The sequence below is a fragment of the Anoplopoma fimbria genome, chromosome 24, assembly GCF_027596085.1.
Source record: "Anoplopoma fimbria isolate UVic2021 breed Golden Eagle Sablefish chromosome 24, Afim_UVic_2022, whole genome shotgun sequence".
NCBI classification, from domain to species: Eukaryota; Metazoa; Chordata; class Actinopteri; order Perciformes; family Anoplopomatidae; genus Anoplopoma; species Anoplopoma fimbria.
Genome location: NC_072472.1, coordinates 19,664,054 through 19,808,232, shown reverse-complemented (window position 1 = coordinate 19,808,232; position 144,179 = coordinate 19,664,054). Strand labels below are relative to the sequence as shown.

The 144,179-nt window shown below is 40.5% G+C and overlaps 3 protein-coding genes across 4 annotated transcripts in view; all 3 read right to left on the bottom strand.

The window, feature by feature from the left end:
* cblb (Cbl proto-oncogene B, E3 ubiquitin protein ligase) overlaps positions 1 to 37,099 on the bottom strand; it is a 60,228-nt gene extending 23,129 nt beyond the window's left edge. The window contains exons 1-7 of the mRNA XM_054625543.1: positions 36,894 to 37,099; positions 35,670 to 35,847; positions 34,893 to 35,143; positions 15,418 to 15,564; positions 11,555 to 11,711; positions 10,267 to 10,388; positions 3,628 to 3,765 (exon numbers count right to left, since the gene is read on the bottom strand). Coding sequence (XP_054481518.1) covers positions 3,628 to 3,765; positions 10,267 to 10,388; positions 11,555 to 11,711; positions 15,418 to 15,564; positions 34,893 to 35,143; positions 35,670 to 35,837 — 983 coding nt within the window. The 5' untranslated portion in view covers positions 35,838 to 35,847; positions 36,894 to 37,099. The remainder of the gene's footprint in view (positions 1 to 3,627; positions 3,766 to 10,266; positions 10,389 to 11,554; positions 11,712 to 15,417; positions 15,565 to 34,892; positions 35,144 to 35,669; positions 35,848 to 36,893) is intronic.
* A 15,974-nt stretch (positions 37,100 to 53,073) lies between these two features.
* On the bottom strand, positions 53,074 to 60,862 carry smfn (small fragment nuclease). Its single transcript, XM_054625542.1, has 7 exons — positions 60,580 to 60,862; positions 58,974 to 59,057; positions 58,817 to 58,894; positions 56,779 to 56,890; positions 56,572 to 56,680; positions 55,030 to 55,083; positions 53,074 to 54,514 (listed from the first exon to the last, which is right to left on the bottom strand). The coding sequence occupies exons 1-7, from the start codon at positions 60,817 to 60,819 to the stop codon at positions 54,391 to 54,393; spliced, it is 801 nt and encodes a 266-aa protein (XP_054481517.1). The 5' UTR covers positions 60,820 to 60,862; the 3' UTR covers positions 53,074 to 54,390.
* A 5,001-nt stretch (positions 60,863 to 65,863) lies between these two features.
* Positions 65,864 to 137,027, bottom strand: amot (angiomotin). Of its 2 annotated transcripts, XM_054625313.1 has the most exons (14): positions 136,718 to 137,027; positions 119,105 to 119,199; positions 116,238 to 116,295; positions 113,997 to 115,005; positions 101,142 to 101,706; positions 99,862 to 100,006; positions 90,805 to 90,897; positions 90,223 to 90,368; positions 85,259 to 85,408; positions 83,227 to 83,423; positions 80,040 to 80,168; positions 73,203 to 73,441; positions 72,810 to 73,064; positions 65,864 to 69,499 (listed from the first exon to the last, which is right to left on the bottom strand). In XM_054625313.1, exons 3-14 carry the CDS (start codon positions 116,293 to 116,295, stop codon positions 69,366 to 69,368), a joined length of 3,120 nt encoding a protein of 1,039 aa, XP_054481288.1. In that variant the 5' UTR covers positions 119,105 to 119,199; positions 136,718 to 137,027; the 3' UTR covers positions 65,864 to 69,365. The 2 variants fall into 2 exon arrangements, with proteins under 2 accessions (XP_054481288.1, XP_054481290.1); XM_054625315.1 differs by lacking the exon at positions 119,105 to 119,199.
* Positions 137,028 to 144,179: the final 7,152 nt, after the last annotated feature.

Genomic DNA, 144,179 nt, shown 5'->3' with positions numbered 1-144,179 from the left:
CTAGTCCACTAGCAGATTTCATGTCCCCTGAACATCTACACTGCACTACACATGTTTCACATGGACCTGACAAAGACTATGAGGAACATTTCTTCAGAGACTTGAACGACAAACTTGACACATGTGACTTTTATGTATCAGACTCATGTTGTGCTATTTCTGTCTCCCTCTCCACTGACCAGTTGTCCCTGTTCAAGATTGACGGCTCTTATCCTCATGTCTCTCTCTCAAAAAGCGATGACGAGAAATGGCGAAATCTGGGACCCTTTGTGAGAAGGTGCAGATCATTAACCGACTGGACTTCCACTCTGGATCCCAAGGTCATGTATTCTTCTTCTGCTGGTGTGTACAGACAGCCGTTCCACTGTTGTCTCTACACCTTAAGAAAACAGGTTGCTACAGCTCTGCCATCACCTGCCAGCACACCTCTGCACAACATCCAACCGGGTGACTATGTGGTAGTGAAAGATTTCAGGAGGAAACACTGGAAAGCAAAACGTTGGCAGGGTCCCTTCCAGGTGCTCCTGGTTACCTACACAGCTGTCAAGGTAGCTGAAAGAGCCACGTGGATCCACGCCAGCCACTGCAAGCTGGTTCCTCTGCCAAGAGAACCCCCACAGACACCGACTACAACAGAAGGATAAAGCATCTAGTAAAAAGACGAACGTCCTCGTTGGAACAAGCTCAAACGTGACGTACAAGCGCAGTTCTTGTGTCACCACCGCGGGATCAACTCACTCCATCATGGAACGACCACAACCATGGTATCCATTCCGTCGCCTAGGCTGTGGCCTTAGGGGTTCCGTATGTGTCCTAACGGTTGTTACTGTAATCATTGTAATCCCTATCCTTCTTCTATGTAGACCATATCCTCAGCTGCCCACAACCTTGGTTAACGTTAACTTCACATTAGACAACGCAACCAACCAGATTCCACCCGGCTATTCAAGTGATACTGATGATAGTGACTCGGATGAAGAAGCCTGTGTATGAATAATATGTATATACTATGTTTGATCAATATAATGATCAAAAGGGGGGAATGTAATGGAAAATTATATTAGTGTAAATTGGAAGTATATAGTGTAAAGGTTTTGAATGAAATGTACTATGATGTGTACTCTAAAGGTCGAGAACCTCGTCTCTCCTTATGTCCCTTCACCTCTTTGTCATTCATGCCCCCACCTTTTGGCCCTCTCACACCTTGGTCCTTCCTCCCCACCTGAGACTCATACCCACCTTTTGGTCATTTTCCTCTCCTTTGTTTCTTCTTTGATATTCATGCGCCCCTTTTGTTCTTCATACCCCCCTCCATCACACATTCATTGTCAGGAGATGCTAACTCAGAACTGAGCCTGGCCACCCCGGCTCCCATATATAGAGGGGTGAGCAGCCTTACTCGGGAGTTCAGTACTTTGCAGGCTCCCGGTGACTCTGTACGGTGTACTGTAACTTCTGGCTCTTTCATGCAAAGAAATAAAATACCGCAAGGACATTTCATTTGTCATTGGATCATTATTTCAACGCTCATTGGGACTCATCTCGGGACATAGATAGTACTAGTACAAATTGGGTATTAGTATAGTAAATTGTATTGGAAAACTTCCACCACAGGCTCCACGCAAGATCTCACCCCGTGGGGCCAAAATGATCACAAGAACGGTGAACAAAAATCCCAGAACCACACAGGGGGACCTAGTGAATGACCTGCAGAGAGCTGGGACCAAAGTAACAAAGGCTACCATCAGTAACACACTACGCCGCCAGGGACTCAAATCCTGCAGTGCCAGACGTGTCCCCCTGCTTAAGCCAGTACATGTCCAGGCCCGTCTGAAGTTTGCTAGAGAGCATTTGGATGATCCAGAAGAGGATTGGGAGAATGTCATATGGTCAGATGAAACCAAAATAGAACTTTTTGGTAAAAACTCAACTCGTCGTGTTTGGAGGAGAAAGAATGCCGAGTTGCATCCAAAGAACACCATACCTACTGTGAAGCATGGGGGTGGAAACATCATGCTTTGGGGCTGTTTTTCTGCAAGGGGACCAGGACGACTGATCCGTGTAAAGGAAAGAATGAATGGGGCCATGTATCGTGAGATTTTGAGTGAAAACCTCCTTCCATCAGCAAGGGCATTGAAGATGAAACGTGGCTGGGTCTTTCAGCATGACAATGATCCCAAACACACCGCCCGGGCAACGAAGGAGTGGCTTCGTAAGAAGCATTTCAAGGTCCTGGAGTGGCCTAGCCAGTCTCCAGATCTCAACCCCATAGAAAATCTGTGGAGGGAGTTGAAAGTCCGTGTTGCCCAGCGACAGCCCCAAAACATCACTGCTCTAGAGGAGATCTGCATGGAGGAATGGGCCAAAATACCAGCAACAGTGTGTGAAAAGCTTGTGAAGACTTACAGAAAACGTTTGACCTCTGTCATTGCCAACAAAGGGTATATAACAAAGTATTGAGATGAACTTTTGTTATTGACCAAATACTTATTTTCCACCATAATTTGCAAATATATTCTTTAAAAATCAGACAATGTGATTTTCAGGAATTTCTTTTCTCATTTTGTCTCTCATAGTTTAGGTATACCTATGATGAAAATTACAGGCCTCTCTCATCTTTTTAAGTGGGAGAACTTGCACAATTGGTGGCTGACTAAATACTTTTTTGCCCCACTGTATCTAATACATCTAAGAACTTCTACACATGCAAATGTGTAAATAAATCATAAATGTGCAACCCTGTGTTGCATAATGACAATAAATACTCCTTGAATCTTGAATATAAAAAAACATAAATACTCACAATGAGGAGTATTAGAAGCAAAACAAGCAATAGTAATAGTTTTACTTTGAATCCTTACAGAGACATTAATTCATCTTCTCTTCTGACTAACACGTAATACCAGCACTATCTGTGTCTTATATGGACAAAAAGAAAAACAACTGCGTTAGTAATATCTCTCTCTGCATGGAATAAAAAAAGAATCAGCGATTTTTACAGAACTAAGCAGAAACCCTTTTTCAATTACAGTCAATGTTGAACATTTATTCAGGATTAACAAGCATGGCTATAAACACAATGATTGACATTAGAAAGAGCGACTGATATGAACTTAATTTCCCCTAGAGTTTCTGCCGTCTCCCTGCTTGATCAAAAACAGAGGTGCTTCAAACAGGATCCCCCCTCCTCTCCTCCTCCCCCCGCTTTCCGGCTACAGTGGACTTGTAAGAAGACACAGCCTCTGCAGAAGCTGACGGCTGAGGAAGCGAAATGCTACACAGTAGATGGAGGGAAGCATGTCTGATTTGTCTGGGGGCCTGTCAGACTATCAGGTATGACATGAACAGATGGCCTAGCAGAACCACTTGAGGCTCAGAGACAACCTATAAAATATACTCGTTTCACCTAGGTAGTGGCCTTCAGAAAAGAGCTTCTAAGAGGCACCACACTCTGGTCTAGCGAGAGACATTTGGAGAGCATGCAAAACAGATGTGACTGATTGAGACCCAGTTGACCTTTTTTAGTTGGATACAGCGCATAAACAGTGGAGAGTTTACCACAACTGCTCAATATACAAACAAAGAGTGAGCTAGAGACGGTGAGAGTGTGTGAGTGTGTGTACGTACAAGCCCTCCCTGTAGCCATCAATGAGGGCCTGGAACAGCGGTTTGTTGTGGGGGATGGTCTGCAGTATGTTGCTGTCATTGGTCACATAGCCGATGGCCCACTGGCCCAGCCGCGTACAACTCAGTCTGAAGATGTAACTAAGAGAGAGAGAGAAGACAGAAGTGCATGGTTCACACAAACAAGCTGCAAAACCAAACACCTGGAACAAATACTAATGTTTAAAGCAATATAACTCAATCTGAATGTCAAGTTTCCTGTGGTATTGTATCAAGAACCCTCAAATAGCTGTGAGTGGACTGTTGTAAATCATTTTTGATAAAGTTGTGTTTCTGAAATAATATTAAGACTGATCGCACAATTATATGTAGTTTTACAGTGCTTTGAGTGATCGGAAGACTAGAAAAGTGCCATACAAGTAAAAGTTCATTACCATCCATTCACCATATGATCATAATTTAGATAAATTAAGAGATTAAGATAACATTTTAATCTGGTCTTGTGTTTCCTGTGGTCACACTTTTATTTTTATTGATTTTATTCATGGAATTCATCTATATTGTTTGTTGTATGCATGTTAATGTAAAGCACATTGAGTTTATCTGTTATAAATGGTGCTCTATAAATATCTAGCCTTACTTTGCAAAGGGCACTCTTTTCAAAGATCTGAGAGAGAACGCAAATATACATCAGGTCTAAGGGGATTTAATATATTTAGTACAACAAGTACAACACAACAGTATGGTTGAGCTGCACTCTCTAATCGCTCTAATCGTTTCATTGCACAATTTGTAAACGGTTTTAAGGCTTTAAACTTACTCCAATGTAAAACCAATCTACGTCATTATTAGAAGTTTAGAGCAACTGATGTAGTATAGAGTGTGCAACAGCCCCTTTAGAATGGGTGGGTCAAACAAACACAGGACTTTTACCAAGGAGAATATTGATCGTGTCCCTTGTAAAACTAAAAGTCAACGCTGACTTACTATATGACTTGTTAGTCACATGAGTCAGCGTATACCACAAACTTTCCTAATACTTACTAAGCAGTTCTGCTTCCTAAACCTAACTTTCTATGAAGACGGAGGTATATTTTGAAAAGATACTATGGATGCAATAGGCCTAAATTGACACGCCGTCCCCGACACGTTCAAAACTTACGCTAGAGAAGAATCTAGAGTGTCAAAGTTTGAAGATTACTACTAACCAAGCCTCTGTATTTGATCTGAGAATACTTGGCCCCAACACACACTGCAGTCTTACTGTACCTGTGTGTGTGTGTGTGTGTGTGTGTGTGTGTGTGTGTGTGTGTGTGTGTGTGTGTGTGTGTGTGTGTGTGTGTGTGTGTGTGTGGGATGTTGATAGTTTAAAAATGTGGATCAGGTCTTGTTTAGGGCAAATGAAGATCTTGATCAATTCTTAGGACTTGAGGTGCTATCATTATGGGGTGCAAACATAAAGAAAAAAAACAACTCATTTTTCAAATACTCTTTGAATGGTAACTGTCTATCAAATTTGTCTTATTTCAGGAAGGATATTTTCCTATTTGGCCCTTTCCGTTATAATTTCATTAACAGTCATGATGGGTCTCTATCTGTAACTAACACTTATAGCCTTTTCAAATTGTCAAGACAAGGGTAGAGCAGATGAGATAATTACAGCTAACCCCCTTCAACCAATGAGATGTGAGCACATAACCCCACTCTTCCATCAGAAGATCGGCAGCTCGATCCCCAGCTCCTCTAGTCCATGTAGATGTGTCCTTGGGCATGACGCTTAACCAAAAGTTGCTCCCGAAAGGCGTGAATGCATGGTAGCCCCTGCCATCAGTGTATGAATGGGTGAATGATGACATGTAGTGTCAAAGCACTTTGAGGGGTTGTAGGACTAGAACAGTGCTTTACAAGTACAGTCCATTTACCATTTATTGTAACTGGGATATGATCAATATATCCTGAGTAGATATTTCATCAATCAGTAAGATGTGTGTTGTGGGCATCAATGAATCTTCATACAAAGACTTTTTATAATATCTTACAAAAAGTAATTTTTCACACATTCTCCTACGAATGTCCAGCATCATGAGTGTTCAGTGCGCCTGCGGAAGCCGCTGCATTAGAGAACTGTTAAGGAAACAAACTACTAGCTTAGGTTAAGGAAAAGATTGTGGTTTGGGTTGAAATAAGTATGATTCTTACACAAAATCACTATGTTTATTACGTAACCTTCGTAAACGTAACCAAGGCAGGAAAAATTTGTCAACGTTGACTTTTGAGTTCTTTGTTTTTTTTAAGGTTTACACTAGCCGTAGTGAAGCCGGCGTAAAGGTGCACGCACCTGCAAATAGTTCACTTACAGAAGCACTATTAATATGCCTGAGGAAGATGGTCAATTCGTTTTTTAGATGCCTTAGAAAGTGGAGGTCTTAAAAATCAACATTTGAGGAAATAATTTGCAGCCAGATCAAATTGTTTCCAGGATATTAAACCTTTGTTTAATTATAATGCATTTAATACTTGACTTATTGCTTTACAGGGCTTGTACAAAAGGCAATAAAGTATTCCATTAATATGATATATGAGTTTACACTTAATAATAGTACAATTCCAATGAAGACTGTAACCAGCGTTTTGCTGATAACAGTCTTCATTGGAATTGTACAGATGAAGTTTAAGTTTGTAAATGGTATTTGCATCTTTCACTATGTGATCAGCTCCCTACTACTGCATTCTAACCCCTTCCACGCTCACTTACACACCGACATTTGTAAGTGACTGGCTAATCACAGAGCATGCACTGCTCAGCTCAAGGCTATATGAGCTGCTCGCAATGAATTAGCACTGTATTTTCTCAAGCTACTTTCTCCCTCTCACCAGGAACTTGCCACAGTGGGCAAAAGAACACCACACTAAACACAGTTTTTTTTTTGTTACCATTCATTTCAGAGATCAGTGTGTAGGCTACTGCTACTGCTTTTTTCATATTCTACAATGCCTATAAAAAGTATTCACCCCCTTGGATGTTTCACCATTTTGTTGCTTTTATACATGAAATCATGGTCAATATAATTTGGCTTTTTTGACAAGAATTTGCAAAAACAGATTTTTTCAAAATAATGTCAATTAATTAAAAATATTCAAGGTAAAGTAAATGATTGCATAAATATTCACCTCCTTCAGGTCAGTATTTAGAAGATGCACCTTTGGCTGCAATTACAGCACTGAGTATGTGTGGATATGTCTCAATCAGGCTGGCACATCTGGACACTGCAATTTTTCTCCATTCTTCCTTGCAAAACAGCTCAAGCTCTGTCAGGTTGCTCGGGGATCGGGCGTGAACAGCTCTTTTCAAGTCCAGCCACAAATTCTCGATTGGATTGAGATCTGGGCTTTGACTTGGCCACTCCAGAACATTCACCTTGTTGTCTTTGAACCATTTCTGTGTAGCTTTTGCTGTATGCTTGGGGTCGTTGTCTTGCTGGAAAATAAATCTTCTCCCAAGTCGTAGCTCTCTTGCATACTGAGTCAGATTATCCTCCAGGATTTGGCGATATTTTTCTGCATTCATAATAATAATAATAATAATAACAACTTTATTTATATAGCACCTTTTAAAAACAAGGTTTACAAAGTGCTTCGACAGACAAGCCAGCAAAACAGTGCAATAGAAGAAACATTAAGAACAATCATTAGGATAAATGTTCCCCTCTACCTTTACAAGCCTTCCAGGGCCTAGTGCTGAGAAGCATCCCCAGAGCTTGATGCTGCCACCACACTTCACGGTGGAGATGGTATGTTTGTGGTGATGTGCAGTGTTTGGTGTTCGCCAAACATAGCATCTAGTCTGATGGCCAAAAAGCTACATTTTTGTCTCATCAGACCAAAGAACCTTCTTCCAATTGACCTTGGAGTCTCCCACATGCCTTTGGGCTAATTCCAGGCGAGAGTTCATATGAGCTTTTTTCAACAGTGGCTTTCTCTTTGCCACTCTCCCATACAGCTTCGACTGGTGAAGAACCCGGGCAACAGTTGTTGTATGTACAGTCTCTCCCATCTGAGCCACTGAAGCTTTTAACTCCTTCAGAGTGGTCGTAGGTGTCTTGGTGGCCTCCCTCACCAGTCTTCTTCTTGCCCGGTCACTTAGTTTATGAGGACGGTCAGCTCTAGGCAGATTTAAACAAGTGCCATACTCCTTCCATTTCTTAATGATGGATTTAACTGAACTCTGTGGGATGTCCAGTGAGTTGGAAATCTTTTTGTAGCCATCTCCTGACTTATACTTTTCAATGATCTTTTCTCTGAGTTGCTTGGAGTGTTCTTTGTCTTCATGTTGCAATTGTAGCAGGAATACTGATGAACCAGAGACTGGACCTCCCAGACACAGGTGTTTTTATACTACAATCACTTGACACACATCAACTGCACTCAGGTGATCTCCATTTCACTAATTGTGACACTGCTGGCATCAACTAGCTGGACCTCTGTTGAATTAGGTCAGTCACTTTAAAGGGGGTGAATATTAATGCAAACACTTATTTTACACTATATATTTTAATTAATTTACATTAGTTTGTAAAAATCTGTTTTCACTTTGACATGAAAGAAGCTTTTTTTGCAAATTCTTGTCAAAAAAGCCAAATTATATTAACCATGATTTCATGTATAAAAGCAACAAAAGGGGAAAACATCCAAGGGGGGTGAATACTTTTTATAGGCATTGTACACTTGTTTCCACTTATTGGACAGCCGGATTTCCGTCACAGAAACTGATTCTTGCTGTGTCATATCATACATTTTGAATCATAAGCTTTGAAACTAAGACATGTTTTATGAATGTACACAACAGAAATAAGTAGCTTTGGGAAGGTTGTTCACTGACAACGGACCGAGGCTAAGAGGTGTGACAACAAAGCACGACCTGTTTCTGACACATAAAATCCCAAATGCAAATTTGGGAAATTCATAAACATTCTCTATTTATATATATCTGTTGCCTTTGAGCCTGACTTCCAAGGCTATTTGCTAGGGCTACCAACGTCGTAAATATTTATTAGCACATGTGCAGGCTGAGGAGATTGATAGTTATATTCATGAAAATTGGATCCTGAAGCGGCACATTGCCTCTCAGTCCTGGCTGTGTCTCTGCATACAGATAACAACGGAGAGGATGCGGCTGACAGGTGGGAGCGGTTCAGATAAGTCAAGGGTAAACAAAACCTAACTTATTGGAATATCAAAGAGGCAGCAAAAGGTTATTATAGCGCAACCCCCAGATTAATTTAAATTAATTTCTCATCAGTTTCTTATTAAAAAGAACACAGGTAAACATGAACACACTAATATCTGCATAAGACAGATCAGTTTTACAAGTATATCCTCTGCTGGGCCGTTTTGATGTTTGTGTCAATGTTGGACATCCACTAGGTCCCATTTGTGGATCCCTGAAACCTGAAGGTCTCCATAGCTGACACAGAGTTGTACAGTATAGAGATAGGGAGGCGGTCTAGGAGTCCCTCTCTGAAGTCCACCGTCATTGCGGAGACGGTCATAAATGCCTCTAGGTGGTGAATCACTGTTATTGACTGATTTTCAGGGGATAGCAATATGCTTTGTTGTGTCATGTTTGGGCTAGTTAGTTAGCTAGCTTGCTTGTCTATTCCACCATGCTACAGTTCCAGAACACAGAAAGCGACACACAAACGTTCACATTACTATAACTATTACCTGTACCATTACACTTATTGGCTTTGCTTCTTCCCTGGAGTGTTTGTGCTTTCTCGCCTCGCAGGTTTCCATGAATCGTTGTGGTACCTGGACCGTGCTCGTGCCTTCTACCGTGACCCGGCTGACACCCACTGCTACTTCCATTATTATTATTAGTCACATTACTATTACTATTCCCTATATCATTATTTAATTTCTACTATAGTCATTGCTGCTGTTATTATAAGTAGTCTTAATTTTTTTCCTTTGTTACTCTGCTTACTACTCTTATTATATGAATCATTTAAGTTATATACATTGAATGTGTTGTAACTCTTTTATGTTGTTCATTCTGTACACATGACATCTATTGCATTTCTGACCATCTTTGGAGAAGGATCCCTCATCTGTCGCTCTCCCATAGGTTTCTTCCTTTTTTCTCCCTGTTAAGGGAGTTTTCCCTGTGCCGATGTGAGGGTCCGGGGACAGAGGATGTCGTATGTGTACAGATTGTAAAGCCCAGTGAGGCAAATTTGTAATTTGTGATTTTGGGCTATATAAAATAAATTGAATTGAAAAAAAAAAAATTCATGATGACCCATTACCCTCTAAATTAGCTTATGCTCATCACTAGCGCAAATGCAAATCGCCAACGCTAATGTCTAGCATGCTGACTTTTTCTCTCTTTTTATCATGCTGACTATTATGGTTGGGTAATTGCTGTATATATAATTATATATATATATATATATATATATATATATATATATATATATATATAATATATATATATATATATACATACATACAATGACTAAGAATATATATTTTCTAACTTTAATTTTGTTTGTTGCTCCTGAATATGTAATGTTATAGAGAAATACTATGAAAACTATTTTTTTTTATTAAGTATTTAAAATAGACACACAGTTGCCATACCTGCCAGGCTTGTCGATGTACTTATGAAGTCGGGCCTTGACTTCGTCATAGGTCAGGAAGGCCATGTAGCCGGGGTGTGTCACTGCCAGGAAATTCCAGTTCCTCAGAATTGATCCCCATGGCTGAAAAAGACCACCCAATGTAGTTTAAACTATACAGATTAATGCAAATTAAACATTCGTTTTTTTCAGCATAAAGTGTTGTTAAGTCACTCCTTTTGACACAAATCTTTAGTAAATGGTAATGGGATAATTTGTTGACTTTGCTGAATCTGAATCCTGAATAAGAGATAATGCAGGTGTCTGATATCCAACCAGCTCAACAACTACGAGTTTGTGAAGCAATATGTGCACTGCACCTTAAACCAGTTGTATATAAAGCCTTATGTATGCGGCTGGCCATCCAAGCTTTTTATTATATGTTAGGTAACAGCTTTTTTGGCAGAGATGGAGCAGTCTTTCTTCAGCAGTGCCATTACATCTCAGCAAGAAAGCCTGACAAACCCCATTGTGACTGAAAATATGGTATCTGTTTAGCTCTCAATCGCGCAAATTTAAAAAACCTTTATGCTTCCTTGCATCATCCCCACCATATGGTTGGATAGAGAAGTTTCAGACTGGGACTCTCAGCAAAGGGGCCTGATACTGTTTCTAGATTAGTCAGTCCAATCTCCCATTTCCTGAATCAATCTGCAGTTTCAGGAATCTATTCAGAATCCATATGAATTAGAAATGGTTCATTTCAGTTTAAGGTAATACATAGACTATTTTGCAGTAAAGTAAAACTAGATAAGAGCTGCTCCTGCTGTCAATAGACGAAGCCACTCTTTACCACTGTGGTACTGTCCAACTCCGGTACCATTTTTGTCTGCCATCTTTGAAAGGAGATACGCACACATCCAGGAAAAGCAGTGTTTGGAGTAGCTCCGAGAGTCTGATATTGGCACATATGCAAGTGCTGATCCAATGGAAATCTGCCAAGCCATCAATTCTCACTAAATGGGTGGAAAGTATCATGGCACATCGCGCAAGAGCACGTCTGGAGGAAACCTTTTTCCTACTTTGAGCACAAACTTGAATCAAAATATAAAGCACAAAATCCCTGACCCTTCTTTCTCACCCCTTCCTCAGTGTTCCTTGAATTTTCTATGACTTCTTTGTGTTAATTACACAATCACACCCTCTGTCATGTATTCTATTTGTCCTCTGGATTCTCAGGAAAGATTACTGCACTATGAAATAGCTTTCCCTATTTTCATGACACACTCAACCATTTTATTTTGACCAACCTGGAAGAGGCGTGTGAAAATGTCGAACTCAAATACAGAAATGTAGTCGTTGCAGGTAAGGTCGATGGTGGATTTGAGGGCCATGGCCTCCAAGCCCGAGCTGATGGGATGCACTTCGTGAAGGCACTGTCGGAAGACTTTCCATGGCACTATTGTCCTGCAAGGGAGCAACAATTTGAGTCATAAAAGCAAAGAGACAGCAGCTACTCGTACAGCTCTTATGGCTGAGACTAGATAAAACAATGGAAATAACAGAAATACATTTCTCCAGGGTTTTATATTAAAAAGAAAAAGGCACCTCCTGAGAGATTATTTTTTAATGTAGCACTACCAAAAAGTGTTCTTGAAACAAACAACCTGTTTTGTGGTCAGAGGTGTGTACCATCTTTTAGAAAGATATTGCTTTATTGATCCCCATGGGGGAAATTCGGGTGTTGCAGCAGCTCAAGGACAGAGAAGAGATTAAGGTAATAAATAAAACATATTATGTGGTCTCCGCTGTTGTTATACAGTCTGATGGCAGTGGGCACAAATGAGCGTCTGAAGCGCTCCGTCCTGCTCTTTGGTAGAATGAGCCGATGACTGAATGAGCTGCCCAGCTGCCACAGTTCCTCATGGAGAGGGTGAGAGGGATTGTCCAGGATGGCTCTGAGTTTGACCTTCATCCTCCTCTCACCCACTGACTCCAGACTGTCCAGCTCCAGACCCACCACAGAGCTGGCTTTCCTCACCAGCTTGTTGAGTTTGTTGGCATCTCCAGTCCTAATGCCACCAACCCAGAAACACCACAGCAAAGAAGAGGGCGCTGGCTACCACAGACTGGTAGAATGCCTTGAGCAATTTATTGCACACACTGAACGACCTCAGCCTCCTCAGGAAGAACAGCGTGCTCGTCAGTGTTGTGTGTCCAGTCCAGTTTATTGTTGATCTGCACCCCAAGGTACTTGTAGGACTCAACCCTCTCCACTTCCCCTCCCTGAATGAAAGCAAGGACAGGGGGGCTTCTGTTCCTCTGGTAGTCCACCACAAGCTCCTTGGTCTTGCTGATGTTGAGCTTCAGGTAGTTGTTGCTGCACCATGTGATGAAGCTCTCAATCAGTCCTCTGTACTCCTCCTCGTTGTCCCTGGTGATACATCCAACAATGGAGGAGTCATCGGAAAACTTCTGGAGGTGGCAGGAACCAGAGTTGAAGGGCAGTCCAAGGTGTAGAGAGTGAAGAGGAACGGTGCCAGTACAGTTCCTTGGGGTGCACCGGTGTTGCTGATCACAGATTCAGAGACACAGCCATCCACTCTGACGTACTGTGGCCGGCCTGTGAGGTAGTCTGTGATCCAGGAAGTGGAGTCGGGGTGCAGGTTCATCTCCAGCAGCTTCTCTCTCAGTAGGGAGGGCTGGATGGTGTTGAAAGCACTGGAGAAGTCAAAACACATGACTCTCACAGTGCTTCCCTGCTTCTCCAGGTGAGAGAGGGCCTTGTGTGTCAGGTAGATGATGGAGTCCTCCACCCCGATGTGTGGCAGGTAGGCGAACTGTAGTGGGTCCAGGAAAGCTGTAAGCTGGGTCCTCAGATGCCGCAGAACCAGTCTCTCAAAGGTCTTCATGACGTGTAATGTCAGGGCCATAGGTCTGTTATCATTAAGACTGTATCATCAATCATTAAGACTGTATCTGCTGAGGAGACTGAGGTCCTTTGGAGTGCAGGGAGCACTCCTGAGGACCTTTTTCGACTCTGTGGTGGCATCAGCCATTTTTTATGCAGTGGTCTGCTGGAGCAGCAGCATCTCGACAGCTGACAAGAAGTCAAACTTGTCAGGAAGGCCAGCAGTGTGCTGGGGTGTCCACTGGATACGGTGGAAGTGGAGGGAGACTTTAGGATGATGGCTAAGCTATCATCCCTGATGGACAACACCTCCCACCCCATGCAGGACACTCTGGCAGCTCTGTACAGCTCCTTCAGCCACCGGCTGCTTCACCCCCAGTGTGTGAAGGAGAGGTATCGCAAGTCCTTCACACACTGGGGAATGCAGGGGAGTTTTTCCTGTGCCGATGTGAGGGAAGGACAGAGGATGTCGCATGTGTACAGATTGTAAAGCCCTCTGAGGCAAATTTGTAATTTGTGATTCTGGGCTATACAAAATAAACTGAAACTGAGTCAGGTTGCACAACCAACTCTGCTCCGAGCAGACCACATGACACATGTGCAATACAATACACTGTGCAATTATAGCTATAATAGTTGTTCTGTCTGTACATATAATATTTCAGATATTGTGGATTTTTTACTGTTTTTATTGCTTATTTATAATACTTGTTTTTTATTTAATTTAATTTTATCTTGTTTTCTTACTATGTCTCTTGTTTGCACTATACTCTATGCTGCTGTAATCCTGTAAATTTCCCCGCTGCGGGACTAATAAAGGATTATTTTATTTTAAGACCGCTGGGACGACTCTCCGGTATATTCCCATGCAGCCATGTTTCCGTGAAGCAGAACAAACTACACTCCCTGTTAGCCCGCTGGTTGCTCACCAATGCTGACAGTTCATCCACTTTGTTAGCAAGGGACCTCACATTCCCCATAATGACCGTGGGAAGAAAAGGTTTCACTCTCCTGACCCTCTCGATCCTCTCCTGGACCTTCACTCCAACTCTTTTTCCGCGACGAGGTTGTCTCAATATCGCCTCAGGTAGGCGGGCGGAGGGAACGCCGGCTCCGCACCGGTAGTGCAGAAGCTCGTCGCGGGTGTAGGTCAACATGATATAATGTTACAATTGTACGAAGAGAAAGGGGGAAAAAAACGCTACAACTAAGATGCTGAAGCAGGAACATACATTACCGGGAAAAAAAAGAAGAAGACAACAATGAAGAAAAATAGAAGAAAAAATGTACAAGGAGAAAAGTTGGGAGAGAGCTGCTGCAACAGGCTGCAGACCTCTCTGTCGCCCGGATGCTATTTTTTACCCACCATCTGCTAAAGCTGAACCCCCCACAGTATGTTATTAATGTTCCAATTTTATGATTTTATCTCTCGAGGCTCCCCACATCAAGGTGGAGAACACAGAGGGAGACAAAAACACTCAAAAAAAGACATAAATTGTTGAATGTAAACAATTTCTTACTTGAATTTACAGAACAATTACTGTCTCATGATACATACCATTACCCTGATATAAAAGGAATAGTACTTGATCAAATATTAAGCCATAAGGCCCACCCCTAAGATGAAGCTGATCAAAATAGCATCTTATCTTATCTTATAGCAACTTATTTGACCAAATAAAGTGTAATATCTGGTCACTGACAACTGGCACACAGGAAATGATGAATCAATCTGCCTGCCAGTCCCTCAAACTGCATACAAATTGCATTGTCACTTTGGGAAAGCAAAATAGGAAGCTGTCAAATAAAGCGGTAAACTCCAAATACTGTTTTTTCACCCACAGACAGTGTAGATTGAAACTGATAATTGGGAAAGGTTGTATAGGCGCATGTTCGCACACGAGAGAAGTCCTTGTCTCAGCTGTGCATATTAGTGAGAAAGACTGCTGAAACACTGCGGCTGCACTCAGCTGTGTGTGTGTTTGTGTAAGCAGAGCTCAGTGTGACAGTCTGCCACACTGTCTTGGAGGTGCTCCAACGTCAGGGTATCTCTCCCTCATGTCATGAGATTGGAAAACGGCATGTAGATGTTTGAACCATCAAGAAAGTTATAGTATCCTGGAGATGAAAAAACGGCAACAACCACAAACACTGACATCACAAAGTTTCTGACCTCCTCACAGAATCAAATATTGATCTACCAAAAAAGCGAGCATCAACTCAAAGCTGCAAAAGAAGAAGCCAAGATGAGGTGTAGCTTACTTTTCTCCAAAAAATGTCCTCCAGAAGTCAGCGGCATCAGCTTTGGTGATCCTAAAAGTGTCCCCCTGGAAGTGTCCTCCAGGAAAGATGGCTTTGATTTCAGCCAGCATGTGGCTGAAGATCAGAGACAACTTGGTCAGGTTCCTCCTGCAAAAAAGAAGTCAAACAGGTATTACAGTCAACAGGTCGACAGATAGCTTTTGGAAATGATTTGACCTTCTGAATTCTGGTCGTATTTGAAAATTCTGTTGACTTGTTTACTGGTGCTGGTAGAAACTGATCTTTCTGAAACTCACTTAGCCTATTTCAAAAAGACTTAAAAGTATAGAGATCAACTATAAAAGCAAATCTAAAAAAAACTGTGTAAATACTACAACTAACCTCAAAAGTTTAGAAAATGAATTTAAAAAAAGAGAAGGCACATCAAATATCACATCGGACACATGATAAAATAAAAATGAAAATGAAAACCCGTCTTTGTTAAATCACTCGGAATGTGTTGTAAATGACACATGATGTGACAAAGGTCACACTTATCATATTCAGAGTTAATTATGTAATAAATTCAAAACTAAAGTCAAGTTTTGTCATTTTCCAGCCTGCAACGTAACTTCTAAAACTTTCAAATCCAGTGTCATAGTCATACTGCTGCTCGAATCAACCTGGTGCTGCTTGTTTCAAACCATCTTTGACTGACTAGCACAAGCCAAAATCTTTAATAAGGTAGATATCATGTTAAAGAAGGTCACAATATAGGCTTTTAAATGAAGAAGGATGCCAGTCAGAGACATGTCTGACAAATAATATTTATAAAATAGAAATAAAATAGCTTAGTCAAACCATGCAATACAATAAAGCAAATAGCCAGTATTAATGAAATATACCTCAACTGAAACCAAATCCAACACAACTCAATTCAGTTTTCAATAGGTGTATTATACCAAGAAGTTCAAGAGTCTCTTAGTTCACTCCACTCAGTAAATAGTCTCTGTGAATAAGAAATAGCAACGTCTGTATTCACAGTTTACAGTAACAGAAATTCTTTACAATATATACTGTATCATATAGTCAGTCAAGTGAGCAGCATAGGCCTTAACCCGGCCAAACTTTCAGGAGGGTTGGACATCTACTTCAGCACCACCACCACCACCAGCCACCCTTATGTCTTATACCAACACGGGTCATTTGGGATAAGCCTTTGGCCATTAGCCTTGTAGTGACAGAGGCGGAGTCTCATTTCAAAAATTGTGTGTTATAGACACATCCAGGCCATTCTCTGTTAAGCATTCATACAGTATACCAAACATTCAGGAGAGCAAAGCTCGCCCCGAGGACGGAGGTGGGTTCTGCTGGCTAAATTTGAGTTGCTACACCCGCTATGGTCCGTCTCTAAAGCTTGCGCCCGCCCTTCTCCAGGCAAAGTAGTCCCCCAGCAGCGAGAAGTTAACCAGAGGGACTAAGGGGTGTAATTATTTTCTCATCTGTGGTCTGATTGACAATAAAATCCATCAAATTAAGCGCCCCATGCCGTTATGCTATTTCCCGAGCTGCTGTAGCTGTCATGAGGCTTTCGTCTTAGGGACGTGGATCAGAATCAGAATCAGCTTTATTGGCCATGTATCCGTACGCATACATGAAATTTGACTCCGGTTTCTTGCGCTCACTTATACACAGAAACAGACAAATAAACAAAAAAATCAAGGAGGTCCAAGAAGAAAAAAATATGTTGTACACAGAAATAAAAAAAATACAAAAGTATATACAGCAGGTAAAATAAGTATTGAACACGTCACCATTTTTCTCAGTTAATATATTTCTAAAGGTGCTATTGACATGAAATTTTCACCAGGGGTCGGTAACAACCCAAGTAATCCATACATACAAAGAAAACCAAACAAACAAGTTCTGTGTAATAAAATGGAATGGCACAGGGAAAAAGTATTGAACACATGAAGAAAGGGAGGTGCAAAAAGGCATGGAAAGCCAAGACACCAGCTGGAATCTATCAGTAATTAGAAAGCAATCCTGCCCCTTGTCAGTGCAAATTAATATCAGCTGGTTCAGTCCCAACTGATGGCCTATAAAAAGGTGTCTCATTACCAAGGTGTCACACAAGAAACATCTCATGATGGGTAAAAGCAAAGAGCTCTCTCAAGACCTTCGCAACCTTATTGTTGCAAAACATACTGATGGCATTGGTTACAGAAGGATTTCTAAACTTCTGAATGTTCCAGTGAGCACTGTTGGGGCCATAATCCGGAAGTGGAAAGAACATCATTTCACCATAAACCGGCCACGACCAGGTGCTCCTCAACATTTCTGACAGAGGAGTGAAAATAATTATCAGAAGAGTTGTCCAAGAGCCAAGGACCACTTGTGGAGAGCTTCAGAAAGACCTGGAATTAGCAGGTACAATTGTTTCAAAGAAAACAATAAGTAATGCACTCAACCGCCGTGGCCTGTATGCACGATCACCACGCAAGACTCCATTGCTGAAGAAAAAGCATGTTGAAGCTCGTTTAAAGTTTGCTGCACGACATTTAGACAAGCCTGTGAAATACTGGGAGAATATAGTCTGGTCAGATGAGACCAAAATTGAATACACACCATGTTTGGAGGTCAAATGGCACTGCACATCACCCCAAAAACACCATAACAACAGTGACGTTTGGAGGTGGGAACATCATGGGGTGGGGCTGTTTTTTAGCATACGGCACTTGCAAACTTAATATAATTGAAGGAAGGATGAATGGAAAAATGTACCGAGACATTCTTGATAAAAATCTGCTGCCATCTACCAGAATGATGAAGATGAAACGAGGGTGGACATTTCAGCAAGACAATGATCCCAAACACACAGCCAAGGAAACTCTCAATTGGTTTCAGAGAAAGAAAATAAAGCTGCTAGAATGGCCCAGCCAATCACCTGACTTGAATCCAATAGAAAATCAATGGGAAGAACTAAAGATCAGAGTTCATAGAAGAGGCCCACGGAACCTTCAAGATTTGAAGACTGTTTGTGTGGAAGAATGGGCCAAAATCACACCTGAGCAATGCATGCGACTAGTTTCTCCATACAGGAGGCATCTTGAAGCTGTCATTACCAACAAAGGCTTTTGTACGAAGTATTAAATAAATTTCAGTAAACGTGTTCAATACTTTTTCCCTGTGTCATTCCATTTTATTACACATAACTTAATTTCTGAACTTATTTGTTTTGTTTTCTTTGTATGTATGGATTACTTGGGTTGTTACCGACACCTGGTGAAAAAGTCATGTCAATAGCACCTTTAGAAATATATTTACTGAGAAAAATGGTGACGTGTTCAATACTTTTTTTACCCGCTGTATATGAACATAAAAACACAAAAAACAACTACAATGAAGTGTAGATAAAAGTGCATATATAGGCTGCTTGAATAAATATGGAAACAATTTGAATTTAAAGTTACCGGGTTATTGCACATGGATTTGTACCATACAGAGGATGAATAATTAATTGTTCATGAGAGTGACCGCCATAGGAAAAAAGTTGTTCCGGTGTCTGGTAGTTTTGGCGTACAGTGCTCTGTAGCTCCTACCAGAGGGGAGGAGTTGGAACTGGTTGTGTCCGGGGTGTGATGGGTCTGCAGAGATGTTTCCTGCCCGTTTCTTGACTCTTGGTTGTGGTAGAAATGGCCATTTTTTTTGCATTTTTCAAAACTACTACTTATTAATTACCTTTTTTTTTTTTTTTTTACAACACGACATCATCACAAGTCATCTGCCTAATCACCAGCGATGATAAGATGGCTGACCAAGAGGAGATCAGAGCCCTGACATGTTGCCAGGACAACAACCTCCTGCCAGCAAAACAAAGGAGCTGATTGCGGACTACAGGAAACAACAGGGAGTAGAACATGCGGCATCACCATCAACAGAATCACAGTGGAGAGAGCAGTACTTTTACTTGAACTTAAATATAAAATGATACTAGGATGTAAAATCTAACACTGCAGCATAGACAGCAAAATAAACCACAGACTTTGTTGACCCATCGGGCCTTTTAAGTAGTTATTATACCCATAAGTGGATACATAATTTTAGTTACTAGTGCATATTGATGAAGAATAAACTTTTAAGCAGTACAGACTTACTAACAAATTGGTGCCTGGATGCAACTTCCGGCCCCCCTACTATATTGACCCCTTCCTTCCTGCAGGTCTAAATGCAAATGCCCCTTTCCTGCCTTTTGTTACCATTTGTAATTACATTATGTCTGGTCATGGTCTTCCCTTACCTTTTGTTCCCTCCTATTTACATACAGTTGAACCACTGCTTTGGCTTTCTCTATAAAATGCTTCCTTTCCCTTTGCTCTGGGTCAACTCACCGGCTCAGATGTGCTTTGTGTCTGTCAGTTCACCAGTGTGCCGGCATACTTCATCAAACTCACATCACCACAGCAACTTCTGAACTGGACTTGAATGATTTTCCTTAACAATATGGACAACAATGCCCTGCGACAGACTGGCGACCTGTCCAGGGTGAACCCTGCCTTCGCCCATTGACAGCTGAGATCGGCTCCAGCACCCCTGCGACCCTTAACTGGATAAGCAGGTTACGGAAAATGGATGGATGGATGGATATGGACAACAATACCACAGACTACCTAGTATTTGCCTTTAATGTGCACATTTAAACAAGCACCTTGTCCTTGATTATATATTATTATTACTATACGAGAATGAGAAGTTGAAGTAAAAACTCTAACACAATATTATATTGCATGATACTGCATTACTTTCACTGTGTCAAAATATAACAATTATACTATTACTACATATTATTATTGTGTATGTATTATCAAGGTATTGTTTTGTATTTCCATTACAGATATTAAAAACGTGTTAAACTGTATAATTATTGTATAGTGTGCATATTACATATACTGCGTAAATTTTATCTAACACTGTGTACTTCAAATATATTTACATGTACATTGGAATTATTATTCATACAATACAGACTCATTATGTCTGTGCTAGACCTATTAGATATAACGACAGTTGCATTACTGTATTTATTTATATTATCTTTGCTGCTGTATCGTGTGGATTTCCACCAGGTGTTCAATACTGTCTTATTATTATTATTATCTTATGTTATCTTAATATATAGTTCCTATTAGTGTGAAATCTCAAATGAGAATCTCTCTGTGCCACAAAGTCAGCAATCTTCACTTTGAAGTAAAGGTACCGTTTTTTTACATTCATGTGTAACAACTGCATAGTTCTATGAGGATTTCACAAACACTAAAAAAAAAACAGGAATAGCATGAAATGGGAATTCTTGAAATGTTTAAAACAAAGACTTCTGAACCAGGATCATCTGTAAAGGATATTCAGATGTGAACTAACATTAAATTGGCAGAGGTAAAAAAATGTAATCAAATACTACGCCATTTGATATTGTCCCTTTTATTTATAATCTATACAATGTACAAATATGAATTTGCATTTAAATTTGATTAATAAAACATAGTTGAGCACTGCTACACAAGGAGATTTTATGAAAGACTTGAATTGTCAGAACAGGGTAGTTAAATCTTTTCATAGAGGTCAGACTTGGATGAAGTATTGGTAAGTGTGTTGTGAGAGTACTGCTGATATGGCAAAGGTATGGATGGTGGAGTTTGAGCTTACAGCTCAGCAGCCACATATGAGTTAGCAATATTCCTAAATCCTGAAGGAAGTAGGAAGAGTTATTTTTAAGATTATTCTGTGTGAATTGTGGGTGGTTCTCGCCCCCCTCTCCTTTTGGACGGGGATTTGTCTCCAGCTCCATGTGAGATTAGACTGTATGCTCATAAACACCCCAGGGTAACACACAGGCACACACACTCTGTTGACTTTGCCCAAGGTAGGAGTGTGTGGGACTGAGACAGCACACCGGCTGTGGTGTGCTGATAACAAGCTTTGTGAATGTGTCTGTGTCTTATAATCGTCACGTTGGCCTGTATTGTGTTAACTCTGACACTAAACGGGGGCTGGAAATTTTGAAAGTTTGTTTTATTAAATTCACTCCAAAAGGGCAGAAAAGAGAAAATACAATTAGTTTTCTCGTTCTTGCCACTTTGAATTTAATTTAAATTTTGTATATATATATATCTGTACACATTCGACATATTCGGTCCCGGGCCCATTACATAGGTACAAGAAAAACTCTCCTAAATGTAATCCGTTTAACAAACACACAGACCCTGTACCTTCAACGTGACAAGCCCTTGGGGCAGCTCTACTACTGAAATCACAATGCATGTGAAATGCAGGTTTAGCAATCACATAGTCCCACTTTCTGTAATAAAGGCTGAATGAAACCATTCAGATTTTTAAGAAAGATCTCAAATCAATTATCATCACGTCAGCAGTGCAGGACTGTCAAATTGTATGTGCTAATGGAGCCTTGTTGAGTTTAATTTCCTGGTAATGCAGAGTAATGCGAAAGCCAATTGATGCAGCGCAACAATGTGAAATGACCCCTGAAGGCACGGTGGTTAAGTTCTAGTCCTTCTGGTTTGAGAACACTGATCCCTCGTGCTGAAGTTCTAAAACAAAGATTAATTCTCAGTGAAGTTTAAACTTCAGTGGTGTGTTTCTTGTGTCTCACATGAAATGTGCAAGAAATTGCTTCTCTTAGTTCTCCACTGTCTTGCAGAACAAATGCACAGCACAAGTAGAAATTAAAACAAACAAAAAGTATTCAAAAGTCATTTAAATAAGTCAAACTGTCTAAATACACTTAATAAACACAACTAGGATAAATCAAACACTTTTGGCTCCCAGGTTCAAGCATGCATCAACTGAAAGGCTTGCAGCACGTATGTTTGAGCCACAGAGGCTGGTGAAAGGCAAAATCTTAAAGTGGCAATCCCCAATATAAGTATTTTCATAGTTTAATAAAGTCCCCTGTGGTTGTAAACAGGACTGTAATAGACTGCTGCATTTCTGGGTTTGTCACTTGTATAAACCCTAACCCGCAGAATGGCATCAGCAGGGTTCCCTTTGGCAAGAGGGCTTAGTTGTTACAATAACTTCTAAATCTTTTAAGGAACATAAATGTAAAGACACAAATGAATGATTACCATGATAACAGGAGGAGGATTTATTATATTTGAATATTTGAGAAAAATGTATCAAATCTATTCTGGAAATATGCAGTGGAACCAACAGCAGTAAAAAAAAAAAAAAGCTTGATGACCATATAGCATATAGCAAATCTGCTTTTATTAGAGTTGTTCAGTATCAGAGATTTCCTTTGGATACAGCCTAATAGTCCAGCGATCAGATATCATGTTATCATGTTATCATATAAATCATCAGCTTATTTATGCTCACAGGAACAACATGTGTCACTCGCTACCCGTTCTGTACATCCGCTTAAACATTTTTGTGCACCGTATCTTTTCCCTGATAATGCCACACTGTAAACAACAAATCAGTGTAGAAATCACAAAGTAACCTCATACAACGTTTGGTACAAAAAGTACTTCCTCATTTTTTGTTCATTCTCCTTCGAGAAGCCCAGCAACACCTGTCAGTTCTGCTTGTTACATGTATACAGTCTTTTCTAAATAAATTTCCGTCATCACAGGAGACAACTTAGTTAAGTTTAGGCGACAAAACTACTTACTGGTTGGATTGAGATGGTTTGGGTTGAAATAACTACAGAAGTTTTTTGTACGGAAGTAAAGTGACAAATAAATCAAAGATGACTTGATCTCGTTTTTTTCTGGCGAGATAGTCTTAAAATATATAAGAAGGCCTTCCGTAATGCCAGAGCAGCCTATTACTCATCATTAATAGATGTACTGTAGCACTGTAGCAAGGCTGACAGAGAGTCACAGCTCTGTTGAGCCGTGTATTCCTATAAACCTCAGTAGTAGTGACTTCATGAACTTCTTTAATGATAATATTCTAACTATTAGAGACAAAATTAATAATCTCCTGCACTCAACCAGTACCAATCTATCCTCAAATACAGTAACCTTAGAAACAGCTGTAAAACCTGATATACAGTATATTTAGATGGCTTTTCTCCCATCGACCTTCAACAATTGACTTTAACAATTTCTAAGTCCAAACCTTCCACATGTCTCTTAGACCTGATCCCGACTAGGCTGCTTAAGGAAGTTTTACCTTTAGTTAGCAATTCTTTATTAGAAATGATCAATCTGTCTTTACTAACCGGCCATGTACCACAGGCCTTCAAACTAGCTGCAATTAAACATCTTCTTAAGAAACCCACTCTTGATCCAGAGGTGTTGGCTAACTATAGACCTATATCTAACCTTCCATTCCTCTCTAAGATCCTCGAGAAAGCAGTCGCAAATCAGCTCTGTGACTTTCTACATAACAATAGTTTATTTGAGGATTTTCAGTCAGGATGTAGAGTGCATCATAGCATAGAGACAGCACTGGTGAAAATTACGAATTACCTTCTAATTGCATCCGACAAAGGACTTTGTACTTGTATTGTTATACCTTAGTGCTGCGTTCGACACCACTGACCATCAAATCTTTTTAGACTTGAGACTGGAGCATCTAATTGGCATTAAAGGAACCGCACTTAGCTGGTTTAAGTCGTATTTATCAGACCGATCTCAGTTTGTATATGTAAACAATGAAACCTCGATGAAAACCAAAGTCAGTAACGGAGTTCCTCAAGGGTCTGTGCCTGGATCAATTTTATTCACCTTATATATGCTTCCTTTAGGAAATATTTTTAAGAAAACACTCCATAAAGTGTCAGTTCTTTGCAGATGATACCCAGTTATATCTCTTGATCAAGCCAGACAAAACCAACCAGTTCTCTAAACTTCAAGCATGTCTTAACAACATAAAAACCTGGATGGCCTGCAACTGGCAGCTGTGGCTCACGAGGTAAAGCGTCATCACAGCACCTATGCCGTCACCCCATATTGAGGTCTTGACATCTTAACAAGGACATGGCTGGGACATGGCTGAGACACTTTCGAGTCAAGTTCATTTTGGAGTTAATTAAAATAAAAACTGGGGTAGCTGTGGCTCACGAGGTAAAGTGCTCACCCGTAACCACAAGGTTAGCGGTTCGAATCCTGGCCTCTACAGTCAACATGCCGAAGTGCCCTTGAGCGATACACCTAACCCCTCTGTGCTTCTTAGTAGCCCACTGCTCCTCAGGGATGGGTTAAATGTAGAAGGGACACTTTGTGTATCTATGTTTGTACATGACCAATAAAGCTGATATTCATTCATATTCATTTTTATGTAATCTTGTAAAATGTAGTTTTGGTGAGAAAATAGAATGAATACAGTATTTTGATTGAAGGAGCTTTTTACACAACAATAATAAAATAAAAATAAAAAAAACTCTACAGCTTATAATACATCATTATAACTTCTAATGCCAAGGACTATTTCTGATCAAGGCAAATATCAAAAAACAAATACTGGACCGATTAATGCTAAAGGTACTAAATAGCACACGCAGTACACAGAGTACTCGTGCAGTTCTATGTTCTATACATCTAGATAATTACAAAGTGAGCCAGGCATGATTTATTTGTGATTGCCATTTGTTCTTCTATTGAAAGCAGACTACGCTCAATCTCACTGCTGTTTGGATCAAATTATTTATGACATAGCAGCTCCCACTCAGAAAATAAATAAAATACAATGTCCAGGGACCGGAATAAAGTGAAAAGGGAACAGCAGGTTGAAGTGAGACACGGCAAAACACAGATTTGTGTTTTGCCGTTTGAAATTGCCTCGATAGCGCCCCCTACAATTTTTTCGAATAAATTGCCCGGGTGCTACGTTTGACCTAGATGCATGAAATTTGTTAAGCACATGTATCTCATGTGGACTTAAAAAAGGTCTCTTGGGACCATGCTCCAAACCCAACCGGAAGTCAGCCATTTTGATTTTTGTCTGAATATTCACCACTTTTTCAGCCATTTACAGGCGCTACACTTTGACAAACTCCTACTAGGGAATTCATCAGATCCACTTCAAATTTGGTCAGTACAATCTAAAGACCTTTGTGATTAAAAGTGATCAAACTTTTCGTTTAATGGAATGGCGTAGTCGTGGCGGGGCGGCCATTTTAGGTGATTCCATTAAACTGGCTGATGTAACTCCACTGGACTTGCTTGAATCTGCCCCAGACTTTACATGCTTGATAGCATTATTCAATTCAATTCAGTTTATTTTGTATAGCCCAGAATAAGGCACAGGAAAAACTCCCCTAAAAACCCCTTTAACAGGGAGAAAAAAGGAAGAAACCTATGGGAGAACGACAGAGGAGGGATCCTTCTCCCAGGATATGGTCTCAGGATGTCAACAAGCATATTTTCACTTACTGTCAAAGCGCCACCTTCTGCCGAAAGGAAAACAGCATTATTCAATTCAATTCAGTTTATTTTGTATAGCCCAGAATCACAAATTACAAATTTGCCTCAGAGGGCTTTACAATCTGTACACATGCGACATCCTCTGTCCTTCCCTCACATCGGCACAGGAAAAACTCCCCTAAAAACCCCTTTAACAGGGAGAAAAAAGGAAGAAACCTATGGGAGAACGACAGAGGAGGGATCCTTCTCCCAGGATGGACAGAATGCAATAAATGTCATGTGTACAGAATGAGCAGCATAACAGTTCTTAGATACAACACATTCAATGTATTATGTATTATGTGACCAACAGCATCTGATATACATGACATTTACATGATGTGGTCTACACTTGATATAGAACAGTATTATGCTTGTTTGTGTGTGTTATCTAGCACCACATAGTGAATACAGGAAGTGTTGGAATATTTGCAATAAGTGATTTCCAGTTTTTATAAAAACCTATAACACGTGGTTGCGTGGTCTGATGGTAGCAGACATTCCCGGCCGCGTCGGCCGCCGTCCCACCAGTAACACTGACGTGCGCAGAGCGCGAGGGCCCGATGCTTTAATTGCATCTTGAGACTGCACTGCTCACTGACAATGAAATAGATCTATTTTGGAGCAGATTGTACGTTCTAGTCCTTTGCTTTAAGATTCTACATGGTTTGGTTTGTTGGTCTTCCTCGTGTGTCCTTGCCATGCCCTGTGCCATTAAACTGGTTGCGTAATCTGCCTCGTTTGACAAGCGCCCCAGGAAAGCCAGCCCATTCATTAGGGCTAATGTACTCAGAGTGGCCAGAAACTGTTGGCTGACTACCACAGTTGTTACAGACATTCTTCAATGCTCATATACATGTATGTCCATTGCCTCGACAGCTCCAAACAGAACCATACCAAACCAAACAGGTTTCCACCAAAACATTTACTAAAAAACCCACTTTCAGCCACTTTTGAAGTAAAATAGAATCTTACAATCCAACTCTTTTTACATCCAAAACCCAAACTTGCTGACAGCGGCCTACATGGTGTCACTCCGTTGTTGTGGTGACACCTGCTATCGTACAGCTCAACCGCCCACTAGCTCTTTTCCTACTGGTTTCCTGTCACCTGAACCAGATCGCTACCCTCGGTCACAACTGTTGTTCCTCCAGCTCACTGTGACAATGTACATTTCCCTTCAAAACATTTGGGCAACTTTGAGAGGAGTCTCAAAATAATGATTTGACAATTAATAATGATAATTAAAAAAATACACTAGAAATGTTTTCGGGGAGACCTAAGGAAAAAAAGATCAATATTTCAGTTTCATCATAGTTTCATTTACTTGAGTCTTACCCATTTTGCTAACCAGTATGGATTTTATTTTTTTAATGTTTAAGTGTGTTTTTGTGTTTTGATGTGTTTGTACAGCTGCCAGCAGAGATATGGTGAGAGCAGAGTGGCCATGAGGGACTGTAATGGCTTCGCAAAGGATCAGACCCATGAGCTGATCTCTAACATGCTGCTGCTGACGCCACAAGGGTGTATGGAGGCTGGCGGAGAACAAACAGCTGCAATGAGGTTGAAGGGGAAAGCACAGAGTGCAGAGGAGAGGTGGTGGGTTAAAACACATAACAGGTCCAAGCCATAAGGTGGAAGAAAATGGGAAGGGAGAGGCACTCAGTGGAGTCACTGATTTTATGGTTTCTTAAGATCGTTATTAGCATCAATTATTCAGGCAAATCATTTGTCACAGAAAAGAGCTACAGAACACTGTCCATTTAGACAAAGAGACAGAGAGACACAAGAGGAAAAATGAGCTCCTTAAGGCGTTGAAACATTTGAAACAAAACGGAAACCTGGAATATGGCTGGATGGTGTATCTCCAATATGGTCAATCAGGACAAAATTGGTAAACGGATAGTAAGGAGTGTCTATAATGGGAATTCCTGGATGATGAATGTTCAACTAAAATGTTCTGTAGTGGCCTTAGTAATACTGCTCTTAAAGTGTACTGAAGCAGCATATTACATGCCATGGTTAAGATTGTTGGAGTATAGTAATTGAGGGCTGTCAGCAGCACGCTGTATAAGCCTGCTGATGTCGTAATGGAGGACTGTTCCTGTTGAACAAGAGGTTTGCTGTGGGGGACATTTTACAGGGGGCATTAGCATGATTGTATTGAATACAGTTTCAAAAGTATTTTTCCATGACATTAGAAAAGGAATATACTGACAAGAAATGCTGACATTGTTTAAATAAAAACTATGTTGTCATTAACTCTTTAATAGCCTAATAACTTAAGTTTCTTAATTACATAACTAAATCTAGATCGTAAATCGGCTGATATTAGCTCATTTAAAATATGTTAATGTATTGCTTCATATCGTATTAGTGAAAATGTGGGTTGTATGCCCATAAGTAACAAAAAATTGCAGACCAAACTATGTTTAAGGCAACTTAGAAACAATGCTTACTTTAGTTTATCCACTGACAAGTTGATTTTTTAACTTAAAATATCCCACTCAGTATGTGTCCCGTCACAATTCTTAAAAAAAAAATCTAATGTAAAGAGGTGATTATGGCTGTAATCCTTTACTAGGTTACAGCAGTCTAAGTAAACGTTTCAGTGAGTTGGGTTTAAGTTCACGGAGTCATAGTGGAAGTACTCCATGGTCCTTTCCACACGATCTGTTGACAGCAGATTGAGAGAAAACCTAAGTGAGAACAGTGAGTAAGCCTAGCAACAACCCTTACCACACACACACACACGCACACACACACACACACACACACACCCCTCCCCCAAGCTCTGAGCCTCTGGTTCATGACTGAACACTCAGGCTTCCTCCTATGGTGCTCCGCTTCCTTCCAGCGTGGTTCTACTTTCTGGAAACTTACTCATCTCAGCCAGGCTCAGCCCTTTAAAATCTTCCATGGGAACGTATGACATCATCACTTCAAATACCCTTCTACTTGCTGTGACGTACTTACGTGGGGACGTTCTACAGAACTGATACAAAAGCACAAGTTTATACATGTGGCTTCTGGGGATCAAAGGAAACCCAATTTTGTCAACAAAGTATTTAATTAATATCTTAATAGACGTACTATAACAAATACAATAGAAGAAAAGGGGATTGGGACAACCAGACCACTTTGATTCATACAGTGAGCAACAAATGATGCTGTCTCGTTTTAAATTGTCAGTTATGCCACAAAGTGATTTAAGACAGCAAGAAATGTGATTATTCAACAGGAAAACTTCCTGTCCTTTCAGTTTAGTAATTCAATCACATCACTTCTATGAACAGGTAAGGTCTAGTTCACACTTCCAGACTTTAGCCCTGATTTTCCACTCAGACTGTTTTTGGAGCTTCCTGACAACATCCCCAGAGCAGAGCCAAATCCGTGTTGGCTCGGTGCTTGCACATTGGTGCTATGTGTGAACAAAGACGCGATGCGAGAGGCTCGCCAGTACTTCACAGACGCATTCGAGACATCCAGCAGGCTAAATCTGTGAACCTGTTGGGGAGTCTGTCAGGGAGCTACAGCCAATGAAAGTGCAAAACATGGGCTGAGGGGAAACCTGCGGGAAGAGTCGCCTTGCCTGCAGCCTACCTGTATGTGCTATGTGTTGAATTTGCAACATGGACCAAGTCGTTTTCCCCCAATAAACTTGGCTTAGTCTGTGAAATTAGACTAAGCACTGAGCTACGCTATACCTTGGTACTTCTAGAGACAGAAAATTATAAATGAGTTGATTAAAATATTTAAGTGATGGAGTAATCTAGAAAAACATTTTTCTTTTTGTATTCTTAAAGCCCAAAATACTGATGTTAGAGAAACCAGCATTACTGTTGGTCACATCAAAATGTTACAAAATACTGAGCAGGACACTCTCCACGATGAGTCAGGGGTTATTCACAATCAGATGGGGGCAAACAAGTAGATTGGTTGGGGAGGGCGGTCAGATTGTCTTTTAACTGCAACACTCTGCTTCCTGGCAAAAGAGGTGCCCTTTAATCCAGCTGATTTAGATACAATATATATATATATATATATATATATATATATATATATATATATATATATATATATCAATAACTGACGGCCAGGTTAACTTGTCAGAGGCAGATATTAAATGTTCAGCCTCAGCAAATGACATTGGACGCAGTGAATTGAATCCTTTGCAGCAGTGCGTAATGAAAGCCACGGCTCTTGTGTTTGTCAATGTCATTTAATGCTGTGGTTGCAGACGGTCTGTCCTGAGAAGAGTTTTCAATGATCTCAGAAAAGATTAATCTGGCTGAACGAATAATTATATCAGCAGTTTTGACCATTGTGTGCAATTTTGACTCATCTTCTAAACCAATGCCTCTTTTCTAATGTAGAAAGAAGTTCAGTCATTGCCAAGGTGTTATGATGCCAAAGGATCGTTCTGGAAAAATATGTAATTAAAAGGATCTTGAAAAAATGTCACGAAACCTATTTGCCTAATTAAATAAAAACAAACTGCAAAACTCACATGAGGAGCTCCTGGGCATTTTGAGGCAAAAAAAGGCTACAAAAGGCAAAAAAAAAAAGGTATTGTTCTTTTTAAAAAGAACAGTTGTTTGCAATAGTCTACCATATTTCAATATCCTAATTAATATTCCTATCACAGTTAATGTCTTTCTCAGCATGGGAAAAAGAAAGATGCAGCGGGACAGGGGATCAGGTGGTCCAATGTGGAGACTAGGACAATGTAGGCTGGGGGGTTGGGTGTGACCCATGAACATCAGATGGCTTAAAGCAGAGTGGTGTGTAATATGTTTATTTTATTTATGAAATTCATGGTCAGTGTTTCCACTAGGATCTTGCTGATCAAAGGGGGTCCCTGGGGTTTGCGCTGGCTGAATTTGTATAATTCTTGTCTTATTTTTGGTTCGATAAACAGTAAATTAATCAAATGAAGTGCTCCGTAATGCTATTTTCCAAGCTACTTTAGCCATCACATTTTGCAGGCCACCGCTGTAAAATATATACACTACTTGCGAGACGTGGTTTTACACCGATATATGAATTGTCCCGTACCACAAGGTTTGGTTCAGGCTAAGCAACAAAGCAAGACACCTAACCCCAAAGCTCTTCATTGCAGCCCAAGCTCCTCCGGGATGGGTTAAATGCAGAAATTAATCAAATAATTTCCCCATGACTAATAAAGGATTGATTATTATTATTATTATTATTATTATTTACGTTTCAGGCTAAAACAAAGCTAGCTAGCTCTTCGGCTAAAGTTAGCTGAATGTAGCTCCATCAATTGTCCATTAAAGCGAGCGTTGCAAGACTTTCTGGGATCATGAGCATGACGACCAACATGCACCGGACAATTAGTTTGATGGAAGATATTGAATGGAGATTGATTCGAAGAGGCTAGACCACTGAAGTGAGTAAAGCCATTTATGACCAAGTTGCATCTTTCTTTTACTAGCTTCCCAAACAAATGCAAGCGCTAGCCAGATCAAGATCTTTACGACACACGTTTGTGATGCTCCACAGTAACCTCCACAATCAGCTCAAAATGAATGTTCCTTGTAGTTGTTTGAATAAGCAGGTAGGGATTACGGAATGGGCCTACAGCCAACAGACCCAAGGGGCCCCCTGGGGTCAAGTGGGCATCTGTACATATTAACAAGGAGTTGAGACTGTATTGATTAAATAGTAAGATATTCAGTATTTGAGTCAATTTGAGTATGAAAAACCATATTCACATTTAATAGCAGTATAACGTGGAAGAAAGATGTGTGGGGTAACTATATGTATGCACAAGTTCAAGACTGAACATGGTCCTTTGACACTGCGCTGAGGTCTGAAATGTTTTGGCCAAGATCTATAGGGTTGCCTAGAGATTAAACTTGGTAGCAGAGAGAAATGGAATTCATTGTGATTACAGTCATTGTTGCATTGCCATTAGCACTGGAGTTGGTCATATTCCAGGGTTTTTACACCTCAACAGGAAGGAAGCTGGCAGACAACTGACTTTTGAAAACAAGACCTCTGGTTGAAGGACAGTCTTCCTGTTCCCTCGGACGACCCGCTGCCTCCGAAATGAGCCACGCTTTATATAGGAGTGGTATAGTATGTCTGATAGCGCATGTCAAAGCAGTGGACGAGACAAGAGAAGCTGCTTAAGACTTCTCTGTCTTCAAGTTCAGTCCAGCAACACCTGTCCACAAAGTAACAGCTCATCCTCATGTAATAAAAGTAGAATCCATAAAGTCAATAACACCAGTCAACAATGAATCAGATCTTGGAACAGTTATACAAAATAGTTTTTGCCAGTAATGCAATAATGTGTCCATGTAATGCAACATTGACTGGAAACTGTACTGTGTTTGTACCTTTTAAATAAAAGTGAGGTGTCAAAAACTCAAATTCCATATTCAGTCATTTAAGTAATTAAATGACAAAATGAAAATGTGGCCACAAGGGGCACTAAGGATCTCCTACCTGGTTTTAGTCTTTAATAAAGCAGGAGGTGTAGGCAGGGTCAGAAGACTGGGTGTTTTCCTTTCTTAACTCATTCTGCACCCAACTGCACTTCTCTCACTGCTTATCAAAAATAATTCATTCCATCTATAAGGAAAGCTGACACATCCTGCCTCTCAAAATCTAATGCAAGTATGAAAGATTCCATGTTAAAAGCAGGGGTTAGACATGTATGTCTACTTTTAACAATGTCTGTTTAAACCTGCCTAGAATGTGAGAGGCAGAGGTCAGTGTTGTGGTTCTAGGGGGGATGAAGGGAGTTGCAGTTTGAATCTTGAAATGTTACGACGAGCAAACAAAAAAGCCAAATATCAATGTGCTGAAAAAAATGGTGATTAAACTTTGACATTCAGTTTGGAGAAACATCTCATATGTCCTAATTTTCTGTAAATGCTGCAGCGATGTGTAGTGTTGACTGTTTACACTATTTGCACACATAGATACATCAAGAAAAACAGCTAGGTGACTTTTTGAGAGCTCAACCAGTGAGAAAATATATGAACAGGATGTAAAGTGCATGGGGATTTTCCCTCTGCACATGGTTACCAGAGAGAGCTCCTGAGAATCACCGGAGCCTTTCACACTCTAATTATCTCACACTTTTCTCTTGCGCAACCTGTTTTAATAAATGATAGGAATAAAGAACTGAATTATTATTTTTTGGGGTTCTTTCAACTTTTTTGACCGTATCAATAAAAGTTGAATCAAACCATTGAAAACATACACTGGTTTATAGTGAGGCAGTCCATTGTTTTTTTAGAGTACTTAACTATAATTCAAAACAATTTTACTACTTACTGGATTCATCCTGTCTCTTTATCCTAAACATGCACTGCTCCAGTCCATACTAAGTGATCATAATGCTCATTGTTAAAGAGTAAATCATGCAAGCTGAAAGCAAATTTTGTTGTATTATTCCAAAATAATGTGTTAAAAAAAATACTATATTTTGGTTGACTTAATAATGGCAGACTTTGAGTTCAGCAGTGTCAGCAACTTGACTATCCTTGTGCTACAGTAACGTCATATTTCTAGTATAACGTATCATAAGATAAAGCATACAGTATTAGCAAGTGCAGCAGCATATGAAAACACAAACAACTGCAACTTTTATTTTCTTCTGAACAAGCCCGCTGTTTTCTATTCTCCCTCCAACTCTCCACTCTTTCACTTCTCCAGCCAAGCCTCCCTTCTCTCTTTAATCTGAGTCAGTCAGGCTCATGTATATCACATCCTGATCACAGTGGGCTGCTTTAAGTAAAGATGACATGCCAGACGGTTACAGGCAACAAACCAAAATCTGATTCCTTTTATATGTCGCAGCTTGAAAATTAGACCATGGAGAGAACAGAACTGCTGGGAGTCCTTCCTGTAACCCTGGTAAACTGGGCAAACCTCTCACTTATGATCGCCATCATCACCATCACTGTCATCACAGCACCTATGCCGTCACCCCATGTTCAGGTCTTGACATCTTAACAAGGACATGGCTGAGACACTTTCGAGTCAAGTTCATTTTGGAGTTAATTAAAATAAAAACTGGGGTAGCTGTGGCTCACGAGGTAGAGCGCTTGTCCCACAACTACAAGGTTGGTGGTTCAAACCTGGCCTCTACAGTCAACGTGCCGAGGTGTCCTCGAGCGAGACACCCAACCTCCCCGCGCACTTCTTAGCAGCCCACTGCTCCTCAGGGATGGGTTTGTACATGACCAATAAAGCTGATATTCATAATAAGATGACATTTAAGATTAGTAACTTGCAACTCAATTAAGAAATAGTGAGCTCTAGAACAAAAAGTAGTTTTTTGAGATATGGCTTATGAGAACTACTTTTTATATTCACCACACAGTATTAGCTCTGATATTCAATGTGCCATATGTTAGTGAATTGTTAACATCTGTAACATGAAACACATATAAAGTCCAAAACTGAGCAATAGACGAAAAGTAGCATTTAGTTTTGATGAAACTTAATTTCCGACATCTCCGGATTGCCATTGTGACCATGATTGTCGGTGAGTAAGAAAACGAGCGCAGTGATGCCAGACACAACTCACATCCTGTCTATTATCATAAAGTGACAACTGAATAGAGGGCATCCTACGACATGCTTAAACTACAGAATACCGCACACTGCATTAGAACTAGGGGACGTGAACAGAGTGTACCTTCAGTACAAGAACATTTAATGCACATATCACCAACAGAACTGTAACACTTATTAAACTACTATCAGATTGTCTTTGTTAACCATTGTGCCTCAGAGGATGATCATTTGTCCACTACGAAGCAGGCCCGGCTACCACTCTACACAGTCTGTGAGCTGACCAGGCTCCACATTGATGGAACAAACACTCCATTGATATCAGGACAGCAGAAGTTCTATACATCCCCCACCACAGACTGAAAACTCACCTGCTACTCGGTCACCACAGGTCAAGTCAGTTACCCTCTGTACGCCATGAGCACGGTAACCCTCCATTGTCATGTCAAAAGCCTCCATTAAGTAAAACAATAAAAAAAAGAATTGAGCAAAAAAATGCCCCCTCACCTGTCCTGTGACTGCTCCTCATACATCCTCTCCTTTCCGTCTTTGAAGAGCCGGATGGCCCGTTTGGATTTCCTCATGAGGCTATCAATGTAGATTTTAAAGTAGTCATTCTCACTGAGCTGCGTGAGTCTCTGGTTCTCTTCATATTTGCCCAGTGTAAGCCGCAGGTGCTGGTAGGCGTCAGGTAATATATCCAGGATATACGGTGGACTGTTTTTCAGCTGGAGTCTTGGATTTTGGCAGAGGCGGACCTGTGGCAAAGACATTTTTTGATGAATGCTGTGAGTTGTGGATCACATGTAAAGTTTCTTATCTAGAATGCTGATCTGTTGATTTTTGATGTGACCTCTTGAACATAAAGCTCCTAACCTCAAAGGCAAACTCTATGATGTCTCTGAGGCTGTATAAAGACTATTAAGCAAATTACTTCAGTGTCCTTATTTCAAAGTGGACAAGTCTCCACCTGGGTATTAACAGGTCAGAAAACTTACTAACAATGTTCCAGTACCTTTATTTAGATCTGGTTGAATTAGGTTAAATGAACTGATGTTCTGTTGTTCTTGGACAGACACACACAGGTATCATAGAGTTTTACAGATATGTACCAGCTAAGATTTGTAACATTAGAGGATATCAAACATACAGTACACAATCAGAAAATGATCACAGAGCACATGTGCACCCCATAGGCATTTGCACCTCTCCATGTGCATCTACAACAAAGTTCCTCCTACCATCTGGCAGACAGGCCTAACGAGTTCATCACTCCAAACTTACAACTTTGTCCATGAGTTTCCAGGTTTTCTCCACAGTTCGCCGGTCGGCAGCCGCTTGTTTCGGTGGCCCCACTGCATCCTGGATGGCATCAATGATGCCTAAAATCCGACCCTTACTTCGGTTCGGTCCTCGTCCTCCAGGGTTTCGGCCACTAAGAGCAGTTGCCATCTCCTAAACACTGAGCCAAGAAAATAAATTAAACGGTAATCAAATTGCCTTTTTTCCAGTTTGTACAAATAATCAGCTACAGTTAACCTATTGTTTGCTTCCTATTTATTCTAAGATGTATTTTTTTGGCTGCATTATTTTGTCAATGGTATCCATTGAGATCATTCCTCAACTTTTACATGAAACAAAAAAAGGGCTGGATCAAAAGTGCACTCTGTGGACGTGTTAGAACAGTACACATGCTGATGTTATTACTATTAATACTGGTCAACAGATACCTAAAAGGTCTCTTTGCCCAACAGGCTCTTCGTGAAAGTGGTTCAAGGATCACTAGAGGTCTGAAGGTGTTCAGATGGTCCTCAGCTCAATGGCAATTAGTTCACTGTTATGCTATTTGCTAGATGTTATTATGATGAGAGAATGTGTTTGTATGACTATTCAGAAGTGTCATTCTCCCTCACCTACAGTGCAGCGGTGATGGAAGCCTGTACAACATCATAACTTGTTTCAAATGCTTATAATAGCTACTGCGGTGGGGTTCATTGTTAAGTGCTTTTGTCTGTTTAGTCCCTGATATGACAGTTAACCTCCTTATGTAGTTCATGCTGTTGTCTTACCTCGGTAGTGTTATTGTCCACTGATCATGCTATTTTCGTACTAACTACTGATTGAAATGCAAAATGAAACTGTTACCAGAATATACGTCACAAACTGATGATTACAGGTTTTTACAGAGATTAGACTAAGGATACATTTAAAGTCAATTCTCATTTTGTGATCGACTACTATATGGACTTGGTGTGCTAGTATTGCTATTGTTGACAACAACTTGTATTGATCCGGTGTTACTCGGAGTGTTATTAAGGCATCATCCTAGAACTATCTTCTATTGTTTCTGTGGGGCTGGTTTTTTTGAAGCGCCTCTGACTGAACTGATAGAGCTAATCGCACAACAAGAAAAAGAGATTCCTTTATGGTCATTGTGAATTTTTAAACAGGAACTCAAATGAATCGGTCATTAACGGGGGGAGGGGGGGACACGTAGTTCTAACTTACCAAACCACCAGGGACTGTCTGCTGGGATCCCTGCTGAACTCGGTCCACATCCAGCCAACAAAAATGAAGGAGTGTCCAAGTGTCCAGAGGGAAAGAGTAGCAACGATAGTATCAAGCGTGTTTAATCCCGTGACCTCATAATAATACTACATATTTATTAGACGTCTCGTAAAAGCTGCTGTCGGAGGAGCTGGATAAACGCGAACCTGAGACTTCTGGGCTACAGTAATGTTTTGTACAGCCACATCAGCTTCAAGTTAGATATCATAAAAAAAAGACACATCCGGTTACCATTTCAAAATAAAGTATTAGTATACAAAAACAAAATGACATTGAATTTTGCGTTTTCATGTTTTATCGAATTATGTCGTTCAATGAAGTGTTTAAAATGTACCAGGTTCAAATACCCCAGTATTGTTCTTTCCACCCAATAGAGTACGTTTCTTTCCTTTAATCTTAAGGAAGTAGGGCTACTTCCGGTAGGGTCCGTCTTGAAGCCACTGCTCCAGCGGTAGGAGGGTCAATGGAAGTATGAAGCAATATTTTCCAGGAACCAACCAACGCATTGACAGAAGCGCTAGACGGACACTCATTGGTGCTCTGCCAGGATGTCATAACGTCAAGTTTGAAAGACTCAGAGAGGACAGCGACTTCCGGTCTCCACTCTCGATTTAAAGGCTTTTGGATTACCCAAACTGGACAAAGTTAGCAGCTGACAGGTGATAATATTGTCACTGAAACAACATGGTCCTGAACGTTTCCCTCTTGAGCTTTTTAGTAATTTCCAAATAGGCTTCCTTGTGTTCATTTATTTTTGTTGTTTCTATATTATTATGACTAGACAGGTAAGTCTATAGGCATGAGTATTCTGATAAAGCACTTAAAAGGAACAGATTAAAGGCAAAACAGTAAAGGGTCATTTTTTATAACCAATAGATACTATTTATATTGGTAATTATTTTAACAACATCTATGCCTACACATGTTGACGTGTATGCTCACTTAATTTTAACATTCACAAAACAGTTTTTAAAGTTTCTTTGTTGTCAACACGTTCTTTATGCTCAACAATTGCATCACTGTAGAGCCTTACATTCAAGGATGGTGCCATACCAGTCCAATTAGTCTTGCTCTTTAGCTGTATATCTCCCACTTTTTCAGTAAAAAAAATGTAGCCTCGTATGTATGTATGTATGTATATGTCAGAATTCCACTTAATTTAACTTAATTGTATTCTCGTTTCCCATTGCAGCACAACATTATACTTTTATTTTGAAGGCAAACTGGCCTTACTTCCGGTATTGTTTTTGTTTGATTATCGTGTCTTGATGCAGCCACAGAGGAAGAAGGTAGGAGTAAGGCCGCTCCCAAATAAATCCTAACTCTGAAAAAACGAGCAGTGTTCTACCGGAAATGTCTCAAGATGCGGTGTGGGTGTACTATGACTGAGTACAAAGGCAATAAGACAGTTATGAGGCTATTACACTTATATAGTATTAATTACAACACAATAATAAGAATAAACCAGTTAAAAAGTTAAGAGGGATAGTCCTGCATACATATAATATCAAACATATAAGATATATGATTGCATTGTGATTAGCCTGAATATTGGAATGGCAACTCCACTTAAAATACTGTCAAAGGAAACATAAAAAAATAATAAAAGTTTCGTCATCTGTGTCTAAAAGACATGTTACAATGTGACAAAACATAAATGCAGGTGGATTATCTTTACTTTCACTCTTGGCTTTACTTTTATCTTTAACTTTCATTTATTTCTGAATTTAGATTTTTAGTTGAATTTAGATGTAGAAATCTATCATACACCAAATGTGCATCACACAATAGAAAATGGTCTAAATGCTAATACATTAAAGAATCAATCAACACACTGAGTGGCAATCAGGCAATCATAATGTCAATAACACAATCAATAACGACTTAATTGATTAAATGATTGTTTATGTATATATTTTACAGTAATTCAATAGTGACTGAGAAGAAAGCTAAACCTGCCTGCACTGACTTTTACAGTTTGTTTGTTATGTAATCTTGACTTTTTTTTATTGTTAATTTGTATTGCAATACAAGAGACATTACATGAACCGAAAAACAAGAGGAAGACAAGAACAGTGAATACAGTGTAAGAATAACAAAAATATTTATAAAGTTGGTGATCTTGACATTAATATTAGAATTCTGGAGAAAAAGGTTGTGCAGAGGGCCAGTTTAAAAGCTAGATCAGAATCAGAAACGGTTTTACGTACGTTACACATACAAGGAGGTTTGGATTGGTAAATGGTGCATGACAATAAACATGCAAAAGTAAAAGACATAATTTAAATGGAAAATATGAAAAATTACAATAAAATATAATAAACAGATTAGGAGTATGTTTAAATCAAGTATGTTATTAAACTGACAAGAGTAGTAGAGTTGTGCAAAGGTGTGTAACTGTTAGTAATTTTCCTGGGGATTCAAGAGTACGAGTCAGTGAGGGTCCCTGGCTTTGTTAATAAGCCCAACCGCAGACCGGAGAAACAATTTTTACCAGGGTGAGAGGGGTCGGCTACAATCGTTCTTGCCCACCTCAGAGTCCTGAAGGCAAACAAGTCATGGAGCAGAGCAAATGAAGCGCCTGATGGTAAGCCTTGAGGGGAAATGGTGCTGATTGTCCGAGAGTCAGGGATGTGTTTCCCCAGCTTTACATGCTACTACTTGTCAGACAGAACGTCTGTGATCCACTTGCAGGTGGAGTCAGGCACGTGCAGCTGAGAGAGCTTGTCCTGCAGCAGAGGCAGGATGATGGTGTTGAAGGCAGAGCTGAAGTCCACTAACAGGATCCTGGTGTGGGTTCCTGAGGAGACCAGATGCTGGAGGATGAAGTGGAGGGCCATGTTGACTGCATCGTCTACAGACCTGTTGGCTCTGTAGGTGAACTGCAGAGAACCCAGCAGTGGGTTGGGGAGGGTTTTGAGGTAGAACAGGAAAAGGCAATCAAAGACTTCAAAATCACAGAGGTCAAGGCAATCGGCATAAATGTCATTTCACTAGCAAGGGCCATGCCAAAATAATGATAGTTAAGTGATTTTATTATGAGAAGAATTATTGAATAATGCAAATGAGTAATGGTAGAGAAGAACAAGATGAGGGTAGAGGTCCTGTGATCAGGCGAGTCCAGGTATCTGACGTGGTCGGCGGGGGAGAGGGAGACTCAGGATGGGGGTTCTGTCTCGGGTTGAAGTAAGGCCGAGCCAGCTACAGACCCCCAAAAGATTGGGTAGAGCTGAGGTGAGCGTGGGCTAGACGAAGGTCGTTGAGGCTATTTCGGATGTAGGATTGGTAGGCCTGGGATGACCGACGCCCTAGGACTCAAATTGTCTGGTCGGAGATGCCTAGTCTGGCTGCCATGGAAGCTGCTCCTATGCAGAAGGAGTGTATTTAGTAGTGTTCGGGAGATATGCCGGAGATGTGAAGAATTCGACGGAAATATTTGTTGAACCAGAACCGGGTGGCTATTTTCCCGTTTTCGGTGATGAAGAGTGGGTCTTGAGGAGAGGTGTGTGCTGCGTACCTGGCCTGGATGTATTTTGACAGTGGCTCGTACGGGCTGAGGAAAGTTTAGACGGAAGATGTAGATGGGAAATGACGTTCCTAGCTGGTCGGTTTTACTTCTCCGGCATGTGAATATGAGAGAGTCTGGGGTGTGAATGGTGATGTCGGACAGACTTGGATCGAGGGATGGCTTGTAGATGGATGAAGTTGGAGCGAATTCTGAACACCGGAGTAAGCTGAAGAAGGCAAGCAGGAACATGGATTCCAAAGTTAGGTCGACCGAGGGGGATGAGTAACCTGATCGAAGTGAGAGGATGCAGAGGCTGAGTAGGTCAGATGTTAGTGGCGGTTTTCTTAGGCCTTTGAGCAGCATGGACACGTGAGCATAGGAGATATAGGGGCAATGGCTGCCGCTGGCTAATTTGAAGATGAAGTTGATTCCTGATAGGTAGGTCTGAATGGTGGAGGAGCAGATTTTTAGAGTGGAGTGGGCGTGGGTGATGAAGTTACAGATTGACAAGACGTCGAATGAGGGGAAGGACATTACATTACATTACATTACAGTCATTTAGCAGACGCTTTTATCCAAAGCGACTTACAGGAAGTGTATTCAACATAGGTATTCAAGAGAACTACTAGTCACCAGAAGTCATCTTAAAGCATAAACCAGAGCAAAAGTATAGTGCAGAGGCAAATTACTACGAAAACAATAATTGCAACAGACTAATACGAATATAATAAGTGCTACAAACTACTACGACTAGGATAAGTGCAGTAAACGAATACGAATTCAATAAGTGCAGCGAACTGATACGAATACAGTGAGTGCAACAACTAATACGAATACAATAAGTGCTACGAGGAAGGCTCAGGGTAGTGCTTCTTGAAGAGGTGAGTTTTCAGCGTGCGCCGAAAGATGGGCAGCGACTCTGCTGTCCTGACGTCAGTGGGGAGTTCATTCCACCACTGAGGGGCCAGGACAGAAAAAAGCTGTGACCGGGTGGATCGGCCGCAGGGACCTCTGAGCGACGGGGCAACCAGTCGCCCCGAGGCAGCAGAGCGAAGTGGTCGGGCGGGGGTGTAGGGCTTGACCAAGGCCTGGAGATAGGAAGGAGCTGTTCCTTTCACTGCCCTGTAGGCTAGCACCAGAGTCTTAAACTGGATGCGAGCTCTTACAGGGAGCCAGTGTAGAGAACGGAGAAGGGAAGTTGTGTGGGAGAACTTGGGGCGATTGAACACCAGACGTGCTGCAGCTTTCTGGACAAGCTCCAGAGGTCTGATGGCCGACGCCGGGGCTCCGGCAAGTAGTGAGTTGCAGTAGTCCAGGCGGGAGATGACCAGTGCCTGGATGAGCACCTGCGCCGTCTCCTCACTGAGGAAGGGGCGAATCCTCCTGATGTTGTAGAGGAGGAATCTGCAGGGACAGATTGTAGGTGTTGAAGTACACCTTGAAACAGTTCCAGCCGGTTAGGTAAGCGGAGAGTATGCATGGGGGTAGGTTGTTAAGGATGGCTTCTTGTGACGCTTTTGAAAGGTTTGCCAGGTCTGGAGCTAGTTGAAGGTGGTGGCTGAAAACGGCGGGATTGGAGTTGGGTGGATGTCCGAGTCTGGAGCCAAGAGTCTGAATTTCTGGGAACAGAAATGAGACAAAGAGTCGGATATGAGATTTGACACCTGGGGACATGAGCTGCTCGGAGGAGAAACTGGTGTTGGGCGGATATTAATGTGAGTCTGCGCATGAATTGCATGATTGCTGGAGAGCGGGATCTGGCTTTGTTTATAATTTTTCTCACTACTGCAGTGTTGTCTGAATGAATGAGCATGGACTGATGGATACAGCTCGTAAAGTGCAGATGAAGGGGAACCTGACTGTGCGTCTAGGTGATTGAACTCTGGGGGACATTTGGAGGCGAACCATCTCCCGCTTGTAGTAGCCTCCAAAGCCTATGGAAGGGGCTGCGTCGGTGTAGAGCTGGATATCCTCGGGTTTAGTGATGAAATCATTGTAAAAAAAAAACGAGGCTAGAGCCTTTACCTTGACTGGTGTGCTGAGGTGCCATGCTAGTCAGTCTGCCGGCGTGGTTGGATTATGGGGGCAGGTGTTTCTTGCGCGAGCGCTGCCGCAGAAGGAGCAGACGTGCAGGAGTCCGCAGTTGGAGAGAGAGCAGCTGAGATGGTTAAAGTTATTGCACACCATTGGATTGGCCGCCCTCGTTTGTCGACGCCCTTGGGGATGGGCACGTTGACCGAGGGGCGTATGTCGATGGGCTTAGGGATGATGGAAGGAGGTGGTGCTGCGGAAGATAAGCAGTTGAATGCAGGGTTGCTGCATGAGGAGGAGGGGCGTGAGCTAAGTGGAGCAAAGGTAGTGCAGGCTGAGGCTGGGTGTGAGGGAGCCCCGCATAGCTCGCAGGAGAGAGATGTATGGGCTGCGAAAATGCGGCAGTAAAGCTCTGAATCGAGGGTGCCCCAGTAAGTCCCCTGATTGAACTGTTGTAAGCGCCCTGCTGCCTGGGTAGCGAAGAGGACATGGTAGCTGTAGAAGCCTGTCCCCCCGAAACGTAAAGCCATGTCGAGGATAATTGAGAGGTAGTCATCCAGCTCTGGTCTTCGAGCTGGATGGATGGAACAGATGGTATCGCGGTAGAGGGAGAAAGCTAGAGCGAATTCGGTTGGAGTGAGATTTTTTGATTGTTTATCCTGGAGAGATCAGACACAGAGGGGGCAGGCACAGGGGGAAATATGACCTGGCCCCCTCTATGGGGGGCTGCTGATGCTGGCTGCAGCCCTGGAGGAGGAGGTGCCGTCGCGTCACCGATGACAGTCGGTGGCCCACGTGACAATGCGGTAAGCGGCCCTGGAGGAGGAGTTGCCGTTGCGTCACCGATGACAGTAGGTGGCCCACGTGACGATGCGGGAAGCGGCTCGGAATCTGTTGGGGCCAGAGATCTGGTGGATGCCAAGTAGAGTTGGAATAACCTTGTTTTATTGTCGGAGCGGCTGAAGGGAATGTGTTTGTCCTTTAAAGCGTGCTGGAGACGAGCCACGGTCCAATCTCTGATGCTAGTCTCATGTCTAATGGATGAGGGAGACGCGTGGCGAGCGCGCCGTGGAGGGCTATTGGGGGTTGAGCGTGAGGGAGGCGGGTGGTGAGGAGAGCGGTCGAGCCGGCTTCCGCGTCTGCAGTGGCTGTGGTGGCCGCAGGTCCTGGGCCTCGCCGATGGTTGAGAGGACGCCCGAGATCGGGTCGGAGTTGGAGGGATCTCGTTCGTGGGTTTGGATGCAGGAGCCGGCGACACCGGGGAATGTGAACTGTGAAGCGCAAGCGGCTTTGTTGGAAAGTTTGGCTGTGATCGGACTGATGTCGGGTTGACGGAACTGATGGAGAATCGCTGCCGAATAGATCGTCACCTGAATCTGATGGGTTGAGCTGCAGTTCGGGATCCATGGTGAGTTACTTTTTGTTTAAACTATCTAATGTTCTGAGCTGTCACACGAAACACGTTCTGTCTTCTAGAAAATGGAGACGAACAGTGCTTGATGGGATGACCAGGTATAAGTAGACTTAACTTCATTAAGTCCTGTGATCCTTGTTTTTTTGAGGACGGGGATGATGCTTGAGGACATAACTCACCCTGGTGCATGATGGCACACAGCTGTCTTCACATAAGCTGATGTATGATGTCACAGCCTCCGTGTACCCATAAAGACTGTTGTTAGAAGTACTGAAGACATCCCAGTTTGTACAGCCTAAACATGCCAGAAGATCCTCAATAGCTTCACTGATCCACTGTTGATTTCCTCACAACAGGCTGGCAGAGCTTTAATTTCTGCCTGTACGCATAAATCAGGTGGACCACAATATGGTCAGAGTGTCCCAGTCCAGCTCAAGGAATTGCGTTAAAGGCCCCACTTATTGTGCAGTAACAGGGATCTTAAATGTTCTCCTCTCTGGTCGAGCATTTAATAAACGGTCTGTATTGTCTATGTTGGAAGAGCCGAGAATGATGCAAATCAAAATTCTAATTCCTTGGTCACAAATTACTAGGGTGACACGACGTTAGCACCGAGGTGATAGAGAAAACAATTAACTAAAAAGACAAAAAACAAGTATAAATGTAACCCAGAGTTTCTCCCTTCCGGAGGTGCCGACCTTGCTGTGTATGCAGGAGGCCTGTTATCACACACTGTTAGAGACACACACACACACCTGTTGTCTGACATGCACACACAAGTACCATCTGGCTTATGTTGGCCTTACATTGATTGTACATCCAGACGTTCGCATACACACACACCTGTTTTGTTATGTACTTTCAAACGCTTACTTATACTTACTGACTTACTTATTGACACACACGCATGATTTATGCTGGCTTTTGCAGACAAGGAGCACATATACCAAAACAAATATAACCGTATAGTGGCTCCGTAGTTATTCATTTATGCTTTGCCTATGAGCACTGCTCTATCCAGATGGCCCCATTTCACTTAGACAGTTTCATGATATAATATCCTAGTTTATGTATTAGTGATTAACGGCCATGGTGGGATTATCTGTATGGAATGTATATATATAATAATAATGTACACAATTGCGTTTGATTGACAGCTGCCTGAGAGATATACACGCAGTAACCTGATTTACATCAGCTTTGTTGTATTTAATATATGTGGGAAGTAGCCAATTATTGATAAGATGCATAATTCAATTAAATTAAATTAAATGTATTTTGTATTGCCCAAAATCACAAATTACAAATTTGTCTCTGTGGGCTTTACAATCTGTACACATGCGACATCCTCTGTCCTGGGACCCTCACATCGGTACAGAGTTACAACATAGTCAATGTATATGACATAAATTATTCATATAATAAGAGTAGTAAGCAGAGTTACAAAGGAAAAAATTAAGACTACTTATAATAACAGCAGCAATAAAGAAATATTATAATGATAAGAGCAGTAATGGTATAGGGAATAGTAATGTGACTAATAATAATAATGGTAGTAGCAGGGGGTGTCAGCCGGGCCACGGCAGGAGGCATGACCACAGTCCAGGTACAACCACGATTCATGGAAACCTGTGAGGCGAGAAAGCACAAAGACTCCAGGGAAGAAGCAAAGTCAATAAGCATAATGGTAGAGACAATAGTAATAGTAATGTGACTAACAATAATAATGGTAGTAGCAGTGGGTGTCAGCAGGGCCACGGCAGGAGGCACGGCCACGGTCCAGATATAACCAGGAGTAATGTTCATAAATAGGACATTATTACATAAAGATGGAGAGAGAGAAGGAGAGAGAGGAGCTCAGTGTATCCTAGGTAGTCCCCTGGTGGTCTAGGCCTATGGCAGCATATCTAGGGGCTGGACCCAACGCAAACCTGAACCAGCCCTAACTATAAGTGTTATCAAAAAGGAAGGTCTCAAGCCTGCTCTTAAAAGTGGTGAGTGTGTCTGCCCCCCGGACTGAAACTGGAAGTTGGTTCAACAGAAGAGGAGCTTATTAACTGAAGGCTCTGGCTCCCATCCTACTTTTTTAAAATCTAGTGACCACAGGTAACCCTGCATTCAGGGAGCTCTCTAGCTGGGAAATATGGAACTATATGTTCCTTAAGATAAGTCTTAAAGTGGCCCTATTATGCTTTCCACTTTGTCCCTCTCGTTTAGTGTGTTATATATATTTTTTACATGTAAAAGGTCGTGTAAAACTCCTTCCGGCTAGTTTGGCCCTCCCTCAAACAACAAAAGAGAGAGACGGAGCTGGAGCTCCGGAGGAAGTGGTTTTTTTGAGGCCGTCATGTCGAGAAAACACTGTGCTCTGCTCTGCGAGGAGAAATGTTCTTTGTTTGGACTTCCGAAGGCAGATGAAATGAAGAAAAAGTGGCTACATTTCATTTTTAACACTTTGCCAGAGCAGTACAACGAAAACTTAATTACGGGGCTGAATTCTGTTTGTAAGGGGGCGGGACATTTCCGACGCATGCAAAACGTTGACCAATCACAACAGAGCGGGCTAGCTGACCAATCAGGGCAGACTTTCCTTTCTGGAGGGAGGAGCAAGCGATACAACAGAGCCTTTCAGAGAGAGGGTGAGAAGAGGTGCTGCAGGACAGCCAGGATGAGAAAACAAGGTGGATTATGAGCATTAACGCATATAAACATGTTGTAACTGTAACTTGAGATAAAAATATGCACCCAGAAAATAGCATAAGAGGACCTCTTTCGTCTGGCTTAATCAATGGATATAATTGGGTATCATCTGTATAACAATGAAAGTTTATGAAGTGTTTTCTGATAATATTCCCTAAATGAAGCATATATAAGGTGAATAAAATTGGTCCAAGAAAAGACCCTTGTGGAACTCCGTGACTGACTTTGGTTTTCTTTAAGGTTTCTTATACAAACTGAGATCGGTCTGATAAATACGACTTAAACCAGCTAAGTGCGGTTCCTTTAATGCCAATTAGATGGTCCAGTCGATGGGAGAAAAGCCATCTCAGGATCTACAGCTGTTTCTAAAGTTACTATATTTGAGGATAGATCGGTACTCCTTGAGGGCAGGGGATTATTAATGTAGTCTCTAATAGTTAGAATCTTATCATTAAAGAAGTTCATCAAGTCACTACTACTGAGGTATAAGAATACACGGCTCAACAGAGCTGTGACTCTCTGTCAGCCTGGCTACAGTGCTGAAGAGAAACCTGGGATTATTGTTATTTTTCTCTATTAATGTTGAATAATAGGCTGCTCTGGCATTCCAGAAGGCCTTCTTATATATCTTAAGACTGTCTCGCCAGACTAACCACGATTCTTCCAAATTGGTGGAGTGCCATATCCTTTCAAGTTTTGCTTTAAATGTTTGATGTTTGCTTTAATTCATGGGTTTGATGGTTGTACCATGGAGCAAACTCTTTAGTTTTATTAGCTTCTTTTTTAGAGGAGCTATAGAGTCTAGTGTCATTCGCAGTGAGCCTGCAGCACTATCAACAAGATGGTCAATCTGAGACGGATTAAAGTTGGCGTAGGAGTCCTCTGTTGTATTGAGCAATGGTAATGAAATAAACGCTGATGGAATTGCTTCTTTAGATTTAGCTACAGCATTATCAGATAAACATCTAGTGTAGAAACTTTTGCCTAATGGCGTACACTCCGGTAGAAGAAAATCCAAAAGTTATTAAGTAATGGTCCAATAAAAGAGGGTTCTGTGGAAAGACTATTACATGTTCTATTTCAATGCCATATACCAGAACAAGGTCGAGGGTATGGTTAAAACAGTGAGTGGGTTTATGTACACACTGACAGAAGCCAATAGAATCTAATAATGAACTAAACGCAGTACTAAGGCTATCATTATACACATCCACATGAATATTAAACCACCTACATAATTACTTTATCTGTTTTGAGTACTAAACTTTACAAGAACTCTGAAAATTCAAATAGGACTTCAGCATACGGACCTGGTGCGCGGTACACTATAACAAATATAATTGGCTGTAATGCTTTCCAGGTCGGGTTTGAAAGACTAAGAACAAGGCTTTCAAATGAGTTGTAATTTAATTTAGGTTTAGGGTTTATTTTCACTATACACAAGGAGGTACTGACGTTCTGTTTCTTCATGAGCTCCAACATTAAGTCATTCACTAACAAAGACCACGCTAATAATGATATGAGATTCAAATGGTTAATTGCATGTTAGAATGAGAGGGAAGGACTTCGGGAGCGAAAGGTGGTTGAGGGAAGGGATGAGGGTCGTGGGATGAAGGGATGTAGGGTAGGGGATGAAGGGATGTGGGTAGGGGATGAAGGGATGTAGGTAGTGGGATGAAGGGATGTAGGGTAGGGGATGAAGGGATGTAGGTAGTGGGATGAAGGGATGTAGGGTAGGGGATGAAGGGGTGTAGGTAGGGGATGAAGGGATGAAGGGATGAAGGGATGTAGGGTAGGGGATGAAGGGATGTGGGTAGTGGGATGAAGGGATGTAGGGTAGGGGATGAAGGGATGTAGGGTAGGGGGATGAAGGGATGTAGGGTAGGGGATGAAGGGATGTAGGTAGGGGATGAAGGGATGTAGGGTAGGGGATGAAGGGATGTAGGGTAGGGGATGAAGGGATGTGGGTAGTGGGATGAAGGGATGAAGGGGATGAAGGGATGTAGGGTAGGGGATGAAGGGATGAGGGTCGTGGAATAACCCTTTTGACACTAAAGTAAATTCTGAAATGGAACATCGGAAAAAAGACATCAGTGTCATGAAAGCTGAAATGATTAGCCTTAAAGCTGCTACAGTTGTGGGTCCACCATACACAAAAAAAGTCTACAACCTGAAACCCCTGCCAAAGCAAAATACAGGAAAAATAGAACGCCATAAAGGACTAGCAATTAGTTATATAGATCTGGAGTATTTGGTGTGGGGAGTATGGACATTTTATGCAGGATTGTGATGGCAAAGAAAACCTTAAGAAAGTCAACAAGTGCCTCATTAAATTGACAATTGAAGTCAGGATACAACTGTGGGAACCAGTAGAGGAAGTTGGTGAGAACATTTTTTACCAAGTGCATCAATCCAGACGAAAAAGTGAAAGACACTATAGCTGATGTCCTAGTAAGTATCTAGTATCTCTAGCCTTACTAGCTACTGGCCTTGCTGTCCAGATCATTCTACGACAGATACTTGACACACCTGCCATCAACACAAAATCTTGCAGATATGGAGTCTCAGTCCTGTTGATTACCCTTACAATGGCTATTTGTCACTGAAGCTGGAGTTTTTAGAAGCTGACAAAGGAGTGATTGAAACTATTGATGCCCTTGCATTGATCTGGCCCTCCCCTGTCGTTGGAGGTAAAGCTTCCATACATTACATACATACAAACTTGGCAACTGTGAGGTGACTACTTATGAGCTGTAAAGAGAGGGGAGGATACAATTTTTAAGCACAAAGCATATTAGTCCTATTTTCAATCCTGATAATTAAATCTGTTACCTCGCGTCCTGGAGGGGTTACCAGAGTAACTCATGCACCAAGGACACCGAATGCTATATACTCAAAGCATTCATGTTGACTTACCTGAGGAACCTGCAGAGGCACCAAGGTGACGTAAGGGCTCTTGTTAAGACCAGAGTTTCAAGCCATCCATTGTGGCTTCAAAGAGAGTATCTTTGCTGGTCAGGAGGGAAAGAGAAATCATACTGACCCACCTGGGTTTGGTGGACATGATTTAATCACCTTTTCTAAACCCTGAGCCTAACATTGAGTCTGCTTGGAAATGGGCCCCATCCTCCTTCAACTTTGGATATTCACCAGTCTCTAAGGAACCCAACACTGACTCAAGATCAGGAGTGGAAAGATGTGTTTAAAGCAGGCCTGAGAGCCATGTGCAAGATTTTTGAGGTGTTTAAAAAGAAAAACCCATGTCCTAGTGGGGCAATTGATCACTTGCGGGCATCTATATTTGCAATCCTGCAAGCCTACTGAGTCTCAAGGGAATGCACATTTTTAGTTCTAGGCAAAGGCAATTAGCAGAGTGTATGACAGAACATCAGTTTTTCAAAGATATTACCTGGAAGCAGAGTCTTGATATTCGGGATTTCATGGGAAGCATAAGTTGGTAGATCACTAGGCCTCAAACCCTTAGAAGTGGAGAGTCAGATGCCAAACTTATCAGAGGATGGAAACGGATCCATCGAAATTCTCCATCGAAATCACTTTCTGCCCCAAAGACATAAAGTATGCCTGGATCAGGTTCCTGATACTGGCCCTGAACCTCGCAGGAGAGCTCTTTAAGAGATGAAAGAAACTTTACCAAGGTAGGGAAATTACAATATAACACCAGATGAGAAATATGGGAATGGAGAAGGGAAACTAGAATGTTGTGATGAAAAACAGTACACAGACTCAGAAGATTAAAAACATGGGATGTAGTGTGACATATCTGTCAGAACCGTAAGGAATAGAGTGGATGAAGAGATGTTGCCTGAATCTGGATATTGTATTAAATGGAATGACTGGAGGACCAGAGGTGATGGTCAGAAGTGAAAAGGACATTGTGGAGAAGCAAAAACAGAAAAATGAGGAAGAGAGCCAGAATCTATCGAGAAAACTGAAGAAATTGAGTAACAATGGATATACCAGAAAAAGACAAAGAGATGAAACACTGGATTCCCACGCCCAAAGAACACATAGTCAGAAGAGCCCCATTCAAATTTATAAATGCAACACCAGGACATCTAAGTGTCCGTTACGTGCTGTGTTGTATCTTCTCTCTGCTCTCTCTTTGCTCTGTCTCCCCAGTGTCCATTCTAGTGCCACCCTCAAGTGTTGTAATGCATTTATGCTGCTAAGTCTCTCCTCTGCAGTGCCACAGTGTCGTCTGCTCCCAACGGCTCACGATGCTAGTGCTTCAGGAGCCTGTGGGGTGCTGTTGCAAGAGGGCGAGGGAGATGTGTGCCATCCTGTGTGTTACTGTGTGAAGCCACCAGCTGAAAGACTCCACCATCAAGAAGGAGACGCTAGCAATGCCGCTCGCCCTGCAGCATTTTGAAGTGTATGTGGGCTCCAGTTCATCACCTCTGATCATGTACACCGATCACAACCTTCTTGTTTTCCTGGCCCTGATGTACAACCATAACCAGCAGTTGATTTGTTGGGAGTTGCTGGTGCCACACGACACGTAAAGTAGTTTTTTAGTTGTTGCTTTTTTAGTATTTCAGTTTGTATTTAATAAATTCCTATTTTTGTTTATTCATCTGTTGCCCATGATTCTTTTTCCCTGGGTTATTTACTTTGTTACTCACCTCATTCCCTGGACCTTAATCAGGGAACATAACAGTGTCATAGCAGCTCACACCGTGAATTGGACATTCCATAGCAACGTAGATTGCTTTGTTGCGATCGGCGTGGGGAAAAACAGTGAATGTTGGCAGAATCTGGGATTTCTTTGATCTTCCTTCTGCAGGTTAAAGTGGGGGAGCACTGAGCAAGTTATCTGTATGTCGTTCAGGATCCAAGTGTGTGAACATATTTGGAGTCTGTTGCTGCTACCTAGGTCTTGGGGTACCAATGTTGTTTTAACCTCTTTTTAGCAACATATGTCTCAGTTGGAACTGCGCTATGTGAATGTGCACGCTGATATTTATAGTCCTGAGGTCGTCATGGCCGTTTCACAGGGGACTCCCTGGGGCACATCCAATGATGCACCAGTGTTGTGGTTCAAACCAAATCCCCCACTTGAGATTTTAACACATGATGGGGGGTTGGCACAGTTTAAACCAGCATAGATTTTTATTTTAACATGGAAGCCTGTCTCTTTGTGTCACCTACATGGTGAAGTCCCAACAGACCTATGCAAGGTCCTATGTTCCCCGACCCTGTTCTCATTTCCAACCCGTCACATCCGAAAATATTATGGTTTGGGTCAAATTAGTATGTGTTTGACAAAGAATGAGAATGGGCCGAAGAAGGGTCCTTTTTGCTTTGAAATTAGCTGGCAAGCAGGTTAGCCAGAGTGCTGCAATCAATCTAGAGAGGATAGTCTCATTCTACATCTGCGAGACTGTGGTAGGGAAGTGCTTCAGCTGTCGTCAATGATGTTTTGCCCAGTGCTGAGGATGGATCAAGGTGGGTGTTGACGTGTTGTTCTTCAACTGTGGTCAAGCTGCTTCATCTCGCGTTTGCGTGGTCAAACCAGCCGCCTCTTTGTTCAGAGTGTGCGATTGATCTAACGTTCATGGTAATGCAATGGAACAACTATGGGTAGCTTCAAAAATTATTGTTTATAATTTACTGTATTATATATTCGTCCACTCTAAAGCTAACGTAAATCCCTCTCAGGAAAACTTCCGGTCTGGATTTCAAAGTAAAGGATCCAATGTGTTTGAGTTTACGGTACTTGTGATTAAGAAACAGAAGTCTTATATGCAACTTTTATTTGGACTAAGTACTAGTTAGACTACATTCAAAAAATGATATGAACTAAAGTCCTTTCCGGAGACCACAATAGGCTTTTTTGTCTAAATTTGATGTGGAATGAAAACCATTTCTTTCATAAGGAGTTTTAGAGTTTATGCTATTTTTGGATCGATTACCTCTCCTTCTTTTACAGTGTACTTATTGAGTAATCTAATGTCAAAGTCGCTTCAAGTGACCTAGAAAATGCCTTTATAAAAAAAGGCCTTCTTTGTCTAATTTTGATGTGGTATAAAAACCCTTTTTTCCATAAATAGTTTATTAATCTAATATTTTTGGACTTAGTACTTCTGAGACTACTTGCACAAAAACTACTTTTTTTACTGTGTACTTTTTGATTAATCAAATGTCAAAGTCCCTTCAAGTGACCTAGAAAATGCCTTTTGTCTAACTTTGATGTGGGATAAAAACCCATTCTTCTACAAGTAGTTTATGAAATTTATATTTTGGGACTTCTTACTTCTGAGACTACTTGTATATATACTATAAACTACCTTTGCTCCGTACTGTTTGACTAATCCAATATCAAAGTCTCTTCCAGAGACCAAAAAAAGCCTTTTTGTCCAACTTTAATGTGTTATAAAAACTCTTTCTTTCACAAATAATATGACTTTTACTGTTTTGTTTTTTGAATTATACAATGTCAAAGTCACTTCCAGAGACCAAAATTCAGCCTTTATTCATCTTACTTTGATGCAGGATAATAAACCTGTCTTCAATAAGTAGTTTTAAGTCTGACATAATTTTACTAAGTATTTCTTGGATACTTGCACAAATACTATGAACTACCTTTACTGTGTACTTTTAGAATAATCCAATGTCAAAGTCCGTTTCAGAGACCAAGATTCAGCCTTTTTGTCAAACTTTTGAGTCGGGATATTTGAATCTAATACTTTTGGACTAAATACTTATTAGACTACTTACACAAATACTATGAATTACTTTAACTGTGTAGTTTTTCAATAATCCAATGTCAAAATCAATTCCAGTAAACAAGAATAGGCATTTTCTTCAAAGTGTTCTTCCATATGTAGTTCATGAACCTTTTATTTTTGAACATAGTACTTCTGACACTACTTGCACACATTTTATGAACTACTTTTACTGTGTACTTTTTGAGTAATCCAATGTCAGAGTCCGTTGAATAGAACAAAAATAAACCATTTTGGTTTACTTTGATGTGGGATAAAAACCCATTTTTCCCAAAAGTAGTTTATGAAACAAATATTTTTGGAATTATTAGTTCTGAGATTACTTGCACTAATAGACACACAAAAGAGTGCCTCAGAATAACACATTTTTCAATTTTATGTTGTTTTAATCATACCTCTGCTCTTACCACTTTTCTTCTAGAAGCTGCCTATTCACCTTTTTAGCTTACCTTTCAGGCAGAGAATAGCTCAAAAGTGGATTTTGTGAAACAAAAAATGATTTGCATGACTTTCTTTAAGAATGTGCCTCATATCAGCAGATTTTTCAGTTTCATTTTTTTTTCATCAATACCTGATGCTTTCACCACTTTACTGCTTAGGCTGCTTTTTCACCTTTCAGGCCAAGAAAATCTCAAAAGTGGATTATGTATAAGTAAACATAGTTTACATGACTTTTCTTCAAGAAACTGCCCCAGAACAGCAAATTTTCCAGTTTCATGAAAACCTGATGATTTCACCACTTTATTGACTTAGATTGCCAACAAAGTTTTCACTTTCTTCAAGAAAGTGCTTCAGAATAGCAAATTTTCCAGTTTTATGTTGTAATTTAATAAAAACCTGATGCTTTCTCAAATTGTATAAGAATCTTGCTTATACAACTTAACCATTTACCTTTGAGCAATACTGAAAAAAAAGATCATTGGGCAGCTATATATGAATGAAAACTAAAGTCAATGAAAACAATCACATAAATATACTGCTTTCTTGAAGAACTAAGGGAAGACAACATTGAAGTTTCCACAGCCTCCGTCAAAAGTGCTAATTGTTACAGCTGCCTCCATTTTCTACAATCTTGTGCTTCTTCTCCTCTGTTGAGGCTTTGAAGACGTTGACTCTATAGTTTTGCAGCTCTTTAATGCTCTCCTGGATGTCACCCAAGGCCCTGAAGGAGGAAACAACAGTTTGACGTTTTCATTGAATTATTTATATTCCTCTGAACCTTAAAAGTAAACTTAAAGTTATTTTTGATTAATTTCAACTTATTTTCGCAGTGTTTGATACCAGTTATGTTTGTTATGATACCAATGTACTTACCAGCTGAATTACTGAAATCTTAGAGCATGACAATATCACTAAAAACATGTCAGCTGAGGCGAGAAACATGACCAGAAAGGTTTTGAATGACACCCCAGTTTATACTTAACTTACTGAAGTTGACTTTCATGTTGACCTCCAAATAAAATGGTTAAGATTATCTGGATAGACTGTTGGTTTGTTTACCAACCTCTGTGATTGTCTGACTGATGGTGTTTGACTTTGTTGTAGTGAAGCACCCCCGTGTTCTCAGCAGCCACTTTGGTGAGTACAGTGTATCATAACTGACAGCAACAAAGGCTAAAGCTGCAAAAGTTAGAGGTCTAAACCAGAATTATGTTCATGTGTTATTTTATCATTTACCTGTGGGCAGCTTTCTTGTGAGGCACCATTTTGTATTCCTCTGGAAACCACCGCCTGAAAACATTTAGAGAACAAAAACCAACCCACATTTATTTAAAAATATATTCACATTGAAGAGTATGCCATACTAGGTTATATTTCTTCTAAGGTACTAAGCAAAGAATTGCGGTTAGTCTGGCGAGATAGTCTTAAAATATATAAGAAGGCCCTTGTAATGCTAGAGCAGCCTATTATTCAGCATTAATAGAGAAAAATAAGAACAACCCTAGGGTTCTCTTCAGCACTGTAGCCAGGCTGACAGAGAGTCACAGCTCTGTTGAGCCGTGTATTCCTATAAACCTCAGTAGTAGTGACTTCATGAACTTCTTTAATGATAAGATTCTAACTATTAGAGACAGAATTAATAATCTACTGCCCTCAACCAGTACGATCTATCCTCAAATACAGTAACCTTAGAAACAGCTGTAGATCCTGAGATGGCTTTTCTCCCATAGAACCTGATATACAGCGGGTAAAATAAGTATTGAACACGTCACCATTTTTCTCAGTAAATAGGTGCTATTGACAGGAAATTTTCACCAGATTTCAGTAACAACCCAAGTAATCCATACATACAAAGAAAACCAAACAAATAAGTTCAGAAATTAAGTTATGTGTAATAAAATGGAATGACACAGGGAAAAAGTATTGAACACCTGAAGAAAGGGAGGTGCAAAAAGGCATGGAAAGCCAAGACACCAGCTGAAATCTATCAGTAATTAGAAAGCAATCCTGCCCCTTGTCAGTGCAAATTAATATCAGCTGGTTCAGTCCCAACTGATGGCCTATAAAAAGGTGTCTCATTACCAAGGTGTCACACAAGAAACATCTCATGATGGGTAAAAGCAAAGAGCTCTCTCAAGACCTTCGCAACCTTATTGTTGCAAAACATACTGATGGCATTGGTTACAGAAGGATTTCTAAACTTCTGAATGTTCCAGTGAGCACTGTTGGGGCCATAATCCGGAAGTGGAAAGAACATCATTTCACCATAAACCGGCCACGACCAGGTGCTCCTCAACATTTCTGACAGAGTGAAAAGATAGATAGGTAGATAGATAGATAGATAGATAGATAGATAGATAGATAGATAGGTAGATAGATAGATAGATAGATAGATAGATAGATATGAGGGTTCCGAGACTGAGGATGTCGCATGTGTACAGATTGTAAAGTGTTCCGAGGCAAATTTGTCATTTGTGATTTTGGGCTGTATAAAATATATTGAATTTAATTGAAAGTAGAGACACAATAATTGAGTTTCAAAAGCTACTCAGCACTGCATTATTAAAACTGGGCCTTTGACTTGCAAACTGATGTTTGGAAGATCATTAGTGGGGGTTGAGTAAATAACAAGGCTTTAATGAGATGAGCAAGGTAGGAGTACCCATTGGGCAAGCAAAATAGACTAGGTGAAAAAAGTACAGGGGAGAGGTGAGAGACTAATGTGAAAAATATACAAATCCTTATGCAACTTTGTGAAACAGCCACACAAATACTGACCTGCAAAGCTCCTTAATGGTGCTAACATCAATAATTCTGTAGTGAAGGTGATACATAAACTGTGGCATGTACTTGTCCAGGAACCTCTTGTCTGCATGCACAGAGTTACCTGCAGGAAGATGAGATGACATCATAGGACATGACTGTAGGAGCCAACATAGTTGAGTAAAATCACAATTCTGTAGCTAATGCTAAAAATAAACTCACCGGCAAGGGGACACTGTCCCGGCGGGGTGTGCTGTCTGACGAAAGACAGGAACTCATACTCCGCTTGTTCCAGGGTGATTTTACTGTCCTGTACAGCCTGCGTCAGTCCTGACTGAGACACAGTTACACTGGCTGCATACATTAATGAACACTTTTAATGGATACATACTGTAATACACTTGCTAGCAACCTGCTTCTTGTCTGCTTTTTGTGGCATAATTGCAGCATAGCTTGGCGCATTAGCACCACCTGCAGATCACTGGAAAAGTGTGAACACACTTGTAGAAATGTGTATTGCATGGTTCCGCGAGGGTCCCTTCCACAGCGACCATCCCTCCCTGACCCCCACCCCAAGTTTGAAGTGTAAAAAATTTGTTCAGTTCATTATGAAACTGTGGCTGGCCTAGACAGTCTAGATAATAAATAGGAAACCCTGACTGTAACAGGACAATGACAACCCACAAATTTGTCAACTGGAGCAAACTATAGGAGTGGCGAGAAGTTTGAAGGGGCGGGGCTCGAGTCCAGATCTTCTATTACACCTCCTCACACAGCTTAAACACGTTGTACCTTGTTTTTTTTATAATCCATAAACAAAAAGAAATGTAAATAAAATGATATATTTTCTTGTTCAGCTCCAGGTTATTCTGACCACACCAGAGGGCCAGCTGATCAACCTCCCGTCTGTACGCAGACTCATCACCGTCCTTGATGAGGCCGATGACCGCTGTTTCGTCTGCGAGATTCAGGAGTTTAACAGCTTGGGGATCGGGATTATAGTGGAGCGTTTGAAGCAGGAGGCGACTTCACACAGCTCCAGTGATCGGTTGAAGATCTGCGTTAAGATAGGGGCCAGCTGGTCAGCACAGACTTTCAGGCAGGAGGGTGACACACCGTCTACCTTCCTGATCTACTGTCTGTGAAAGAGCAGACTCACATCCTCACAGATCCTCAGGTGTGGGGTCGGTTGGGAGGGGTGAGGAGGTGGCAGGGGGTGTAGGTGTTTTTTTGATGTGAGAGCAGTTGTCGGGTGTGAAGGTTGGCTTGTCAATCCTGCAGTAGGACACATACAGGTCGTTAGCCAGTCGATGATTCTCCACGTTGTTGGGGGGATGGTCTCCTGTAGTTGGTGAGTTCCTGCAGGCCTCGTCACCCTGACGCAGGGTCTTTGGTTGAAAACCTGTTTTCAAACTTTTCAGTGTATGACCTGTATGCTACTCTGATATCTCAACCGGTCTGGTTGTACAGGATCCTGTCCCCACTACTGAAGGCCTCCTCCTTGGCCCGACGAAGCTGCCTGAGTTGTGCAGTAAACCAGGGTTTTTTGTTGTTGTATGTGCAGAAGGTTTTGGTTGGCACACACATGTCCTCACAAAAACTGACGTACAATGTCACAGTGTCAGTGAGCTCATCCAGGTCTGTAGCAGCAGCCTCAAAAACACACAATCAGTGCAGTTAAAGCAGGCCTGTAACTCCAGCTTTGCCTCGTTGGTCCATCTCTTCAGTCTTCATCACAGGCTTCACCACAGGCTTCACCACAGGCTTTGCAGATTTAAATTTCTGCCTGTAGGTCGGGAGAAGATGGACCAGACAATGATCAGAGAGTCCCAAGGCTGTATGGGGGGCTGAACGGTAGGCGTCTTTTATTACAGTGTAGCAGTGGTGTAGTGCGTTTATGTCCCTGGTGGGACACTTTATAAGTTGTCTGTATTTTGGCAGTTCTTTGCTGAGATTTGCTCTGTTGAAGTCCCCAACAATGAGCAGGGAGTCTTAGTGTTTGTGCTCCACATTAGTGGTCTGCTAAGCCAGGTGTTGTAGAGCCTCACTAACACAGGCCTGAGGTGGGATGTAAACACTGACCAGAAATAATGAGGAAAACTCCTGCGGTGAAGGAAAAGGTTTGCAGTCTATGAAGAGTGTTTCTAAGTTGGAAAGATGGATAACATTTGCAACACAGAGATCTGTACAAAAAAGTTTTCTATTGTATGTGATTTTACATAGTTTTTATTCCAAGGCACTGACCACAAAGAAGGCTTACCTTTCCATGATGCTCTTTACACCACTCTGACATTCCTTCCAGCAGCTCATTTGGCTGATTAATGATCAAGTTGGGACCCTGCCAACCGAGAACAGATGAGTTTTATTGACGTGACAGAAGAGAAGCCACAGTCTAATTGTGTTTATGTTTATATTACCTCAGCCAAAATGTTCAGGTTAGAGTCTGTGATAATGCATGCCATCTCAATGATCTGGTCCTTCTCAATGTCCAGACCTGTCATCTAAAAAACACAAACAAAGACTTAGTACTCAAAGATAGATATCTTACATGTGTCTGGTCCTTAACAGCGGTATCACTTAACTTCTTACAGTTCTTATTTCTAAATAGCATGGATTGGTTCACATCCACACCAACAGGCAGAGACCCTTAGAATAATTGTAACATAGATAGTATTTTGTAGCTACCATTTTTTTTACATGAAAGTAGCATATATCATCCAGTAACCACAAACTGCACTTATCCGACATTTTCTGGAGCAGGCATAATAAAACAATTTATCAAAGAATTAAAAATAGTTACAAAATGGGTTTCCTAACGAACACAACTTGAACTTTGAGCCTGCTGTCAAACATAACAGTGTCACATAATGTGAAATTAGGATAGTTTATTGAAGGGTTTGGAGATAAATAAATATTAGTTGATTGACAACATACGTGATGTCTAAAAGTAAAAAAATTAAAGTCAACTAGACCTGCTGTCTTTATCTTAAAAGGTGTTTCACTCATTCACTAGGTTGTTCATAAACTTTGCCCATAATATCCTTCGAACAAATGTGTACACATGAGTATTAATAAGAAAATGTTACACATTTTAAAGAGGCCTGTTGCAGCCATACTGCTACTGGGTTGTTAGTTTGTACTCCACATGCATCACTAATGTTTGGTTTGTTGCTACACACTTCAGTTAACAAAAGCAGTTTGGTAGGCGTTTTGGAGAACGCAAGCATTACGTAGTTTTCTAAATACGGGCACCAAGTTCAGCACTGTGTAGTGACCACTCACTAGCAGGACAATATTGGTTAGAATTCACAGCGAGCTAGCCTTGTTGACGTTATATTTACTTGTTAGGTTTATTCAACTACATTACCCATGACCGTTAGCGGGTTGATGAGTTAATGATGTGGGACGGGGGAGCGCTTGTTTTGTTGTTAGAGCGAATGCAGAGTATGAAATAAAGCCGACGTTTATTTACTCCGTCCACAAAAAGCCTTTCTCAGCCCTTTTGTTTCCCACACTCCTACAACGACATGCTTAGCTTTGGTAGGCTGGCTAACATGTAACAGCACGCCCTCATGGTTTTACTCAGTCAACTGCTAACTATAGGCGTTTCCAATGCCATGTAACATTCACGTTGCTATTAAGCGAGAAGGCAGGACGTCAGGTTGCCAATTCAAAATGAGTTTGCAAGCTAAACCGTAACATACCAGTTACGTTATTCAGTAAACGCCTTTTGCATGTCCCTCACCGGCAGTAGTAGTTAAGCTACATAACTTTAGCGTTACATGTCGGGGCTTTCCTCATTAGCTAACGTTGAACCGTATCGTTGTTGTTAGTTGCGGTCCGAAGATAACGTTACGTAGCAAAGTTGTGCGCATTGAAACAAAATACTGACCGGCATAATTTGGTCTACATCTTGTTAGCTTGGTGTGGTAAATGTCATAAGCGTTTGCTAGCAAACTTACCAACAGGAGCCTTTTAAGTTAACTACACCGATACAAGCCGGTTTTTAGCCCTATGACTTACTTCTAGGTCCACCCAAACCATTCTCTGGGACATGGCGATGGACGACATGCTGCTTTGCCTGGACACCTGAACGTTAACACTAGAACCGAATCCGGAAGTGAATGGGGTTATTACACTGCCAAACGCTACAATTTTCGCCAAAACACCCTTGGAGTTAGAATGAAACGCTGTCTCGATGGGTCGGAGGAAAGGCTGTCTTCTCCTGCAGACAAACGCCAAACTAAAAAGACCCCATGCCATGTCGCGAACACACTGGCATCCTGGGCCGGCTTCCGATCTGAACTGTCGTAAATACCTCCCATCAGCAGGGTTATGGCCAGATCCAGTCTACGGTCGAACACTAAAAAAAAGTACATTCTAATGTCTATTCCTAACCGCTTTTCCTTAACCTCATGAAGTCAGGAAAAGATTTGAAGGAGAATTCAAAAGGATTTAGGAAAAGACAACAAGAACTCTAAAGTAGTGGGGTCATTGTTCGATTAACATTATTTTTTTTTATTCTTTTGTTCTAAGTTTGTAGCCGACATTAAGATAAGATAAAACTTTATGAATAATATATTTATGAATCATTATTAATTGATTATGAATAGACATTATTGTGCCAGATAATCATCAAATATTACAATAGAAGAATTGGAAAGAACAATAGAGTAAACAAATAAGCATATATAAACAACAGAGCAAATAACACTTACGCCAGTCGAAAAAGAATAACAATAACATTGAGGTAAATATAGTACAACATAGTTAACTTAAATAGAAAAAGTAAATCACAACAATTTAAGATTAAAAACAAGAGTAAAAATATTAATTGCATAAGAAGTAATAATTACACCAGTGCCTAATATAATCCAAAACAGAAAAGTAATATTGTGCATGATCTTGAGGGTCATATTAGAAATGATATTGAAAAGTAATAAAAAGTTGTATTGCACATGTTCTATTGAAAGTAATATTGCACATGATATTAAAATATAAAATTGCATGATGATGAAAAATAAGGAGCTGGGCCATACTTTAATTTACTCACAACTTGAAATAGTTATATTATGCATACAGTAAAGCTCTTGTTAGTGACCACAATACAGTTTCATGCTTGTAAAGTTTGCATTATTAATTATATATTTGTTAAATTGCTGTTATTTGGTTATTCCCAACAATTGGCACAACTTTAGTTTAGTTGTATTAAATTGTGTTTGAGCATTTTTTATTTATTTGATGTGTTTGCTTACTTTCTGGTGTTAATGAGTGACTTATTAATGTAATGTTATTGGAGTTTTAAGTTAGGCTATTACTTTCAATTCAACTCAATTCAGTTTATTTTGTATAGCCCAAAATCACAAATTACAAATTTGCCTCAGAGGGCTTTACAATCTGTACACATGCGACATCCTCTGTCCCGGAACCCTCACATCGGCACAGGAAAAGAGGAAGAAACCTATGGGAGAGCGACAGAGGAGGGATCCTTCTCCCAGGATGGATAGAATGCAATAGATGTCATGTGTACAGAATGAACAGCATAACAGAGATACAACACATTCAATGTATATGACATAAATTATCCATATAATCACAGTAGTAAGCAGAGTAACGAAGGAAAAATTAAGAATACTTATAAAAGCATTCGTAGAATTGAAATAATGATATAGGTATAATATAGAATAGTATTAGTAATGTAACTAATAATACTAATCGAAGTAGCAGTGGGTGTCAGCCGGGTCACAGCAGGAGGCACGACCACGGTCCAGGGACCACAACGATTCTTGGAAACCTGCGAGGTGAGAAAGCAAAAGGGTTTCAGGGTGGAAGCAAAGTTACTATGTGTAATGGTACAGGTAATAGTAATAGTGATGTGACTAATAATAATATGGTAGTAGCAGTTGGTGTCAGCAGGGCCATAGCAGGAGGCACGACCACAGTCCAGGTACAGCCACGATTTATGGAAACCTGCGAGGCGAGAAAGCATCAAGCGACTTTCTGTGAAAACAAAACTAAATGCCACGCATTCATCCTTTTCTCAATGAAAAATGCAATGTTTCGGCATTAAAATGCATTTTTCATAAAAATATGCAAATGCATAATCTCCGTTGATTGAATGTATACGATCTTTAAGTGGTAGTTGTTATGAGGCTTAACATTAGCCATGTTCCTCAGCTATCGGAAGGGACGTGTTCCACTGCTGTTTTGAGCTGTCAGTCGTGGTTTGGCTTCCTTCCACTTCAAAGTGCAATTGTAAAATCTAAAGTTGGCCATTTAATTTAAGGTATCTTATCAAGATAAGATAAGATAAGATATAGCTTTATTAATCCTTAACGAAATTCTTGTGCCAGAGTTTGATTTGATTACAACAGAAGAATGAGAAAAAAATAGAATAAGAAGAATACCAATATACAGCGGGTAAAATAAATATTGAACACGTCACCATTTTTCTCAGTAAATATATTTCTAAAGGTGTTATTGACATGAAATGTTTACCAGATGTCGGTAACAACCCAAGTAATCCATACATACAAAGAAAACCAAACAAATAAGTTCAGAAATTAAGTTATGTGTAACAAAATGAAAAGACACGGGAGGTGCAAAAAGGCATGGAAAGCCAAGACACCAGCTGAAATCTATCAGTAATTAGAAAGCAATCCTGCCCCTTGTCAGTGCAAATTAATATCAGCTGGTTCAGTCCCAATTGATGGCCTATAAAAAGGTGTCTCATTACCAAGGTGTCACACAAGAAACATCTCATGATGAGTAAAAGCAAAGAGCTCTCTCAAGACCTTCGCAAACTTATTGTTGCAAAACATACTGATGGCATTGGTTACAGAAGGATTTCTAAACTTCTGAATGTTCCAGTGAGCACTGTTAGGGCCATAATCCGGAAGTGGAAAGAACATAATTTCACCTTAAACCGGCCACGACCAGGTGCTCCTCACAAGATTTCTGACAGAGGAGTGAAAACAATTATCAGAAGAGTTGTCCAAGAGCCAAGGACCACTTGTGGAGAGATTCAGAAAGACCTGGAATTAGCAGGTACAATTGTTTCAAAGAAAACAACAAGTAATGCACTCAACCGCTGTATGCACGCTCACCACGCAAGACTCCATTGCTGAAGAAAAAGCATGTTGAAGCTTGTTTGCTGCACAACATTTAGACAAGCCTGTGAAATACTGGGAGAATATAGTCTGGTCAGATGAGACCAAAATTGAACTCTTTGGATGCCATAATACACACCATGTTTGGAGGTCAAATGGCACTGCACAAATCCCCAAAAACACCATACCAACAGTGAAGTTTGGAGGTGGGAACATCATGGTGTGGGGCTGTTTTTCAGCATTCGGCACTGGCAAACGTGTACCGAGACATTCTTGATAAAAATCTGCTGCCATCTACCAGGATGATGAAGATGAAACGAGGGTGGACATTTCAGCAAGACAATGATCCCAAACACACAGCCACTCTCAATTGGTTTCAGAGAAAGAAAATAAAGCTGCTAGAATGGCCTAGCCAATCACCTGACTTGAATCCAATAGAAAATCTATGGAAAGAACTAAAGATCAGAGTTCATAGAAGAGGCCCACGGATCCTTCAAGATTTGAAGACTGTTTGTGTTGAAGAATGGGCCAAAATCACACCTGAGCAATGCATGCGACTAGTTTCTCCATTCAGGAGAATTGAATTACCAACAAAGGCTTTTTTACGAAGTATTAAATAAATTTCAGTAAGCGTGTTCAATACTTTTTCCCTGTGTCATTCCATTTTATTACACATAACTTAATTTCTGAACTTATTTGTTTGGTTTTCTTTGTATGTATGGATTACTTGGGTTGTTACCGACATCTGGTGAAAATGTCATGTCAATAGCACCTTTAGAAATATATTTACTGAGAAAAATGGTGACGTGTTCAATACTTATTTTACCCGCTGTATATGAATAGAATAACCATTATTACGTGTAAAAAAAGTAATGACACCAGTGTAAAATAAAAAAAATATTTAAAGTGGCCCTATTATGCTTTTCCACTTTTTCCCTATTCTTCAGCGTGTTATATATATTTTTACATTTAAAAGGTCCGTAGAATGTAAAACCTGAGGTCCACACCTAAAAGGAGTTACCCTCCCCCTCAGAATCACTGCTCCTGATCTGCCTGAAACGGCTCCATTGAATTCTCTCCTTCACTTCCGTAACTTTATGAGGTCACAATGTAACGGAAGTGACGTAAAACTCCTTCCGGTTAGTTTGGCCCCCCCCCAAACAACAAAAAAGAGAGAGACGGAGCTGAAGCTCTGGAGGAAGAGTTTTTTGAAATGTGAAACGTTGACCAATCACAACAGAGCGGGCTAGCTGACCAATCAGGGCAGCTTTGCTTTCTGGAGGGAGGAGCAAGCGCTACAACAGAGCATTTCAGAGAGAGAGTGAGAAGAGGTGCTGCAGGACAGACAGGATGAGAAAAACGAGGATTATGAGCATTAACATGTCAACATGTTGTAACTGTAACTTGAGATAAAAATATCCACCCGGAAAATAGCATAATAAGGCCTGTTTAATACAAGAGGTAAAATACAAAAAAATACTGTGCCTAATAGTAACTAAAATAGAAAAGTAATATTGAGCATGATATTAAGAATGATATTGTCAGTGATATTGAAAGTAAAAAAAAATTTTGCACATGAAATAGAAATGTAAGATGTAATGTTGAACATGAAATAGAAATGTAAAATTCCATGTTGTTGAAAAAAGTAATATTACCCATGATGTAGTTATTGTTGTTTTAAGTGTCTGACGATTTAGCTGTCCTTCCTGCAGAAGGGGGAGGAGTTGTATAGTTTAATAGCCACAGGTAGAACCTTGTGGTGTTAGTCTTCGGCTGAAGTTGCTCTGATGTGAGAATATGTCAAAATCTGAAATACATTGATCCCTGGACGGAAGTAGTTACAGTTGTTCCAATTCTAGAATAAAAATATATATGAACATAGAGTAACAATAAGTATGTAATAATATGTGCATTGTAATACAATGTATAACAACAATAAATATGGAAAGATTTAAATATGGGAAAAAATGTACAGTTTACTACTGTATGTAACATTAATGTAAATAATATAAATGCTGAAAATGGGATCTATGATTAAGTGTTTAAAATGCAAGAATAGAATAGTAGAAATATTACTTGAAATGAACTGTATAAATACTGTACTAATGCCAGAGTAAACAGATAGATTATTGCACAGTATATTGACTCACACTGAAGATATTTAATATGAAATCTTCTTTCTTAGAACATTCCTCAATTTATATTAAACCACATCATCCAATTAGGCACACCAACGTTGTGTGTGTGTCTTGTACCATTGTGAAACTAATACATTTTCAGCCCTATTAAAAAACATTAGGAGAACAATAGGTCCTTTGAGTTTTCAGGAGTGCATTGCGGAAATGTTGCTTGAAATGGCGAGCATTAAAAACAAGTCTTTTAATAAGCATACATGACAAAAAGCCACTGGTTCCGCCTTCTTTATTTTGAAGATCACTTTTTTTTTGGTCCTCTCTCAAATTAGAAACCTGTTGTAGGTCTAATCAGAGCCACAGATATTCCAACCTCAGGCAAGGCCATGCTTTGATCAAATTTACACAGAACTGAATTGATTCCAACTGTATATCATTTTGTTATTTGGCTTAATATTTTTGCCAATCAGCTAAGAAAAGATCTTTGTGCCCTAAAATGTTCTGGTCTGAATAATAAGGTTCGTCCTCAAAATATCTGTAATATCACAAGAAAAAATTCTGTGAAATGTGTGTTTCAAGGCAGCAACATAAACGTAAATTACTTTTGGCTGCCTTTGCAGCTACATTTTAGCATGGTTTTACTTATAGGGAATGATTCATGTAGTATTGGGCTCATAACATTTATTGTGGGCTCATTGCTAACCAAAAGCAATGACGTGTGTAGGTTGCAGTCTAACATCAAAATCCTGCAGCAATCCCACCTGAAGTTTTACAATTCCCACAGGGTCCATTGTCTTCAAGATTTAGGGTGAGCCTGACATGTCTCATAACAACAAGCAAATAGATATTTTACACTACCAGCATAAAGGACACTTAATAATGTGCTGGTGATGGAAACCATTTGTGAACATATTTGTGAACATTCTGTTCCCAAGGGTTTTTACATAACCATGTAAAAGCTCTTTACATTGGCCAGGAAATTAAGCATCACGTTAGTTCATGCACGAAACGGAAGTCATACACCTCCAGCTGTTACCAGCTGACAGCCAGCCGATTGAATCATCGTTTCAAATCTGTCACACACCAATCACAGCTCACTCTCACCTAAAGGCAGTCCATTTAAATATGACTCCCTTCTCACTGATCCTTTCTATACCTATGCTGTAACAGACCCTACTGCTGGCAAAGCTTTGCCTCTTCCACCCCAACCTCCGGCTTTTTTAGTTCAGAGTTCATATTGCATAGAAAACAGTTGAAATGTTAATCAAAGTCTTACTTTGGGCTCATTCCTGTATATATATATATATTGTATGGATCGCTTAAGATTACACAAATATGAAGAAGTTAAAGTCATAGTCCAGACTAAAAGCACCACAGTTTAAATTTACAAATGCAGAAAGCACAGCTTGCAACAAATGGCATACTGTGTGAATGTGTAAATGAACAGGCTTATAACATTCACTGTCCATAATGACAACATTAAAATCAGACTATAATTACATATTTGTATTCCTTTAAATGAATGCGTTGCTGATGTACTCTTATGGCTTGTGTAACAAGCTTCAGCCTTATTCTTTCAGCTGCAACCCCAGCAGTGTGAATCTGACTTTGGAGCAAACAGAAGAAAATCACTAAAGATTCTGTTATTATATTCACTCATATGGTCATCTTCTTAAGCCGTGTGTTGCAGTGCCTTGCGTTACTTTGCTCAGATTATACATTTTGAAAGGATATCCTCTTATCGTTTTCAATTATGTTTTTATATTTATTTTTAATTTGCACCCAAGTTTGTTTCACACTGCCTGGGGTTGCCACTGAAGGAATAAGGCTAAAATATTGTTATACACACCATAAGAATACATCTAAGCAACACATTCTTTTAACAGAATATACATGTAATTATAGTCAGATTTACTAGTGCCCTATATGTGGCAGTGATATTATAAAGCTGTTTATCTACAATATCACACTGGAGGCAATTAATTGCAAGCGGTCATTCCTGCTTTTGGCAGTTGAAACTGTGTTAGTTTTGTCCTGAATTATGTGTTTAACTTATTTGTAGGACCAGCTAAGCGGGATTGCGGTTGTTAGTGTCAGTAAAGCCAGGTAACCAAACATACCCTTGGCATGTTGAACTTGCTTTGTAGTACATGGCCCAGGTTTTGCATTTTAACTCAGGGAACTTTTTCAGCCTGGAGGCAACATCAAATTCAGGTACTAGTAGCCATGTGATGATTGTGCAAGTGGAATACAAGGCTACTGAGTCCAACCATTGAGCAAAACAAGTCTGCTATCGGAAAGGCAACTCATTATTCAATCGCTCATGAAATGTAACAGCTTAAAGGCTCAGCGCTCAGATCCTTCCACGGCACACAGTTCCATTCAGGTCATTACAGTACATACCGAATGTAAATAATTATGAATGTTTTACAGTTTACATCATTTCTCATTACACTCGTGACATGCTAACAACAGTTTGAAAAAAAACATTGCACACAAATACAATAGCTAGTGTCAGACATCTTAAAGTAATATATATATAAAAAAAAAAAAAAAAACCACTTCAAAACATTTGTAGTGCAATATATGAAACAAAACGGTAGTGGATATCTTTGGTCCAACGAGCTTCCACCAACACTATTGAAAAGTTTACATATCTCTCATGTGTCCAAGTTAAATGCTGTTTTCTCTTTCAGCTAAACACTTGTAGCAAGTCCAGTTTTATTTTTTTTTTGCTTGCATTAAGTAAAGGAAAAAATTGCATATGCCCAAATATTTTGAAACGCCAGTGCTGCTGCTATGGCGGAAGCCCCCCTTCCCAGGTCAAAAGGTAGTGCAAATAAATAGAAAGCCTTAGTCACTGACCACAGCAAATCTTTCAACAGTGACAAAAACAAATGTCCTTCACCTTAAATGTAAAAGTAAAAACAAATTGGGGGGGATTTGTGATATGTTAAATTTACAGGAAGACATTGAATATCAGGTTTGCCTATTCATTTTTATATATTTTTTATTACATTAATTATAACTTGGTAAATTGTTATGAGCATACATGGAGACTGAATTAAGAAGGGTTTTGCATACAATTTTGATTAATTACCTTCCATTAAACCTCAAACAGGGCCAAAAGCATCATACAAAAATGCATCAGAAAAACAGGAACATCCGTTACATTTTTAAGTTCCAGTTGCCATGTCATATTAACATATTTAAGAGAACTGCAAGAGCTGAGATGAAATGAGACATGAAGGGGCGTAGCTTTTCTGCTTTTTGCTTCTGATTTCAGAGTTTTCCTCAGATGATGATAAACAGTGATTTAGTGAAGGAATGAAGGAAATGTGTAAAAACTCCAGTCAGGCTGGATGTGTTTGATTAAATGCACATGTAAACATAAGAGTATGAAAATGTATTTTTATGTCAATCAGTCAACAGTGACTCCTTAACCCACCAAACCTTTCTGTTGCAGGTTTGGATGATTAGCCGATTTACATGTCTGTCGCTCTGTTTGTCGATAGAGCTGCCCTTCAATCACTCAAATGGAAGATGTTTTTTTCCTGATGTCATGGTGTCAAATGAGGATCTCCACGATGTCTTTGTCCACTTCCTGTTGGGTGGGCTGGGCTGGAGGAGGGGCCTGTTGATGTGGATGGGACTGAACAGGGAGCCTCCGTTCCAGGGTGCTGCTTTGAAACACTGGTACATCTGCAAAGAGTTGATGAAAGAACATGTTAACATGTCAGAAATTCAAAAATGATCAGTTCAGCATTTCTGATGATCAAGGCTGTTTTGTTAACTTTTAAACATAGGTTCACCTTTATCTGTTATACAGCATAGTAATAAAGATCCTTGGAGATTTCAGATGTTAGACCTGGCTCGAGCCACAACCACGGTATGCAAGGACCTATTGATACTGAAGGGATTATTATTATTAGGGCCTGAGCAACCACCAGGGGTTAGCTAGGGCCATATTGAAACTGTCGCAATTATTAGGGCAGAAGCAACGACAAAGGGTCGGCGAAGGCCTAATTGAAATAGCTTGGATTACTATTATTATTATTATGGCCCAAGTACTGACCAGTGGTTTGCGAAAAACCCTGGCGAAATCTCTAGGATTATTATTATTATCATGGATGGAGCAACGACGAAGTCGAAGTGAAGGACCTGATTGATGAACCGTGATGGGTTTGTGGACAAGTAAGACCTGGCCTCACTTGGGAAAAATCTAATTTATGAGTACCTGGAGGCCATGATGATGGAAGCTCCGGGACCCATTAACTTCACCATGTTCCTAACCATGTTTGGGGAGAAGCTCAATGGCACAGACCCTGAGGATGTGATCAGTAATGCATTTCCTTGCTTTGATGAGGAGGGGACAGGTTTAATCCAGGAAGATTATCTCAGCGAGCTGCTAACAGCAATGTGGGACCAGTTCACAGATGAGGAGATGGACGAGGTCTTCAGAGAGGCCCACATTGACAAGAAAATCAACTTCAACTACGTGGAGTTCACACACATCCTAAAGCACGGTTCCAAGGATAAGGACGATTAAAGAGCAATGCCAACGTAATTATTTCCACCCTCTTCTCCTCTTCCATCAGCTATATCACCTTGCTATATGTCTAATCAAACCTCATTTAAAATTTTTGTTTTGAACTTCCAGTATTGCCATATGTACACATCCCTATTGACGAATGAATGAAAAAAAATCGAAAAGGTATTAAAATGTTTTTCCTGTCATGTAAAGATTTGAAGTGGCACAACCTTGAAAGCTCTTGTTATCAGGTTAAGTTGAATTTTAATATTTAATAATACAAACTTTATAAATGCAGCAGTCTACAAAGTTGTGCTATGATTATGAAGGCCCAAGCACCGATGAAGTCAGAGTGACGGACCTATTGTTTGATTTTTATTATAATGATTATAAGGGCACGAGCCCCGACAAATTGAGATTGGGTCGGAGAGGACCATATTGAAACTCTTGGAATTTTTAGGGCGCAAGCGCTAACCAGGGCTCTGTGAAGTCCCTATTGAAATCGATCAGATTATTATAATCATTAGGGCCCAAGCACCAACCAGGTGCAAGGACACACTTGAACTTTTGGAATTATAAAAGGGCCCAAGCACCAGAAAGGGGTCGGCGATCAAATTATTGTTAGGGCATGAGCAGGAATAAGGGGTCGGTGAGGACCCTATTGGAACTGTATTATGGCCCTAGCAGCAACCAACGGTCGGGCAGCGAAGGCCCTATTAAAAACATAAATACTACGGTGACACTCATGATGTGTTATTTTGCACGATAGATACTCTGGCACTGTTAGGACTGTGTCAACGGTATACATGGGAGGGAACGATTGTTCTTCCTCTCGGTAGTTGCCGTGATTTACCGTAAAGACCCAATGAGCCTGGCATAACAAATGGGGGCTCAAGTGTGTTATCAACGCTGTGTATTTAATGGTAGCAAATTGATTGTGTTGTGATCTTTTTAGGGTTTGGAATGTAGTGACTACAAAGATAATTGCATTTTTGAGGGGTGGATGTGAGTACACTCAGTTCATCTGGTCAGTCTGTGTCGCTGGTTTCCTACATCTATCACATTAACTTGTGTATGTGGTTGGAATACTACATGATGTCCATTTTGTGTTGTGGTAGTGGCCATTCAATCCACTGTTTGGCTACTGCTTCGGCTTATTGTGTGGTTGCTGCTCATTCTTCAACTCAGTGGCAGCATCTTAGCCCTTTTCTGTGTGTGATAAGATTAGTTTATTCCACATTCCACATTTTTTGGCCATCTCTGTTGTTTGAGTAAGTTGCACATAATTTGCTTAATATTGAGGTTTGAAAAATTGTCTTATGTGTAGTCCTGGGCTGCTGAGCAACATTGTAAATTCCCTTGCATGAGTGCAATTTGGATTAGCCTAAATGCTCAGGTAGTTACTGTTGTTCAGAGTCTTGTGGACTGACTGTTTTTAATTTGTATTTCGCAGTATTTTACTTTAATATTGCCCTGGTAAGAAGTTTTTCTGGATTTGAAGTGTTAAGTACATTTCATTTGGTGGCATTTGTCAAGGTGAACTCTTGCATAAATAATCAAATTTTTTATGGTTTAAAGGGTGTTTTTCTTTAGTTGATTTGGGTCAGTTGTGGAGTGTTGCCGCATGGTAGGGTATAACACACAACATTACATAAGAAAAAGACTAAACAACGTTCGTCTTTGGGTAGGGCAAAACAAGATTTTTGAATGTTTGGACATTTTATAGACTACCATTAATAGAGAAAAAAGCCAACACATTGATTAATACATAACATTATTCAGTTTCTGCTATTGAGGATGCATTGGGTTCAATGGCTAAACCGACATTTGGAGAAGAGCTTGTGTCTCACAAAGAACAAGGGGCAAATTTCCTTTTGCAGCAGCTAAACCTGTACAAATAAAAATAAATAAACTGTAAGTAGTCTGAAAGCACCCACAAAGGTTGAAATGCATCCCTATCGGCACTCCCAGTGCTCCTGTGCCATCTGCACGTTTTACATATGGTAAAATGCAGACATTTGGAGCTAAATTTGGCCATTTAAATCTGACATTTTTTTACCTTAAATTTTGAGGAATGCCTCTACACCTGTAGCTTGCACTCTGAACATTTTATGTATTTTTTATCTCTTTGTTCTGCCTACTGTTTTAGGCGCCAGGGCAACATTTATACTTTGCCACATGGATAACTGCAATCAGATGCAAAAAAGGGCAAAATGCACTCAGCTGTAAAACTTTATGACCGTGTTTTCACTGCAATATCATTGGTGCACTATCTTTTGTGAATGGCATCTTGTTAAGGGGCAGATAGCAGTTGCAAGTGATGCACAAAACGGTGCAACCAATTCTTTGTGAATTCGCCCTTGAATTTTTCCTAATAACCCTAAGATATCACCCTCCAACTGAGACATATTGTAAGCGTGATCAAAGCCTTAGACATCCACCAGCTCATACTGACATGTCTGACAGACAGTTTAAGCTGACCTGCTATGCGGTCTGGGATGTAGACTGGGCTGGGGCTGAACAGTCGAGCAGGCAACGTCATGCTCTGCAGGCCTGGAGTGCTGGGCTTGCTGGTGTCCTGACTCTGTCCCTTCTCGGTCTGCGTGAAGCTGTCTCTGCTGCCTGTCTTCGAGTGACCTGCGGTCAACGGGGTGGAAGGAAGCACTGGTGAGGGAGATGATGAGATTGACCCCGTCCTGAGAGACTCTGTACGAAACTCGTAACCCAGCAGACCCCCTGGAGGAACATGAGAAAAAGAGCAATCTTTACTAACAAGCACTGCAGCTACAAGTGACTTTCTATCCCCAATTCTCACCCGTAGTAGAGTTCAGCTGCTGTAAATACTTTATTATGACCACTGGTTCTGGTTCTTACCCAGACTGCCCTTCCAGCTGGTGTCCTTGCGTTCTTCGGTGATGGGGGAGCTACTGAGGCCCAGGCTGTGACTGAGCACTCCTGAACCACCAGAACCAGTGTTGGAAATGGACATCAGGGACTTGGTGGGCCTCATGGCAGATTGTGCATCAGACTTGATGGGCTCTTTCCTGGAGCGCTGGTGAAGCACCTTGATCATAGCGTCTTTCTCAATGATCTGAGCATGGAGATTCTTTATCCTGAATTAGGTAGAAGAAGAGGGAGGACCATAATGAAACCAAGGTCCCTAAAAGTTCCAAAGACAAGGAACAATTGAGAGCTTTGCAAGTGCTTTTACACCACTAGTTGACCCATACTAAGTAAACATGAAGTCAGATGGACCGACAGGCAACTCATTCATTGAACAGTTTTTGAGATGTCGTCCTGTATCATCAGAGCTACCTGGCATCTTGTACCTTAATATTAGTGTGATCCCTAAATTTTACTTTTAAATGAAAAACTTCCAACATACACAACACCCCCCCCCATTCACTACTGATATGGATGTGTTACCATGGTTACTAAATAATTTCCTAACACAGAGAATGCTTTGAAGATCTTTCTTTTACAGTTGACAATTAACAGATGTATAAAGTAGCAGGTAAACTTCAACATTTCTGCCAGAATCATAAATCCGCTGCAACAACCCTTTGGTTTGTTTTGCTCTCACACCACTAACGAAATGCACAAGAGCCCACTTGCAACCTCTGTCCAATTGTTTGGTCTGCATAGTTTTAAGTAATAATCTTAAATACCTTAAATTAAAATAAAAAAGGTGACAGTATTTCAATATTTATATATAAAATATATATATAAAGAACTGGGAGCCAGTGGCGACAGAAACAATGCTATTTTACAGTTTTTCTCCATTTTATATACTCTGTATGCAACTATGAACACAATTCCTGGAACAAGAAGCTCATGTATCAACAAAACGACTTTAGACAGCTAAACTGAAAGAACAGTTTATTGCTTTCCTTCAAATAGAAATTCAACCTGGACTGACATCTTGCCCATGCCATAGCATTCAATGGAAATGAGGTTTTCCAATTCTGTCAATGTAGGAGTGTGCATCTTTCCCTTTGTCATATGACAACTGTTTGTCCTTCCAGCAGGTCTGAATGCAAATGACCCCTTCTTGCCTTTTGTTAGGGTTCCAACCCTATTATCTGTTGTTTATTAGGGCCCGAGCACCGACATGGTCGGTTTGCGAAGGCCCTCTTGAAACTGCAGTGTTTCTTATTAGGGCCCGAGCACTGACGTAATTTTGGGCTTTACTAAATGAATTGAATTGAACAACACTTTGGCCAATCACCACTAGAATGATTGAAACTTACCCTGAAAGTTCTATTAAAATGAACCACCATTAGGCGCTACAAATGCAAAAAGGGGCGCGATACAAATGAACACAAATTGTACTTTGAAACCGAAATATCTTGTCCAATCATCACAAAGACATGTTTCATGATAATGTTCAACAACTTTTGTGAAACTATTCTGAAACCTGGGCCTGGTTACTGTATTAAAGGGCAAACTCTGCACCTTACTTTGAACTCTAAATTGACTTATGCTAAGAATGTGGTGAATGAAAAAAGTCATTTTCAATGGAGCTCCGATTCCACGATTCACCATGGCAACAGGTAAACAGATGAGCCTCCAATTTAATCCAGTGGATGTAGGGGAAAAGTGTCAATGAATTAACACTATTAAGTTTCTTTGAGTTTTGTCCAATAATTTATCACTTACCAGACTATGATAAAGTGGCGAAGTCTAAATGTGTCTTATGCTGCACCCTACATTACATTTTTTATATATTTGTTCATCTGTAATCTGAGGTGGGTTAAACACGGGTGCAGACAACTGAAGATGAAAAATATAGTTCAGTACAGGATTTACACAGTGACGTACAGTAAACCTTCGATACAAGCTTTAATATGGAATAATTGAATGAATCAGGAAATAAAACAGGGTGTCTGGCTCTGTAAGAGGGAGGAGACAGAAATAAACTCAGAGTTTGTTAAAGAACACCTGCCAGCGAGCAGGTTAGGTTCACAGAGTCAGTTTCCACGGTAACAGATCCAGAGTTTAAATTACCTCTATATCTGAAACTGAAAATCCAGTTTCTATCCAGTTTCCCTAAACCTGCTTTCTGAAACAGGTCCCTGGTGCAAATTTGGTCATAAATTGTTCACAGAATTTCCAAATATCACCAAACTGCCTGGATAATTAGGGCCTGAGCACTGGCAACATCAGTCCAACGAAGGCCCTATTGAAACTGTAATGTTTATTATCATTATTAGGGCCCGATCACAGACAACGTCGGAGAGGGACCTATTGAAACTGAAGGAATTATTATTATTATTTTCATTATACACAATGAAGCGCCTTTTTGAGGGACTTAGCATATTCCAAAACTCACCAAAATTAGCATGCTTATCAGGCCTGGTGAAAATGTGATATTTTGGGGCCTTTATATATGTGTATTACAAAATGGTACACACATATGCAGCTAATGAGCTCCACAAAAAACCCTGGAAATATGATGAAAAGTTATCAAAATGGTGAGTTTTCATGCAAGTACCTTTTGTAGTTTTAATCAGAAGTTGGCCATTTTGAATCTTCTGTTCATTTTCTCTACTTTTTTCCCCATTTCCAGACACTATACTTTTACAAACTCCTCCTAGGGAATTTATCAGATCCACTTCAACCTTACTCAGTAAAATCTAAAGACCTTTGTGATTAAAAGTTATCAAATGCTTTACGTTCTATGGAACGGCGTAGCCGTGGTGTGGCGGCCATTTTATGACTCCCAATTAAACAAGCTGCTGTAACTCAACTGGACTTGCTTGAGTCTGCCCCAAACTTAACATGCTTGTTAACAGTCATGGCCTGAGGATGTCGACAACACTATTTTCACTTATAGTCAAAGCGCCACCTACTGGCCAGAGGAAATCAGAGTTATGTGACAAACAGCATCGGATTTGTACATGAAATTTACGGGTGTGCCGTATACACGAGATATCATTCCACTCAGCAGATTTTTTAAAGTTTAAACATGTACCCAAAATGCCAAGACATATGAATGCAATTACTGACAGGCTGCTCCATTGTCATCATGTAACAAGAGTGTATGTTTCAGTATTTCTTTAGACAGAATGAAACCAACAGAGATGACTTTGCTCAGCTTTGTAAAGCCTGAAACCCTCTTGCTGCTTATTGCTGCTTTTATTTTGAAAAAAAGTGATTGAACCTGGAATTGCCGCTTGCGGCTATAATTAAGGTTCTATCGTAGATCCAGTCATCACAAAACTTGCAGGATATGTTTCCAAGAGTACCTGTAACACACCCTGAAAGTTTCATACAAATTGACCATTAGCTGGTGCCAAACTGAAAGAAAAAAAGTGCAGCCCCTTACAAGATAAGTCCTATTGACTTGAAATTTGACACGTGTCCAGCTGAATGTGCTCTTCAAATATGTCACTCTGATTATATAAGTTTGCACTCTTGATTTACCGCCATCTTGAATTTTTGGCAAAACCCATTTTTTGACATCTCCTTCTAAACCATACCTCTTCTGATGATCATTATTGGGATAACCGTGTCAAAGGCTCTTAAAACCTTGTGGGTATTTTATTTAGTTTTCAAGATATTGACCAATAAACAGCAAAAGGGCATGGTTCTGCAGATATACAGACGAGTCAATAACCTGTGTGCAAATCACCCAAAAACTTGCAGAACATGTCAACATGAGTAAATAAACTGAGAGTTTCATTAATTGGAACTCTAGGCGTCACCACAAATGCAAAAAAAATGGATTTCGCCAACCAGAAATCAGGCTACAAATTAAAAGTTTTTTTCTCCAATCATCACAAAACTTGCAGGATAGGTTTCATGATCGTTTTTAACCACATGTGATTAAGTATTCTGAAATGCTCAATAGGGGGAACCACCAGTTGCAATCATGTGCCCCAGGTGCAAATTTGTCCAAAAATCAAGGACAGTTTGTCCAAACATCACCAAACTTGCTGGATATTTCTAATTGAGCTGTTGGAACATCTCCCTATCCTGACATGACTGGCGGGAATATGAGACATTGTCATTATGAAACAAGAGTGTGATTGATTGAGTCTTTTTTTAGACAGAATAAAACCAAGAGTGGCTTACTTTGCTCAGCTTTGTAAAGGCTAAAACCCACCTGCTGATGCCTGCGGCTTTCACTTTTGCTGTAAGCTGCTTCCTTCTGATGAGCGTGAAAATCGTTAAAACCCGGAATTCCCTCAATCTGTGATTGCATTCCGTCTGATCACAGTATTCCCTTACCCTTTGTTCTCTTCTTTTTATGTGCTGTCTAATCACTGCGTTAGCTTACTTTATAAAATGCTTCCATGCTTCATTAAACTCACACCACAACAGCAAACTTCTGAACTGGACTTGAATGATTTTCTTCAACAATTTGGTGCCTTGACCCGGTTGGCGACAGACTTCTATGGAGACTCCTCTTTCCAGACCAAAAACCCACCAGTAACGTGAGAATATAAATTATTCTAGAGGTGAGAGGTCATTTTAAAAACCTAATTATTGTTGCTGTGTGCTGTTAGCGGATTCCCGAAAGTAGTTGACACCATCCTGCAATTTTGAGTCAGTTTGCCGTGTGGTTGTGAAAGGGGATTCATTGGAGAAGTTTTCTCTGTAGAAATGGAGTAGGGTTGATTTGTTTGACTACTTAGAGATAATACATTCTGTATGGATCTGATGTATTCTCCTTACACAAAAAGGAATCATGTGTATCTTCTCGTAGAATGTTGATGATAAAACACTGAATAAAACATACACTTATCCCCCGTCAGACCTTTGAGGGGAAAAAACATACGCTGTAATGGTGAATCACAAAAAGCTTTGCTTACAGATCAAGATAAAAAGTGAATAGCTCATTTGAAAGAAACTAAAACACAACGCAGAAAAAGGTAAATTGGAGAACCAATTGGACGGTTCCTCCAGAACCAAACAAACAAAAACAATCCCCCAAAAAATCCAGTGACCATGACAGCATTCAAAGGTGATGACGATAGCAAAAGAAAATTGAGGTCCGTCACAAAGTCAGCTTGACAGACTTACACCAAGTTACATAAAATATATATGCCCAAAGTAGCTGAGTCATATGCCCTGATGAGAGCCTTTCACCTAGCAAGAGGTAAAACTGTTACCATGTACACAGACTCAAAATACGCTTTTAGATGTTTGCGTAACTTTAGTATACTGTGTGGAAATCAAGGATTTATTACATTCTCTGGAATACCGGTTTAACATGGCAAACTGATCGGTGTGAACTGTTGGAAGCGGGTCAATTACCTTCATCTATTGCTGTTGTTAAATGTGAATCCAATGATCCTGTTTCACGAGGCAATGCCTGACAAGTTTATTGTACAACCTGCATATTTCATGCTCAAGTGGATGAGAATATTGCAACATTCAGGCCTTAATCAGCTATAGATTTAGGTTTCTTTGTGCGGTGGTGTTTAAAGACTTTTGTAACATAATCTATGGTAATCTTAGGATAGGGCTAGTTTTGGGTAACGTTTAGCGTTTTTAGTCATCTAAACTTCTATCATCTTAGCTGATATGCGCAGGTAACCAGAATATTTCTTCTAATTCTTTGGCCACCACTTCAAAAGCCCCTCTGATGCGTCTCTTTGGTATACATTGTTTGATGTTAGGTATGTTAACTTGACCAACATTTACTGATGCTAACATAGCTCCTCAGGAATTGAGGAATGATTGATGACAACGCATAATTTAAGGTCTATGGTTGTTGATAGCTTATTCTTATTTTCATTCATTCATTATCCGTAACTGCTCATCCGGTTCAGGGTCGCGGGGGGGCTGGAGCCAGCTGTCATTGGGTGAAGGCAGGGTTCACCCTGTACAGGTCTCCGGACTATCACAGGGCTGACATATAGAGACAGAGAACCATTCACACTCACATCCACACCTACTGGCAATTTAGAGTCTTCAATTAACTTAAGCTACATGTCTTTTGTGTCTGTCTGTCTGGACTGTGGGAGGAAGCCGGAGAACCCAGAGAGAACCCACGCTGACACGGGGAGAACATGCAAACTCCACACTGAAGGCCGTCTAGCCCAGGAATTGAACCCCTTCTTCCTGTGAAGCGACAGTGCTAGCCACTACACCACCGTGCAGCCATGTTTATTTTGTTTTACCAAAATGTTATTTTATTGGTTATTGTTGTTGAAACCATTAACCTGAGGGGGCTAATATGTGCTCACGTCCGTTGTAACTTGGTGACACAGTAAATATTCACGTACCCTGCAGCCTGATGAAGAGCAGTCAAACACCAGTGTCAGTGAGGTCAGGAAATGCAGAGGCAGCCACTTTTTTATCACTGAGCACTTGGAATTGAAAATATGGTGAAGCTGGTTGCTTACCGGCAAACTCAGCCATTTATCGTTTTTTCCACTTTAAGTGGCAACTTGATCACTGATGACACAGATACCACTTGATACCAACTTCATTATACTATTGGCTCACTAGCCTTGTTAGAATGGGGAACCAAGCCTCAGAAATCTTCCAGACAAAAACAAAATATATAAAATGATTAATTCAAAATCATAATTTTTGTTTTAGGAAAAGTGAGACATTTAAAACTTCATTTAAAAATATTTATGGATGTATTGTCTTTTTAAAAAATGATAAAAGCTCTTCAATATGCCCTTTCAGGATCGCATCTTCAACTGGCAGCTTTAAATTAGTGAGGCTATATGTGTGTGGAGAGTGCCTTACCTGCTTTCCATGTCAACACAGCGCCGATTGGCCATGAGAATCTCCTCTTCTTCTTTCTGGATTCGAGCCTCAACCGACGTGTCATAGCTGCTGCTTGGAGAATGGCTTATTACTGATATAGATGTATCCCTGCAAAACAGGACAGAGTTTAAAACTAGCTCATCCACGGGACTTCAGACTAAATTTCTGACCTATTCTGAATACTTGTCAACCCTGAAATAGGTGTTCACTTACAATGAATGCAAAAATATTTTAAAAACCAAAAAAAAAAAAGCTGGTGAAGCTCATACAGTCAATTCATTGCTGCTGAATCCTGAAAACAAAACTGAAGAGAACAATGGGATTTGGTCTTAGGGTCAGACTGGCGATCTAGCCCTCTTTCCTCACACAAGTGTTGGAACACTTACCACTTTGCCTTGTAACAGGCAATGGTGGATCCTGCTCTTGCTGCCTTGATGGTCTGCATAAGCAGTACAGACTATCCCTCCCTCAGCCTGTCCCTCCCGGGAGCCAAAACTGGAGAGGATTGCCCAGAGTTGGTGCTTACCGCAACGGCCTACTGTGGCAGGGACCCCTTTTTGTAGATTTATGCTGAGAGGTGAACCTATCTAGTATAATCTATAAAGTAGGCTAGGTGGCGTTTGGTTTTATTGTACAAAACTCACGTTGCAGGAAATTACTTACATTATGGTGTTCCTACAAACAAACTAAAACGGTGAACAACTAATTTTGCCCAAATGAAAACTCCATATGCAAATGCTCTTGTAAAATGTCACAATGGAGAGAGAGAGAAAGACATGGACAAAAGGGAGCGAGCAAAAACAGATGATTCAGGGGTAACAGTAGACCCACCACACTAAAGGTACTGTATCTGAAAATGTTGTGTGTGTGTGTGTGTGTGTGTTTGTGTGTGTGTGTGTGTGTGTGTGTGTGTGTGTTTGTTTGTGTGTGTATGAAAGAAAACACTTTAATATTTCAATAAACTGATGTTAACTACAGCAACGGCGGCACATGCAGATGCGGCGACCGGTAGCGCCTACAGACTCCGCTACATTTATGATAAAAATACACTCCTCAACATCAGAAAAGAAAGTACGAGGATTGGATTAAGTGCAGCTGTTCGTGAGATGATCATCGCCCCAAAAATATTCTGACCACTCAGCCAGATCGGCCGAACAAAACGCCATCAGAACAGGTATGATCGACCCAGGAAGAGGGGGAAGAGAGCCGGGATAAGGACTACACAGCTTGGACCTAAGGTACTTTCCACTACCCAGCCTGCTCCTAGCTTGGAAAAAAAGATAGATGAAAAAAGACTGAGGCTGACCCAGCAACGGGAGATCAGAGACTGTAGTGCACACATCTTTACGGAAACATGGTCTCATCATAACATCCCGGATCAAGCTATTGCACTTGACAGGAGGACTGTATATCGCGCCAACAGAATGCAAGACTCAGGAAAGAAGAGGGGAGGCAGACTGTGTGTTTACATCAATATTGCCTAGTGCTCAATCGTAGTCAAAGTTGATGGGCAATGTTTCCCTGATGTCAAATTTATTATGCTAAATTGCCGGCCAGATTATCTGCCCAGAGAATTCCCCAGTGTTTTTTTTGCTGCTGTTTACATTCCTTTGGATGCCATTTAAAAAAATGCACTACAGGAATTGTATGAAGTCATCAGCAGACACAAGAAGAAACAACCGGATGGTTATTTCTATTTTAGCTGGCGATTTCAATTAAACAAACCTGAGATCTGTTTCACCTTAATTCCACCAACATGTCAAAATCTCCATTATAGGGAAACATTACACTCGACCATGTTCACACAAATATTGCTGGCAGCTACAAAGCCCTCCCCCACTTTTGACAATCAGGTCATATTTTCCTGTTCCTTCTGCCTACTGTTTGTAGGCCAATTAAACTGGCCAAACCATCAGAAAAAAACAGTTAATGTGCGGACAGATGAAGCTACAGCTGCTCTACAGGACTGGCACATGTTGAGGGACGCTGCTACGCATGAGAATGACATCAATCTGGAGGAATAAACATCAACAGGGATAACATATATCAGCAAATGTGTGGATGATGTGGTGATCACAAGATAATGAATGGGAATGGTAAATGGACTCGTACTTGTATAGCGCTTTTCTAGTCTTCCAACCACTCAAATCGCTTTAAAACTACATTTCATCATTCGCCCATTCACACACATTCAAACAGTGATGGCAGGGACTACCAGGCAATGTGCCACCTTCTCATCAGGACTATCTAACATTCCTACCCATTAATACACCACAGGCTGCGGGAGCAATTTGGGGTTAACATCCCTGGTCGTGTACTAAGAACATGTGCCAACGGGCTAACTGATGTCATCATTGATATTTTCATCATATCAATGTCACAGGAGAATGTTCCCACCTGCTTCAAGACAGCCACCATTGTTCCTGTACCTAAAAGTCTGCAGTATCCACTCTAAATGCCCCTAACCCTAATAATAATAATAATAATAATAAACATTAGAATTTCAATAGGTCCTCAGCTCAAACTTTGTCGGTTCTCGGGCCCCAATAATAATAATAAACATTAGAAGAACAATAGGTCTTCCGCACTGGCTTGTCGTTGCTCGGGCCCTAATTATAATTAGAAGTTCAATAGGTCCTCAGCTCAGACTTTGTAGGTACTCGGGCCCTAGTAATAATAATCATTAGGAAAAAAGAAGGACCTCCTCTCTGACTTCATCGGTGCTCGGGCACTTATAAGTAGTAGTAGATAATAATCATGATATAGTTAAGTGTTGCTACATAAACAAGAATCAAGTGGAAAGTAATGCATTTTGTGACATTGTGTAACCCTAACCCTAACCCTTATGAACTATGTTATATGTGTGTAGGGGGCATTAGTTCACATGCAGTTTCAATGAGGTTATGCAAGAAGCAAGATGTGTGCTTTGGAATCAGCATCACAGAGAACCTGACATGTTCATCACACATCTTCATCCTGGTAAATAAGCCTACTCTGTTGTTTTTTTCTTATGTAGTATGAAGGGACTGCAGCTTGCATTACGTAGTGCAACCTTGTGTTGTAGACTGACCATAAATTCACCTTTCACCTTGAACATATAAGAGGCACCAGTGTCTGAAACAATGGCTCAGAGAATGAAATGTCAATAACTGTCATGTACATGTACCTCTCAGTTGCGACAGAGGCAGCGGCGTCCAGGGCAAATTGCCTCATCACACTCTCCTCCAAGTACTTCTGCTCCCATTTGGTCATGTCAGCTTCCAGAGCCAGGATCTGCTCCTCCTTCTCCCTCAAGTGCTCCATCAGCGCTGTGGCATTGTACTCCGATGGAACTGCACCACTGCTTTGAGTGCCTCCTTGACGCTGGGAGGAGAGAAGAGGGGAAGCAGAATAATGTGGAAGACAGAACATAGTAAGAGGACATGTCATTTGTCGATTTAACATTAAATCTGTTGCTTGCTGTGTTACTTTCCAGATGTAGTGATTTTCTGTTATGGCAACATTCAACTGTAAAAGATGACGTCTTTGATTAAAATATGTTTTATTGGGAGAACAGTGTTGCAACATTTTCAACTTATTTATTAGTATACAGTGTTTGCTAAAATCGAAAAAAAGTTCATTTTTTTTCATTAATGTACACTCAGCAACCCATCTTGACAGAAAAAAACTGAAATGTAGAACTTTTTGCAAATTTATCAAAAAAGAAAAACTTAAATATCACATGGTCATAAGTATTCAGACCCTTTGCTGTGACACTCATATTTAACTCACATGCTGTCCATTTCTTCTGATCCTCCTTGAGATGGTTCTACTCCTTCATTGGAGTCCAGCTGTGTTTAATTAAACTGATTGGACTTGATTAGGAAAGGCACACACCTGTCTATATAAGACCTTACAGCTCACAGTGCATGTCAGAACAAATGAGAATCATGAGGTCGAAGGAACTGCCCAAGGAGCTCAGAGACAGAATTGTGGCAAGGCACAGATCTGGCCAAGGTTACAAAAGAATTTCTGCAGCACTCAAGGTTCCTAAGAGCACAGTGGCCTCCATAATCCTTAAATGGAAGAAGTATGGGATGACCAGAACTCTTCCTAGACCTGGCCGTCCAGCCAAACTGAGCAATCGTGGGAGAAGAGCCTTGGTGAGAGAGGTAAAGAAGAACCCAAAGATCACTGTGGCTGAGCTCCAGAGATGCAGTAGGGAGATGGGAGAAAGTTCCACAAAGTCAACTATCACTGCAGCCCTCCACCAGTCGGGGCTTTATGGCAGAGTGGCCCGACGGAAGCCTCTCCTCAGTGCAAGACATATGAAAGCCCGCATAGAGTTTGCCAAAAAACACATGGAGGACTCCCAAACTATGAGAAATAAGATTCTCTGGTCTGATGAGACCAAGATTGAACTTTTGGCGTTAATTCTAAGCGGTATGTGTGGAGAAAACCAGGCACTGCTCATCACCTGCCCAATACAATCCCAACAGTGAAACATGGTGGTGGCAGCATCATGCTATGGGGGTGTTTTTCAGCTGCAGGGACAGGATGATTGAAGGAAAGATGAATGCGGCCAAGTACAGAGATATCCTGGAAGAAAAGCCTCCTCCAGAGTGCTCAGGACCTTCAGACTGGGCCAGCCAGAGCACCTTCCAACAAGACAATGACCTGAAAATGCACACAGTTAAAATAACAAACTGAAGTGGCTTGCAAGGAAGAATGTCAGAGATCCATTCCAGGTTGACTTGTTGCATCATTCCCAAGAAGACTCATGGCTGTACCTCAAACTTCTACTCAATTGAGCATCTGAATACTTATGACCATGTGATATTTCAGACCTTTTTTTCTGGTAAGATGGGTTGCTGTCCACATTAACGTTAACCATTTTAGCAACCTGACAGAACTGGAGAGGATCTGAATAGGAAGAATGGCAGAGGATCCCCAAATCCAGGTTATATGCTGAGAAAATATTCTTGCTCCTGACATATATTCCCAAGAAATGCTCTTTTTTTCATGGCTGTAACTAAAGGAGCTCAGTCAAATGTTCAAAGGTGCTTCTACTCAATACTGAGCAAATATAGGAAGTCTGCAGATACTTATGACCATGTGATATTTGTTGCCCCACAGCCTAATAAATAAATTGTATTAAAATAGTAAGAGGCATATTGGTTCTAAATTTGTTGATGAGCTAAGTAAACATTAAACAGTACCTGCTGTATGCGTAGCGACTCAAGCTCTCTCTCCAGTCTAATACGGAGGCGATGCTCGAGCTGTTCTCTCTTCTGACATGCCGCCTGGAGCTGAGCCAGAGCTTGCTGCATCCTCTCCACCTTTTCCACATAAACCTGCTTTTTCTTGAGCTGCACACACAAACACAGAGAGAGAGAGAGAGAGAGAAAGAGGGGGGGTTAGTTAGGTTATTTGACAGTTCAAGGCATCTGCTACAGGGTTAACAACAATTATGAGGACAGAGAATTTTCCAGAAGTAGGGCTGGTTCAGTCGGCATCTCTGCAAAAAACAGATTGCTTGTTTTCTACATTGTTTTTGTTTATTTGTTGACCAAATCGTCAAAAACATGTTTCAATGCAGCAAATATGCACAGAAATTCTGTTCAAGGAGAACGAGGACAACAAAAGACTTCAAGTATTAATACGTTAGAGATTAATGTAAAATATATTTTTTTTAAGGGTTACAGAAATCCACTGCAATATTAAGTTTTACTTTAATTAAAAATATGGATTCAGCTGATACATAACACAAATGTGTACTTAATTTACCATTTCTTCATGATTCATAGAAATATGCTTATTTTTGGTCAACCACACATTAGCATTCATGTTGACACATATCCAAAAAAGAAATACAAACGTGTTTATGCATTTTTATCTATGACTACTGACCGACTTTCCTTATTCACCTTTTGGTTTTATTGGTTTAACAATAAGAATAATAATTTTCAGTGAAGGTAACTGTTTTGAAGCAGAATACATCAAAGTATTGAGGTAAGACAAATGTGCCACTATTTCTTTTCCGAAATACCTTGAATGTTCAGATTGAGAGCAGTCAGTTTACCCCATGCATTAATTGTATTTACACAGCCCCCGGGGGAAATTACCGTATACAATACATCCATTATGTCAAACAGACACTGGTGTCAGATGGCCTGACAATTGAGAGCAGATTTTCCACTAAGCAAGCGTACTTCAGTCCATATATATCAAGAAAATAAGATGTGGAAGTCGCTTAACAGAGCAGTGGGTGTGATAACTTTAACATATACAGTCTATTCTACTTTTGCTCTTAACTTGGACTTACTATTTTCCTGGATCTAAGAAAAGTCATGTTCACATACCTGTTTACCTTTTCTGGTCCACAGCCAGCCAAAGGTTTTATTCATTTTCTGCCATTTAAATTTACCAAGTACCTTACCATTATTGGAGGTTTGTTACACGTTGTTCTTGACTATAAGAGAGCAAACCTCAGCCATGAACTTCCAAAATGAAGACAATATATCAGGTGTTCCGACAAGGGATAATAACACACTGGCACAAAATATAATGCAAAAATCCAGTCTTTTCTCTAAGAACTCCGTAAACACATGGTTTGGATGGGACACGAAACAGGATAGGAACAGACTAGAACCGACAGTCGGGACTGGAGAAAAAAATCATTGGTACCAGCGTGGGCAAGACACTCTTTAAAACTGGATGATGAATGTTAGAAATGTCTTATGCCCAGTAGCTTCTCTCTTTTAAAAGCTGTGTAGTTAAATGAAAAAAATTAAGCCATTAGAAAATCTGGTGAATTAACGTTAATGACTGATTATCTGGTGATAGCAATGTAATTTGCTCACCAGCCAAATCCCTTGTATGTGAAAATGTTCTACTGTGAGTATGTGGAAGATGCATTAGATTGTTCAATTTTGCTCATTTAGGGTCTGGCTAGTTTACTTATTCCACCTTGCTACAGCTACAGAACATTAAAAAAGCACCACATGACCTGCAGCCTACGTTACTTTAATATGTAGCAGAACTTTACTGTTTTTAATTCTCTGTTCATGAGAGCTGTTAGCACTAATTCCAATCGCTAGCGCCAATCAATAATACTAAACGCTATCATGAAAGGTCGTCATACCTGGACCCGTATCATGCCTTAGAAATTTGGGGTCCTTGGAGTTACAACATTTTCCTGTTTAATGGCGAATTGCGCAAAATGGACACCACGCTAAGTCAAAGTCGATCTACGTATGACCTTTTAACTTTTCATCATATAGATTGATAAAGTTTGTTAAAGTACAACGCCTCAAACGGAGAAAATTGCCAAAGAGTGCAAAATTACTGTAGCGACCTCTAGTGGTTGGATGGAATGAAAATTTGAGGTTCTGTTTGTTTATGGAAATGTTTTAAATTTCGCAATAATAGACCCAACTGTTTTGAAGTTCTGTGTAATGATTTGCAAAGCCACACCCCTTTGAAGTTCATAGATCCATATCTTTCTAAAAACTTTTGACGTAATTGATACAATAATGATCCACAGAAAATGTTTTAGCAATCACAGAAATTTGAAAAAAGTAGAGCAGATGGAGCTGGACATGTGTGTTGAATTTCAAAGGTTGAAGGGCATGGCCTGTCAAACAGCTAGGGGGCACTAGCAACTCATTTTGTCATAACCAAGCACTGGACCCATAAAAAATAAAATGACAATCCTGATAAGAATGCCAAATTTTGTGTGGGTTTTTGCATGATAATGCCCTCAAAAATGCAATTCAACGCCGGAAATACTGATAATCCGAGCGATTGCCTGTGCTCGTGCCGATATAATAATTGAAGCCGCAATCAGCAATGATCAGGCCCTCGCACCTTTGCGCACGTCTGTGAACAAATTATGAATTGCAAATATTCCACCACTTCCTGTGCCCAGTATGTTTGCTAGAGAACACGCGCAAACATGCATTATGTTGAAGTGTAAATCACATCATGTAAATTTCATGTATATCAGATTCTGTTTGTCACATAACGCTGATTTCCTGTTGCCAACAGGAGGCACTATGACTTATAGTGAAAATTGGCCAGTCCAGTGGAGTTAGATCAGATTTTTGCTATATGGGGAATAAATTAAAATGGCTGCCATGCCACGGCTATGCACTTCCAGCAAATGTGAAGCTTTAGATACATTTTAATCACAAAAGTCTTAAGATTGCCTGTTTTGAACAAATTTAAGGTTTTCACACAAATTCACACAAACTTCTAGTTGGGTTTAGATCATTGTCCCAAGGGACTTTGTTATTTATAGGTTAAACAAAATGTCATACATCTAGGTGAAACGTAGCACTAGGGCTGCTTTTGAGAATAATTGTAGGGGTCGCTATTGAGGCAATTTATGACTACCAAGCCAAAGAGTCATATTGAATATTTATTTCTATCATCATTCTGTCATACTATGACACGTGCAAAGTTCCATGAGTTTTTGAGCATCCCAAGCCACTGAAAAATCCGCTCCCATTTCATGGCAAATGATGCATTGCCAAGGCAACACCTTTCAACAATAAATCACAACATTCAGGATCTTTAAGCTTTTCTTACAAAATTTGAGGTCGATCTGGTCAACCAGCTAGGAGCAGTAATTCAAATTATAAAACTGTCATTTTCTGTTGACTGATTGTGCAATGACGATATGACAATTTTTACATGGAGATGTCCTCAGGCCTGGATCGGTATCATGCCTTAGAAATTTGGGGCAGATTGGACAATGTACCTTGGAGTTACAACAACTTCCTCTTTCATGGCGTAAGGCGCAAAATGGGCACCACATCACGTTATTTTTATTCTATTTTTATTTTATTGTATAATATGTGTATTTATTATCTGTTTCTATGTAGTTGAGCTGCTGCAACACCCGAATTTCCCCCATCAATCAATAAATAATATATAATAATAATAATAATAATAATAATAATAATAAGGTGGTTCCATGAAAACTCACAATTTTGATAGCTTTTTATCATAAAGGTCTTTAGATTGTCCAGAACACATTTGAAGTCCATCGCATGACTTCTGTGGGAGAAGTTTGTTTAAGTACAACCCCTAAAAACAGGGAAAATTTCCCAATTTTTCTTAAAATGTCTGAATTACTGTAGTGCCCCTAGTGCTTTAATAGAATGGAAATCAGAGGTTATGCTGCAGATCCACTTAAAATTTGTAACATGTTCCTAATGCCAGCCAACAAAGTTTCTACACATTTAAATTCCAAAATGTAGTTATATGATGTGGTTGTGGTTCTTGGGATTGGCAAGGGTTCGACCTAGATGTACAAAATTTGGTAGGCACATGTATTACATGTAGACAAAAAAATGTCTTGGGGCCATGCTATAAACCCGAAAGTCAGCAATTTTGAATTGTTCTCTAGGGCCACATAGCAGATACAGTAAGGAATCCACTATGTGGAATATTTGCAATATATCATTTCCTGTGTCACACACGCCACACAGGAAAATAACGTCTAACTCATACACACGGTGTCTTGTGGTCACAGATATTCAGGATGCGTCAACCAGCTTCTCCACCAGTACCTCTGACATGTTCAAAGGTGTGAGGTCACGATCATCACTGCTTGCAGCTTTAATTCATGTTAAGCTCGATACATAGGTAATTTGAGATGTTAACAAGATTCCTGCCTGATTTAACTTATAGCAAAAACATCAGGGATCAGAAACTTGTCACAGACAAAAAGCAGTCCAAAATTGACTTATCACAGTTCTTCATAACTCCATCTCCATAGTAGCCCTGACATGTATATATTTCTTTGAGGAAGTTCATGCCAGCTACAGTGTAACCTGCCTGTGACAGTTATGTGTGTAGGCTTTTACTGTCCGTTTGAAAGTCCACCTCCCACAGCTTCATAGTTGTGGCTCTTTCTGCCATACGGGAAATGTAAAACATCATGTACATTTTAGATATTATCAACAAGACATAACTGGCCTGAGATGATCAGACTACTGTTAGCTGTTTCTCTGTGTCTCTTGTTTAATAAGAACACATCATGGCTGAAATTGTTAAGATTCACCTAGGCTTCTTTATCTAAATCAGTATTTTCTTGTTCTAATGAAAAGGGGAACAAGCAGTCAAACCCAAATCCAACTACCAGCATTATATCCAGTAAGAATGATGCGGTTACCTCCTCCTCAAGCTTGACCACTTTGGCCTGGGCGTTGTTAAGCGCCTGGTCTCTGATCTCGATGTGTCTTCTCTGGTCCTCTGTGGTGGAACGCAGCGCATTCAACTCCATCTCCAGCTTCTCCCTTTCACGGATTGTCTCTTTGTCTTAAAACACATGTACAAACACAATGTTATTTTAATTAGGGCTGTGCAAAAATATATCGACAAGGCTTAATATCGCGATCGTTTTTGTCCGCGAGTAGTATAGATACATAAAACAAAAATCCTGTTTAACATGGATTCAAAATGTTTTTTAAATTGACTCGATTTACCGTTTGTGTCAAACATCCTCCTCTTCCGCTCCTGTAACGATAGATGTTGCTGCCTAATGCCTTCTAAGCTAAGGCTAAGTGACCTCCCGGCCTTTCACATGATCCGTCAAAAATCACAACATGGAATATCACAAGCAAGCAACCGTATGCTGTATAATAACACTGTCCTGCTGACACATGATGGATGTAGCAGTGTAGTGCTTAGGATTTACGAAAAGGAGCAGAATGTGTCAAAACATGGCTACAACATGAGAGGGTGTTGCACTTACTCTGTACAACTAGCTGGGAGATGGTTTTGCGGTTGTCCTCTGAGCAGTCACACTCTTTAGCAGTGAGCTGCTTATTGGCCGTCTCCATGCGTTCTTTAAAACAACAACACACATGCTCAGAGTTGGGAAAAACACACGATAAAAATATAAAAATATAGGCACAAGCTGCCATTCTGGGTTCTAACCTTTTTTTAATGCTTAAAAAAGAAAAAGAAAAAAGGAAGCAGCTGAATTGACATTATTAAAATTGCAGGCAGCATCAAGCTGGTTTTGGGCTTCACTAAGCTGACGAAAGTCTTCTCAGTTGGTTTAATTCTCTCTAAAGAATGACTTGGACCAATCACACTCTTCTTTTATCATAACATGCCGCTGTCAGTCCTTGTACACTCAAAAGTCACGCCAGGCATAAATGGGGACATGTTGTACACATGCACTGGATTGTAATGGGTGGCGCCACCTATTGAGCGATTTCAGAATAGTTTTACATATGTGTTTTAACATTATCATGTAACATATCCTACCAGTTTTCAACTCTTGAAATCTGGCATGCCAACAGTCTTGGCGAAAATAGCCGTCTGATTTGGGTGTCAAGCAGTGGTATGAGAAAAGGCCTCGATAGCGCCTCCTTTAAAGTAGCCCTGACATTGCGTTTCACCAAGCTTTAGAAAATTCTGTAGGTATATGTAACATGATGAGACCTACAATACAGTCTCTTGGAGGTATTATGACAGGTAGTTGGCCATTTTGATTTTCATGTCGTTTTTTGACCGTGTCAAGGTGCCGCACAAACTCCTCCTACCGTTGCAACTCATTTCTTGCTCATGAAAAACAAAAGGTGTTTTTGAGGGGTTAAAAATGCTCAAAACAGAAACCAAACTTGTCACAGACTTACATGTAGTTATTAGATATGTTTGTGGTGCTTGGGATTGGCGAGAGAGCTCGATAGTGCCCCCTATAATATTTTGTCGAAGGAGCACTCGCAGTATGATTGACCTAGATGCATAAAGTTTGGTAGGCACATGTAGACTTGGAGTCTCTTGGAGCCATGCTCTAAACTCAACTGGAAGTTGGCCAATTTGTGTTTTTTGCCATTTCCAGGCTCAATCTAAAGACGTGATGAAAATGTATCAAAAGTTAGAGATTTCATGGAACGATGTTGCCCTAGCTTGTTGGCCATTTTACATGATTCACCATTAAAAAACATGCTGTTGTATCTCGACTCTACTTGCACAGTAAGATGTTTGCAGATCAAAAAGTGGATAACAAAAGTTTTCAAATCAGGCTGCACAGGGAGTTTTCATTAATAGTAAAGTGAATTGTTTTGTTGATTTTGGAGCCACGTCGTAATGTAAAGTAATTCATTGCAACGTGACGTTTGTTAAACTAAATCAAATTGCAACCAGCCTAATTCATATTAAAGATTATACTACATGAGCTACATGAACTAAACATTTTGCCATTTTTCCTCTAAGCACTGTCAGAGCCATCTGCACAAACAGCAGATTTTTTTGAACTGCATTTACTATGATTTATGGTTTATGTTTATGCTTATGATTGTATTTGGAGCTACACTCAAACCATTCGAAGCTTAAGACCTGGCAAAATGACCTGGCTACGCTGCTGGTCCATGCAGTAAATACCGTCTAACTTGTGCACGCAATTGCATGGCCGCATCAACCAGAGTCCCGCCAGTACCCTCGGCATGCTTAAAGGAGCGAGGGCCACGATCAATTCTGCTTGCAGCCTTTTATATATTTTTACAGCCCAAACAACAACGAAGTTATTTGTTCATAGGTCCTATTGAAATTGATAAGATAATTAGTATTAGGGTGACAAAGGCCCTATTAGGCCTGAGCACCAACAAAGTCAAAGCAGAGGACATACTGTTCTTCTAATGTATATTATTGTTATTATTATTATTATGTCATTATACACGTCATCCACCCATTCACACCACGATGGCATGGGCTACCATGTAAGGTGCAACCTGCCCATCGGGACTATCTAAGCCTTCACACCCATTAACACACCAATGGCACATCCTTCCCACAATGATGGCACAGCCTTCCCACACTGATGGACACTTCCCACATGGGGTCACAGCCTTCCCAAATGGCACACATTGACTATGGACAGCCTTCCCACAGGGACCAGGTCAAGATCAAACTACCAGATTGGATCAAACTACCTATCTTCTGATTGAGGGATGACATGCTCTACCTTCTGAGCCACAGCCACTGCCAGTCTGTTAGAATCCTAATTAGCCCACTAATTAGTTAGGAAGTCAACTTCCTATTTCAGGGCGAATGGTGCTTTTTGCCCTAGCACCACAGCATCATAGGTGTGCGCATCTTTGATATTTTTATAACTTTCATTGCAAAGGTCTTAAACAGGTCCTATTGTGCTATTTTCCGGGTGCATATTTTTATCTCAAGTTACAGTTACAACATGTTTACATGCGTTAATGCTCATAATCCTCCTTGTTTTTCTCATCCTCTTCCTCACACCTCTTCTCTGAAATGCTCCGTTGTAGAGCTTGCTCCTCCCTCCAGAAAGCAAAGTCTGCCCTGATTGGTCAGCTAACCCTCTCTGTTGTGATTGGTCACAATCACAAACTTTAAAAAAAAAAAAAAAAAAAAAAAATCACAAGATTCTGAAGCTGCTCTCACTCTAGCGATGACATAACGCACTCTAAGCTACGCAATACACACCCATTATAAACTAAGAAAAGGTCTGAAAAAAGCATAAAACATAAGTGTGTCCCTTTTGTGGACATGTTGCATGTTTTGTAGTGATTCGCCTGAAGGTTTTTGACTTTGGTCAATTTTTGTGATGAGCCACACACTTTTGAAGTTCATTGGTCAATATCTAGAAGATATCAAAAAGCATTTGATAACCTTTCCCATTGTTATTCCAAAAATTAACCCTAAGAAAATTGGCAGCAAAATGTGGAAATTCTAGTGGGCGGACCTATGAAATCAGCGGAGCAATGTGAAGAACACATTCAGCTGGACGTGTGTCAAATTTCAACTCAAATGGACTTCTGAGACTGGCAAGTGTTTTTCAGTTTTGCGCCAACTAGTGGTTGATTTGTAATTCAACTTTCAGCGTGTTTTTCAGGTACTCTTGTTGAAATATCATGCAAGTTTTGTGATGATTAGCCCAAGGGTTGTTGACTTTTGTCTGGTTTTGTGTTGATCCACAAAATATGTCCTAATAATAATAATAATAATAATAATAATCATCATAAGAGTAAAAATAGGTCCTCTGCACGAACTCCGTTGGTGCTTGGGCCTTATTATTAATTCCTGCAATAACAAAGATTCACCTGCAGTCGGCCTAACCTCTTTATACCATCTTTCCCTGGTCAATGCGGAATGCAACCAGGGAAGAATTATTGTTGGATAAAATATCTGACCAGACCAGAATTCTCTTTAATAATTAACCATGTGCTTCCGTTTGTCTGAGAAACGACACAAGACTCTGTAAAGAAGTGAGTGTCAACAATAAACAGATTGGGAAGTTCCCTTAGAGTTAATAAATTCCATGCATTGTTTAAATTGTAGTTAATCAAATGTTTTAACCTGTAATGTCTTCAGAACATTATGGACTTGCAAGGACACTTGCACATGGGGACTGGAAGAGCTAGGGTTCAATTAGATCTACCTATCAGTAGATGACAAAAATATTGTTCCAAAACCGAGACAATGACATTATCTGCATAATAATTAGCCAGGTGCGCACAGGTTCTGTCGGAATAGATCAAACAGCACTATCCATCTAAGAAATAACTACACAAGATTATTCAGAATAATCTTATACTGAATCTGCCACATTTTACAGGTCTATCTGAGTGACCTTCTTGGTTCTGAAGCTTCTGTTTGATGAGGTGTTGCTTGACCCGCCAAACAGAATCCATCAGAGTAGAAGCAGCATCAGGAAAGTTCCCCTATCTACAACAAGATGCACCAAGATGACCCCTGACCTGAGCGCTTCATAACCACCTCAGTATATGTCACTTCCCCAACTCCTTATCTCCCGCCCAGATGGAAGTCTCTGTGCTTCCTGTACGGACTACTCCTATGTCCGCACCTACCTTGGCAAACTCCCTGTGTAGGGAGGTATTCAACAAGGCCTGCGGCACAGACCTCCTTCCCGGAAAGGCTCTCCCCTTAGGAAGCTTGTACTCCCTATCGGCCAGAGAGAGGATGGAAATGCAGGAGTACATTGACACTTCCCTCGCACCTGGTATTATCAGGCCATCCACATCTCTTGCTGTGGCCGGGTTTTTCTTTGTGGAAAAGAAGGACAAGTCTTTTTGCCCCTGCATCAACTAGTGTGACCTCAATGAAATTACAGTTAAGAACAGGTACCCCCATCCTCTTATTTCCTCGGCTTTTAAGCTTCTCAAGAAGCTAAAGTATTTAGCAATGTAGACTTAAGAAATGCTTATCACTTGGTGAGCATAAGAGAAAGGGACCAGTGGAAAACCACAATGTAATGAGTTGCTGTAAATTTACGATGGATTTAAAACAGTATCTTACAGTATTTCATAATAACTGTAACATACAGTTAAATATGTATCCTTTGCATGAAAATTAACAGGTAATGCCATTGGTTAACCATAGTGGCAATGACTGTAATCTATCAGCATAATACAGTATTTTCTGTGAAGGGGTGGAAATACACTAATATCTAATATCATATTCCTGTTGATTGTAGGCTAATGTTTCTGCTATGATGATAGCACATTTTTATTAATCAAACTGCCGGCTGTTCCTGACCAGCTGTTCCTGAACATGACTTTGGACAGCACAGCTTCTGTAGTCATCCTTCTGAGCACAGCCATGTGGAGATCAACCGAGGAGCCGAGGTTAAGTTACGTTTATCACGCAGATGTGACAGCGTCAAGTATTGTTTTGTCTTCATGATTATTAAACTGTAAATGTTTCAATTGGACTTTTTCATTACATCAGGTTGCTCAAACTGGTATAATAGATACCCACACACTTAAATATATGAAGAGAACAATTTACAGTACACCAGGTTGCTAAAATTTGCGAAGCGTGCTCCGAAATGTTAGCTAGCTCGAGCTCAAGTAGCTGCAGTAACGTTAGCTAACTTACAGCATAGTCAGTAAATGTACCTAAATGGTAAATGGACTGTACTTGTATAGCGCTTTTCTAGTCTTCCGACCACTCAAAGCGCTTTTACATTACTAATCATTCACCCATTCACACCCATTCATACACTGATGACAGGAGCTACCATGCAAGGTGCCACCTGAACATCAGGACCCTCGCTAACATTCATACACATACATACACCGCAGGAACAGCCTGCAGGAGCAACTCGGGGTTAAGTGTCTTGCCCAAGGACACATCGACATGGACTGCCGGAGCCAGGGATCGAACCGCTGATCCTCTGATTGGGGGACGACCCTGCTCTCCACTGAGCCACAGCCGCCCTTAAGTAAAGTTAATCGCCAATTACAGTGTGCAGATGTAATGGTGGTTACCCAACTGTGTTTATTTGTGCTATTATAACTGGTCGATTATTGAAAGGGAGTTGAGACCTGAAATTGCCAGTGTATCTCTAAGACGATGAAGAAGTGATGCTGTCAAATCCTCTCTCACGGCTCACTCTCTCTTTCTCCTTCTCTTATCTTTCTCCTTTACTCTTTCATGTAGTATTTCTTTAGTTTTGGATTACAAATGTTCCCGAATATTATTTGTCTTATAAAGTCAGCTGTATGAATGATTGGCATGTAATAAACTGCAGGTATATCGTATTGTATATGAATTCTTGTTTTTTTTTACTTTCTTTTGTTGTTTTTTGGGGAATTAAATGCAAAATAAGTTTTATTACCTTTTGTAAATACACAGAAATATACTGGTATATACTGTAAAATAACAATAAATCACTGGTGTCTCTGCTGCCAGTATTTTACCGTTACTTTAAGATGACATTTTTAGAGTGCACCTTCAACACTCCAAGCGGACAATACGAGTACCTAGTCATACCTTTTGGTCTTTCAGGGCCTGGTGAAAAATGTCCTCTGTGACCTGCTTAACAAGTCTGTGTTCATCTATCTGGACAAAATGCTGTTGCCGAGTGGCTTACGCCTGCTAGACGAAAGTTGGTTCAACAGTTCCTAGGCTTTGCTAACTGTTATAGACAGTTCATTAGGAAATTTAGTGCCGTTTCCGCTCCCCTGCCTGCTCTTACCTCTCCCAATGATCTTTCATTTCAATGATCTTTTCGCAGACTGAGGGACGGTTTCATTTCTGCACCTATCCTCGCTTTCCCAGGCCCCCACCAGCAATTCATCGTGGATTTTTGACTGGCTTTACTTTCTCAGGGATCCCCATCAGACAACAAGATTCACCCCTGTGCCTTCCTGTCCCGTAAGCTTTCCACAGCGGAGACCAACTACGATGTGGGTAACAGGGAGCAGCTGGCAGAGCCTGGATTATATCCGGTCGGCCAGACGACTCAACGGCAGCCAGGTTGAGCCACCTTTTTAGCCGTTTAGGTTTCTCCATTCCTACTGTCCAAGCTCCAGAAATATCAAGCCAGATACTCTGTAACACCTGTTTGAGCCTAAGACTGTTCCCAGTTCCCCCTCCAGCATCCTGTCTTTCTCCTGTGTGGTTGGGGCTCTCTCTTGGATTATTGAGGAAAAGGTCAGACAAGCCCTGAGAGACAATCCTACTCCGTATTGCTGCCCTCCCAATCAATAGTTTTTTTCTGTTTCTCTCCGCTCCCAGGTCTTCCATTGGGCTGAAACATCCCTCATCTCCTGCCATCCTGGGTTCGCAGGAACGGGTTCGTCATTAAACAATGCTTCTGGTGGCGGGCCATGGAAAAGAAGGTGGGGGAATAAGTGGCTGCTTGGCCCCGTTTTTCTTATTTCAGCATTTGTCAGTGTTTCCTGTTTTATTTTGTGTTACTTCTCTACCTCTCCTCTTGTTTTAGGTCACTTCACTTCTCTGCCTTTATGTGTTTTCCCACAACTTTGATTGTCTGTCTCACCCCTGATTGATCCCACCTGTGTCTAATTACCTACACCTCCCCAGTGTATTTAAACCCTGTGTTCCCCTGTCTCTGTGCTAGTTCATCTTAGGTCTTTGTGTCAAGTGTTCCTGTTTTTTGTGATCACTGCCTGTTTTTTGTCGCCTACATTTTTGCCTGATCCCCGCCTGATTCGTTTGCATGTTCTGACTGCTTTCTTGTGTACCGAACCTCTGCTTACAAGTAAACACTGTTTTACCTACACCTTATCCTGTGTTTTTGGTTGTGCATTTGAGTCCTGCTTTTCCCTGTTGTTACCTGTCATCACATAGTTTGTACTGACTGTTAGCAACCAAGCACATTTCTGTTTTAGAGTTTATTACGGAGTAGACAGATGATGAATATTAGTTATTACACCATGTCATATGTGGTGTAGGTTGGCCGGATGGTGGTGCCATAACAACAAACGCTATACCAACCAACTGTTTTGGCCAGTAACTTTTGAACCTCAAGTTTCAAAAAACTAATTATTTTGTCAAATCAGTTTTTTTAAAGACAAATTGTCACTAAAATTGGTACAGAACATATCTGGACCAAGCCGTACACTTTGCTTTTTGGGATTTTTGTTCCGTACAGTTTTGCTATTGTTGTCCCTGAAAGTTTTCTCAAATGCTGTCGGCTTCTTCTGGGGGCGGCTGTGGCTCAGTGGAGAGCAGGGTCGTCCTCCAATCAGAGGATCAATCCCTGGCTCCGGCAGTCCATGTCGATGTGTCCTTGGGCAAGACACTTAACCCTGAGTTGCTCCCGAAGGCTGTGCCATCGGTGTATGAATGGGTGTGAATGATTAGAGAGACCCTGATGGGCAGGTGGCACCTTGCATGGTAGCCCTGTCATCAGTGTATGAATGGGTATGAAAGGGTGAATGATTAGTTATGTAAAAGCGCTTTGAGTGGTCGGAAGACTAGAAAAGCGCTAAACAAGTACAGTCCATTTACCATTCTGTATTCTTTGTGCTAGTGCAACCACATTTGGGGGACATATGTAGATATGTGTGAATCACCATGACAAATGACATGCCATTTGCTCATAGATGGCCCCTATAGCAGGATCATCAAACTATAAAGCCAGAAATCTCTGTCTCAAATCTGATCAACTTTTATTGTCATAAATGTACATAGCAAAGCAATTAGGTCTCTGCATTTAACCCATCCTAGTAGCAGGAGCAGACGGCAGCTATTTATACAGTGCCTGGGGGGCAGTTTGAGGTACGGTGCCTTGTTCAACGGCACCTTGGCTTTGCCCAGGAGGCGAACTGGCACCTCCCCAGCCTCTCCACCTCTCAAGCCAAGTCCCAACAGACTGAGCTACTGCTGCCCATCATTCAATTCAATTCAATTCAGTTTATTTTGTATAGCCCAAAATCACAAATTACAAACTTGACTCAGAGGGCCTCATCTGTTGATGTGTGTGGGGAGAGCTCCTTCAGTAATCAATAAACCTTTACTGTGATTCCTTTTGTACTTTTATCAGTGTATTTTACCAGAAATAATTACCTGACTACTGTTCTTCGAGAGCCACAATGAAAGTAACTGGTTTTACATTGAAAAATGACCAATGTAGTGGAATAAAATGACTTTTACCTCACATGTTCACAGTGAATCTTTCATCACTTCTCAGACAAACTGATGCACATGGCTAATTATTAGAAAATGAAGGCTGTCAGACCTCATCAAGTAATGATTTTTCTCTGGTTATGTTCCATATCTATAGGGGGAAGAGGGTGTAAAACATTAAATTCATCACCTTGGTGCAGGCAATTAATCTAATTGCAGGAAGTGTGTGTTCTTGGCTCTCATGGCTTCCGTAGGAATATATTCCTGAGTGTTATGCACTATAGCCAAAATAAACCTTAAACCTTAAATTCCTGATTAAAACAAAGCACAATGTAAGCCTGTTCCACTTGTGTGGTAATATACCGAATTTGCAGAAAGACTGTGATTTCGACAGTTATTGCATGGTTATTGCACCTCCCTGCTCTCTCACCTCGGAGGTCTCTGTTGAAGTCGTGAAGCCGGCGCACCTCCAGCTCCAGTTTACTCCTCATGGTTTTCTCCAGGGCCTCCCTCTTTGATGAAGACTTGGCCAGGTTTTCATATGCCTCTGACACCAGCTGGATCTCTGTTTCCAACTGCCCATAGAAACAAGAGAAATGAAAGGAAACACAGTGAAGAGAGGGAGATGTACAAAACTTTAATCAAAATGTTGTAGAAGTTATTTCCATTCTGTATATCCATATTTACGCCCAACTATTGACATGGGTAAAAACTGGCCTCACCTAAACACTGTTCACAGCCTGATCTTCACCAAAGGTGAGGTCTTCCCTACTCACCCTGCCATGTCTGGGTGTTTTGGGCTTTACAAACTAAGAATCTAAAGTTGAAAGAATTATATTGAAGCACAAAAGAATGATCATGTGTTTGTCCAAAAAAAAGTGGTTGAGTGAATTATTCTAAATGAGTTAACTTAGGTCACCTGAACTTCAACTGTTAGCTCAGCTTTGCACTGGAAAGTATGTCATCAAACTTCTCTGATGACCGCCAGCACTTCAAACACAATAACAAGTGAAATTGCATGATAGTTGTAGTGCTGAAATATTTGATCCTTGAGGGACACAGATCCAATGTCTATTGTGCAGCTGTTTTTTTTCCACTCTAGTTTGCAAGATCAAAAATGTGTCACTTTAAAATTAGACAGAATATGTCTGAGTCTGTCTGATCGGCGGTTCGATCCCCTGCTCCGGCAGTCAATGTCGATGTGTCCTTGGGCAAGACACTTAACCCCAAGTTGCTCCTGAGGGCTGTGCCATCAGTGTGTGGATGTTGTATGAATGTTAGTTAGACTTAGAGTCCAGATGGGCAGGTGGCACCTTGCATGGTAGCCCCTGTCATCAGTGTGTGAATGGGTGAATGATATGTAATGTAAAAAGCGCTTTGAGTGGTCGGAGGACTAGAAAAGCGCTATACAAGTCCATTTACCATTTCTTCGCCCTTGAGGTAGCATACACGTGTTTGCTTAACAACACATTCATTTAGCAGTTAATTTTGTTTAAAGCAACTTTATCAGCAACCACTAAATTATCATATATTTAACAACAAAATACATTTGTATACAGATCGAGGACTGTGCATTTTGATCCCCATCACATATATTGAAGTGCTTTTAGCTCTTTGCGGTTAGTATGGACAGGTGTAACACATACAGCGATTAAATATTCTTACAGTGTACATCAGCCAGTGTACTTAGATTCATTATTTAAAGATTACCTTGTGCAACTTGGTGACTTTCTCGCGACAGGCCTCCATCTCCTGCCTCAGCATCTTGTTCTCCTCCGTTAGCACATCTACCATCTGGTGGGCACGCACCATCATGCTTAAAGGCTCCCCTTGCAGGTGGTAGTAGGAGTACGGGTGAGGGAAATGTCCGGCCTGGACTAGGGGCTGGGGCTGGGGAGGCGGAGGTCTTTGAAACTGCTGCTGCTGTTGTTGATACTGATGGTGCATTCTCGGGTTGGAGCCGTAGGGGTCATAAGGTAAACCTTGAGTTCTTGGATGTGTTGGGTGAATGGGCCCCATGGTGAAGGGCTCGCTTGCTTGGTGGGAGCTGGGACTCTGTGGACTATGGAGCCCCATACTAGGGAAGGGCTCTCCCTGGCTCTGCGGGTGCGGGTGAGGGTGAGGGAAGGAGGAATGGGAGGAGTGGGTAGCACTGATCATGCTGCTTAGGGTGGAGGACTGCGTGCGGGACAAGGAGCCCACAGAGGTGACAGAGGAGGTGGGACTGTGCTGATGAAGGGGCCTCTGGATGTAAACCGAACCCTCGTTACTGGACCTGAGGAGAGATCAGCTTTGTGTTTACACTGTTCTTAACCTCAGCTGGTGTCCTGTGTTGATGGAAGTGTTATAGGCTTTAAGTGATCGTGCCTGCTGGGGAAAATCAAGCGTCTAAGTACGTACATCTCTACCATGAAACAGGCTATGTAATTGCAGACAAATGTCTGCAAGGATCTACGTACGATAACAACGCATAAAAACGCTGAAATGCTGATGCAAGATTAAACAGCATTGTTTGGGTTACCCCCATAAAGGAGGGTTGCACGCTGAAGCATGCCACGGAAATTGCTATCATACAGCCCAGAGCCCTGGGACAGAGCACTGGGGACAAAGCGCGATGCATAGTTATTGACACGCTCATGGAGAGCGCCAATATCTTGTGTATACAAGAGACTTTATTAGCTAAACAGGACCTAGATAAGCTTAATTCTGTTAATAATAATTTTCATGGGGCAGGGGAATCCATAACAGATCTAAGCAGGGAAATGGTGTGTGGCAGAATATCTGAGGAGGTTGCCATTCTGTGGCATAAGAAATATGATCCACCAATTAGTGTGATTAGGCTATAGGTGGACTGGTGTATAGCAATTAAAGTTGTACAGAATGTTTTTGTAATTTTAAATGTTTACACTGCTTATGGATGTAACCAAAATGAGGATGAATACCTCAATAGGCTCGCTTTTATAAGCTATTTTATTAAAGAAAGTGCATGTACACTCACCGGCCACTTTATTAGGCACACCTGTTCAATTGCTTGTTAACACAAATAGCTAATCAGCCAATCAGTTGGCAGCAACTCAATGCATTTAGGCATCTAGACGTGGTGAAGACGACTTGCTGAAGTTCAAACCGAGCATCAGAATGGGGAAAGTGACTTTGAACGTGGCATGGTTGTTGGTGCCAGATGGGCTGGTCTGAGTATTTCAAAAACTGCTGATCACGCACAACTGTCTTTCGGGTTTAAAGAGAATGGTCTGAAATAGAGAAAATATCCAGTGAGTGGCAGTTGTGTTGACGAAAATGCCTTGTTGATGTCAGAGGAGAATGGGCTAAGTGGTTCGAGATGATAGAAAGGCAACAGTAACTCAAATAACCACTCGTTACAACCAAGGTATGCAGAATACCATCTCTGAACGCACAACACGTTGAACCTTGAAGCAGATGGGCTACTGCAGCAGAAGACCACACCGGGTGCCACTCCTGTCACCTAAGAACAGGAAACTGAGGCTACAATTCGCACAGGCCAAAATTGGACAATAGAAGATTGGAAAAACGTTGCCTGGTCTGATGAGTCTCGATTTCAGTGCGACATTCAGATGGTAGGGTCAGAATTTGGCGTAAACAACATGAAAGCATGGATCCATCCTGCCTTGTATCAACGGTTCAGGCTGGTGGTGGTGTAATGGTGTGGGGGATATTTTCTTGGCATACTTTGGGCCCCTTAGTACCAATTGAGCATTGTTTAAACGCCCCGGCCTACCTGAGTATTGTTGCTGACCATGTCCATCCCTTTATGACCACAGTGTACCCATCTTCTGATGGCTACTTCCAGCAGGATAATGCACCATGTCACAAAGCTCACATAATCTCAAACTGGTTTCTTGAACATGACAATGAGTTCACTGTACTCCAATGGCCTCCACAGTCACCAGATCTCAATCCAATAGAGCACCTTTGGGATGTGGTGGAACGGGAGATTCGCATCATGGATGTGCAACCAACAAATCTGCAGCAACTGCGTGATGCTATCATGTCAATATGGACCAAAATCTTTGAGGGATGTTTCCAACACCTTGTTGAATCTGTGCTACAAAGAATTAAGGCAGTTCTGAAGGCAAAAGGGGGTCCAACCCGGTACTAGCAAGGTGTAACTAATAAAGTGGCCGGTGAGTTTACATGTATATTTGTTGTGAGTATATGAACGATGATATCTCAGAAGCATGGCATACAACGACTGTGTCTCCATATAAAGGCCAAAGAAGCTGTTAAAAATAGGTTTTATCAGGAAAAGCAAGACATGGTACAAAATGTGAATACAAGAATGCTAGATTGAATTATGATGTGCGATTTATTATTTATTAATTTTATTCATGGCCAAAAAGCTTTAGCAAAATAATGTGTGATTTCTATTTCGATATATAATGTTTGTGGTTAATTACACCGGATGAAGTGTGCTATGCCATTGAGAAATTGGGAGTTTACAAAGCATGTGGCCTTGAACCAATAACAGCAGACCATCTGAAGCATGCTAGCTGTTAGAAACTGTAGGCTGTTTGCCCTCCTCTCCACTAGAGGCACCAAGTGGTGTTTCACTACACTGATGGTAGAACCTCCCACCTTATAAATAGAAGCCTAGATGAAGACTTCCTTCTCTTGGTCTCCAAACACCTTCACTTTGATTGAGTGTCTTGTGTTCCATGTGTCTTTTGAATTAATTATGATGTATTTCAGATGATTAACAGGGATGGATCCCAAGGTGTAACCCCAGAATTGTCACAAACCACACCTAGGCCATCTCCTCCTGCTAAACCCCTCACAAAGCCAATCAGCCATGACCCAGGAGCAAGACCTAAACGAGATAGGTGCCCGCCTGACTACTATGGGATTCATATGTCACAGCAGAAGACAATTACACCATCCCATGGCTTACGAAGTTCTTACAGTAAGAGGACTCATTACACCAAGTCAACCTCTAGTCTCCCTACACGCTCTCATGTTAGTAGGGGTTCCAGGAGCAGCCATGCTTCTAATTTGAGTGATCTCCAAGCCAGCATTCTCGAGGAAAAGGAGAGGAGAGATCAGCTGGAGGAGCTTAGAAGACAAAGACAAGAAGATAAGGAGCTTGATGAGCAATGTAAATCAATTGATGAGAAAGCCAGAGCAGCTCAGCATAGACAAGAAGAGAGAGAGAGAATTGTCAGACAGGTTGACATGAACCAACGCATCCATATCAAAGAACAAGAGCTTGAGTCGGCCCAGCTAGTTTCCAGTTTTATTAGACAGAATCTCTCTGAATATCAAGACCATGGTGGAGCCTCTGATCCTACTACTCATCTCATCATGGAAATGGAGCCACCTCTTCCTTTTATGATCTACCGCCCTCCAGGATATTCACTCCTCCCCTACAAAAACTTGGGTATGCTGACTTTCGCTCTCATTCTGCTTTAACTCCCCCGCTTCCTCAACTTGGCTTTCCAGGAGGACTACCTAGAACCTCCCAGAAACTTCCTATACCTCAAACAATACAGCAAAGCTTAGGGTCTGACCAGAATTACTCTTTGCCCTCTGTAGCCACTGCTCAAGCTGAACTGTTATCTATGTGCCATGTGTCTACCCAGAATTGACCTTCTTTCAGTCACCATACATCTGCCAAGGTACTACCTTCTTCCCTGCCTTTTCACCGTGTACCTGCATCTCCGGTCACTGTCCAACCCCCTAGTTATATAGCATCGTTGCCTGGCCCTGGACAGCCCACTTTCACTGGTATTCTACCTCCAATGCAAGTCATGTCATCCCAGCAGTCACAATCTGTTTACCAACATTCTCAAACCCCCATGTCATAGATCTGTTCATAGTCTCTGCTTATGGAGAGATTGATTTTACCCTCCTTTAAATGGCTCTGGATAACCTTCTTGACAATCATCCCCATCTAGCAATATAAATACCAGGTTCTCTTAGAACATCTTAAGCACCCAGGAGCAAACAAATTGGCTAGATTCAGCATGCATGATACAACACCATATTCCACTGCTCTCCTAGCACTTCAGGAACAAATATGGTCAGCGAAGGTTGCTTGTTCAGAGTGAGATTGGAGCAATATTGAACTCCCCCATTATCTGCATTTGTGATGTAGAAGCCTTTGATGTTTTTTCCCTTTCTGTTCATTCTCTGGTGGGAATGTTGCTGTCCCTGGAGGGCCCTAATGGGTCTGAACTAAGATGTGGCTCCCATGCTGACAGACTCCCCAGTAAACGCCCTCTGAAGTATAGAGATGGATTTATTGAACACTGTATTAGTCCTGGCATTCTGACTGGGCAGGATTAATACATCCTCTTAAATTGCACATCCTCCTTGACCTTTCGACCTGACTACAGAGAAGTCAAGGGCAAAACGCATATCAGAGAGAGCTCCCCAAACAGGAAAGATAACAAACTGGGAAGGAGCGGCAGCCCTCCAGACAAGTCTCCTCTGTCTACTTATCAACAGCATCTGAGAGCGATAGCACACCAAGAGCCTACACCGAAGGAAAGGTAAATGTGAATATGCCTGAGCCTTACTGTCCCTATTGTAATATCAGAGACCATTTCCTTGGTGCATGCACAGAACTAAAAAGAATGATATTATGGAATGAATCAAAAAGAAGGGGAGATGTAATAAATATGGGAGAATACACAAAATAGACAAATGCACCTTAAAGAGGCCATGTAACATCTGTAAGGAGCATCACCTCTCTATGATGAAAATGCAAACAAATCAGCCACTGTGATGTATACTTCCTCTCCCTCAGAGCTCCTTTACATGGACAAACCCAATCACTCCCATAAAGTCATGCTGAAAATTGTCAATGTCTGTCTCTACAATGGAGAAAGGACCATTGAAACCCATGAAGTATTTGATGATGGTGCAGATAGATCTATTCTGCTTCCCTTGGCTGATTTTTGGGCATCACAACTCTGCCTGAGACCATCTCATTGCACACAGTGAGACAGGATATTGTGCAACTAATTGGAGCATCTATATCCTTTGAAATTTCCCATATCAACCAGCCAACTGAAAGGCATGTTATCAATGAAGCATTCACTGCAGAAGATCTTGGCCACATACCCTGTAAAGCATCTCTAAGAACAGTATCAACATCTCAGAGGTATTCCACTACAGTCTGTTGATCATGCATGCTCTCTTGTCCTCATCGGCTCAGACTATGCTCATCTCATCACAGCCACAGAGCCAATACTCATGGGGCCCCCTGGTGGCCCATTGGCAGTACACACCAGGCTAGGATGGGCTCTCCAAGGGGCAGCCAGCTTCTTCAATCATAAATCAAATTGTCACTTTTAATATTTGGTTGCAAATCCTTTGCAGTCAATGACAGCCTGAAGTCTGGAACCCATAGACATCACCAGACGCTGGGTTTCATCCCTGGTGATGCTCTGCCAGGCCTCTACTGCAACTGTCTTCAGTTCCTGCTTGTTCCTTGGGCTGTTTCCCTTCAGCTTTGTCTTCAGCAAGTGAAATGCATGCTCAATTGGATTTAGGTCAGGTGATTGACTTGGCCATTGCAGAACATTCCACTTCTTTGCCTTGATAAACTCTTTGGTTGCGTTTGCAGTATGCTTCGGGTCATTGTCCATCTGCACTGTGATGCGCCGTCCAATGAGTTTTGAAGCATTTGGCTGAATATGAGCAGATAATATTGCCCGAAACACTTCAGAATTCATCCTGCTGCTTTTGTCAGCAGTCACATCATCAATAAATATGAGGGAACCAGTTCCATTGGCAGCCATACATGGCCATGCCATAACACTACCACCACCACCATGCTTCACTGATGAGGTGGTATGCTTTGGATCATAAGCAGTTCCTTCCCTTCTCCATACTCTTCTCTTTCCATCATTCTGGTCCAAGTTGATCTTTGCCTCATCTGTCCATAGGATGTTGTTCCAGAACTGTACAGGCTTTTTTAGATGTTTTTTGGCAAACTCTAGGTCTTCCTGTTTTTGAGGCTCACCAATGGTTTACATCTTGTGGTGAACCCTCTGTATTTACTCTGGTGAAGGCTTCTCTTGATTGTTGACTTTGACACAGATATGCCTACCTCCTGGAGAGTGTTCTTGATCTGGCCAACTGTTGTGAAGGGGTTTTTCTTCACCTGGTAAAGAATTCTTCGGTCATCAACCACAGTTGTTTTCCTTGGTCTTCCGGGTCTTTTGGTGTTGCTGAGCTCACCAGTGCTTTCTTTCTTTTTAAGAATGTACCAAACAGTGGATTTGGCCACACCTAATGTTTTTGCTATCTCTCTGATGGGTTTGTTTTGATTCTTCAGCCTAATGATGGCTTGCTTCACTGATAGCGACAGTTCTTTGGACTTATATAGATAATTGACAGCAACAGATTCCAAATGCAAATCCCACACTTGAAATGAACTCTAGACCTTTTATCTGCTCCTTGTTAATTAAATAATGAGGGAATAACACACACCTGGCCATGGAACAGCTGATCAGCCAATTGTCCAATTACTTTTGGTCCCTTCAAAATCGAGGGACCACGTATAAAATGTCTTGTAATTCCTACACCGTTCACCTGATTTGGATGTAAATACCCTCAAATTGAAGCTGAAAGTCTGCACTCAAAGCACATCTTGATTTTTCCATTTCAAATCCATTGTGGTTGTGTACAGAGCCAAAATGATGAAAATTGTGTCAATGTCCAAATATTTATGGACCTGACTGTAGATGGGGTTATGCGCTACGCTACTCCAATAGTACGAGCTCCCAACATTTCCACCCTTCAGGCTCCAAAGGAAACTGTCCTGCCCCTACTCTGTGCTGCAGAAAGACACCTATCCAACAGTCCCAAACTGGCTAATAAATACCAAGAGGAACTGATTAAGCTTGTCTAGTCTGGCTATATTCAAAGGATTCCCAATTCCTCCTGCTGAACACTAGCTATTGGTCAGCCAATCCATGTGTGCCAGCTGAATCATAGCCTGTTGAGGAACTAAGAAAAGCTATGATCTGTGGTGCATTGATGTCAGATGACGCAAACCTCCCTGATCTCCCTGAAGTACAGCAGCTGGGATGATCTGATAAAGCAAACAAATAATGTGCTTCATGGGACCCCTGATCACACCTGAAACAGAGCCCAGTTTTATATAAACTCAGAAAGACAACTTCTGCAACAGACCCAATCAGAGTGTTTCCCTTAGGAATACAATGCTCTTAAAACCTGACAAAAAGTAGCATACTCCTCCCACTGTCTCCTGAACATGACCCTGATCTTGGTCTCGTCAGAGTTGGGGGTCGACTTTGAAGAGCTGAGACCCTTAACCATGATAACATCCATCAAATTGTTTTGGATCCAAATCATCCCATAACCAAACTAACTATCAAGGATTACGATGAGAAACTGCTCCACCCTTGAGCGTCTTGGGGGAAATCAGACGCAGGTACTGGATCCTGCGTTGTCGCCAAGCCATTCGCCAATGTCAAGACTGTCAGAGGTGGAGAGCCAACCCAGTCATTCCCAAAATGTCAGACTTTCCTCCGGATCCAGACTTCCTCCAGAGGCCCCCCTTCTGGTCCATGCAAGGTGCCACCTTCCCAATCAGGACTCTAACTAACATTCATACACATACCTACACCGTATTAACCCGAATTAATTGGCAATTAATCCAATAAACCCTGCTTAATTGCGGTAAATTGTGTTTAGTGTCTTGCCGAAGGACACATCAACATCAAACCGCCAATCCTCTGATCAGAGGACAGAGGAAGCTGGGAACAAGAGATAAAAATCAATTAAAATGGCGCACAATGTTGAACTAAGAAACCAATCAACAGCAGAACCAGTTCTACACACAGTTCTGATTGAAGTTGAAGGCATTCTGAATTCAAAACCTCTTGGATACATCTCCTCTGACCTTGCGGACCCAGACCGAGTCACACCAAATATGTTGCTGATGGGGCGGCCTGACTCCTCTCTTCCTCAGGCAATCTACTGTGCAAGTGAACTCCTTGGCAGAAGAAGATGGCGTAACAGTCAGATCCTGGCTGATTATTTCTGGACAGCCTTCATTTGCTACTACCTTCCAAACCTACAAACCAGGCAAAAATGGGGGACTGACGAGGAAAACCTGGTTTCAGGTCAGGTTGTGATGATAGTTGATCCCCAATATCCTCAATCATCATGGCCTATTGGAAGGATAATTGAAACCTATTCTGGAGAAGATGGAAAGGTCCGCAGTGCTAAGGTCCATGTGTCTTTTGAATGTTCAATGTAAGTAGCAATTTTTTTCTATTATTGGGTTAATGATGTATTTCAGACGATTAACGGATCATCTTTTAATTTATTTGTTTTGTAATAATTTGATTTGAGCAAGATGTTGTAATCTCTTTATTTATTTGTCTAGAACCATGGCAATTATCAACAATAACCTTCAAATAACTCCATCCATCACACCCATTTTGTTCTGCTTATCCGGGGCCGGGTCAGCAGACTAAGGAGGCTATTCCAGACATCCCTTTCCCCAGAAACGCTTTCCAGTAATTCCATGTAATCTCTCCAGCGTGTTCAGGGTCTACCCCGGGGCCTCTTAACTCTACAGGGAGGCGTCCAGGGGGCAACCTGATCAGATGCCCGTACCACCTCAACTGTCCCCTTTCGACGCGAAAGAGCAGCGGCTCTACTCCGAGCTCCCTCCGGATGTCTGAGCTCCTCACCCTCTCTCTAAGGCTGAGCCCAACCACCCTACGAAGGAAGCTCATTTTGGCCGCTTGTAACCGCAATCTCATTCTTTCGGTCACTACCCAAAGCTCATGACCATAGTTGAGGATCGAAACGTAGATGGACTGGTAAATCGAGAGCTTAGCCTTCCAGCTCAGCTCCCTCTTCACCACAACGGTCCGATACAACGCCTGCATCACTGCTGACGCTGCAATGAACCGCCTGTCCATCTCGCGCTCCATTTCACCCTCACTCACGAACAAGACCCCGAGATACTTGAACTCTCTCGCTTGGGGCTTGCCGTTTATTTATCCTGGCTAAAAAAACGTCTAACACTAGCCATAGAATCCCAGTGTTACTTGCTATGTGTTTTTCTGGATTGTTAGTGCATGGCATACTTCCTGACTCTTTGCTGACTATTTTATTAGATAAAACCGGTAAAATATACAGCATAGAAAATTTTAGACCAATTGCTCTGGCTAGCGTACTTCCAAAGTATTAGAACGAATTATCTTGGATAGGCTTTAAATATACCATTATAATAACCACTGACAATCAATTTGGTTTTTAAAATGAACATGGCACAGACCTATGTATTTATGCACTCAAGGAAGTTGTAAGTAAGTAAAGGAGACAAAATACTACAATATTAATGTGTTTCCTGGATGCATCTAAAGCTTTTGACAAAATGAATCATTGTTAATTGTTTAAACTACAAAAGCGAGGGGTCCCTTCATATTTGATAAGGATTTTTCACTTTTGGCATTTGCATCTAACAATGCAAGCTAGGTGGGGTATCTAGTGTATCTGACCTTTCCTAGTGACCAATGGGGTTTAACAAGGTGGAATAATGTCACCTGTTCTTTTTAATCTATATATGGATGATCTTTCTAAAAGGTAGAAAGAGTTTAAGAATTGATCTATGGTGGGGGAAAGTCTTATTAACCATCTCTTGTATGCTGATGATTCGTGATCCTGTCTCCTTATAGCGCTTGTTTACAGCAACTGCTCAGAGTCTGCTCAAGTTACGGTCTGCAGTACGACATTAAATTCAACTCTAAAAAGAGCGTTATCATGATAGCTAATACCAAGGAGGATCAGAGACTTCATTTTCCTTCGTTTTTCTGGCAGGCAAAGAGTTAATTTAATAAACGAGTCAGATATTTGGGTCACATCATTAGGAATGATCTATGTGATGATGATGATGATGATGATGATGATGATGATGATGATGATGATGATGATGCAGCGCCAGTGTTGCGAACTGTATTCACAAGAAAATATGATGGCACTTAAATGTGCACAGATGATGTTAAAGCTGCTCTCTTCAGAGCCTACTGTGCTACACTCTATACAGCTCCCTTGTGGTGCAGTTATACTAAGGAAAAATGAAAAAGATTCAGGTGGCATCAAATGCTAGATGCATTTAGAATCTTTCTCAAGCTCCCAAGATGAACAAGTGCAAGTCATAAGTTTATGACTAGGTATGTTCTCACTTTTCATGCTGTGTTGAGGAATTTTAGGTACAAATTTATTTAAAAAAAATTTGATCATACATGCCTAAACTGAGCCAACACAAAGGCACACAAGGTATTCCTTTTGTTTATGGAAACATTGGAACAAATGTCTCTGTCTTTTAACACATGGTGACTTTTGAACTGCAATGATTATACCAGTGTCTTGGTTTCCTTGTATTGTATTTAAGCGTCTGCTAAATGACTGTAATGTAATGTAATGTAATGTAATGTATTTAATTGTTGTTGTTTATGGACTAATTTCATTCAAATTCAAGAGAAAACAGCTAAATGGTAAATGGACCTTTACTTGTATAGCTCCTTACTAGTCTTCTGAACACTCAAAGTGCTTTTTACACTACATGTCATTCACACATTCACACACAGTCACACACTGCAGGGGCTACCATGCAAGGTGCCACCTGCCCATCAGGACTATGTTAGCATTCACACCCATTCATACACCGATGGCACAGCCTTCGGCAGAAATTTGGGGTTAATTGTCCACTTAAATCTTGTAAATGGATAATTGACTTTACAAAGCACCTTTCTTGTCCTCCATCCACTCAAAGCGCTTTACACTTCATTTCAACAACGACTCATTAACACACATTCCTAGACTGATGGCGGAGGGTGCCATGCAAGGTGCTGTCGAATGACATCTCATTGTCTAATGGTCAGTCACGGACAATCACACACCGATTGCAGAGACTTTTGGGAGCAATTTGGGGTTCAGTATTTTGCCCGAGGACTCTTCCACATACGGATTAGGAGCAGGGGATCAGGTGATATTCAAATTAGTGGACAACCCTCTGGCTCTGAGCCACAGTGGCCCCTAATCTGAAATGTTACTGTGACAATATCTATATTTAGAAGTGTTTCTCATATTCTGCCCGACTCACGCATGGGTGGGCCGAACAAAAAATTTGAAACACCTCTAAATATTTGCATGTAGTAAGATATAAATTAATATTAATTCTATAGTCTGTCCATTTTTAGGGGGAAGGGTCCCCCACCCAAGTGAAATTTTTTTGGAAACCAAAAAAATAAGATCTCAATCGAAAATATAAAAATCTGCAACTAATAACTATAAGACCTCAAATATAAAAAAATATATGTAAGTGAAAAATGAAAATAAATATTTTTGTCAAAACAATTCCAGAACTTGTATTTTCAGTTTAAATCCTTTTTTTCAAATGATCAAGACTTTTCTCTTGGATTAGGCTCCATAATAGCCTAAACTAAATTCTCTTCAAAAACCTATATATATTTTCGGGTTGGAACTGTATGATTTGAGTCACTCAGAACTTTGTCAAATTGTCAGAGCCACCTGCACAAAGATTCTGTTTTTTTTGTTTTTTTATACCTGCATTTACTTTGATAGTCTGTTATGTAACAAACACTCTAGCACATTCACACACATTAAGTGCTGTGTTGATCTTTACAGGCTTACATTTATTATTGTATTCGGAACTGCTCTTAAAACATTTGAGGCTTAAGACCTGGCAAAATGACCTGGCTATGCCGCTGGTCCACGCAGGAAATATCGTCTAACTCGTGCATGCAATGTCTGATGGTCAAGGAAGTGCAAAGCCGCCTCATCCAGAGTCCTGTCAGTACACGCAATGTGCGCAAAGGTGTGAACTCGTGCATAAGGAGGTACAACTAGTCGACCACTGATTCCATTGTTGGTGGTTTCATCCCCCAATTTACTCCTGATGGTGGGTGTTTGTGAGTATGAATGGGTGAATAGTCTTTTTGAAGCAGTCTGAATTAAAACCCTATAACACTGATGCCACTTACCATTTATATATCATTGCGAAGATTAGTAAAAAAAAAAAAAAAAAAAAAAAAAAAAAAATGATGGTCACAGAGGCTTATGTTATGCAAGATGGAGAAAAAAAGCATTAAAGTAATCCACAGCCCTGAAAGGCAAATTGTAATTAGTTGAATGCACAAACAATATTGTGCGGTAATAAAAAAGGATAATAGTTTGATTGAGCTGAGCATGATGTAAAAGCACAGTGTCCTGCTTTTGTGTTTTCAAGACCCATGGGTGATAGATTTTAGGTAAGAGGTTAGGTAATTTCAATCAGTCCCAGCAGCTCGGATCATGTATCACTTAGATGTAAGAGCATTTATACAAAAACATTTTTTCAAGCAGAGCTGTGTCATTATTCTTTGGGTTTAAAACTTTGAGCAAGCCCTTTCACATTACATGCAGATGTAACTGTTAAATTAACTTAGTTTATAATAAATATTTATTATCAAGCGTCTTAAAGTGCATATTTTAGTTTTTAGGGGAAGGGCTCGGTGTCTTATGTATGATCCTTACCTGAACGAGCCATACTCAGGTGGGGGCTGGTATCTGACGTGGGGCACCTCCCTCGACTGCTCCCTCCCTCTCTGCTCCTGGTAAAAATGGCCTCCAGACTCCTGCTGCTTGGTAGAAGAGCCCATTTCTTTGATGGGGTAGTCTGGAGGCGGACCACGGTGCTGTGGCTTGTAGTAGTCGCCCGACAGCCCTGGCCTGGGCAGCTGAGGGGAGAGCATTGCGCTGGTGACAGGAGCGTGGGCCTTAACGCCGCTGGTGGCCAGGGAGAGCTGCATAAGTCTTTCGCTGAGAGACCGAACATGTCCTTGCTTCAGATCCTTCAGCCCATCATCCTGGTGCACCCTCCCTGTTCCACTCACTCGCTGGACCATGGGGCGACCCTCAGTGCGCACCTTGGCACTGGTCATCCCGGTGATGTAGAAGGCCGTGCCAACTGAAGCAGGGAGAGAATGCTGCTGGTGCGGTTTGTTCTGCTGCTGAGGAGGAGGAACATGCCCACGGAAGTATTGGGACTGCACTTTGGCTTCTTCATACGTAGGGAGGTCCTCGAGGTTTAGGCACTGCCCTTGGGCACTCCCACCTCCTCCACTGCTGCCACCTCCTGCTCCTCCACTTCCAGTCCCTAAACCTCCTCCCCCTCCACTACTCCCGCCCTCTCCTACTTGGGTTGAGCCAAGTTTCTCCAGGCAGTTGTCAGTCTGCAGCTCCTGTCCCTGAGGCTCCTGACGGGCAATGTGCGGGCTCATGGAGTGATCATCAGAGGGGCCTATCTGTCCCTGCCCTGAGTAACCTCCACCACCCCCAGTCCCTGCTCCTCCTTGTTGTTGTTGTTTCTGCTGTTGCAGCACGTAATTCCGGTTCATCTGCTCCTGCAGTAGGCGCTGCAGGACGGTACTGCCACCACCTCCTACACTGTTGTTGGACGACTCCTCTGCTGCGGCCCTCATCTCTGCCTCACGTTGTCCACGCACCTCATGGAAGGACAAGCTCCGTCCACGGTCAATACTCCCTGTGAAGAGGAGAAAGTGGAAAGAGAGAGAAAGAGAAAACGGAAGCAGTGTGACAAAGGGATGACAATTAGAGTTTTACAAGTGTGAAGAATGTGAAGGAATGGAAAGCAAAACTATCCAAGAGAAGGACAGAAAAAACAGAGATTTAATTTATTGCAAATAATACCAGGGAAAGAGAGAGGACAAGAGACAAATGGACAGAAGGCATTAAGTTCAAAGATGCATGTGGACCATCCACCAACATCCCTGACACTCCTTGCAGAACGAAACTGGAGGAAGAGTTGTGAAAACCTTACGAACCAAGCAGAAACAGACCCCAAAGCTTGAACCCACACAAAAAAACAACACAAATATCAAAGCTTAAAATTTAAACCAAAAAACGAAGACTGTGTAATGCCAGTTGATCTTAAGAGAAGTAGAAACATATTGTTTGTCAATGCAAAACCTTTGGGTGTCAGAGGATCTCCTGAAGTGCCTCTAAAATGTGACCTAAAAATCTGCAGCGCTACCATCTTCCTCATTTTCCAGTAGAGATTATTTTCAATCTAAATTATTCTGCTGACTTTATTTTCTTCAATTTATTAGTTTTATAATTTTTCTATTAAATGGAGGAAAAACAAGAGAGAAAAGCACAAGGTGAAATGTGATATTATTTTGTAATTTTGTCTAACCATGAGTCCAAAACCTGTTTACAATTAGGCCTATATAAAACAGAAAATAATGAGCTAACCCTGTCATTGGAGAACCTGGGACGAAAGAACAATTTGCAATTTTGCTAAAATTAAATTAAACACCACGTCAGTCACAAAACACTGCTTTCAATCAGGCTACATGGACTAACTTGAAGAATTATATAAAAAAAAATTGAGCAGAAATGTTCACATAGCGTGAAAGACAGAAGAAATGTGTTCTCAATTGCATATCCCATGTTGTCAAAGTCGAAACCACCTGGGATTAAGGTGGAAATCAAAGAGGGAAATTTCCCTTTTTAAACAGCCTGTTTATAACACCTTCTTTCAAATCTTGAGAAGCATGTGATAAAAGTGATTTTTACCTATTCACATACATTTAAATTGTTTGCACATTTTTTCCTCTTTGTTTACCTTTATTCTTTTTATGTTTCTATCTTTTAATTTTGCTTTTACGGGGGTTGACAACACTGAATGTTAACAACTACATCGTTTTACACTTTTTTCTACAGAGTAAAGAAAGAAATTATGACATCTAGCACCTTTCTCATCTAGCCTTCTTCTCATTCTCAAGGAGGAAGATGCTTTTTTCCGGGACATCTGTAAATAAATAAAAAAAAATGTAAGACAAAAGCTTTACAGAGATGTCAGCAACTGGTAAATGATCTTGAAGCTGAAGAAACAAAAGACAAAAGAAAGTATTCACAGAGTAAAATGGGCTGGGTAGTGGACATTCAGATTCACAAAGCTTATTTCAAGTTAGTTCGACAAAATTAAAAAACATTACTTAAACAGGCCCTATTATGCTACTTAAACAGGCCCTATTATGCTATTTTCAGAGTGCATATTTTTCATCTCAAGTTACAGTTACAACATGTTTACATGCGTTAATGCTCATAATCCTCCTTGTTTTTCTCATCCTGGCTCTCCTGCAGCATCTCTTCACACCCTCTCTCTGAAATGATCCATTGTAGCATTTGCTCCTCCCTCCAGAAAGCAAAGTCTGCCCTGATTGGTCAGCCAGCCTGCTCTGTTGTGATTGGTCAATGTTTCACATTTCACAGAACTCTCCCTCAAGAGAATGACAAATGAATGACAGGCCACCAGGGTGAAAGACCGCTGTCCTAACCACTGCACCATGGAAGATGTGAGCTACAGCTCCATCTTTCTAATTTGTTGTTTGAGGGCGGGTCAAACTAGCTGGAGAGTTTTACATGACTTCCGTAACATTGTGACCTCATAATGTTACGGAAGTGAAGGAGAGAATTCAATCGAGCCGTTTGAGGTAGCTCAGGAGCAGTGATTGTGAGGGGGAGGGGAAGCAGCCCTCGTAGTACGTTTTACCTAGATGTATGAAATTTGGTAGGCACATGTATCACAAGTAGACTTAAAATAAAGTCTCTTAGAGCCGTGCTCTAAACCCAACCGGAAGTCGACAAATTTTGAATATTGTATGAATTTCTCGTGTATTTTTTGCCATTTCCAGGCGCTGAACTTTAATGAACTCACCTGCACAACCATCTTTGCTCCCAGTAGACCACACATCACTAAAAAACAACTATATAAATCTGTGCGATATAAAAATATGTGCAATACACTGTACAATACAACAATTATTTTGTCTGTATATATAATATTTTAGTTATTTGGGATTTTTTTCTTTTTTTACTTATTTTATATTCTTTACTGTGTTAACACTTGTTTTGATCTTGTTTTTTTTTTACTATGTCTCTAGTTTGCAGCATCCTCTCTGCTGCTGTAATCCTGCAAATTTCCCCACTGCAGGACTAATAAAGGATTATCTTATCTTATTTTATGTGACAAACAGTATCCGATTTACATGACATTTAAATGATGTGGTCTCCAGCTGTTATAGAACAACATAATGCATTTTCTGTGTTCACTTTGGCTTTATCGTGGATACAGGAAGTGTCGGAATTTTTGCTGAACATAATTTCCAGCGTCACGCACTAATTTCCAGCGTCACACAAGAAAAATACATCTAACTATTGGTGGCGTTGTCCGATTGTCGCAGGCGTTCGCCGCCTCTTGAGCCTGCGTCCCGCCGGTACCCCCACGCGCACGCAGTGCGAGGGCCCGATCATCGCTGCTTGCAGCTTTAATTTGAATTGCATTTGAAAATAAACCAACTATAAATTACTATTACAAAGTTAAAGGATAACATTTCGAACTGTTGATGGTTAACACTGACTTCAGAGTGGTTGAATGATTTTTGGGACTGTTGCAATAAGCACTAAGCTGGTTTAAGTTCTATTAATTAGATCAATCACAGTTTGTATATGTAAATGATTAATGCTCCATGCATACAAAAGTTTGTCACGGAGTTCCCAGAGGTTCCGCGCCTGGATCATTTTATTCACATTATATATGCTCCCATTAGGCAATATTATCTGAAAACACTCCAATTAATTAATTATATATATATATATATATATATATATATATATATATATATATATATATATATATATATCAAACAAGCCTGATGAAACCAACAATTTTGCTAAACTTCAAGCAGCTTTAAGGGTATAAAAATCTGGATGACCTGTTACTTCTTCATGATAAACTCAGACAAAACTGAAGTTATTCTACTCGACCCAGATCACCTTCGAAATCTATTATCTAAAGATATAGTTTCTCTAGATGGCATTGCCCTGGCATCCAGCACCACAGTAGCAGTGTTATCTTTGATCAGAATCTGTCCTTTAACTCCCAGATAAAACAAATTTCAAGGACAGCCTTTTTTGACCTACGTAACATTTCGAAAATCAGGCAAATCACGTCTTAAAGCGATGCAAAAAAAACTAGTTCATGTGTTTGTTACTTTTAGACTAGTTTACTGCAATTCTTAAATCTCTCCAATTGATCCAGAATGCTGCAGCACCTGAACTAACAAAAAATAAGGAAAAGAGATCATATTACTCCTGTATTAGCTTCTCTGCACTGGCTCCCTGGGAAATCCTGAGTTGAATTTAAAATCCTTGTCCTCCTCTGTAAAGCCAAAATTGGCCCGGCACTATCATATCTTAAGGAGCTTATTGTAACATATTACCTCCGCTCCATGAAAGCAGGGTTACTTGTGGTTCCTAGAGTATATAAAAGTAGGATGGGAGCCAGAGCCTTCAGTTATCAGGCTCCTCTTCTGTGGAACCAGGTTCCGGTTTCAGTCTGGGGGGAGACACACTCACTACTTTTAAGAGCAGGCTTAAGACCTTCCTTTTTGAACGCTTATAGTTAGGGTTGTCTCAGGTTCGCCTTGGTCCAGCCTCTAGATATGCTGCTATATGCCTAGACCGCCGGGGGACTACCGAGTATACACTGAGCTCCTCTCTCCTCTTCTCTCCCTCCATCTTTATGTATTCATGTGCTGTTTATGCACATTACTGACTTTGCTTCTTCCCCGGAGTCTTTGTGCTTTCTCGTCCGCAGGTTTCCATGAATCGTGGTTATATCTGGACCGTGGTCGTGCCTCCTGCTGTGGCCCTGCTGACACCAACTTATTATTAGTCACATAACTATCAACATTACTTATACCATCAATGCTTTTATTATCATTATTAACAGAGAAGGACTGTTTTTCTCCCCCTTTTCTTGTCTCTCATACAGAACACTGATGGGTGCTGAAATGTTGAGAATATTTTTATCCATTCATTTATTATGCATATAGGTGCACATACATGTATATCTACATAGTTCTGTCTGTGTCATGATAGTAATATCATGATAGTAATAGATAGTCATGTGTACATTCTGTACACATGGCATCTATTGCACTTCTGTCCATCCTGTGTTGCTGTGTGCTGTATATATCCATCCATTCAAAACATCCATACACAAGTTTAAAACTTAAAGAAACACTTAACTTTGACAAACACTGTGACCTGGCAAGCAAATTATTCAGAATCTAAAATGTCTAAACCAAAGTCAGTTGTCTGTTAGTTTTAAATTGCAAGTATGCACATGATTTGCCACACTGCCACATTCTTTGGTCATCACTCATTCAATCTTAGGCTTATTGTTCGGTTGTTATTGTTTCTGTGTAAAACTGTTTAGATGTTCCTTTTAGATTTGACCCCGGACACTGTTGATGAGAACACATTGCCAACTGCTCTGGAAAAAGGTTCAATTTAAAAACAACGAAATAGAGAAAGTGGGAATAGGAATGAATACCCCAATGAAAACAGATAAAACAAGATACACAAGATAAAGTAAACATACTGATAAGCGACTGATACTGTCCTGTTTGTGCTGGAAAAGAACAATACTGCAGGAAGTATGGAATTTCATCTTTTGTTTGCACGTCTTTGATGAAGCTTAAGTTGAAATGCATTCAGATTTTCGATTTCCTATTCACACTGTACAACTCAATTGATGGCTTTTCCCATTTTCTTTCACTTTCTTTGAACACCTTATAGCCCAAACTAAATTACAACTCCTACCTTGGTTTCACCTCCTCAGCATACACTTGTATTCACCTCTTATGCTGGTGCTATTTATTTTAGAATCACTGGCAAAAACGGTATCAGAAGTTAAAAAAAAAACTGTCCTACCTTTGTGTCTTCCTCAAGTATCCCTGTATATTCTCCTAAAATCGAACACTAGTGAAAAATAAGGAGGTAATCCAATGTTTTGTCTGTTTCACCGAGTCTCTCATTAACATCTACCTTGTGCATGTTTGAGGAAGCAAACCTTTTCCTTTTCCAACCCCCCTCTTTCCCTCATTCCAACAGTTGGGGCTGGGAGGAACAGACAGGTGAATCTGGCAACCATTCAGCACTGAGCCACTCCTTCATACCTGTGCACCAGTGTAACTACTTTACTAGCGTTTACTCTGCCAACCGTCAATATACTTGAGAGTTAAACTTGCCCTTTTCACTGCTTGTGACCTAAACAACAACCGGATGTACTGATAGATAGTGTTTCCTTCCTGTTATTATAAAAAATATATGTATCAGGCAGAATTTGACTTTCCCCTCAGCTGTTGTACACCACAGATACTTTCCTTGTTTGTTTTTTTTTGCATTTATATGCAGAAGGAAGACAGTCCAGTTCAAGTCTCTCAGGTCTCTTTTTGGTCTCCTTGTGTCTCCTGTGTTTCCTGTGTTTCAATCTGATGCAGCAAAACAGTGTCTAGACATGCGATTGAGACCAATTCTTAAACACGATGACATACACATCTGAATAAATATGACAGGAAAACATGGGATATACAGTCACATGACCTACAGCTCCTGCATACAGGCATTTGGACACATACAATTATCAAAGCTGCAGAGGATGCACCGTGGTCTAAATGTATATGGATTTTTTAAACGATTTGTTTAATAATTATTGTGGAGCCGAAAATGACTGATAATAACCCTAAAAATTAAGTTGTTTAATGTTCACTCTGACTTGATTTAAATCTTTATTATATCTTGGCCTGAGGGCAGACACACCATCATGGCCGTCTTGTCTTGTTCATGTAACAGGCAAAGTTCCTCTCGGTACGTCAGTAGGACAGTAACAGAGCCAAACTGCCAAAATGCCAATGTGCCCCTGTTTTATTTTGACAGATGCCTAAAGTTCTTTGTTGTACCGGCCTCATGACTCCAGCATCAATGAGGCTATAATGGACATAATGTCTTTATTTAGACTTTATTTAGAACATATCACTCGCATTGTATACATCAGGGGTGTCAAACTCATTTTAGTTAAGGGGCCACATACTGCCCACTTTGATCTCAAGTGGGCCAGACCAGTAAAATCATAGCATAATAACGCATACATAACGACAATATTTCTCTGTTTAAATCATTGGTGAAGGTTTTTGGATGATAAACCCTATTTTAAGGTCTTTCTACAATAAACTAGAAACATAAAGACCAAAAACTCAGACATCAGCCAAATAAACAGTGCGACCCCCAGTGGACTGATTAGGAATAGCAGCTACTATTATAGAAATGCAATTTATGTCTTTCTGTAATTTTCACACTTAGCAAAGTCATCCGGCGGGCCGAGCTGGACCCCCTGGTGGGCCGGATCCGGCCCGCGGGCCGTATGTTTGACACCCCTGGTATACATCACCATTAACAGCCAGTGTTTGTACAAGTTTGTATCAGTAAAATGCTTGGTTAGACACAATAACAAACAGACCAGATCAAGTGAAGTGTAAAGAAAAATGCACTTATAATAACAATCCGAGCCTCTCAATGGCAAAACAAGCACTTTAACTTGACGTACATTGACTGTGCGTAATTACACCAAAGGATTATATTACAGCCTGTTTTGCGGCTGCCGGCTGCAGCTCTCTTGCTCAATACTGAACCAATTTCTAAGATTGTTGACCCCCACTCCGAAATTAGCCTTTAAGTAGGAAAGTTTTCAGGATGAAACTAAACATCACGATGAGTGAGGAGCCTGCGGTATTGACATCAGAAGCAACAGAAGCCAGTAGAAACAAAGACATGAGTCAAGCTAAGTGGTGTCATTACCAAATGACAGATAGGAACCAAACTAAAAAAGTATTTAAACTGACAAAACAGATACAGGTTCAACAAGAAAGCTTCCAAAATTCCACACAATTGGCAGGATGAAGAACTTGTCTTTGCATATTCAATTAACGATCCTGCTGGGATAATAAAAACATCTTTATCTTGGAAAAGTTCAGTTACTTTCTGCTTCTCTTTTAGGAAACTCCCTGCATCACATTCAGTCTCATGGTACTGCCCATTAATACCACAGTTTTCTACTTCTTCACTGAGCAGTTTCGGCTAAGCTGCTGAAAGGCCATACTGGCGGTCACTGCAAATTCAATTCAGGTTATATTCAAACCAGCAACCTGTGGGTAATTGGGGAATAAATATAATCCCATAAAAAATGTGGGATCCATTTTTTTTTCTTTTTCCTTCTTATTTCCTGCTTTTAAAGAGAAAAATAAAATGATCTGTCTTTCCGGGATCTTGCCAGGGATGCGTTGATCCAACACTTTCATTCCCAATACCAATGGCTCAACTCAAAGTATCAACTAATACAGAACACCAAGGAAATACCAGTCCCCTCTTATTTATTCTTTGGTAACTCTTCGTTTTATTGTTATATGGTATGTAGATTAAGTAATAAGCAAGTACCATATTTGAAATTTCTTAATAACAGGTGCCAATTTACCCCAATATTTACCTCAAAATGTTTAAAAAAGTACTCAAATTTTTTATTACGCTCCTACTAATATGCAGTCATAAAAAAAAAATTGGTCATTTATTCGATTCATTTCCAGGAAAATAATACAATTTATTAAGAACAGATGCTTAATTCCCGGGTTGGCTAGTTAGTAGATAATAATTACTTGAGCATTGCACTACAAATGCCTAAATGCTCAACCAGGCAATTATTGTAGTACTCTCTGAAACGCCAAAGGACGTACAAATAAAATGTAATGTTGGTGCGGCTATTGCTCAGAGGGAACAGCGGGTAGAATGGTGCTTTAGAAACTACAATGGTGCTGTACAAGTAAAAGTCCTTTAAACTAGCGAGTCAACGAGTGTTACCTGCATAGCACCAAACACAAAATTCCACAACACCAAGGAGGAATTTGTATTTAACTGTAAACTCACATCTAATGTTCATTGACTTCTTTATATACAAGTCCTGTTATGAAAGAAGTAAACTATTAAATGTTAAATAATGAAACAAAGGTGAAATACCTTGTAAACATTTGACTGGCAAAATATATACTAAATTTGATATTTAAGACTTCCTGTTTCTAATGCATTTTAAATTGTCTGTCTCTGTCAAATCTTCAAATATGCATTTATCAGTGATCTATTCGTGAAATAGAAATAGAGAGATACTTCTAGAGCATTCGGCTGTTTGAATTTAAAAGTATTTTTTTTTTCCATGCAGAAATATTTTTGAGTTAACCATCTGATGTTTGGAAGCTTATGTTTTGTTGATGTGCAAATGTATGGGAAAAGTCGGATGTGTACCCAGTGAGTCATGTTGCTAGCATAGAATGTGTAAGCCATTAGCTGTCATACTTACTGAGTGCAAGCTAACTAATGTTACTTACTGCACTATTTTTTTTATGTATCAATTCATTAACCCAACTGGAGATAAATGATAGTGGGATGATAATGTTTTATAACTGTAACACAAGGTGCACTTAACATTTAAGTTATTTCAGATCCCAGGTTAGCAATTAGGGAGTTAGCTCTTGAGTTGTGAGTTAAGTAACGTTTCTCACAATGGTTAGCTAGATGTGATGAAAGTGCAAGGAACCCATTGTTTTAGTAAAGATCATTTTTTTGGGGGCTGGAAAAACACATTATTGAGGGTCTTGGGTTGCTTGAAAAGTTGCAAAAAATTTGAATTTTTCTACCCAACAGGGATTGAGCAATTTGGGATTTAGTTAGCTAATTAATATGTTTAAGGAATTTAGGATGCAAAAAAACTCAGTAACCTTTGCACCCAAGGTCACACTAGTCATTTTTAGGGCCTGAGCGGGGGACCTATGGTTCTTCCAATTATTATTATTAGGGCCTGAGCACCGACAAAGTCATAGCAGAGGATCTTTGCAAACGCCTCCTAAACAATAGGTATGATTGCTCTAAAATTGGCTGTGGATCATAACTGGACAAAGCTGAACTAAATATATCAAAAACTTCTTGATGGCTCATTGCCTTTAGAAGATATCGATCAATGAACTTAAAGAAGCGTTGCTTTGCATATAAGTTTCCCTAACTTCAAAACCATTGGGCCTATCATCAATTTGCAACATATGTCCACACAAGTACCTGAAACAACCCCTGAAACTTTTATTCCATTCAACCACTAGGGAGCACTACAGTAATTGTTTTTTTGCAATTTTAGCCAAATTTTCCTCTTTTTCCAGGCACTGTACTTTAACAAATTCCTCCTACAGAATTAATGCAATCAACTTTATATTCCATCCATCCATCCATCCATCCAAACTTTATATTTGGTCAAGAAAATCTAAAAGGCCTTTATGATGAAAAGTAATAAAATCATGAGTTTTCATGGAACGACCTTGACATGGCATGGCACCCATTTTGTGCCATGAAACAGAAAGTTGTTTTAACTCCAAGGTACATTGTCCAATCTGCCCAGCATTTATAAGGCATGATACTGGTCAAAGCCTGACCACTTTTCCATGCCAAAATTTTCACATGCTACGCCACAGGAAATTACAAGTTTTATACTTTCATGTACTCCTCCTAGCCAGTTGACCAGATCTACTTCACATTTTGTAGGGGAAGCCTTAAGACGTTGATGATGCTTGATTGTGAAAATTGTTTGAAATGCAAAGCTAATGTACCGAACTGTAACTTCAAATCTTATTAATTTCATATTCAATTTCAACTTAAATAGCTTAATTCATAATAAAAGTCAATATTAATCGCATTTTTGTATTTCCATTGCAGCTCACCACAACATATTTCACATTTTATCCATCAACAAATTATGAGAAAAGGTCTTGATAACATGATGAAACATTAAGGCTTGATTTACATATAATATTCAAATTCTCAAATCAAAATCAAAGGAACAGTATGTAAGATTGTGTAGCACCTAATGGTGAGGTTGTAGATAGCAACCAACTAGATACCCTCTGCTCACCCCTCCCTTTTCAAGCTTTTCGGAGAACTACAGTGGCCTTCAGGTAGGGATAGGTATCTTTAGGATTTTATTACTACTAGGAGCTGCTATTATTGATATACAATTATTTTTTATGACTAAATTATTGCTTGCATGTCATTTTAATAACAAATACATTCATAACAGGATAATAATTTATTTTCAATTTAGATATAACTAAATGTTGTTTCTAGAGCAGCAAGAAGCACACTGTAAAATGTAATTATGCTTATTTGTTATTTAAGCATATTATTCTATGTCAGTATAACAAAAGATTATTGAAGTTGTTGTGATAGCAGGAAATGTCTAGTTAAAAAACGTCTCAACTACAGAAAAAATGGTCACCTGAAAATCCACATCCAACTGAATTAGTAATGTAAATCAAATTGACTACCGAGGTAGTTGGGTGGGTGCGTGGATCAAAACTGCTGCGTCATCACATTTTGCGACGGTTATCAAAGTGCATTATGGGGAATTAGCTGTCGACGTTGACTTCGCGCCTGTACATCCCAGACCAGTTTCAGTTTTGGGTATAGTCATCGGTTCAGACTGTTTTTTAGGTTTGTGTAATCAAAATGGTTTGTATTTGTGATATATGAGCTGTTATACCATCTCAAAGCATAAACCAGAGCAAAAGTATAGTGCAGACAGATTACTAAAAACAATAAGAGCCTGTAAACAGTTACTAAACAAATACAAATTCAATAAGTGGCCAGTTAAGTTAGCTAAATAATGTTACAATCAACCAGCTGCCCGACCTGGCCAGTGCTCGAAAAAGTAAAAAAAACAATCATTTATTTTAAATAATTTCCGAGACACTGCTTTGCGAGCGACGTTTCAATGTCTACTCCACTCGCTGAGGCTTTACTCTTCTTTGCCCGTGTCTATCTCCCAACTTTAGCGGAGGCTGGTTTGAACTCGGAGATGAGAGTGACGGCTAATGTGCTCGAGCATCACCTGAACTGCAACAGATTGGATCACCTTCTACGCAGTCACCCGTGAAACTTAACCAAATAAGTTGAACAAATAATGCCTTGTCCTTCGCAATGAAAGATACGTTTTAAGAGTTCTTTATTGTTGAGTAATATAGTGATGTTCATAAAATGGCCTCGATAAGATTAGGCATTTCAATTGCTGTCTGTTTTTGTGCATTTTTTCAAATATTGTTAAAGGCTATATTTAAAAAAAAAAAGACCACTACCCCATTTTATGGAGCCCCTAATTGATCAATATTAAATATGACATTATGGAATAATTGAAATGTATTGAATTAACTAAAAAAAAGAAGGCCAGCTGTGTTCGCGGAACGGGAGGTAAAATGTGCCGCTTTTAATTTGTTTCCTCAAAATATATATATCTTAAAGATCTTGGTGACCAACATTGCATTTCATTATTTTTCATTAAATGTAATCAAAATTCCCAGCACTGTTAAAAAAAAAGCATAAAGACCACATCCAACAGATTGAAGCAGAATTTGCTCGCCTTACATTGGTTGCCCTGTTCGCTGGGCTGGACCAGTGTCTGTCAAGGTACCTTGAGCCGTATAAAGTTGAAAGTGGCATAATGGGCCTGACCAGGCTCAAAAGATGGCTCTATGATGATTTGTTGTTGCATTTTGTCAATGTTTATCAGTTAATGGAAAAGGGAGCATATGTTTTGACTGTATTGAACATCATACTTTCGGTATTTCTAAATACCGTGGTATAACTTAATAACTTAAAACCATACAGGCCTAGAGCTAATTGAGATAATAGAATACTGTCATCATGATTTGTGATTAGACCTTTAATATTTTAACTTTTCTAGAATCTGTAGTGGAAGGTTGTTCAGGAAGGCAATGTTTATTTCATTTTCTTATTAAAGTTGTCAAGAATCAGTCACTTAATGTAAAATGGCCTGTAGGTCCTGAAAAGCAATATCAACCCAAACATCTTGTCCTCTGTAGATTCTATACAAAAAAGTGGACTCCATTCCTTTACAAAATGGTAAACTGTAAAGATCTGTTCAGCTTTAATAGAATTGATACATATGACACATTATTTGGTTTTAATGGAAATGGAACTCACTTAGCTAGCTATCTATGGCACTTAGGTCAGGTTATAATAGGTGATCATATATGTGAAATGGTAATCCAGTGTCTGTCCAAACACAGCCTGTGTTGAATGTGAATTGTCATCCTTGGTCTTTCTGTGGTCCATGACTTGTACCCCTTCCCACTCGATGCTGACTGGTTTTACAGTCTCTTCTTCAGGGTTTTTGCCTTTTCCCCACAGGTTTTGCATTTTATGTCATACACATTCTTTAGGGTGTAAAACTAAAATCCTATGGCATTCATAGGTTTGTGGTAGGGGCATCAGCTACATCGGTTAAATGTAAGGACCCCAGAGAAGATACTAAATAACCACAGAAAAACGACAAATGTCTGTGAAGACAACAGCAAACCTGGACACTGTATCAGACGGGAAGATATCATAGGTCACTGGAAATAGTGTAATTGAGTAAATAAAAGTCAAGTCTAATTGTACGCGAGACAAACTGTGCTACTCTAGTTATCCTTATGCCATGGAGCTCTGAATACAAAAATGATTAAATATAAAGCCATGTCATTGCATTCAGTGGTTTATTCTTTTATTTAGAAAAAATTGGCATGTTTACTTTATTCTGAAAAACTCCCAAAACTAATAAAAGTTTAACCCAAAGCTACTTGCCATTGCCCTAAAGGCAACAGTATGCCTCTGTTATATATCAATTCATATGTATAATTCTATAAATAAATGTAGGAGACATTTAAATCATTGTCACCTATAATGAATAGAAATCACAGAAAAGATTTATTTAGTTAACAATTTCTACTTTAAATAAGAGATAAAATCCTAGACCTTAAGTACTAGAACAAACTAAAAAGGTGGTAAACGCTATTTTTGCTTCCTTTAAACTCTTGTGTAGGCTAAAGACGATGAGGACGTATCGACTGACTGGATGAAAGTTTTCATTATGATGGGTAAAGCAGGAGAAGACATATTCGACATGTCCGTGGTCCTTGAGGAAGCACTGATCCTTACTGATCGGAAGAATCTACCAAGCGCCATGGCCATGCTAATGGCTTTACTTTCTGTCCTTAACATCGACTATCCAAAGTAACTGAGGTACACATTCCAAGTTATTCAGAAGGATCTTCTGAACATTGATTGAGGACAGTGTCCTCACAAGTGTTTCTGTTTTTGGACATTACTTAATGGGCAGACTGCAGACAGTTTGCAGAGGAACTTGACCTCTGCATGAGACAATGTAACACAAAACTCTAATGGCTCATCTTATGCAAGTGCATCAGCTTTAAAATGGATAATTGTTTTACTGAAGTTCTTAATTGTGTGTTTTGCACTTAAATAAATGAGTGGAGAGCTCAAATATTTTAGAATGTTTGCATCTTTTCAAGCTACCAAATGAAAATGTTGTCAAGGTTTGAAACATTCAGTATTATGTTTCACAGTTCAGTCCTATTGAATTTATTGAAATTTTACATGCAGAAAAATGTAAGTTTTAAGTCTTTTTTGTTGTTGTCTATATTCAGATTCTCAGTTGTGAGGGAACAATGCACAATATTGATATTCTCAAAAAAAATAGCTATTTTATTTTTCGTTTTATGGTTACAGGTGATATATGGAATGTGCAGTTGAAGAAAATCCTGCACATGTAAAGCCTCTCATTCTTTAAAAAAAAAGCAACAACATTGTATACTTCCAATGTTATTCAGGTATACATTTCATATAGGAGGTTGAGAGACTGTTGAAAAAACATGTGCACCAATAAATATTCACAACTGGTTTGTTGTTGTCATGTTTCTCTTTGGGAAAAAAAGTGCTGAAGCCATTTATCATAGTTTATTGCAACACTTATTGTTAAATCCGTTTTTAATTAAAAATATTTAAATTAGATTTTTCAAATAGCCAATCTGAAATGGACTTTGAAGTTGAAATAACTGACAATGGAGTTAAACAAATTGAAATTGAATGGACTAACAACAAGGGGTATTTAACAATGACGCATTAGAAGAAGCCGAGCTAGAAGGTCATCTAGGTTTCAGACAAACATCTCCGAAAATGATGAGAAGATGATTGAAGAGAGATTTGCAGCAATGTTGATTAAGCTGAAAATTTACTCCATGTTGCCAGCAGTGCAGTCGATGTGCTTTTACAGGACTTGCCTTCCTGAAGAGTTCTGCATCCATGACTACATTAAATGCCATTGTTTTCAATCTCTTTCTTTTTTACAAAGTATCACTTTGTTCTTAATGTGACAGAAATTGAAGAATTGGCCTCTCTGACCCCTTGGCAAAAACAATTGGAGATCGGTGGAGTAGTAAAAAAACGACAGTGTTTATGCGAATAAAACTGCACAGCAAGAATACAAGTAATTTCAGGATGGAGACAAACCAGTTCCTATCGGCAGGGGAATTGAGATTAAGTGTGACACTTTATATTGATGACTTTGACGTTTGCAATCCCATGGGTACTTCCAGAAAAAAAAAAAGCACAAACTATGCGCAATGTACTGGATTTTTAGCAATTTATTCCCAGCCCAGCATTCCTCTTTCTTATCCATCTACTTGGCAGTAATGTGTAAAAGTAGCTACATCAAGGAATATTGATATGGCAAAGTGCTTGAACCTCTTTTGCGTGATCTGATTGTCTTGGAAGATCATCGGGTGTTAGTTTCACAGAATGGAAAAATTATTAAAAGGTACATTACATTGTGTAGCCACATATAATCTGGGTGCCCATGGCATTGCAGGCTTTGTGGAGAATTTTTCAGGAGAGTATGTTTGTCAAGTTTGCACTGCAAATTCCAGTAACTTTCAGACCAAGGAGGTTCTGTCGACATGATATTGTGGTCCTTTAGTAGTTGGTTGCTGGACCATGCGCTTTGAGGGCAAACAGTTTTTTCAAGGAAGTTGCTCGTCATATAAAGTGTTTCAAGAATGTTGCTTTAACATTGTCAAGGAAACACCAGCTGATGATTGCCATCACTTACACTCATCATGTTCAGAGAAACCTGGAGTTAAGTGTTAAGTTTATCGAGAGTTACTCTTTAGGTGCTAAAAGATGATGTATCATTTCCTATTCAGGAGATGTACCCAAACATGGCTTAAGTAAACATGGAAAAAAGTGCAGATTGTAAGGGGAATATCAGTAAAAAGGGAATGATAGTCATCCGTGGGTTTGCTGATGGGCTCCCTGAATTGGGAGAGATAAGGATTTGTGTACTTCAGGATACACTGAATTTTATTGTCAGGAGGTTATCAGCTTGGTTTAGAGAGCACTACAGGGTATTTGAACTGCAACCATGTCAGACTGGCAAAATGTCTCTGATACCTCTGATGACCCATTATATTTACTACGTCATGCATTGATTTAATCTGACAGCCTAAGTACGTCTGTACGTATTTCAGGACAATTAAGCTTTAAATATAAGTATTTATAAAAAATATATGATAAGCCTCATTAAAGTTACAAAAGTGCTTGATTTGCATTAGACTGTACAGATGTAACTAATAAAGTGGCGACTATTTACATATCTGGAAATGATGGCCTATCTAGGTATTGGTGTCAATTAAGAAACACCCCATCAAACTTTTGCTGGTAACCTTGGAACTCTTCTCTGGTTGGACTGGGGGAAAGCTCAGTGCACCTGCAGATCAAAGGAAACAGGGAAGAGCTTACAGATCAAAAAGGCAGTGGCACTATTTAAGACCATGTTGAGGACAAAACAAAATCAGTTCGCCTCAGGACAGTCAACTCAGGTTTAATTCTTTGCTCAAGGAATAAACTCTATTGCATCGAACTACGTTTCCAGTGTTTTCTTCAAACTTCATCAAGACTTCAATAGGTATTTAATATAAAATAAGCAGTAATTCAGGCTTCATCAACTGGCCCAGTCCGAACTTCTGTTACCCGATAGCACTGGAACTCCCCAACACATAATGAAGCAGCCCAGGCACCTATCGATTTGATTCCGAGTCATTTGACATAACAAGCTGTTCTTTTCACAATTAACAATATAGAGTTCTCTCTTAAATCAAATCCCCCTGTTATAGGCCATTAGCATTAAGTTCTCGTACAAAAATAACGCTTTCTGAAACACGTGGGAAAACTATGCATACAGTGCAATATTCTGTTGCAACGAATGTCACGCATAGTGTGCTACGTCTGTCCTACCCGCCTATCCTCAGTGATTCCATGACTTTAGCTTTGGTTCCGTTGTAGAGTGAGTGTATCGCTGTGTCCTTAAAAACGTTGAGACAAATTTTGTATCTCGTTTCCAAAGTGTCCATAGCGCGAAAGCTTTGATTCTCAATGACTGAGTAGGGGCCCAAATCTTTTGTAAAATAAATGGCAATCTTCTTGGTGATCGCTTCGCCCTCTTGCCCTCTGGCATTGCTGTGGACAAGATACTGGATGTGACAGGGAAACAAAAAGACTTTCGAGCCTTCCTTGACAGCCTATATACACTATATAGCCAGTTACCAAAAAACATGCGGGTGAATGTGCTCACAACCAACACATCACCCTCAGGATGGCTGGAAGAGTGTACAATGCATGCTGGGTAGCCTCTTCATGCAGGGCGGTCTCTGCAGTTTCTTATCCAGCCTTGGGGCAACATCTCCATGAGGTAGCAGGATGAATAAAGGGACAGCAGAGAAAGGGACAAATTCAAAGGTCTGCTTTCTAAGTTGTGCTCCATCAACTTCCTGAAAAGTCTTGGATTAATGACAGAAGTGCTGACTGAACTCAGGAACAGAAGGACCACACTCCCAAAGGCACATGACATCATGACCTATGTTGAATACACTTATTGTAAGTCGCTTTGGATAAAAGCGTCTGCTAAATGACTGTAATGTAATGACAATATATGTCAAACACATAGAAACCTTAGTATGTCCCAGGTAAAAATACAGTTGAAGCCAGCCAGGCATGGGAAGTGAAGGAATTCAAAGCAGAGCATTTAGGAGCAGGCAAGATTCCCAACATTAACTCTGCTCAGTTCATTCAAGCAGTGGCAGATAATATGAAAGAAAGACCCTTCACTACCACAGCAAAGAGAGCACCGGCCAGTGTCAAAGCCAGCCGAAAAGAGGCTTACAATAGCCTTATCAATCAAATGGGAGTCCTCAACCCTGACAACTGGGACAATGGCAATCCTTGATTTGGAGAAGATGAGGTGAGGGCTTTGTCTCGTGTCCTACATCTGAATGTACAAGAGGCTCAACTTGGTTCACTGAATATAAGGCGAGTGGAGGAAAAAGTAATCCTAACATGATGAAGAAGTTGCTAATGGCAGTGGACACACTATCCGCAAGTAATGCTGGTTGTGAGGGGGGGTTCAGCGCATTGAACAATATCATCACAGAGTATAGGAGTAAACTGGCAACAAGAAATGCAGCAAATCTCCTCTTCATGGGCCCTGTAGCGTCCACACTATACGGCGTTGTAGGGTACCGAAAACTGAGGAGTTCTAAAACGCTCCCGAGGATGGATAAGTTAGAAAACGCCGCGTTTTCCTGATAGTGTGGATGACAGAAAACGAAGCAATCCGAAAACGATGACGTAGGCACCCGCATTCGCTATTTGATTGGTTCTTAGCAGTTACGACATGTCCTTTCCTGATTCGTCAACCCTTACCACGTGACCCTTTTCCGGAAGAGAACAACAACAACAGCCTTGATACCGATCAACTACCAGGTTAATTCAACATGGATAATGTGGTATTTGTTACAAATGTTTGTACATAGATGTTCAAGGTATGCTTGATTGACAACAAGAAGCCTTGCATGTGTGGACGGAGATCTTAAAGATAAGATAAGATAATCCTTTATTAGTCCCGCAGCGGGAAATTTGCAACATTCCTTCACAATAGTAAAGAAAGACAAGATAAAAAAAATAAATAAATAAAATAAAATTAAAAAAGTATTATAAATAAGCGACAAATTTGCAGGCTTACAGCAGCATAGAGTAAAGTGCACACAATAGTAAAAGAAAGACAAGATAAAAATAAAAAAATGAAAAAAAAAAAACAAGTATTATAAATAAGCAATAAGAAACAGTAGAAAAACAACAATAACTGAAATATTATATTTACAGACAGAAAAACTATTTTAACTATTATTGCACAGGTTTTTATTGTCATGTGGTCTGCTGGGAGCAGAGTTGGTTGTGCAACCTGACAGCAGCAGGAAGGAAGGACCTGCTGTACAGAGCTGCCAGAGTGTCCCGCATGGGGTGAGAGGTGTTGTTCATCAGGGATGATAGCTTGGCCATCATCCTCCTGTCTCCCAATACCTCCACCGTATCCAGTGGACACCCCAGCACACTGCTGGCCTTCCTGACAAGCTTGTTGAGTCTCTTCTTGTCGGCTGCTGAGATGCTGCTGCTCCAGCAGACCACTGCATAAAAAATGGCTCCCTGCACTCCAAAAGACCTCAGTCTCCTCAGCAGATAGAGTCTGCTCTGACCCTTTTTATAAAGTGCATTTGTATGATTAGTCCAGTCCAGTTTATTGTTCAAGTGAACACCCAGGTACTTATAAGATTGCACAATCTCAATGTCCTGTCCCTGGATGTTCACTGGTTCCGGAGGACAGTGTTAACCCCGGTGGAAGTCTACCACCAGCTCTTTGGTTTTACCAGAGTTGATCTGGAGGCGGTTCCGCCGGCACCATCCTATGAAGTCCTGGTTCAGTTCTCTGTATTCCCTCTCATCACCGGCGGAGATGAGGCCGACGTTTGCAGAGTCGTCAGAGAACTTTTGCAGGTGGCAGGTAGCAGAGTTGTATGTGAAGTCCGATGTGTATATGGAGAAGAGGAATGGAGCCAGAACGGTTCCTTGTGGGGCCCCTGTGCTGCAGGACACCCGATCTGACTCACACTCCCTTATCCTCACATACTGTGGACGGTTGGTGAGGTAGTCCAGGAACCGTCCACACATGCGTTTCAGCATCGTTTTCGAAATTGCTAATCGCTCCAATAACAGCTGAAGCCAAAGAACCGCGAATCCCCTCCGGGTTGCCATTGATCACCGGTGTTCCCCTGGGTCCTAAGTCCCTACCTGCTAGAACAGTGGTTCTTAACCTGGGTTCGATCGAACCCCAGGGGTTCGGCAGACACACACTGCGGTCAAGTGAGCCGCCGCTTTAAAAATGAATGACCGTCTATTCCTTAAGGTGCGTTCACACCGAGCGCCCCGTTCGGTGTGAACGCAGCATAACGGTACGGTGGCTTGGGTAGCCCAAAAAGCACGGAGAAAGCTAAAACTTATGCTGCGTTCAGCAGATGACAGCAGATGTCAACGATGAATGCCTCGACGAAATCATTGAACTTCAGCAGAGCCAGCTTCAACAGCAACTCTTCGGAACAACAACGCTCTCAACGTTTTGGTGTCACCAAATCGTACCATACTCTCGTATTGCCAAGAAAGCCTTTGAGATACTCACACCGTTTGTTACAACATATCTTTGTGAGCAATCCTTTTCGAGGATGGTGGACATGAAAACTAAGAAAAGGAACAGACTTTGCTGCGAAAATGATATGAGAGTGGCACTTGCCAAGGTGAAGCCGCGCCTTTCTGAACTTGTATCTGAAAGGCAACAGCAAAAGTCACATTGATTTGCAGTAAATATTCACTGAGTTATGTTTTTGTGTGAAATTCATGTTTTGTTTGTCGACAAACCGATCCTCACAGCATCGTACGAAGTTGCGTACCTGATCGCAAATCATTCATTGAGTTATGTTTTTGTGTGAAATTGTTGGTTTTGTTCTTTGCACACTGATTTTGTGTGCATGATGTTTCATTTTGTGCACTAATAAAATATATACCTATGTTTTGAAGAAATCATATTTTATTTTTCCAATTACGAAGGGTTCGGTGAATGCACTGATGAAGCTCGCAGGGTTCAGTACCTTCAATAAGGTTAAGAACCACTGTGCTAGAACATCTATGTACAAACATTTGTAACAAATACCACATTATCCATGTTGAATTAACCTGGTAGTCGATCGGTATCAAGGCTGTTGTTGTTGTTCTCTTCCGGAAAAGGGTCACGTGGTTAGGGGTGACGAATCAGGGAATGACACATCATAACTGCTAAGAACCAATCAAGTAGCGAACGCCGCTGCCTACGTCATCGCTTTCGAACTGCTTCGTTTTCCGTCATCCACACTATTAGGAAAACGCGCCGTTTTCAAACTTATCCGTCCTCGGGAGCGTTTTCAAACTCTAAAACGCTGCATAGTGTGGACGCTAGGTGCAAACGCAGCAAAAGATATGCGGATTCATTTGAAGACGGGTTAGTGTGGATGTGGCCTAAGAAGAGCAGCCCACTTCAACAAGTGCCAAGGCTCACCTCTACTCAGAAGAGGATAACTACTTTACGCCTCTGTGGAAAATCTTGTAAGTGTTTTGCTTTAATGGGAAGTATCTTCCATTTTAATGGGCACATTGTAAGAGATATTTGAATCATCATTAAGTCTTCTTTTATTAATTGGCCCAATGTTTTGAAAATCAGAAAATTCAAGGGCAGAGACTTTCAAGCTGTTCAAATGTTTTTAATAAACTAAAATAAATAATTTGCTATACATGATGTTAAGTGTGTCTTCTTTCTTAAAAGGCTTTAATAAAATAAAATGCGTGTGTTCGGGGATGGATGAAGCTAGGGGTGGAAGGACAACATCATGAAGCTATGAAGGTTGGCGTAGTAGTACCGGCAAGAACTTTAATCTACTTTCACCCGTGTACTACTACTGTCTATGGTTACTGTGAACTGTTAAAACACTGTGATAGAAATGTACAGTTGAGAAGATTACAGTGAGCATGTGAACGTTCACAGCGAAACCTTGTAATACCAGTGGCAACTAAAACCCACTTCAATGTGTTTCCGTCTGACTGAGAACCCCTGAGAACCACATCACTTGTGTGGCACTCACACTGGAAAATAAGCAGCTAACAGAAGCGATTTTTGGTAACAAAGGCAAGGATGCAGTGAAGGATACACCCACCTACACTTCACATAATCCTAGCTTCAGTTACCGCTATTTTCAGAAAATTTCATAGCACCCATCACTGAATTAAGTATGAACCCCTGTGTGACCGACATGAAGATTTAAAAAAGCTAATTTTCTGAAACAACGTGTTTGTTCAAATAGCTTATCTTGATACTAGAAGGAAACACTGCTATAACAACATTCCTACGGCAACATGCGATTTTTTTTTTTTTTTTTTTTTAGTGAAAACTGCCTTTCAAAGTTTTCACTTAAGGTAATTCGCGTGGGGGGGAAAACTATTTAAACTTCCTAACAGTATGCAAGTTACAGCATTACCTTTCGATGGAGTTCTTCCGTTCAGTTTCCCGGTCCTTCATCACATTATTTTTTCTCCTTTCCTGAAAGACTGAAGCGACGTCCTCGGGCTTCCAGATAATCTCCCCCCCCTACAACAGTAAAAACTCGCAGCAGCTCAATGGTGGGTGTCGCCGCGAGTTTTAATCCTTACTCTGGGGGGAAATTAGCGTGTTTTTGCGGCTACAAAGTGTTCCGTCTTTCTCTGCAAATCTCATGTTTTACCGTAAGAAAAGAGAGCAGGAGAAGAGGCAGGAAGCCCCCCCTTCCCCCCTCCGCCTGGTCTGCAGTATCAGAAGAATGTCCAGCCCCGCCTCCTCGTCGCACTACTTTCTCCTACTAATGGAATCTGGAGGAAAAGTTTTTCGTTTCTTTTGGAGCAGGGAAATCCCTCCTCCGCTCTTCTCTAGGGTGTTTTTTTTTTAATCAAATAATTATAAAAGATGTTTATCCGATCTGCTTAGTGAAGTAACAAAAAGCCTACAGGACTAACTTAATGCCAAATTTATGACATTTTTTTTTTTTTTTTGCCTAAATATGAAATAAAATCGAATGAGTTCAATGACCAGATCTGAGTACACTCTCAACATAATAATAATAATAATGGCTTTAAAATAACATAGGCTAACTTTGGATGCTAACTTTATTTATAATTTTTTTTTGAGAATAAAAAGATCTGACAAATATAATGTTAGTCCGTTTATATAGTTAATCAAATTATTATGTCGGTTTGGAGGCTAATCTTGAACCAGAAAAAAAATATGAAAATGGAATATAGAAGAGTAAAAAAATAAAAATGACAAAGGGGCTTTTGTGAGTTTGAGCCCAGACTGGCCCCTACTGCTGCTTTCATGTGCTGTCGGAAATATAGCAATTTCAAAAGGTGAAAAGTATGTGGACAACGTGAATTAGGAGCAATTTTAATGCTAGAGCTAGGCAGTGCCTGGTCATTTTGTTGCATGCAATACATTTCCCATAATCTCTAGAGCAACACAAAACGTACTGTTAACTTCATCAGGGATATTTTCAGTCCCCAGAGCTACGAAGGAGGAGCTGAACTGTGAGAGAATGGTAATAGGCATTGCTGACCATGATTTTCTCTTAATTGTAGCAGCAACTTGAAACTGTAAAACACAGAATGTTGTTTTCATGCATAAAATAGTGAGACGGATGATGGATGCCTGTAGTTGCTGATTATATCTTCTATTCTGTCGAATGACAGCACTAAGAGATGTGTTAATCAACAGAATCAGGCTAAATTAAAATGAAAGCAAAACAGGAGGGAGATGAGTAGAAATAACATTCTTCCCAAATCATTTTTCAGGGGCTTCAGCTTTCAATGTTTTGAGTATTGCTGCAAATATCATTTTAAATGTAAGCCTGTAAAGATTGACCAAAAACTTAATGTGTGTGAATGCACGATAGTGTTTGTCACATAACAGATTGTCAAAGTAAATGTAGGTCTCAAAACCTACCCAGTTTGTGCTGGGAGGTCTGACAGTCAGTGCTGAGTGACTCAAAGCAGGAAGAGTAGAGGAGAAATGGCAGAGCGAACAGTTCCAGGTGGAAAAAATTATATTTTTGTAGAGAAGTAAGTTTAGGTTTAGAAGTGAGCCCATGTAGCATAATCTATAGTATAAACTAGGTACTGTTTTGATTTGATTTTTACAAACCTCAGAGATAAACAATACACTACAGAAACTGTATCTGAAAAATGTGTGTGTGTGTGTGTGTGTGTGTGTGTGTGTGTGTGTGTGTGTGTGTGTGTGTGTGTGTGTGTGTGTGTGTGTGTGTGTGTGTGAGTGTAAGAAAACTTCCCTTTGCCAAGGCAACAGCGTTCAACAAAAGGTCAGAAGATTCAGGCTGGCTTTCTGTACATCACACATATGTGTGGAACACATTTGATGTGGATCTGATTTACCTACTAAGAGTAGCAAGCACAAGTTTAGAGACTGCAACTCACCAGATCCAATTCTAACTGCTATTACCACAGAAATATATATGTTATTTGGGTTATACAGTGGAACCTATAGGCTCAATTCAACAGCACAAACACCTAGCATAATTTTACGGTTATAACATAACAATATTGTATAAATATATATTACTGAAAAACACACATTTTGCCTAAATGAATGTGCTGTTTAAAACTTATTTCTACAACTCAAATCAATGTTGCAAACCAAAATAAAATATAACATCAACATTTTTTAAAGTTATTTTTCATGAGAGACAAGCTAGAAGTCACAGATGCTATTGCGCCAGGACTGAGTAGCCCAAGCACCTCGTTTTTGCGTTCCAAGCCATACAAGAATAATAATAATTATCCTTATAAGAACAATAGGTCCTTCGCTACGTCTTTGACAGTGCTCAGGCCCTAATAATAATCACGGTCTGACCAGTGGTCGCTGCTCAGGCCCCAAATAATAATAATCATAGCAATTTCAATAGGGCCTTCTCCGACCCCTGTCAGTCCTTTGGCCCTTTAAATGAATCCCTGAAATTTCAATAGTTCTTTTGCTGACGTAGTCGGTGCTTGTGCCCTAATAATTAAAGCTGCAAGCAGTGATGATAGGACCCTCGCACCTAAGCGCACATCGGGGGTGACGCAACCATTTTTTTCTTTCTAGGTTGCACAATGACTATGAGTGAAAATTTGCCTGTAGGCATCCTCAGCCCACACATTGCACACTGAACAGTTTTTTGTGTTGTTGTGTCGTACATCTTTAAATAAAAATGACTAATTTATGTATGTAGGATTATACAAGGTTACAGTAAATCTTGCATATTTTGAATCCGGGCTCAGGGGTTTAAAATCCTTACAGATTTTGAATCACACACTTAAGAGGAAACTTCAAAGGTGTTCTTCTACAAACACACACTACATGATGTGAAAATAATGGAGCATCACAGTGTTGGGGAGTAACAAGTTAAGGAGTTAAGTAAGTGAAATAGATACGTAGATAAATAAATGTAATTGTAATCAGTTACAGTTACTGAGAGAAAATATGAAGTTAAATTACAGTTTATGTCAAAATGTTGTTGGTTACATATAAATGTATTTATTTATTTATTTACCAGGAACAGCACATATAAATTTACATTGCAGTTTCCACCTCAATGTAAATGTGCTAGAGTAAGCTCGAGAGCTTATCTTCATCTGTAGTCCCTGGGCAGGTTGTTTCAATTTAGGCCATGTCCACACTACTAGGTTTTCATTTTAAAACTCATATCTTTTGCTGCTTTTACACTGAGCCACACTAGGCTGGAGTTTTAGGTTTTTTCAGGGAGTTTTAATGCTGACAGACACGTTTGAAAGGACAGACACGTTTGAAAACCCCGGATTTACCTTCTAGTGTAGACAGGTCAAAAAATATACGTTTGGAAACGATGACGTAGGCACCCGCGTTTGCTACTTGATTAGGTCTTAGCAGTCACGATGTGCCCTTCCCTGATTCGTCACACCCTAATCAGGTGACCCTTTCCGGGAAAAAAAACCCAACAGCCTTGATTATCAATCGACTAGCAGGTTAATTCAACAGGTATACCGGATTACAGGTGTTGTTGACCTTGTTGTCAATACTAGCAACAGTTGTGCAGTTAAATTCTGCATTTTATAATTCTACTACTGCCGACATGCACAGGAAACAGCTGTTATTGGAGCCATTAGCGAGTGGGGTGTCTAGATGCCTTATCAGACCTACAGAGCAGGACATTTGAAATAAGGGTTTGCAGCTTTGAGGAGGGCGATGGACACAAAACGGAGGACCCATTATCAAGTAAACTATGATTTGTAAGTGTTCATTTCAAAGTAAATGTGATGTGTGTGTGTGTGTGTGTGTGTGTGTGTGTGTGTGTGTGTGTGTGTGTGTGTGTGTGTGTGTGTGTGTGTGTGAGAGAGAGAGAGAGATAGAGCAAGACCTGCAGTGTTGTAACTAAGTCTGAAAAATAAAACTTCTAAAACTTTCCACGAATTTTGTCTGTTTAAGTTTATAGAGGAAGATTTTAGAGGAAATCTTCCACTATCAACGTAAGTATCAAGCAATACTTTTTATTATTATGGGGAGTATTATATTACTCTGTTGTATTTTCTGGAACAAAACAACCAATCTTCTTCCTTTTTACACCGACACACCCATGTCCAGTGTTCGCGAATGGTCATGTCATATGCGTTTCCAAAGGTTACCATGTGGACGCACATTATTTCGAAAACAGTGCTAAAACACTCATGTGGACAGAAATAGTTTTTGTTTTGAAACACCATTATAAAATGAAAACGTGGTAGTGTGGACATGGCCTTAGTGGCCTAATATCAGTGCAATGCTACAGCTAACACTATAGTACAACATTGTACAACACAATACAACACAATAGGGTACAGTACAATAAAATACATTACAAAAGTAGCAGACTCATAAAAACAATGAGAGTATATAATGGCAGTGCCAGAGATGAGGTAATATTATTATTCATTGATTGCAGGTTTGGTTTGCATTAAGCGATTGGTTAAGTTTTTGTTTAAAGGTTAGGTAATTAGTGCTTTCTTTTATGTTATTTCTCCCTGTTCTAAACTTAATTCAGATTATATTCGCTAACTTTTATTAAATGTTTGACAGTAATCAGTGTTGAGTACTGTTGTTTACACAACTTGGTTTATGTTTGTAGGACTTTCCATTATTATTGCACAGCATTACATTTGTTGAAGTAATCAGATATAATAAGTATCCTTTATTAGTCCTGGTGGGAAGCTTTGCAAATAAGTATCATTAAAGCAAGATAAGACCTGCAAGCAGCAATGACCTCTGAGCACATTGTGGCTACTGGTGGGAAGCCGGTTGATGCAGTTGTGCACGTCCGTGAACATTGGATGCGGTGCGCACACATTGTATATTTCATGTAAATTGGATGATATTTGTCACATAACGCTAACTTCCTGTTGCCAGTGGGTGGCACTATGACTATGAGACAGTAGTGGCATGTAGAGGTCCTCAGCATGGACTGTTGGGAACCGTAAACAACTCAATACACACTAACAGACTTTTTAGATGTTACCTAAATCCCTTTGCTCCACTGTTGAGAATGGTTTCAGGCCTTTGACAATAAACTGGTTAACAGCTATGACACTTGTTCAGCCTCTCCTGTGTCATCTTCCCTGTAGCTGCTCGCGTGAAGGGACCTGGGCTGGGACTGGTGATGGTAGAGGGAGGTGGGACTGGCTGGGACTGGCTGGGACTGGCGATGGTGAAGGGAGGGGGACGGGCTGGGACCGGCGATGGTAGAGGGAGGGACTGGCTGGGACTGGCTGGGACTGGGATGGTGAAGGGAGGGCGGAAGGGCTGGGACCGGCGATGGTAGAGGGAGGGCGGAAGGGCTGGGACCGGCGATGGTAGAGGGAGGGGGATTGGCTGGGTCATGGCTGCAGCCTCAGCCCGACAATCTAGAAAAAAGTTACTCAATTCTTAAAATACATTCTCAGCTAAACAATAGGCTGTAAGTGATAAGCTTTCATTTATAAGCGTGTTCTTCTGATCAAACTCCACATGGCATCGATAACGCTACCTACAGTGGATGAAGATGGACGGCTGCTCTCCAAACAGTAGAAAACTGAGCATTTCTGCAGACTTATCTTTTGCTTGTTGGCCACAAACTGCTGCTGTTTCCTCCCTTACTAGTGAGGTTTTTTTTTTGCATTTGTGACAACGTGAGTAGCCACACTTTGGATGTTTTTGTTCTCTCTGCCATGATGTGTGTCTCCCGCTGAGCAGTATGGTCAAGCCAGTCTCTTCTCTGAAAAACACAGTAAAGCCAGCCCCACGTTAGTTTGCGTTACGTGTATATACTAGGCATTAGGCCCTAATGTCGGCTCATGCCAAAAAGAGGAAAGTGGATGCCGAAAGCAGAACTTTCAAACAAATATGGACTACTAATGTTTTCTTTACTGAAGTCAAGGGTAAACCTGTGTGTTTGGTTTGTGGGGAGCATGTCGCCGTGTTTACAATTTTCCCCCTTTTTCTTTCTTTTTTTTTTTGCACAGTTCTGAAAACATTAAATGTTTAATATAGGCATGTAAAGTCAAAAAGGCTACAAAACTGGGACACTTTTCTTTACAGTTACACAGTTCAGTGACATGTCTTGTTTATTTTGGCTACAAAGATGATGTGATGTCTTTAGAAAGCTAAGAAAATCCTTGTTTCAATAGTATATGAAACTCAAAATGCCCTTTGTTATTAATGTGACTGAAAATGAGTCAAATGTTTCACATTTTGTTTATCATTTTGGAAATTCTATTTGAATAAATTATATTTTTGAAAGCTAACCTCACCTTTTAATTGCCAAATAATAACATACACTCTTACCAGCGGTCAAAACAATGCCATTTACTGCTTTTTATATAGAAATAAAATGTATATTATGCATAATTGAGTTCGGCATTTTGGCCCGGCCCTCCAAAATATTTTCAGTTGCTCATTTGGCCCCCTGGGAAAAATAATTGCCCACCCCTGCATTAGGGTAAGAACTTGTAAGAACTGACTTCAAAATGACAGCATTTCACATTCAATAGCTGTGTCCCAATCCAGCGGCTGCATCCTTCGGAGGGTGTATTTGTAGACCGATTGCGTCACAGAGGCCGTGACGAGGCTGTCCCATTTCAGAGACTCCTCCTAATGAGGCCGACAAATGCAGCCTACTTTTCCCAGATTCGGAGGATACAACTGATGGATCCTTCACGGGACCAACATATCCCAAGATTCATTGCGTGCCGGTGAAGTTGAATTTTTTGAATCGACATGGCGACTAGTGGACCAGCAACGGGAGAATTCGCATTTAAATGTAATTGGGTTTTTAACTCACGTGAATATTTACAGATACAAGTGTTCAAACTAAATACAAAGGACCTGATCAGATCACACTTATTTTAAAATGATTAGGTTAATTTACGTGACGCTATTAACTAACCAGCTAACGCTAAAGAGAGCCGCTGCGCTATTTATAGCAGCTCGTCCATTATAATATTTTAACTTAATAATAAAAAATAATGATTAATAAATAATACATTTTATGAATGATAACTCAGAAACATTAATAATTACCTCTTTCAAACTGATTTTCAGATATGTAATTTCAATTGTAGACTTATTAACTGACTTATGGAGTGAATGTCATTTGTTCACCGGAACATTGCTCTTATTTTGAAGTCAGTTCTACCGCTCTACCGTAATGCCTAGTTTATACGCGTAGAGCAAAACGACGTGGGGGCTGACTTGATTGTGTTTTTCGAAGTAGAGGCTTGCCTGACCGCAGGTAATGAGCCGGAGTCGTTGTGTCTGTTAGAGTGCCTACTTTTGCCTACAAATGAGTGCCTACTTTTTGTATGCACTCATTTGTAAGTAACAGTATATTGCTTTTGAAGTTTTTTTTTTATCATGTTTGTTGTGTAGAAGTA

Bases quoted from the DNA above. Each gene is read 5' to 3' on its own strand.
- smfn (XM_054625542.1), bottom strand. From the start codon at position 60,819: ATGGCATGGGGTCTTTTTAGTTTGGCGTTTGTCTGCAGGAGAAGACAG. The intron at 55,084-56,571 runs GTCAGTATTTGT...AAATGTTTTCAG, and splicing joins ACCATTAAGGAGCTTTGCAG to GCGGTGGTTTCCAGAGGAAT. The intron at 54,515-55,029 runs GTAAATGATAAA...TTCCTCCTTCAG, and splicing joins CACAAGAAAGCTGCCCACAG to GGCCTTGGGTGACATCCAGG.
- amot (XM_054625313.1), bottom strand. From the start codon at position 116,295: ATGTCCCGGAAAAAAGCATCTTCCTCCTTGAGAATGAGAAGAAGGCTA. The intron at 80,169-83,226 runs GTACATGTACAT...CCTGTTTTGCAG, and splicing joins GCCTCTGTCGCAACTGAGAG to GGATACATCTATATCAGTAA. The intron at 73,065-73,202 runs GTAAGAACCAGA...ATGTTCCTCCAG, and splicing joins CAGCTGGAAGGGCAGTCTGG to GGGGTCTGCTGGGTTACGAG.